Source organism: Mercenaria mercenaria, chromosome 7, assembly GCF_021730395.1.
Source record: "Mercenaria mercenaria strain notata chromosome 7, MADL_Memer_1, whole genome shotgun sequence".
Lineage (NCBI taxonomy): Eukaryota > Metazoa > Mollusca > Bivalvia > Venerida > Veneridae > Mercenaria > Mercenaria mercenaria.
The window spans coordinates 87523583-87667761 of NC_069367.1; the positions used below are offsets into that span (position 1 = coordinate 87523583).

A 144179-nucleotide genomic window follows, 5' to 3' on the forward strand; every position below is an offset into this window, starting at 1 on the left:
ACACTCTAGACCAATGCGCCCATATCGTTTACGCTGTAATGACGGTCGCCATGTTACGCTATTTTGGCATTTTCCGTTGTTTTTACGGAAGCCATGTATTTAATTAAGTCCGACGAATGTCGATTTACATAACGAGAATTCGTAATCACACGTGAGTTTCCGAGTGTCATTATCATGGAGATATAAATGAACGTTTTCCCCTTGATACTGGTTTATAAAACACTCCTGTTCACATGACAATGCTGGTGGACTTTTTAAAAATGAGATTGATGTTGCAGTGAAGGTATGACTCGATCGTTTTGAAAGCTATGTCATTAACAACGAAGTCTTAGAAGAAATGGTTTACTCGTTGTGAAGTCCCGCCCAATAACCGTTAACTATAGCTAGTAGGCTTTCGCTGAAACTCCATTTCAGAGGCAATTTTCTAGTCTAGATCCAGACGATTACAATACATGCTTACAGCGGCTTTGAGACTGAAATACTGAAATAGATTGAGGACATTTCGGCCTATTGACTAATGATATACAAAATAACTGAGCCGCACCATGAGAAAACCAGCATAGTGCATTTGCGACCAGCGTGGATCCAGACCAGCCTGCGCATTCGCGCAGTAATCCTGTTCTCTTTCAAAGCCTATTGCAATTAGAGATACTGTTAGCGAACAGCATGGATCCTGACCAGACTGCGCGGATGCGCATGCTGATCTGCCGCGGATGATCCATGCTGGTCGCAAATGCACTATGTTGGTTTTCTCATGGTGTGGCTCAAATATGTCTATGGCCATTAAAATAATATATAATTATGTTGGACTCAAAGATCAATATAACAGCATACATTACACTATACGTCCTGTTTCCTCCAAAAATCAGTTATCAGGGCCTTATGTGTTTTACAAACAGCACGTGTTCTTTAGATGTACGTCATTCAGTTTTTAAAGAAACAGTCGTTGGTCTAAACTAATCGAAAGAATTATCCATGTGACAGATATCCAAGATAGGAGAGACGAACCATGTTCCATCTTTTCACGTACAAACGCTCTACCCCCTAGCCCCCGTCCAGCTGTCATGTGTTCTATCCCGCTGTCCAGCTGTCATGTGTTCTATCCCGCCATCCAGCTGTCATTTGTTCTATCACAAAGTCCAGCTGTCATGTGTTTGTTCCCCGCCGTCAATCTGTCATGTTTTCTATTCCCGCAGTCCAACTGTCAGGTGTTCCATCCCCGCCGTCAAGCTATTAGGAGTTCGATCCTCGCTATCTATTTTAGACGTTCTATACCCGGCATACAGCTGTCATACGGTATTCAAGTATCCCCGCCGTCCAGCTGTCATGCGGTCTACTAACGGCGTCCAGTTGTTAGGCTTTCTATCCCCGCCGTCAAGCTGTTAGGCCTTGTAGCCTTACCATCCAGCTGTCATGCGTTGTATCTCCCCGACGTCCATCTGTGTCACGTTTTGTCCCCGCCGTCCAGCTGTCATACGTTCTGTCCCAGGTTCTATCCCCGCCGTCCAGCTGTCATACGTTCTTTCCCCGGTTTTATCCTCGCCGTCCAGCTGTCATACATTCTGTCCCATGTTCTATCCTCGCCATCCAGCTGTGATACGTTCTGTCCCCGGTTCTATCCTCGCCATCCAACTGTGATACGTTCTGTCCCAGGTTCTTTCCTCGCCATCAGCTGTGATACGTTCTGTCCCCGGTTTTATCCTCGCCATCCAGCTGTGATACGCCCTGTCCCCGGTTCTATCCTCGCCATCCAGCTGTGATACGTTCTGTCCCCGGCTTTATTCTCGCCATCCAGCTACTATTATTTTGCTTGACTACGTTCAATGGTTCCAGAGGATCTTCCTACAGACTTTATAACTACCACATCATCAGTGTTTATATAAGTGCCGTGTGGCGGTAAATGTCTGGTTTGGGTAACCGTGTTCTTGCGAATTAATTCAATCGCGTTAAAATGGAGAGCAGAATCATGTCGAAGCATGGGGTCTTGTTGCTACCCTACCTACTGATTCCGCAAGTTTTCCATTCTTGACACACTGGTCTAACTTTTTCAGTTAACTAATAGTGATTGGAGCGCTCCCACTCACTAAATAAAAATCTATTATTTTTTATGACAAACTACTGCTGAATGGAAAACGTATCAAATATAGTAGTAGTATTGCCACATTTTGTTTGATTATTTGTTTGGTAATCTACCGAAGCAATGATTAATCAAAATTTTTCTAACGTTTTAAGATTAGTTTCCATAGTAACGCATCGAGATATTTTTCCACGAAAACTCCGACGAGAGACAATCATCGATTGGGAAACTGCATGCATTGAATACTGTAGGACAACTGAAATCAATATCTCTGTAGTTGTTAGAATTTTCTCCGTCCTTAAGAAAAGATAAATTTTAGAAATTGGATTTAAATGGGTACATATGTTTATCAGGTATTTCAGTAAGTAAGCCGTTTTTGTATCAAATTCAACAGTCCGTGCACCTTAATTTCGCATCTTTTTCATTTACTAAGTACATTGTTTCGCCTGAAAATAACTGACATATCACCTTTGTAAGTTCGTGCACCTAATTTTTCGCATCTTTTTCATTTTACTAAGTATAATGTACCGCCTGAAAATAATTGACATATCACCTTTGTAAGTACGGGTTCAAAGCCCCATTAACCGTTGTATTTGATATCAATCTACACTTTCTTCTACATCCAGGTTGCGTGTGGGTGGGGTGGGGCGGAGGAAAACAGTTCTTTTTGTATAAAAATCACCAATCTGTGTAGAAACCTATCTACAAACATTTGCAGTCCTTATACGTATTTGATAACAAGTGTTTTCACTTATTCTTCTTTTGTTTTCAGGTACGAGATAACAAAACCACAGTTTAAAGATGAGATATTTAATAAGGACACATAAGAAGCGCTGTATTGCCCTAATTGTGATAGGTACCATTCTCATTTATGTTGCAATAAACATATTCATCACATTCCATACGCGTCACGGAAGCAGAAAACCAAGTTTTATGCAAAAGTATCTTTATGCTTCAAAGCTTAAGTTTAAAGAGGAAAACATGAGGAGTTTAATAGGTTCCAAATTTCAGGCATGTGTTCATCCAAATTTGCCGCTATGGAGTAAAGAATTCAAAACTTATTTTGAAAAGGTGAAACCAGTCAAATGCACCGAGGACACGGACTGGGTATACACCGGAAGTGGTAAATTTTACATTTCGAGGCATGCAGTGGATAAATATGGAGAGATAACATGTGCATACGTACCAATAGTGAACTCAAATGACACATTTAGAACTTTAAAACCCATCGTACCTATGCTGAATGGAAGCGCACTTGTCTCTGATGCATTCAAAGTTTCGTGTAAATCTGCAGATGGAAATAAATATGCAAACATTCATGCATGCATAGCACCAACAACAAACAGAATACCACATGAAGTTACACCAACTTCCGATAGATACAATGTATTAATATTTGGTTTTGACTCACTCTCTCGACAAATGTTTATGCGTTTGCTTCCAAAGACTCATACATATTTTACGGAGATACTGGGTGGTTCCCTGCTTGAAGGTTACAACATTGTAGGAGATGGTACAACGCAAGCTTTATTGCCCTTGTTAACGGGAAAACGGGAAACAGAAATACCGGAAGTGAGAAGAGGGAAGCCGGGGGCAAGACATGTTGATGAGTTGTTAGATTTTGTTTGGAAACAATACGAAAAGAAGGGCTACGTAACGCAATGGGCAGAGGACCTTGCAGATATCGGCACATTCAATTTTAGGATGCTGGGATTTAAGGATCAGCCCGTTAACCATTACATGCGCCCTTTTTATCTTGCAGCCACTCCAATTTATCCTTATTTTAGCAGATATTGCTTAGGTTCTAGAACAAGACACCAGGTTTACCTCGACTGGCTTAAAGAAGGACTAGAGACTAACAACGACAAGAACTTCTTTACTTTTGGATTTTTCTCCGAATACACTCATAGCAACAATAATCCTGCAATACTCTCAGACGAAGAAAATGTCGCGTTCCTTGAATATCTTAGAGGTAAAAACATTCTTGATAAAGCATTTCTTATTGTAATGAGTGATCATGGTACACGGTATGGATCTATTCGAATGACCGAGCAGGGTAAACTAGAAGAAAGAATGCCGTATTTTGGTGTATCGGTACCTCCAGCTTTCCAAACAAAATTCCCTGAAAAGTATAAAACTTTTCTAAACAACACAAAAAGACTTAGTGTACCATCAGATATACACGAAACTCTCTTGGATATAATCGGCGAATCAAGCACCAAATCTGAAATTAATAGGACAGTATATTCTTTGTTTTCACCGATACCAAAAGACAGGACATGCGCCGACGCTGCAATTGAGACACACTGGTGCGCATGTCTGAAATCGAAAGTTGTTTCCGTTTCCGATCCAAACGTCCTATCTTCAGTGAAGACAATTATATCACGCATCAACGATATTTTGCGAGGGTTTACTTCTTTATGCCATCTGTTGTCACTCCGGAACATTTTTAAATCTGTTTCTTTTGAAACTGATAGACATGTATTGCGGTTCAAGAAAAGTCGAGATGTTGATGGTCGTGTTCCAGATCTTAGCGATACCTTACTTCCAGAAATCGTACATTATCAAATAACGTTTGAAACGGTTCCGGGTAATGCAGTTTTCGAAGCAACTGCGTTCATGAATTTGGTTACAGGTGATGTAATTGCAAATGAAAGAGAAATAAGCAGATTAAATCGATACAATGATGCTCCGAAATGTATTGAAAAGTCACATCCGTCGCTTCGACCTTACTGCTATTGTAGATGATAATTGATGACAGTAACTTATAGATATATTTAACTTAAACACACAAAAGGCGTATAATGCTCTGAATCATTTCTGGAGAAGTAGGCGTACCCTGTGTACGATAAAAACTTTAAAACAACGAATGTGTCACCAGACATTGATAGTATAATAAATAATTAGCGAAATAAAAGAGAAATCAATGAAATATACACCATTAAATGACCCATTTGTTAAAAAAGAGGTCTTACTAGACCCAAATTTCATATCTAAAAATTTGAACAATTTCAACATCAGGTAAAACATTGTGAAAACTGTAGAAAACGTAATATCTTGCGTCTCCATTCCTTTGTTGTTATTATACGCCCGAAGGAACGTATTTTGGTGTTCGTCTGACCGTCTGTCTGTCTGTGTGTACGTCTTAGGGGTCAAAGGTCATATAACTTTGTTTCGAGTGCGATGTGTAACTCTTAAACTGCTTGAAGGATTTAAAAAAAACTTGTCACAAATGTTCACCACATTGAGACGACGTGCAGAGCACATAGCTCGCTTCAAGGTAAAGGTCACACTTAGAGGTTAAAGGTCACATGACTTTGTTTTGTGTTTATGTTGCTTTGCATTGCGGTGCTCTTGTTTTTATTTGGCAGATTCTTTTTTTTTTTTGTTCACTTACAATATTTTTTATTGAATTACTTCCCTTTTATGTTACTAGAAATAGGTTATTTTGTAACTTTTTTATTATTAGCCGTAAGTAAAAACCGAGACCACTTTTCTTTGGTACAACATGGATGGTACCTGCAAAGTTAAGGTGTATTTTGACACATCTGTACCTGTTAATAATTTTAGTGGACTAAGAGTTTTTCGGGGAATTTCTTCCCTTTGTTGTCATTTTCCTGAGAACTTCAACAGTAAAGTTCTTTAAATTTTGCTCCCATCCTCTGATATTTGACTTTATCAAAACCTTTGGGGACCTCCGTGGCCGAGTGGTTAAGGTTGCTGACTTAAATCACTTGCCCCTCATCGATGTGGGTTCGAGCCTCACTCGGGGCGTTGAATTCTTCATGTGAGGAAGCCATCCAGCTGACTTACGGAAGGTCGGTGGTTCTACCCAGGTGCCTGCTCGTGATGAAATAATGCACGCAGGGGCACCTGGGGTCTTCCTCCACCATTAAAGCTGGAAAGTCGCCATATGACCTATCATGTGTCGGTGCGTCGTTAAATAAAAAGAAGGTATCAAAAACTTTTACAAAAAAATTCTAAGTTAAAAAGGTACATAACTCTGTCAAAATTCAAATCACAGTTATGAGGATTGTTTTCCCGGTGTAGACTTCGATAGTAAATAACTATTTTAAGTTTAAAGTCAATAGCTTTGATAGTAACAGAGACATTTGACTTTATCAAAAACTTTAACCAAAAATTCTAATTTAAAAGGGGGCATAACTCTGTCAAAATTCAAATCAGAGTTATAGGGATTGTTTCTCTCGGTGTAGACTTTGATAGTAAATAAGTATTTTAAGTTTCAAGTCAATAGCTTTGGTAGTAACAGAGATATTTGACTTTATCTAAAAAATTAACCAAAAATTCTAAGTTAAAAAGGGGCATAATTCTATCAAAATTCAAATCAGAGCAACGCAGATTGTTTTTCCTGATGTGGACTTCGATAGTAAATAATTATTTTAAGTTTCAAGTCAATAACTTTGATAGTAACAGAGATATTTGACTTTATCAAAAACTTTAACCATAAATTCTAAGTAAAAAGGGGCATAATTCTATCAAAATTCAATCAGAGTTATGGGGATTAATTTTCCTGGTGTAGACTTCGATAGTAAATAACTATAATAAGTTTCAAGTCAATAGCTTTGATAGTAACAGAGATATTTGACTTTATCAAAAACTATAACCAAAAATGCTAAATTAGAAAGGGGTATAATTCTGTAAAAATTCAATCAGAGTTATGGGGATTGTTCTTCCTTGTGTAGACTTTGATAGTAAATAAGTATTTTAAGTTTCAAGTCAATAGCTTTTGACAGTAATAGAGATATTTGACTTTATCAAAAATTTTAACCAACGGAGACGCCGACGCCGGAGCGAATGCAATAGCTCTATTTTTTCTTCAAAAAGTCTAGCTAAAAACAGGCACATCCAGATTTTATGTCACCTACCGCATAGTGATGATATAATAACTCAAACCCTATTGCCGTTATAAACTCTTTTTCATATCGCGCATAATATAATTAAACTATGTTGAGACGGTCCCCTTGAAAAATCTATCGCCTTAGGTGCCCACAGTCCACGTAGACGTAATCCGTAAATCTCTATAAACTAGTTGTGCGCTTTACTCATCATCTCACAAAATCTTTGAGTTTCCAGATGACTTTCACTTAAGGAAATACATTAAAAACATAATATAGACAGTATACATAATATAGACAAGTATACATAATAAAAACAGTATACATAATATACATAATATAGACAAGTATACATAATATAGACAGTATACATAATATAGACAATATACATAATATAGACAAGTATACATAATATAGACAGTATACATAATATACATAATATAGACAAGTATACATAATATAGACAGTATACATAATATAGACAATATACATAATATAGACAGTATACATAATATAGACAATATACAAAATATAGACAGTATACATAATATAGACAATATACATAATATAGACAAGTATACATAATATAGACAGTATACATAATATACATAATATAGACAAGTATACGTAATATAGACAGTATACATAATATAGACAATATACATAATATAGACAGTATACATAATATAGACAGTATACATAATATACATAATATAGACAAGTATACATAATATAGACAGTATACATAATATAGACAATATACATAATATAGACAGTATACATAATATAGACAAGTATACATAATATACATAATATAGACAAGTATACATAATATAGACAATATACATAATATAGACAATATACATAATATAGACAGTATACATAATATAGACAGTATACATAATATACATAATATAGACAAGTATACATAATATAGACAAGTATACATAATATAGACAATATACGTAATATAGACAAGTATACATAATATAGACAGTATACATAATATACATAATATAGACAAGTATACATAATATAGACAGTATACATAATATAGACAATATACATAATATAGACAGTATACATAATATAGACAAGTATACATAATATAGACAATATACATAATATAGACAATATACATAATATAGACAGTATACATATAGTATGATTACGTAATATAAATGACTCTGTTGGAATGATATGTGTGTCACACACTGTTGGAATGATATGTGTGTCACACACTGTTGGAATGATATGTGTGGAATGATATGTGTGCCACACACTGTTGGAATGATATGTGTGTCACACACTGTTGGAATGATATGTGTGGAATGATATGTGTGTCACACACTGTTGGAATGATATGTGTGTCACACTCTGTTGGAATGATATGTGTGGAATGATATGTGTGTCACACTCTCTTGGAATGATGTGTGTGTCACACTCTGTTGGAATGATATGTCACACTGTTGGAATGATATGTGTGTCACACACTGTCAAGTTTTGATATTATCAAACATCTTTTAATAAAAATCATATGCAGTGTTATTCTATAGTGCCTAACTTGTCTTATGGAAACATAAATGTCTGTGCTATATTGATATGATAAAATCTTTGTATGACACAACAATTCGTGCATTATTCGTCTTTTTGATCTTTTATTTTCGCTCTAAGACAAATAAGGCACGGATTTACTTATGAATAATGAGAAAATATTTTAACATTTTCATTATGTGGTCTAATATTTTCGACTTTCGAGATTAGGCCATTATCAAAGTGAATATGCTAGAGCTTATTGAAAAACGGAACTTAATTCATGTAGGTATAGTACGTTAAATATTTATGGACTATTAGAAACACTTAATATATCTTTTCAAAGTATGCCTCATTGATACAGTGCCATCAATAAGTGTAATGGTCAGTGTTTATTGAGTGTTTTTGTCTAAAAAGAATAGCAGTGTTTTCTGTTTGAGGTGTTGTCGCGGATGTATTTATTTACATTCTGCGTTTCATTTCGTATAAGTTATACTGTTATAAATTATAATGCAATATCCAAAAGGACAATAATGAAAGTTCATTCTTTATTGATATATTGATGAATATTCAGTAAAATATATTTAGCACATTTTCTCACTAAATATGAAAGAAAACAGCTGTATATTGATAAATATATACATGTAGTATGTTTTACACTATTATTGTTGTTTATGTTTATCTTTCTCAGCGGGGATTTTATTTATATTGTGTTGTTTTAACTTGTTGATAATAGGGTAAGTGCGAGGTTGACATGCCCTAAACGCGCTTAAACCCCCAGTTTCCTTTATTTAGGTTACTTACCGTTTCAAGGCGGTGCCCCTATTTTCAACTGGTTGTTTTCTCTGTCTTGTATTGTCTGTTGCGTATGTTTTCTTGTTTGTTGTAAGCCTTTTTCCTCCGCCCCACTCCCCCTATTGCCCTCTCTTTTCCCTTGCATTTACGCTACTTTTTGCATCCCCTCCCCCTTTACTTTTAGTACGTTTTCGTGGCTCCCCTTTGTTTTGGCAGCCGAATCCCAAGACGGTACTTGATTGTTTTTCTTACGTGTGTGGGTGCGTTTGTATGCTTGTGAGTCTATAACGGTGCCCTACTGTTTTCTTATGTGTTGCTTGTTCGTTTTTCTATGTTATTTAATTGATCGTAGTTGTGTGTTTATCTTTGGTACATGAGTGTCTGCGCTATTGTGGTTTACGTTGAAGTGCGACTGTTTTTAAAGAACGCGGCATTCCCTTGTATATTCGTCCTTGTTCAGCTTTCCCCTTCGGATTCCCTTCCCCCTCCACCCCCGACCCCATTTCGCCCCTTGCCGTTTCCTTCCCCTCCATCAATATTTAGCATAATTTAATATGTACTTGTTGGATGTTTAAAGCAACCCGTCTGAAATATTTTTCCATTCACACACAGCTTCTGTTTGTTGTGGGCCTATTATGTAAATACGTGGCTCTGGGGCTGTGTTTTTTGGTGCTCTGTGCTTCCGAGAAATCTACCCTTACCTATTATATTTTGTTTAAAATGATATCATGGACTAGCTCTTAAACATTCAATATTAGCAATTATAAATTGTCATTTATCTCCATGAAAATTGCTTTTACACTTTATCATTTCTCTTTGTGTGTGCGTGTGTGCGTGTGTGTGTGTTTTCAAAAGATATTTCTCTATCATTTATATGTTCATATAATTTCTTTATTATGATGTGAATTGTATGCTTCTTTTCTTATGGTGGAATAAAAGATATATCTATCTATCTAACTTAAAAATATTTGGCATCTGTGTTAGGGTAATTGCGCTTTTTATTTCTATAGAACATTGGCAATTATACATTTTAATGGATTTTGAAACTAAACATTTGATATGAAATTCCAGAAAATTTTGCCTCGTGTTACGGGACTGGTACGGTCAAGGTCGCGGCAAGAATAAATTAATTGCTCTCACCATAACAAGAGTGTGTATGTCATGAGGGGGAGGACCCGTACATGATATGTCATTTCTGGCAATGCGAAGGTTAAAAATGTGACAGCGTTGTTCCATGGGTGAAAATCAATTAAACTGGCTTGCATTGTTATAATCCATAGGGAAGATAACGAGTCCCACATAACTCCATAACAAGTGCTTCTGAAATGGGACTGGCCTAGTCCCAATCCGTGACTCTAGTTACCTCCCCTGACGGTCCGTCAGACTGAAATGAAATGAAAGTGATAGTTACGTCACGAGCTGGACTAGGACTGACCCGTACAATATTGGGCAGAAATGTGACTATTAGTATACTGAAAAGCTTATCGTCAAAATGATAAATGACCTATGAATTTTAGGCACTTCATTGGCACCTTGGCCCATATAAATTGATTTTTGACCACAAAAGAAATGCTTTTAATATATGACAAACAAAAATGCAAATCGCAAGAATTATGTACACTGAATCTGACAAATAACCTAACATTTATTCTCCCAAATTAAATCTGTTAAATGAACGAAAATATCTTCTAAACATAAAACTTCATAACTTCATATACATGTTCACTACTATAGCAAAATGCGGCCTGTCAAGTTTCGGACAGATCGTCCAAGTAACACCAGAGATATGGCCCTTAATAGTTTCTAGTGTTAACAATATATGGTACTATAAGTATAGTAACTTCTGATTCATAACTTGCAGGCTCGTAACCAGAGGTAAAAAAAATAGTGAGGCACTTTCTAGGGGGGTTCAAGGGCATGCTCCCCCGGAATTTTTTTTTCGAGGGTGCCATTTCGTGCGTTTTCCTGCATTTCAAACATGTTTTTGTTACTTTTAAGATACCATTTCGGAAAAAATAAATGACATTAAAAAGATCCGTGTACATTTTAGTTACATTTAGATCTGTAGAAAAGTAAGAATTTCGAAATTGCCGACGCATTTGCGATTATTGTAACCTTTAACACTAACTTAAAGGCATATGGTCATGCTTGCTTGTTTCAGTAAATGTATATATATGTTCATTTATAAACGTTTTAGCATGGCTGACGTGAAACGAAAATTTGAAACTCAAAGAAGCATCATAGTTTATGCATATACAAGTACAATACAGATATGTAATACAAATGTACTTATAGTAGGGTGACTTTCAGGGCAAAAATGGACATGGGGTGGTCACAAAAGTATAACAAAGGATGTTATATACCAAAAATGTTGGCAAATGTCTGAAGTTTATGATTCTGGCAAAAATAAATTTCTCAAGTTAGTGCGGGCCGCGAAATCTAAGATGGCGTCCAAGATGGCTGCCATTTTTGTTAGATATGATCAAATTAATCTTAATTTTTTTTTCTTTTAGATATAATAAACACCTTATATTTCATTTTATATCGATAAAAAGGTTAAAATGAATAAAAACTGAAGAAAAAAATGCTAAAAAAATTTCAAGGTCAAGGCCAAATTCAAGGTCAAACCTGAAAATTAGTAATTTTAACGAAAGACTGTTAAATACTGTATGTCTCCCGGGGTCTTCGGCACATGAGCCATCAAAATGACATTTTAGCGACGCAACTTGGTATTGAATTTGAGTTGTAACCTTGAAGTTTTTCAAAAATGTCTGTGAAGATTTCAAAACATAATTTATCCTTTGCTGTTTTCCCTGACACCCGTTATGATGATAAACAGCAAATGTAACAAATAACATTTTACGGGTTTCTTTTCCTTTTTGTGTTGAAAATACCGGTAATCTAGGATGTCGTTTTGTAATTCTCCATGTACATTACTTGAGACATTTCTGTTATTTAACTAATACAGTTTACTTTATACTGCTTTGAGGTATAACTTTGGTCAAACTTTAATAGAAAATATTGATTATATGTACTCAGAATGCAAAAATGTTGACCTTGAATTTGACATTGAATTTGACCTTGACTTTGACCTTGACCTTGAACACTCTAACAAACATTCCTGAAGATTTTGAGATCTTTTTATTTTCTGCTTCTTTTAATATATTATATATATATTATATTAGATAATTTAAAGTGAAAGAAATAATATTAGGTTATTTAACATTGTTCTGTACAATACGGAGATATATTTGGACGAGTACCCAGCTGAGAAAAGCCATATTGGACGAGCCGCTAGGCGAGTTCAATATGGTTTTCTCAGCTGGGTACGAGTCCAGATATATCTCGTATTGTACAGTACAATGTTAAATAATCTTTTTATTCTATGTCTATTTTATCTTACTATAATAATAGTTTAAATTAAAAATCTTTCACTGAATATTGTATTCCTGCCTTTTCTAGTTTTTCCCAGGTTGGTATGAGTGCAAATATATATCATACAGAACAATGTTAGATCTTAAATAACCTTTTTATTCTATATTCATTTCACTTCATACGTAATATACGTAATTCATTGAATGTTGTCTTTTCTGCGTATTATCATTTAAAAAAAAAGTATACGGTGCAACCTCCCTACAACAGCCATTTGGCGATTTGGGCGGTAATAATACTTGGCTAAGATATATGCCCACAAACATTGTCAGCAAGTTTGGTGATTATCGGATGAAAACTGTTCGACTTAAAAAAGGCTAAATTCCCCGTTTTTTCGAGTAATTCAAGGACTATAATCAAAGAGTGTCTGGTACAATTTGGCTGGTTATCGAAATTGGCTGAGATATAATGCCCACAAACTTTGTCAGCAAGTTTGGTGAAGATCCGACGAAAACTGAATTATAGGGCAGACATGTTTTGGATGCTGACCGCCCATCCGCTGCCATTCATAATCTTCTCCATTTGGTTTCTTAACCGTTAAAAAAAAACTGCTGAGGTAGCTATTCAGGCAGTCAGGGCTGATACCAATTTCTAGGTTTCGTCCGGAACGGCTTCTTTTAGCGACTTTTCAAATATTCCAACATCAAATGATTCTTTTTACTGTATTTTTACGTTTTTTTATTATTAACGAACGTTTAAATATTTAAATTAGATAGTTTGTTATCCCTTGAATCGTTTTTGTGTGTTGTAAACAAAAGAACTCAAATTAAATCCAGATTTCAAGACGCATAATCAAACTCTGTACATAGAGCGCCTACTTCATCCGATTTACATTCGGAACATATTCCCGCGTTTCGGGCTTTATCGTATGTTTAACATGGGACTGCTGAACCGTCCAAATACAGAAAATACAGGATATTTTGTACGCGCGTGCGTCCAAATACAGAAAATACAGGATATTTGTACGCACGTGCATCCAAATACCGTAATATATTGTACGGTCACGTGTTGCAAATGAACGTTCGCGATTGGATAGATAAAATAGGTATAGAATAAAATGTAATATTTTATTGTTCCGAGCACATTTTTGCGAAAATGTCAGCCATCTTAGATGCCATATTGAATTACTCCACAGTGACCAACATGAGAGAGTTCTGCTATGTAGAAAATACTTTACATGCATTATTGTTGCCTAGTATGATAATAGATAACAGGTAAATCAAAATACAAAGAAAAAAATGAAAATTATATATACTCAAAATACATTTTTTTCAGCTAAATTACGGGTTTGACCTTGAGTTTGACCTTGAACTTGAACCATCCAATACCCTTTTTTTTTTGACAGAAATTTTAAACTGACTAAATCTTTGAATGATATATGAAAAATGTAAATGTTTTATGCATTTTGAAAAGGAAAGACCCATTTTAACTAATATTGGTCATATACGACAAAATCGGCGGCCATCTTGGACGCCATGTTGGATTTCTCGGCCCGCACTAACTAGAAACAAATATTTTTTCCTGAATCATAAACTTCAGACATTTACCAACATTTTGGTGTATAACATCCTTTGTTATACTTTTGTGACCACCTACCCCTTGAAATAGGCCTCTTTTTTGGTTATAGTCACCCTACTATTAATACATAATATATTTTGTGAATCTTCTTAAAATAGGTATACTATTACATTTTTATGGAGCAATAAAAAACAGAGTTTATACTTGGATAAATAGTGCGTATGACATGTCAGATCTAAAAGATCAAATTTTTGTCGTAAAGTTATACTTCTAAGTTAATCAAAATCTAAAAGTCACAAATTTATATAAAAAAGTATAAACGGAAAGATTTCCATGCATACGAAAATTTAATAAGACTTAGTGTGTCTGATATAAGTTCTTAAGTGTTAAGTGACCATATATTTTTAAGAGAAACCTTGTAACGAAGTTTTGAAGTGCCGTGCGTATAATTGTGACACTGAATTTAGATCATCATAATGTGGTAGTGCACACACAATTTCGTCAGGATCCCTTTAATAACTTAAGACTTGTTGCCATTTAAATGTTTAAAAATCCACATATTTGTACATAATTATCATTTTCGCACCTGTATGGCAATAAAACGTATTAGCGTCTGAGGGCCCTTTCACGCTTCCGTAGAATCAACATTTGAGTATGAACCAACGCAAATTCGACCTTGATTTTCAAGTTTAGCCTGTCTACTTTCATTTTCTTTAGTTCTGTGAATAACTATGGATCGGTTGAGATCATTTCTATGTTGTCAAACACATACATATGCCGTGCAAGATTGCATGAAAATGTGCCCGGTGTCCTAAGGATATTAGGAATATCATTTTTGTACTAAAAATGATTGTTTTTTTTCGACATTTGTTGAAACGTAAGTCGTTTGTACAAAAACAGACGTTTGAGAAAAAAATAGCTATAGAAAATGCATTTTTGGAAATGTGTATATCATTTCCGCACCTGTAATTAGCGTCTGAGGGTCCTTTCACGCTTCCGTAGAATCAACATTTGAGTATCGACCAACGCAAATTCGACCTTGATTTTTAAGTTTAGCCTGTCTACTTTTATTTTCTTTATTTCTGTGAATAACTTTGGATCGATTGAGATCATTTCTATGTTGTTAAACATACATATGCCGTGCGAGATTGCATGAAAATGTGCCCGGTGTCCTAAGGATAACCAACTAACCAATTGTTAGAATTTCATTAAACTTCTTTCATTTTTTTTCACGAACATTTATTATAAACATGTGAAATTGTGTACCCACACCCAAGCACCCCCACCGCCCAGGTCAAACCCCTCCCCTTTCCCCACCCCACAATTCCTTTTTTTTCCTTTTTTCTTTTTTTTAAAGCCCTTAGACCTTCCATGAATATTTACCAACATGCAAAGCTGTACTGTTCCCCCACCTCGCTCCTCCAACCAGTCACCCCCACCACTCGACCATGCACCGCCCCTCACCTGCCAACATTTTATTTTATTTTTTATTTTCCATCTATATTTATTATCAACATGTGAAGATTTTTTACCCTTACCTTGTCACCAGCGCCCCGCACCCCCTCCCTCACCCCTCCAAAACATTCATTCTTTTTTTAATTTTTCAAACCTTCCATGAATATTTATCAACAGGTGAAATTGTAACCAATGATAAAACACACTCTAATAAACCTACATAACATCGGTTTTCAACATTGGTATCTGTCTTATATCTTTTATGAGTTTATATACTTTTGATGAGAAGGGATTTTTTTTTAAAAAAATGCCCTCTAGAAAATATCACAAACAACTAGTAAAAACCAGAAACCACGGAAACAAAGGTAACTTTATTTTTGATAACAAATTCTTCGTAACAATTTTATGTAAAATATTATATGATGATAATAAAATATAATGTATTTTTATTCAAATCACATTTATTTGTTAAAAATCATTATTATTAAGATTTTAATGGCTTCTTTTCTTCAAGACCAAATATACACTCGTTAACATTCGTTAAAAGATAAAATGTCAGTTGTGTATTTAACATTTCTTGATCACTTGGTGCATTACCTTATGATTAACCATGAAACTAGATACAAAATGTATATATTTATATATTTATACGGAAAACGCATTTAATCAATTTCTTATCAAATAACAAAGTGGGGTACATAACTCAGTTTCAAGAAGCCAAAGCAGGAAGGAGTTTGTGAAACTTCTTCATTTGGAAATATTATTTTCGGATATTTAAATTACGTCATACAGATTAAACATAGTAATTTGCACGAGTCAAAATTCCTAAAAAAATATACTAATCTATGTACTTAACATAATTTATGTACAATAAACGCTAAAGCTGGGTGTTTTTGTCCAATTCATCAAGTGGATCAATAAAATAAAGACATAAAAAAAACCTAAGGTTGAGGTAGTCATAATTCACGATAAACAAAAATTTGTAAACACTATAAATACGTATGTATATATTTTTACAGTGTTAAACTAGTTTCGATAGGATAGGTTAATTTTTGGAAATAACCTTTAAAGATAGACTAGGATGATATGCATACCTGTTTAATGTAAGGTATATATAATATAAATACGTTTCGTGGAATGAGACCTGATAGGTAAATAAACATATTGCGGTTTTCAGAAAATAGGCACCTACTAATAAACTTTGATAATGTGGCAGTTGACCTCAATACAATCGACACTGTTTATTTTCCAATACAGGTAAATCAAGTATTTGCTTTATAATGAATCTATGACGGATTATCTTTGAAAACCCCTGGACTTACTGGACTCAACTGCCACATTATCAAAGCTTATTAGTATTTACTTATTTGTAAGAGTTACTGTTTGTAACAAGGACTTTAAATATTAGACACTACTCTACATAATACACATTATTATAAAGAATTGCAAGAGTCGTAAATACAACTTTAAGAATCTTCAAAATACCTTGATTATTTTTTAATTTCTCACCGAAGAGCAATTTTGATATGGTCTTGGACGCAAAAAGGTATTTGAAATTTTATTTTCTCTTTAGTTTTTGATGAATTTTTACAAACTTACAGAATATCCTGGTTAGTTAGAATCTACATTTTGTTGTAAATAATAAAGAAAATCAGTGGCCAGAATTTTACGCTTTGAAAATATATTTCTGTCTATAAAATTGATATCATTGAAGATATCTTGAAAAATTCGAGAAGTTCCGAATACAACAACTGGATACATTTAAAATGATGTGAAAAGTATGATATATCAATATATAGACCTTGCAAAATATTAAAGCCGCAGTTCATGAAAACACTGTTACGCATCTGGCGGACCAAATAATAGGTAAGACACTCCTGTGCTGTGCAATATAGTAAAACTAATGAGCTGTAGTCTGCATAGAAATATCTCTACATTTCAAACATTGTCGCTGTCCTATTCCTTTGACAGTACCGCTAGTCAATTAAGCGTTCAAAATATCCCAGAAACAAAAACATATTGTTTAAATTTGCAAACAGAATTTTAAACTGTAGAAATAGATTAAAAATTTGCGATTCTCCTTAAAAAAGTTGCCAGTAGGACTTCACGCATATTATATGAAAATCATTATTCTACTGCAAGTCTTTCTCATACATTGTCAAAATCTCTGGACATCACTGTCGTCCATTTCTGATCCGACGTCCTGTGAACTATTCGTGGTACTTTTCTCGATCTTTCATGAATTGTCAGCACAGTAATTATGATATTCACAATCAACGAAAGGACTGCCACAGTACAAACACCAACTAAAATTCTGACAGAACTCAAGCTACTTTCGAACACAGGAGAAAGGTCTGAAAAGAAAGTTGGAAACATCTATGTAGAATCGTATGCAATATTCAAACATTACCTAAACAAGTTAACAGTATATAGCGATATTAACTTACTGGCCTTTCTTTATGATGGTTTAATAATCGTCTTTGAAAACAATGCAAATCGTATTGTATTTAAAGACAAGTATTTATAGTGGAAAGTCTCAGTTTCACTGAGAATTATGAAACATATCCTATAGAACCGACATAAACGGTACTCTGTTATTATGCCAAAGGACAAGAAGGAATAGCGCATAGTTGAAGTACGAGTCGATATCTTACAGCGGCCGCAGCAACACACGTCAGGATTACTTTTATCTGAAGAAAGCATAGAAATTTCAGACAGGGGAACGGTAAAATGTGTATAGCCCCCCTTTCCCCCCTAACCCAGCGAACGACATCTCAAAATATAAAGTAAGTTACCATTCTTTAGGGTAACAATCAGCCTGGTTTGACCTTGCACCATTTGTGGAGACGCTAGCAGACACATATACTTCCGGTTAAAATCAATTGTTGAAACATCTGTGATTGTGAGATTTGAGCCTTTCACTGCACCGTTATCTCTGAAAACGATCATAAACATTACCTGTATAATGTACATAAATGAAAACTTTTTGTCAGTGTCCATTTGGTGAATGCATTGGTGTTAGGAACCGTTAGGAACAATGTTCTTGCCTTATGATTATTAATGTAAACTTGATTAAGTCGAGGTTCTAAATTTACATTTACTCAGTAGCCATTTTTTCATTATAATAAAATTTGTAAAAAGATCCCTCGGAAGCATAGAACGCAACCAAGCAAAATATTAGCACACAAGTTTTATATTGAATCTGTTCATGACAGGTAACACAACGTGCAGTACTCATCATGCCCGCTAGACAGGTAACACAACGTGCAGTACTCATCATGCCCGCTAGACAGGTAACACAACGTGCAGTACTCATCATTCCCTCTAGAAACGGCTTAAGCATCATACCCGCTAGAACCGGCTTAAGCATCATGCCCGCTAGAACCGGCTTAAGCATCATGCCCGCTAGAACCGGCTTAAGCATCATGCCCGCTAGAACCGGCTTAAGCATCATGCCCGCTAGAACCGGCTTAAGCATCCTGTCCGTTAGAACCGGCTTAAGCATCATGCCCGCTAGAACCGGCTTAAGCATCATGCCCGCTAGAACCGGCTTAAGCATCATGCCCGCTAGAACCGGCTTAAGCATCCTGCCCGCTAGAACCGGCTTAAGCATCATGCCGGCTAGAACAGCATCATGCCCGCTAGAACCGGCTTAAGCATCATGCCCGCTAGAACCGGCTTAAGCATCATGCCCGCTAGAACCGGCTTAAGCATCCTGCCCGTTAGAACCGGCTTAAGCATCCTGCCCGCTAGAACCGGCTTAAGCATCATGCCCGCTAGAACCGGCTTAAGCATCCTGCCCGCTAGAACCGGCTTAAGCATCCTGCCCGCTAGAACCGGCTTAAGCATCATGCCCGCTAGAACAGCATCATGCCCGCTAGAACCGGCTTAAGCATCATGCCCGCTAGAACCGGCTTAAGCATCTTGCCCGCTAGAACGGGCTTAAGCATCATTCCCGCTAGAACGGGCTTAAGCATCATTTCCGCTAGAACGGGCTTAAGCATCATGCCCGCTAGAACGGGCTTAAGCATCCTGCCCGCTAGAACCGGCTTTAGCATCCTGCCCGCTAGAACCGGCTTAAGCATCCTGCCCGCTAGAACCGGCTTAAGCATCATGCCCGCTAGAACCGGCTTAAGCATCCTGCCCGCTAGAACCGGCTTAAGCATCCTGCCCGCTAGAACCGGCTTAAGCATCATGCCCGCTAGAACAGCATCATGCCCGCTAGAACCGGCTTAAGCATCATGCCCGCTAGAACCGGCTTAAGCATCATGCCCGCTAGAACCGGCTTAAGCATCATGCCCGCTAGAACCGGCTTAAGCATCATTCCCGCTAGAACCGGCTTAAGCATCATGCCCGCTAGAACGGGCTTAAGCATCATTCCCGCTAGAACCGGCTTAAGCATCTTGCCCGCTAGAACCGGCTTAAGCATCTTGCCCGCTAGAACCGGCTTAAGCATCTTGCCCGCTAGAACCGGCTTAAGCATCCATCCTGCTAGAACCGGCTTAAGCATCCTGCCCGCTAGAACCGGCTTAAGCGTAATTATATTATACATAAAACAGAGACAAGAAAATATCTGAAGCTTTTGAACGCTTCACACAGTGATGCTTAAAAAATAATGACTTTGAAATAGATATTAATGTAATATATCCTCATAAAATGGTCTTACCGTTGAAAATCTATTTGCTTGTAACGTTTGTCTACAGAAGTGGCTTCCACCCAATCATCCTTTTTGTTTTTATCAACTGACACAAACCACGTGGCAATTCGAATATCCCCGTCTTCTGCACATCCAAAGTATCCTGTACAGGGAAGTGTCAAAGTGTCTTTTTCTTTTGTAGTTGTTTCATGACAAGGTAAAGGAGAGGTAGGATAGGGTCCCCTGGCAAGTTTGTCACAGCCGACAACATCTAATTGGAATTTTGTAACATACGTAACGGACGTACTGTTTTGAACAATGCATTTATATAGTCCGGTATCTTCAAAAGTGGAACTTTCTATAGCAAGTATTTGTTTAAAGTCGTAGAAAGTAACTTCAGTCCGATATGGCAAATATTGTTGCCATTTATCAGCAGTTTTACTCCATTTCATCCACGCAACTTCACTTCCGCTGGTAGTACAACAATCTAGTCCGATGTAATGTCCGTAACGTACTGTTTCGTAATTAATACTGCCTTGGTTCTTGTGTGAATTTGCTTTATTTAAAAAAAAAATACAAATTAGGTTTCTTTGCACGTTACTTTACAAAGCGGCATAAATCCACTTCTTTTCAAGTATTTAAATCATAAATAATTAAAATTATGCAAGTTCTGTCACATTTCTGATGAATCTGTTTGGCAGTAATGTAACTAATTAAGTATAGTAATTGTAAATCTCATCTCAAAGAGCTGATTTTTCATCCTCGTTCATTTTTAAAAGTACGTAAGATATTCGGTAATCTTTGAAACCATAATATTATATTCCAATATTTTGTGTTCGGGAAATAGAAATGACCATGTGAATGGATTTGATAGTGTACTGTATAGAAATGAAAGCCCTGCATTAAGCATATTGTAATGTTATTTTACCATGATAAGTATATATAAACTTCAGTACATATTAGTCTAACTTTACACTATAATTAGCTTTAACATAAAGCACTTGCGTGTCTGAAATACTTGCAGGTTTTTAATACAAAAACTGTATGTTAAACATTCAACTAATTAAGACAACATTCCTTTCTTTAATATTTCATTACGCCTTTAAAATTGATTGACATCAACATAAAATATGAACAATGTCATTGTCAAAATTAGACTACACTGAAAATAAGTCTTTTTAATTTCCAACTAAACCACACAGTCTCTTGCTACGTCTAGTTTAGTTTATACTAATTTGTTTTAGCTCGATTGTGATGAAAGCTTCAAGCTTATTGTAACCACTCTCAAGTCCGCTTCCTGGAAAAACCAGTACTGATGTCATATGAGAGGTCATGGTCGTGGCCCCAGTAGGGCTCGAACCCACGACCCCTGGATAGAATGAAGTTACTTAAAAACCTTTTTCACCTACCCTGTATGTGTGCTTTTCTCTTGTCGGAACACAATCTGCCTTCCACTGTAGTGTATAACAACAAAACAACTATTACTACTTTCATTTTGATTTACCTGAAAATATACAGACACAGACAAAATGACTTCACAAGTTCTTTGCAGAGTATCTATAAACACAAATCCCGACGTTCGTGTAGCTTGGTATACCATTCTTCTAAATATAATTCCAGCGCAGCGGCTACATGTTTTTTCTTTTCTTTGTAAATATTAGCTAGGCGAAAACGTTGTTTAACAAGAGTCAATTAATCAATGCTAAAGGAAAGGCTATTTTTAAATAATATGATTCTACAAAATTAAAAACAAAGTATAATCCTTAGGTAGAACGAGCTTAAGAAAATATGGACTTGCATTTTTGAGCGAAAACTTACATGAAATTGCCATTCTGCTGTGATCATTTTGACCACATGAAGTATGAGTTTTATCAATAAAATCATTATCATTGATAACAGATAATGCCAAGAACTCAGTTTTACTTTTGAATTAACATTTACAAGAAATGAAATCACTTTCTCACATGATATATCTCTGCATTTTCTTACTATATTTACACATGGACATTCACACCGACAGATAGCTCTGTGATATTTTTCTACAATTTATGCTTTCTATCATGAATTTTATCACCAATAAAAAATACTTACACTGAGGCTTACCTGTTTCCGACCTTTTACATTATCTTAAACCATATATCATTTTTCTTCGTATAAATATAATAATAAATTATTCTAGAACTGGATTACGCGAGACTAAATTGGGATAATGACACAGCATATATGCACAATGTAATTGTAAGTGTTTTATAAAAAGTTAGATGAATCAGCAAGTACTTGAATACAATTCAGTCCTATGATTATATATAAAACGAAAATCTCTCCAGAACAATAGAAACAAGCAAATTTGATTAACTGGTATCCCCCGCCAAATGGGTTTGTGTTGAGGAATGGCTAAGAAATATATCTGGCTAAAAGTTAAGGATGTTACTGAAAGCAAATAATTTCATTACATTTGAACTTAAAAGAACAGATGTCCTTAAGAGAGTACAATCAAGTAAGAAATCTGGAATGTGGGTGGTGACCGAAAGGGTGGGGATATTGGAGGGTTACAACTTTAATGTTGATAAATATTCAAATTTAATTTATTCTCTATTTTTAAGTGGGGGAGGGGGGGGGGTGACCAGGGCGATGGGGCTGACCGGGTGTGGGAACACAACTTCACATGTCGATATGAAATTCTACCAATTGCTTAGTTTGTTATGAACAAATATGTGGATTTTTAAACATTTTAAAAGGCAATAACTCTTGTTACTGAAGAGATCCTGACAAAATGTGCACTACCACATTATGATTTCAGTTTAAGTCTTATAGTTCTAGGTCAAATATTTATTTGTAGTATCCAGGGGCGTACCTGGCCATACGCCGATACGCCTGTGCGTAAATTAAATTCGACGTAGCATAAAGTGTCAAAAAATGCATTAAAATGTAAAGCTTAAAGGGAGTTAGGCGGCTATTTCAAGTTCTTCGTTTAGCAATATCATCTGCATGAGATTTATCAAATTAGTTTTTGAAATAGATTTATTTGTTCCTGTAATTTTCTTGGAAATGGTAAGGGTATATTCTTTGCAAGCATAATGCAAAGCAAATACAGCCAGAGCCGCACATCGCCAAATAGCCCGCCTTAAATAGAAACACAGACGCACACATGCATGCACGCACACAAACTGACTGCGATGGTAAAAGGAACACTGTTGGCACCGCCCAGTAATGGGTAATTGTAACACCTTTGATATTTTTCTTCATTCTAAATCATATATTGTTTACAAAGAAAGGATTTTATTGATAAAAGCTGGTCCAATTGACAAGATTTCATTTAGCACTTTTTCCCCAGGTGCTCCTTCTTGAATTATTTTATCATGGGCGGACACCCGGGTAGAACCAACGACCTTCCGTAAGCCAGCTGGATAGTTTCTTCATATGAAGAATTCAGCGCCCCGAGTAAGGCTCGAACCCACATCGTTGAGGTACAAGTGATTCAAAGTTAGCGACCTTAACCACTCGGCCATAGCGGCCCCAAGTAAAACACTGGTATTCAAGCATGCAAGAGAACAAAAATCCGTGGCCTCAAGTAAAAATAAAAACATAACATTATGTAACATATATAACATTTTTAAAACGTTAATATCGATGTGCAATTCAATCTATCAATCTACACCCAGATCAGGATACCGAAATACCAAAGCAATTTACGCAGTTCGAATTTTCGTTTGCAAAATATTGATGTTGTTTACGTTTTCTAGAAAATGTTTACTTTCGTGTGAGAAATATATATCAATGATTATTTGATAAAACCTGACACATTCGCAATGTATGGGTAGACGCATTTATCAAAAACCTGTCAATATGCGGATGTAGAAGTCGTGCATGAAATTTAAACATTACGATGATTTCAAAAACGATAACAACAAAAATAGAATATTCTTACAAAATCCAATCGAGACTCTCTCTCTCTCTCTCTCTCTCTCTCTCTCTCTCTCTCTCTCTCCCTCTCTCTCTTTCTCTCTCTCTCACCTACCCCATACTAGCAGCATCGCTCTCTGGCTTATAGTTATGCTGCTCGTCTATCTGGCGTACAGTTCAAAATCATCCAGGTACGCCCTTGGTATCCCATATCTTTAACTCTAGAAACTACTAAGGGTCATAACTGTGGTGCTACTCGGTGCAATCTGACTGAAACTTGACGGGCCGCATTTTCCTATAGTGGTAAACATGTATATGAAGCTAGTTTTATTTAAATATTCCAAACCACTTTCTAGATAGAGCTCCGGACGGACGGCCGGACGGACGAACAACGCCAAAACTATATCGCCCCGCTTCATGGTGAGCAAAATTACAAGATGAATTGTTTTCCCTGTACACTTTGAAGAAAAACAACCCCCACACTCTGATCCAGGGTTACATGTATATAATATGCATTATCTCAGGCAACAGCTAACCCACCATTTATTATTTTTGTCAATATCTTTAAAATTACTGACAGTATAAGTATATCACCGAATTAAAGCGTTGATTAGAACGAAAGAATTATATAAAATTAAGTCCATAAACATCTTTTCCGAAACACACTTTATTTCCTCTCTGTGGCCCAGCGGGCACGAGCTCTGTTTTTCACTTAACCTACTTTTTCGTCGAGAGTTTAATTCCCAGGCCCGCTTTTTTTTCAGACTGTGTATGTATCTTATTTTTCAACTGCTACGAAGACAAGACATTTTAGTTGATTAAATTCCAACTTTTTCACAAATTAAACTTTTTCATTTTTAACTGAAACTAAATGCATTTAATTGTGTTTAAATGCATTTTATAATGATTTTAAAGCTCCACAGCACAAGGGGTTATTTTATCTTTATACTTAACTTTATGACAATATTATACTTCACTTTAAACACTAGTGATCGGTCATAAATTTCAGTATTGATTAATTTAAAGGTACTGTCGATTTTATACGAAAATGACTTAGGAAAAATATAGACTTTTTTTCGACGGATGCAAGATTCGAACCAAGGGTCCCTGCAAAATGATCACATTCCTTCCACTCATCCCATGCGCCAACAAGCCAGCTACTAATCTAACATTGTATTTATTTTGATTAAAACTAGAGTATTACTGTACTACTAATATTAACAAGGCAGTCTGAAAGACAGTTATATCCCCCGCTGCTGTTATGGATAGTGAAAGGGCTGATGGTATTGGGTGGAAGCATTGTCTTTGAGTTGTGATCTTGACCTTGAGCCGACATGGGTTACTCATGAGTTCTGCACATTGTCTTGATGAGGTGATCATTTGACCCAAGTTTCATAAAAATGCTTCAAAGGGTTAATGAGATACAGAGCGGATACAAAATGGAAGGCTCAAACCTTTGACCTTGAGTTGTGACCTTGTCCTTGAGTCGACATGGCTTACTCATGAGTTCTGCACATCATCTTGATGAGGTGATCATTTGACCCATGTTTCATGAAAATCCTTCAAGGGGTTTAGGAGACACAGAGCGGACACAAAATGAAAGGCTAAAACCTTTCACCTTGAGTTGTGACATTGACCTTAAACCGATATGACTGACTCATAAGTTCTGCACATTGTCTTGAGAAGGTGATCATTTTACTCAAGTTTCATGAAAATCCTTCAAGAGGTTTAGGGGATACAGAGTGGACACAAAATGGAAGGCTCAAACTTTTGCCTTGAATTATGACTTTGACCTTGAACCGACATGGTGATCCATGAGTTCTGTTCTGTAAATCCTTCAAGGGGTTTAAGTTATATGGAGCGGACACAATTGTTACGGACGGACGGAAGGACGGACGGAGATCATTCCTATAACCCCCGCCACTCGTGGCGAGGGATTAAAATCGCCATAATACTGTGCTTACGCTCAACCAATATGCTGCTTATGACATTTCAAATGTTAAACCAAAACCAAAGCATTCCATCTTAGTCACTTTTCAAATTCAACCCATTTTTGAAAAGTCATGAAAATGCCTGTTTGAATGTCTAGAGAAAAACATGTTTTGTAAATTTAGGCTGCTTTGGTGAAAAAAAAATGTTTTCTTCAGTTTGAAATGGTGGTATTTGTTTACTTTTTGACATGTCACGGGAACAAACCTCAATCACCATTACCTTCAATTGCAAGACTTTTTCATAAAATATAGATAGAGAACAATATGCATGCATGCGTGCGTGCATGTGCTTTCATGCATGCGTCCGTCCGTCTGCCATCCTTCCCGTAAGTCTATTTTTTGTCTAGACTATAAATTTGTTGAACTTTGGAAAAACACCTTATGCTTTGCCTCAGTGAGGAGAAAACACCAGATCCCTATCTGAAAGGTCAATACCACACGTGGATGAGGGGCCGAGCAAGTGTCATGACAGATCTTGTCCGGGCAGCAACTTTAACAATCATAGAGAAATCTTTCTCTACTTCTTCAATAATACGGCTAGTGTCATGAAAACCCAGGCCCTATAATCAGGCAGGACGACGTTCGGCAGGGCGACGTTTGGTGGGAGGACAGTCGGCGGGGCGTTTTAGCGACGTTTTGGCAGGGCGGAGTTCGACAAGGCGACATTCAGCGGGGTGACGGTTAAAGTGGCAGGGCGACGTTTGGTGGGGCGACATTCGGAGGTGCGACGTTTGTCGGGGCAACGTTCGGCTGGGCGACATTTGACGAGGCACCATAACGACGTTCGGCGGGGCGTCGTTTGGTGGGGCGACGTCCGGCGGTGTGACATAACGACGTTACTGTGACAGAATAATAACAAATTGGCAGAAATAAGCCACTATATACAGGTCCCATTGTGAGCTGTAGGTTTGTTTTTATGTAATAATATTTCAAATGATATAACGCCCATTTGGCAGCCACATAAATGAACAATTTATGGGATATTTATAGTTTTGGTTGGGTACAATAAAGTGAAGACTTACATAGGCTATCTGATAAGATATTGAGCCATATCTTGTAGTTCGATGTTTACTACACGACGTTTTGTTGTATGGTAGATCTACTAAGCTGCTTTTGCTAAGTTTACAAACCGGATATCAAAGTTTTTGAAAGTGTTTTATATAACGTAAACATAACGTGGTACGTAACGATATTACCGAGGACTATCTGTCTATCTGTCTATCTGTACTCTATGTAAAAGAATAAAAAGCAGTAACTCAGTCTCCCTTTCCATTCAAAGAATTGTTTGTGATGAGGACCAATAAATGATCCTTTTATGTCATGTTGTATAAACATTTAGACTAATAGTGTTCACGAAAATTAAATGCAAAGAGTGACCTCAGTAATTTACAGTTTTTTACATGATTTTTCTGATTTAACCTAATGATGTAGTTTTTTTTATCTCAAACATAACCTAGAGTGTACAAGTGTGCATGCATTAATCATATATATTAGAAAGGACTTTGACAAACAGACATATACATTCAGGCAGATATATCAAAGGCATTTAGAAAGACATACATTTAAGAGACAAGAAGATATCTTCACGGACGGAACACAAAACTAAAAAGAAAAATGATAGGGATATAATAAATGTCCTTATATCCTAATCTTGTATCACGCTACAAATTCTCCATTATAACTGCAAATATCGTGTAGTGTGCCAAAATGTGAACTCATTTAAATTTGAGCTGCAGATGACATTTTGCTCATCTTAGCTACAATTAAATACAAAACACGTTCACCTACAGAAATGAGAAGAAAAAAAAACTTGAATAACCAGTTGAATTAAATACATTCTTGGGCCCACGGACCCTATTTAATGAAAGTATTATTAATAACTTACTTTAGGTCCGCTAAGTTATGTGGCAGTTAGGTATAAGCTCAAAGGATTTAGGTGTATAAAATTTATTTTTATAGCTTTTTGGTATGAATAAGCAAATTTACTGATTGGGAAACTGACCAGAAAAAAATCACAAAATATTTACTTTCAGTTTCTGGTTAGCTGGAAAACCATCGTGAATCGGTTAAAAATAGTGACGAATAAGTTCATAAAAAAATCAAGCGCAACGAGAAATGCGGAAGTAATTTATACAGAGAAAGACGATCCCACGTTTTGTATGCTATGCAAATGGTGTGGGAATTTCATGTCGTGAGGAGTAATTAAACAGTAGGTAAGGGATTTTATGTAGTTATTTTGGAAAACCATTCATCATTTTCGTCCCTACCACTTTTAAAAATTGTTGTCATACTTTACAAATAGAACTTTGGCAGTGTTCAACTTTCTAACGTTCGTACTCATAAATCATCGTCCTTATTCGACGATGTCTGTATCTAGCAACAACCGCCACTTTTTGTTAGTTTTGATTACTGGAAAGAAATTGTGTTAGTGGACTCTAATATGTGTATAAATGACAAATCAATTGTGTTTTTGATCATAAATATTACTGATAATATTTTATGGGGTGTTAAAATCATGTCCTTGGTTTTTGGTGCAGAAGTGACTGCAGTTATTTGCATTTTTCCTGCTACATGTATTTGATTTATTTTAATATGACTTATACATCCATTATAAAGGAAGATTCCCAAAGTTTCTTTAGAGAGATTACGAAGCCATTCAATAGAAAAATATATAAGAGAATTTAGCCCCATTCAAATACTTAATTGGTACTTTCACTTTGGAAAAAAGTGTATAATTTCTAATCTGCACATCTTTAAGTCTTAAAAATAATACAGTATTTTCAATACACTCTGTAACATGATAGGATTGGTTTGAAAAGCGAATATGAGCATTTCAATTTTTTTGTTGACACATTTTTTGGATTCCTGAATCAAGACTTTGCAAGAGTTATCTTTCCTGTGGTTATTGATTACGTATCTGCGTGTTAGAAGTAATATCTGCAATTACACTGAATACTACCAGTTACGCTCATACCAACGTGTTGCTAATTTTCTAAAATTACGTATACACAAGCTAATAGTATTGTTCTAGCATTCGGTTAGCATGTTTCATTATTTAGACCAATCACAAATTTCTCTTATCCATAATAACACTTATTTACTAGTATTGCTTAATTGTTAATATGCATGTATTCCACAAATTTCACATACGCATTTGAATGGTATTCGCTAATTATTGATTTAGTTTGTACTCACGGCAAAGTACCACTTAGGCCAATATTGCATTTTTGACGTGCAAACATGTTCCACATGCAGTTGGTTACACTTTGGCTTACGAAAGCCAACTAGAAAAACACTATATGCTGAAATTGACACAGCAATGCACAGCATCGAATGTTCCAGGACACTTTCGACATTGGTAAATTTTTTTGCAATTCAAAAGAATTTTGAATATAATTTTTTTGTAGCTGTTTTTATCTGTTATGGTTTTTTCCTATTTTAACCGATTTCACGAAAACCTATTATTAGTGTGGTAAATTCTTGGTTGGGAGAGTGGGCGATGGCGGTGCGGCGTGTCAAACTGGTTTCCGGTCAATATCGTTTGTTCGGTAAAGATCCATTTGAATAAACTTGGTATATATGTAGCTAACAAGAGAAAGGCTGAGATGATTTGTGGTTAATCCTGGAGTCAAGTCAAGTGACATCTGATTACTTAAATAGATAAAAGGTTTCCGGTCATAACTTAACTGGGAATGACTATCATGAAAACTTGGTGTCTTAGAAAACTTATATAAGATTGTAGCTTTGGGAATGAAATTTTGGTTTCTGGTCAAGGTCAAGTTATTGTTACTAAAAAATGTGGTTAGTTTAGGTTAGGTTAGGGTTAGGTTGTGCTTTAAGTTCACTGTGATTCATAATCTTTTGTATTGTTTGAATAAAAATGTTCAAGTGCATTGTTACAAATAACATAGTATGTTAGGGTAGGGTTGTGCTTTAAAGGGATGCACGTGATTCAGTCTACTTTATTATTCTTACGACAATGTTGAAAACTGGTTCGTGGCATTTGCCCGCATTCTTGTTACCTTATTTCTGTTAAAGAACCTTCAGTGTGATCACCATTGAGCTTTGTGAAATGTTAACAAAGTACATATCTTTGAAAAGACGAGTCTGGACAGCTCGAGACATTGCCTGTGTCAATTCACCAGAATGGGTTTTATCTAGCATGTACATACGTCATTAATGCCAAAACTGTATGACAGCATTTGCTGTACATTCCTGCACCTGCTAAAATAGCGATATGTCAAAATCCTAATTGGTTAGTAGTCATGAGTCGGCCAAAAAATGAATAATTACTGCGTACCATAAAAGTATTTAAAAACTTGTGAATACACGACTTTTCAAGAATAGTACAACAATAATTAAACGACCGATTAGACTTTATGTTGAGTGATACTGTAATCTTTAATCTACAATCAAACAGTCTATATTTTTTTTAAGATTGTCACATGAAAAAAAACTGATTTTATAATAAATGAAATTTATATACATAATTGTTTTGTTTTATCCTATGAAATGCTGAAGAAATTATTAGAATAATCCTCTCTCCATTATTCATCACACATTTTCCTGGTTAAATATAGGTGTTAATATTACGACACCTGCTAATTAAATCCCCCATTGAAGGTGTTGATAGAATAACAGTTAACGTTAATGAATCAACCTTTACAATTATTATCTAGTAACACATTACACAAGTCCAAATTAGACCTAGTCCAGAGTTGACAGGGAGTGTTAAGAAATAATTTTATCAAAATGAATTAAGTGAAAGAAGAAAAATATTGACAAACAATAGGCCTATTTATTAAAAAACAACATGAAATTGCTGGAATGTATTTAAGACAAAAAGGTTTATGAAAAAATATTAATTGAGATTTTATAATTGGAGGCCATCTACAGAACGACTGGAATGGAGAGAGAGACCCATTTACCCAGTTTATTTTCACGTCCTTAAACTGTAGGGGATCGGATTTCTTTCGATTATTACGGCATGAATCAAATAAATTTTATAATAAAAACTACGGAAGTGCTGACTGCAATGTAAATATACTTTGCAGTTGGTATCCATTCAGAGCCGTCAGGATTTTGTCTGCCGCATGCACGACTCCATTTAAATCGGCGATGTATTGTTCAATTTCACGTCAGGAAACTAAAGAACGATAGGTTTCTCTCTCACAAATGATTATAGGTGCATTCTGTAACATTATAAATTTTTGGCATCTTTTTATTTTTCCATTCAATCACTTTAAATTAATAAAAACAATGATCACCCGTGATACACACAGTGCTTTCACTTTACAAAATGGCGTCTACTTTCACCTCGCTCTTGTTGCTACGCAACGTTATCGGTGAAGTGCCCGGATATCCGACCTGATCAATTGTTACTGTATCTGCAGTTTTAGAAGTAAATAAATGCAGATTTTACACCTGAATACTACCAGGTTTTACTGCTCTATTACCAACTGTTGCTTAATTTTCTAAAAATTACGTATTACACAAGCATAATAGTAGTTGTTCTAGCATTCAGTTAGCATAGTTTCATTATTTAGACCTAACTCGACCAACATCTTCCTCTTATGCCTTATAATTAACACTTAGTTTACATAGTATTGCTATTTGGTTAATAATGCATGTATTCACACGAAATTTCACATACCGGCATTTGAATAGGTATTTCAGCTAATTATTGATTTATGTTTGGCTAACTCACGGCCAAAGTAACCACATTAGGCCAATATTGCATATTTTGCACGTGCAGAACATGTGTACCAACATGCACGTGTTGGTTTACACTTTTGGCATTACTGATGAAAGCTCAACTAGAAAAACACATATCATGCTGAAATTGACACAAAGCAATGCAAACGAGCTATCGGAATGTTAGCCAGGACACATTTACGACAATTGGGTAAATTTGTTTTGCAATTTCAAAAGAATTTTGATATAATTTGTTTGTAGCTGTTACTTTGATGGTTATTTCCATTTTTAACCAGATTTTCAACGAAAACCTGAGTTATTAGATTGGGGTATGTCCTTGGTCGGGCGGGTGGGCGGATGGGCGGGCGGCAGCGGTGTCAAACTGGTGTTTCCAGTCAATAACTTTTGTTTCGGTAAAGATATTTGAATAAAACTTGGTATGTATGTAGCTTATATCAAGACAAAGGCTGGGATTGATTTTGGGTTTTCTGGGGTCAAGGTCAAGGACACTGTTACTTAAAATAGAAAAAGGGTTTCCGGTCAATAACTTAACTTGGGAATGAGCTATCATGATGAAACTTGGTGTATAGAAAACTTATATAAAGTTGTAGCTTGGGATTGATTTTGGGGTTTCTGGGATCAAGGTCAAGGTTATTGTTACTAAAAATAGGGTTAAGGGTTAGGGTTAGGGTTAGGGTTGTGCTTTAAAGTGGTGCACTGTGATTCAGTATACTTTTTTATTCTTATGAAAAGTGTTCAAGGTCATTGTTACTAAAAATAGGGTTATGTTAGGGTTAGGGTTGTGCTTTAAAGTGGTGCACTGTGATTCAGTATACTTTTTTATTCTTACGAAAAGTGTTGAAAACCTGGTTTCGTGGCATTGCCGCATTTCTTGTTAACCTTATTTCTGTTTACAAGAACCTTCAGTTGGTAGCTATCTACCATCTGAGCTCTTTTGGCGAAATTTAACCAAAGTACAATTCTTTGAAAAGACCGAGTTGAACAGCTCGGGCATGTTGCTCTTGTGTCAATTTCACCATGATATGTGTTTTTCTAGCAGGACATACGTCATTAATGCCAAAACTGTTTATGAACATGTGCATTTTGGTGTACATGTCCTGCACATGCAAAATATGCTATATTGGTCAAAACGCCTAATGTGGTTGCGTTGGTCGTGAGTCGGCCAAAAATAAATTAATAATTAGCTGCAGTACCTATTCAAATGCCGGTATGTAAAAATTCTTGTGAATACATGCATTATTAACAAAAATAGTAAAACAATATAAACTGACCGATTAGGAATTTTGTTGAGTGTACACTGTACAGTCTGTTCGAGGGGACTCGTAGCAACAAGCAAGTCTGTCACTTGTGACTCATGCCACTCAAAGACACATATCAAACGTGCTGGATACATAACACCAACAGATATAATTCAAAACATTTCTGTTTTTCATTACAACGAGTACAGTCTGAAATTTCTTCCTGGATATACTTCCTCGCCTGATTCCCATGACACTCCATATGACCCCGCAAATTCTTCTTCTGATCCTGATTTTGGTCAACAGAACAATTCAGATACTTTCAAGTAATTTGATGCCTTGAAGTAGAAGGGAATGCATTTTGTACATTTTAATACTGTTAATTTAATGGCAATTGCATGAAGAACTATAATGTTGATGATTTTATCACTAATTTGAAACAGAAGGATTGGAACCTAATGTTCACTATTGAATCAATTCAAGAGTCTTGGTTAAGCTTCAAGGAAAATCTTTTGTCTGTTTTGAATGTTGTAACTCTAAGTAAAGAAGTATGCTTAAAACAATGCACAGAGCCATGGATGGGTTGAAATATTTTAGATCTGATAAGACAAAGAGATAATTATATGTATAAATACAAGAAATATGGTGACAAAGATTTTTATAAACAATTTTGTTCTTCTAGAAATAAAGTACAAAGAGCTGTTAAAAAGGCAAATGCAAACTATGTCTCTGAACAGTTGGAAGAAAATAAGCACAATCCAAAATCTCTCTGGTCTCAATTAAAAACTTTAGGATACAGTAATAACAGCAAATCATCACCAAATATTGTTCTAAAGATAAAAAACCGTCTTTGTATTGAAGCAAAAACGATAGCTGACCATTTCAACCATTTCTTCACTACTGTGGCTTCTGTGTTGGTAGACAAGCTCCCTGCAGCTCCAAATTGTTTTAATGTTGCCTCCGATGCTTTTTAAGATTTTTACAAAAGAAAAAATCCAGAATCCAATAGTTTTAAGCTTCATACAGTGTCCGAATCTTTTGGACAGCTCTTGTTCTATCAGTTCTAATCTCAACTTCCTGTTTACTTATAACCTAGCCAGTAAAATAGTTCTTTTACTCTATCTTTGTGATGCACATAATTTCTGTACTTTTAGCTCACCTGTCGCGTAGTGTCAGGGTGAGCTTTTGTGATCGCCCTTTGTCTGCCGTCCGTCCGTTGTTCAACCATTCACAATTTCTTGTGAACGATAGAGAACACATTTTCTAATCAATTTTAATCAAACTTGCACACAACTTGTATTAGTATAATATCTTGCTTCCTTTCGAAAACTGATCCCTTCATGTGTTCCTGAGTTATGGCCCCTTAAAGGGTCAGAATTTGCTATTTTGCTTTTGAACACGATAGACATCACATTTTGCAATTGATTTTAATCAAACTTGTATTGGCATCATATCTCTGTTCCTTTTGAAAACTAGCCAGATCCCATCATGGGTTCCAGAGTTATGGCCCCTTTAAGGGCCAAAATTTGCTATTTTGGCTTTTGTAGCCATATATATTATAAAGACTTCATTTATGGTTTGATTTGATACAAACTTGCAAAATATCTTTAACAAGAATTGATCTTGGATTCCATGATGAATCCAAAATAGTCAATCATAGGTTCAGGAGTTACAGCCCCTGATTGACTCATGAAAGAGCCAAAATTCGTTAATTTTTACCTTGTGAACACAATTGAAAGGACATTTTACATTCTATTTTAACCACACTTACACAATTTTCTATTTTAGCCCTTTCAGCCTTAAAGAGGTTTCATTTCTGCTTTGATTTGATACAAACTTGCAAGGAATGTTTATCTTTATGATCTTTAGTCCAAGTTCGAAACTGGGTCATGTGGGGTCAAAAGCTAGGTCACCAGGTAAAATTAAAGGAAAAGCTTGTTAACACCCTAGAGGCCACATTTTTTGATCCTATCTTCATGAAACTTGGTCTGAATGTTTATCTGGATGATTCCTACGCCTAGTTAAAAACTGGGTCATCTGGGGTAAAAAACTAGGTCAAGTCAAATCAAAGGAAAAGCTTGTAAACACTCTTGTGGCCACATTTATGACCCTATCTTCGTGAAACTTGTTCAGAATGTTTATCTTGATGATTCCAAGGCCAAGATTTGACAGGTGAGCGATATAGGGTAATTATGACACTCTTGTTAGTATAATATGACTGGGTGGGGTATCATGCCATGTACTGCGTGATATTCCAGTGAAGCAGCACTATAAAGTTGGGCATTCTGCTCACTGCTACAAGTAGACACCGTCGTTTATATAACTGAAAAATTGTTGAAAAAGACGTTAAACCCGAACACACGCACACACGCACCCTCTACCAAGATTGTTCAAATTATACTAATTCATCAAAAAACATGGATGCCAGGGGGCTTGGTCACTTTTCCTTAGTGGAAATTTTAAAAATGCTCTTGTGTAAAACCGCTGGCCCTATTTAAAAATAATTGTCTTTCTTTAAACAACATCTCCAAATCCATTGAATGGATTTTGATTAAACTTTACACAGATGATCTACCAAGATTATTAAAATTATTCTGATTCTTCAAAAAACATGGCCGCCAGGGAGTCATGGTCATTTTTCCCTATATGTATGTAGTAGAAACTTTAAAAAATCTTCCAGTATGAAACTGCTAACCCAATTTTAAAATAATTGTCTTTCTTTAAACAACATCTCCAAATCCATTGAATGGATTTTGATTAAACTTTACACAAATGATCTCTGGGTAGCCCTCTTTCAGAATTGTTCAAATGGTTCTGCTGCATTGAACATATAGGTCTTTTTTGGTAAAAAAAGTAGGTTTTAAGCTATCAGATTTCAAAAATCTTCTCTGAAGTCATAAAAGTCAGAGCTTTGGTATTTATCATGTGGTATATAATGAGGGTTTGACTCTTTACTTACCATATTAGACCAAATTATTGTCCAAAGTCAAAAATGGCCATTATTATGCCCCTTTTGTGACATGTACTAACTATGGCTTATTTATAAGAAAACTTTGAAAATCTTCAAAGTTTTGGGAGCATCCATCGGTGTTACAGATTGCCTTGTTTAAAGAGATTATTGTGGTCATTTTCAATAAAACTGTACAATTCACGATTTATGATGTTGCCGTTGTTTCATGTAAAAGCTAAAAGTTTACAAGTTCATTTTAGGCATCCGAGTCATAGTTTTGTTTGTTTGTTTTGGGTTTAACGCTGTTTTTCAACAGTATAGTAGTCGCAACTTGACCGCGATGGTTGACCTTAGGCTGATTATTCATATCGATTATTTCATTGTAGAAATAAGGGGTGCTTAGGGTAGCCGTGTATGAATGCAAAGAGAGGAATCGTTTTACGTACACTCCTTTTCAATAATAGGTTGTGCCTCATTATGTATTATAATACAAAGGTCAACCATCGGGGTCAAGTTGCGTCCACTATATTTTAGTCATGTAACGACGGGCAGTTAGCCTAACCAGTTTCTGGATTCTGTACCAGTACAAACCTGTTCTCCGCAAGTAACTGCCAACTTCCCCACATGAATTATCAGAGGTGGAGGACAAATGATTCAGACACAATGTCTTTTATCAAATTGTCACGGAGAACATACGCCCTGCCCGAGGATCAAACTCATATGCCCATAACTAATCATAATTACACATGTTATTAAATGTTGAGCCTTTAACAATTTTTAGTGTCTTACAACAAAGTCACGAATTTGAAAGGTTTGTGACTGTCCCCAGTTAGCAAATATGCGTTCAAAGGTAAACGGTTCTGTTTCTTCATGTTTGTTTAAAACATTAACAAATTTCTTTTGTGACAATGCCTTTTATCGTCATTTTTAACTACTAGTATTTAATTATCAATTTTGAAAGATTTTTCGGTAAAACTTTTCACGTCATAGTTTGTCGTCAATAAATTGGAAAGGTTTTTATACGCCCGTTTGAAAAACGGGACGTATTATGGGAACGCCCCTGGCGGGCGGGCGGGCGGCGTCCACAGACTTTGTCCGGTGCATATCTTCTTCATGCATGAAGGGATTTTGATGAAACTTGGCACAGTTGTTCACCATCATGAGACAGAGTGTCGTGCGCAGGAAGCAGGTCCCTAGGTCTAAGGTCAAGGTCACACTTAGAGGTCAAAAGTCAAATTCAAGAATGACTTTGTCCGGAGCATATCTTCTTCATGCATAGAGGGATTTTGATGAAAATTGGCACAATTGTTCATCATCATGAGAAGGAGTGTCATGCGCAAGAACCAGGTCCCTAGGTCTTAGGTCAAGGTCACACTTAGAGGTCAAAGGATACAAGAATGAAAACTTTGTCCAGAGCATTTCTTCTTCATGCATAGAGGGATTTTGATATAACTTGGCACAAATGTTCACCACCATGAGGCGGAGTGTCATGCGCAAGAACCAGGTCTCTAGGTCTAAGGTCAAGGTCACACTTCGAGGTCAAAGGATACAAGAATGAAAACCTTGTCTGGAACATTTCTTCTCCATGCATAGAGGGATTTTGATATAACTTGGCACAAATGTTCACCACCACGAGACGTAATGTCATGCCCAAGAACCGGGTCCCTAGGTCTAAGGTCAAGGTCACACTTAGAGGCCAAAGGTCAGATACAAGAATGAAAACCTTGTCCGGAACATTTCTTCTCCATGCATAGAGGGATTTTGATGTAACTTGACACAATTATACACCATCATGAGACGAAGTGTCATGCGCAGTTCCCTTCTTTAGAATTACTTTCCTTTGTTGTTACTATAAATAGCTTATATTGTAACTTTTTCATTACTAGTCGTAGGGAAAAATCGAGACCACTTTTCTGTAGTACAACATGCATGCTACATCCAATTTTGAGGTGTATTTTGACCAGTCTCTACCTGGTAAAGATTTTTTTGAGGACTTACAATTTTTTTTGGATTTTTTTTTTTTTTTTTTTTTAAGATTTACTTCCCTTAGTTGTTACTATAAATAATTTATATTGTAACTTCTTTATAATTGACCGTAGGGAAAAACCAAGACCACTTTTCTGTGGTACAACATAGATGTTACTTTCCAATTTTTGGTGTATTTTAAGGTATCTCTACCTGGTAATGAGTTTTTTTGTGGACTTAGAAAAACAAAACACTTACAGTTATTACTAAACATCCACAAAATTAAAATTCCATTTGCAAATACAGGTGCTAGAGTAAAGAAATTTGCTGTGACGGGCGTATATTGTGACATTCTTGCACTCTTGTTTACTATATTTTGAGTGAATATTGATGTTTCAGATCTGGATGCCAAACAGAGAGATGTCACTGCCCATCAATATTTTTCTGCAAGTTCTAATTGCTACAACTGCAGTAAGGTCTGGGAAAGGTTACTGTCCACCACAAAAGCAGTCAGGTACTTGTTCTTTTTTAATGGACCTAATTTTGAAAACCCAAGAGGTATATTATAGTGTTTGAACTGTCAGACTGTCTAACCATTATTCCTGTCCCCTTGTTATCTTTTGAACTGGTGGGAAGATTTCCATAAACCTAGCATCAAACTGAAACCTCATCAGGATGATGTGCAAAATGCACAATCAAGGTCACTAGGTCCAATGTCGAGGTCACACATGGATGTCTGTCTGCTGGGAAGTTTTTCATAGAACTAGCAGCAACTTTTAATCTGATCAAGAGTCCAAGGTCAATGTCGCACATGGATGTCTGTCAGATGTCAAATAGCTTAAAGGTCCATTACTAAGGGAAAGTGAGTTGGCAATTTTTTTCATAGCCAGTGCATAGACTTCTGCAAGACACTAAATAATGAAGATTGGCAGGTCAAAATTTACAGAAGGTCTTTGGAACTCAAAGAAATGTATGTGTATTATGTTGAAATTTCAATGAATCGACAGAATGACCCCCCAGGTCTTTTTAACTTTCTTCATACTTCATAGAAAAATAATTGTACATATACTGCGATTTATTTCGAATTTCTACATACCAACTTTCATTTTCCAATAAAATGAAATAGTTTCTGTGCTTTTTAAATGAAATTAAAATGTTCACTTTCCTTAGTATTGGACCTTTAACTTTATGTCTGATCCATGTTGCGTAAACTGCTGGGAAGTTTTTCATAAAGACATTATGCACTAAGTCCAACTTCAAAGTTACACTTGGAGGTCAAATGTCAAATACCTTAAATATTTTACCTCATCAAGATGATATGCAGAAAACATGACGTGAATTATAAATCCAAGGTCAAGGTCAGATTTTGAAAACGGCGTTAAACCCAAAACAAAACAAAACAAAATCAAGGTCAGATTTGTAGGTTAAAAACCAAATAGCTTAACTTTGTGTGACTATTGTGTCCGCTCCATATAGTCTATACCACTTAGAAGATTTTCTTAAAACTAGTAGATCTATCAGTTGTGTACCTCAGCCAGACCACGTACAGAGCAAATGACCTAGGTCAGTAAATCCAAGGTAAAGATCACACTTAAGAGGTCAAAGATCAGATAGCTTGAATATGTGTCTGCTCCATGTCTTCTTAAACACTGGAAGGATTTTGTTTCCAGAGCATAATTCAGTAACCATTCAAGTTATTATGTCCCCCTTTGAAGAAGGAGGGGTATATTGTTTTGCAGATGTAGGTCGGTCGGTCTGTCTGTCCGTATACCAATCGGTTTCCAGATGATAATATAAGAATGCTTGGGACTAGGATCATGAAAGTTGATAGGGAGGTTGATCATCATCAGACCAGCGGGCTAATTGTCTCTTTATGACCATACGGAAAACTTTGAAAATCTTCTCCTCTGATACTATTGCCTCAATTTGAAAATAATTTCATGACAATGTTCCTTTTGTCCCTCTTCTAAATTCATTTAAATCATTCTGTTTCGTAAAAAGGATCATCGATATGGGGCTAGTTTCCCGTGTACGCTATTTGGAAATTTTTTAAAATCTCCTCACAAACCGCTGGCCCGATTTTAAAATAATTTCATAGCATTGTTCCTTGTTCCAAAATTATTCAGTCAAGCTGTGAATGTCAGATGAAGGATCTAGGGTCATCACTGTCCTCTTGTTTACTTTATAATATTATTCTGTCGAGCATTTTCTTGGGGCATATGACATACAAGATTGGCGTCATTTTTGTTCAAAGATGAATTCTTGTTTTTGTGCCCTCCAGATTTTTTGTTTTGGAGTGGGGGAATCACATAGAGTTGCCTTTACACGTCTGTCTGAATTTGTGACCTGCATATCTGAAAAAGTATTTAACCCAGTGTCCTTAAACCTAACAGGATTATCATTCAGCATGTAACTTTGTGAACCTGGTGTTTTAATTGAAATTGTCCTAGTTTTAATTGGGATTTCCCACACAGCCAGACAAGAGTTATGGCCAATTACTTGGTCAAATATATGTCTGTCTGCCCATCCTAATTTGTGTAGTACATATTCCAAAAAGTATTTTATCCAGGGTTATGAAACCCCGCAGGATTGGCATTGAGCATGTTAAGTTTCACAAAGATTTGAATCCTCATATTTTATGAACTTGTTTCAATGTATTATTAGCTTTATATTATCGTTATTATTCAAGATTTTATGTTTAGGTAAAGATAACATAGGTCTAAAGAATTTAATCAGATTTGTGGATATTTTGTCTGACATGCGGACAAAGTCAGTCTTGTTAAAGTGGGAAAAATCCTTTAAGAATCCATGAAAAGTACTTAAGGTGGAATGCGCCCCAAATTTTTTTTCCGAATTTCGTCCTGAAATTTATACTATACAAAATTCAGGATATATGCGATTAGGTTCCGATTTTACTTTGTCGCCATATTGTTCGAGTTTTTTGCTATTGTGTCACAAACATGGCCCCTGACGTCACTTTTCGTGCAACGCCCAGTTCCGAATGCTCTCGGCATTTTTCCTTTCCTGCGCTCTGAATGTCATAATAATAAAAATACAAACTAATTATCACTTTGCGTACAGAAAATGCTACACAATGGTACAAAATTCAGCGAAATAAGATTGATGCTTTAAAACGTCAAAGACGATATTGTGACGTCAGAACGGAAAAACTCACATCAAGTTTTGCTATAAATTTTGCCTTAGAATCCAGTTTACAAAAAATCGGCTCGATAAAAAAAATGTATAACTTTTGTATGCTGTTTCACAGTATGTGGTCGTCTAACAGACACATAAATACTTAGGGGTCACCGACTTCTATTTTTCACAATATAATATAACTTCACCCCCACCCCCACATGGTTTTAGGCTATATGACGTTAGAGTTAAAAAGAATGCGTTTTCAACTTGCACAACTTACGTTCGTGTTAAAAACGAGATGGTTTTATTATAAGAAATGTTCACGATATATTCGATCTGAACTGCAGAAGATAAGACAACAACTTTGAAAAAAAAATGTATATATTTTATACTTTTGTTCGTAAGTATTGACCTGGCATTAATCTTCACTAATATTTTCGGGCGTTTTCGTTACTTTACGCAATATTGTATCCTGAAAAGATTAACTGTCTGACTTCCACGCACGTTACCGAGGGTTCAAAATTACCTCAGACCATTTTTGTATAATTCAATGTACAAAATGTAATGTAGTGTTATCGTTATTGCTTGTATTCTTACATTTCTTTGCAACAATATTCACGCATTTTAATTTGTTTTCAGTTGTAGTATCAATTTTCGGGAGTAATTTGTCTTTTTATCTAAGATACCTTTACTCGACACATTCTACAAAATATCTTGAATGCAAGTGTATTTCTTTCAATAAATGAACCATAAAATTTTATCAGATAAGTTTTAATTTTCCGGCCTGTAAAATTTGGAGATGAAATTTGAAAAATAGATTATCAGACAGAGGACTCGAACCCACAACCCCGAGATTGATGGATAATCGGTTTGTCCCGCAGCTACTTGCACATGCGATATTTTGTTTATCATCTAGAAATATTTAAGCTATTTAGGTCCGGACACGGAGAATTAAAATACGGAAATGTACGGAATATTCATGAGTGCCAGGTCAATACTTACGGACAATATCCACTATTTACTATCCATTGTTTATTTCCTATTGATGTTTTCAAAATGCAAATTCAGAGGTTGAAGAATAGTTTTACGTTCAACACAGTCTCTTGCAAATGCTAACTTAGCTTTGTAAAAAAGCTTGTATGTGGTCCGTTGTCGATTTAATATCGTGAAAATAGGTTCTTTAACATGTTTTTAACATTTAGAAAGTTCGTTCAAATGTAATTTTATGAAATGAGCATTTGCCTGATTTTACCAGAAATATTTATCGACGCATGGCAGACGGTTGCTCCACTTTACATGTATAATCAGCACGAAAATAGTATATCGGATCCTATATCTGATAAGAAATTATTATTTTTTTACACTAATTAATTTATGGTGAATCATGAAATAAATTCTACTAATTTAGACATCAATCTCCACACATCTCATTCATGCAAGATTACGAGTTGAGAAAAGAGTCTATTCTATCCGCATAAAGCTGAGCAAATGGTATCATTTTTCACATTCTTGGTAAACGACTGGCGATCAAAGTCATGATATTTCGCACGGAGGCGGACGCTCCAGACAAGATTACTTCACTGAAAGTGGAATCGTGTGCAGTTATAGCTCAGTGGAAGAGCGTTCGCCTCTGGATCGCGAGTTTCGGAGTTTGAGCCCCACCGGAGAGACAGAGAGAGAGAGGGGGGGGGGGGGAAAGAGAGAGAGAGAGAGAGAGGGGGGAGAGAGAGAGAGAGAGAGAGAGAGAGACAAAGTGACAGAGAGGTCACAGTTAGGCAGAGTAGCTAGTCCAGTGAAGAGACTTTATTTCTGAAAGACATATCTTCAGATGACGATAAAGTATTGCAGCTGGTCCGACGCAGAGAATTTATTCTTCAGACAGTGTCTTTTTATTACAATTAAGCACAGCTGCAGGTCCGATGCAAAGAATTCATTTCTTGGCGGAAACCTTTTAATCAAATGCAGTAACAAACTCAAAGTAATAAAGTAATAGATACTAGAAAAGATGTTATAAAACCCTCACCAGTTGCAGCGTTCAGATTTACGGAGTACGGAGATTTAGTAAAAGTCCTATCTGTTTCTCCGAATGTCATGGATGTAGAAATTATAGTTTCGTGTTCACATTCTGAACACTTTTAAAATTTAACCAATGAACAAAGTCAACAAGTTTTTTCGGCGTGCCGTATTAAGCACGATTTTATGACCTCGTATGACCTTATGCCGCCTGAATAATGTACCAATCGGATTGCTTGGTAAGGTATTCTAGGTATTTTCAGCCATAATGAGAGATATTGTAAGAGCGGCGCTGACTGGAGGAAAGGCTGAAATGCTTTCACTCTGAGTCATGTGTGACACCGAGTGAAATGACAACGCGTTCGTCATCTATAACCTCTATAAGAGCAGCACCATCGGGTTGTATGCGTACCACTTGAACAGGTGTGCGTAACCAAATATTCATCTGCTCATCCGGACATATTTCTGTTTTGTTAAGTTATTTCTGTTTTGTTAAGTTTCCTTTCCTTAAGTTTTGTTTTTACAAAAAGATTATTATATGTTAACAGTCATTAACTCTTACCCTGCATTACAGCAACAATTTCTAACCAGTGAGAATCATTACTAACTGCAACAACATGTCCAATACTGTTAAATTTTAGACTCTAAATTTTAAATTAATCTTTCCGGTGAAAACAGTACTGTACATATTCTGAATGATAGACAAATTTGATAATAACCTGAAGTAGGGTAAGGGTTCATATTGCTTCCAACAGTTCCAGAAATAAAGTATAGAACGTATTTTAATATTGTTTGCTTACTGTTACCATCTTTTAAGCATCAAAGGCTCAAAGTGAGCTTTTGTGATTGTCCGTCGTGTGTCCCTCCACAATTTCTAAACACAGTCTTCTTCACAACTACTGTCTTCATTTATACAAAACTTCACAGAGGCCCCTTTCAACATTGCCAAAAGATTTAAAATACATGTTTCTGCCTATGTATAACTTGTGCTTCAGTTACATCACGCCGACCATCTTTTTTAAAGATATTTCTTGTTTTCGATAATATCCTTAGATACGACATGTCGTTAACATGATTTACACCCTTTATCAAATATCTCACCAAGATATTTCATATCTACATTTCATATCTACAATTCTTCTTTTCGGAACATGTCCGTAATCACTGAATGTTTCAATTTATTACATGTTTTAAAAAATCTGACTTTTTCTTTAACACTTTCTTAGCGAATCTCCCCTTATGTATCTCAATACTTTCCGATTTACCGTTGATGCATGCAACTTCGCATACTATTTAGATTATTTTGTTAAATAAAACACGATTTAGCGTGAAAACACGATTAAGCGTGAAATTTCTTAATGGGGTAGGGGTAAAATATCGTCAAATATTGAAAAATAAAAGTCGGTGACCCCTAAGTATATATATGTCTGCTAGACGTACACATACTGTGAAACAACATACCAAAGTTATACGTTTTTTTATCGAGCCGATTTTTTATAAACTGGATTTTAAGGCAAAATTTATAGCAAAACTTGATGTGAGATTTTCCGTTCTGACGTCACAATATCGTCTCTGACGTCTTAAGCGTCAATCTTATTTCGCTGAATTTTTGTACCACTGAGTAGCATTTTCTAAATGCAAAGTGAAATTTATTTTGTATTTTTCATTTTTATGACATTCAGAGCGCAGGAAAGGAAAAATGCCGAGAGCATTCGGAACTGGGCGTTGCACGAAAAGTGACGTCAGGGGCCATGTTTGTGACACAATAGCAAAAAACTCAAACAATATGGCGACAAAGTAAAATCGGAACCTAATCGCATATATCCTGAATTTTGTATAGAATAAATTTCAGGACGAAATTCGGAAAAAAAATTTGGGGCGCATTCCACCTTAAATTGTTTCTTGGAAGTGTATGTGATACTAATTTACAAAGTACATGTATGTTAGAATTTGGTAGAGTGAAATTAATCAAAGTGTACTTTAGACCAAAAAAATTTAACTTGCACACAGTCATGAGATACACTTCTTTTTTTAGTGGTAGCCACTTAACCCTGGGAATAAAGTACACAAACATTACTGAAGTCAGTTTATAATGTCTAACAAGTACACATGGTTTTTACTGTCCTATGTGGTTCTGGGACGATCTGTGTATGAAAAGAATTGGAACCACTGCCTTACCATTGCGTGATCGTAAGAGGCGACTAATAGGGTCTTAACACTTGGTTTTGCTGTAACTCTGTTATTCCAGCAGGTATGCAAATTTTGATTCCATACCTCATGTTTTTATTTCGATGTAAATGAGATGTGAAACCAAAATTTGTAGTCCTGTTTAGCGCCATTTAACTTAAACTGTGTTGGTGCGCCGTAAAACCCAAGAAAAAGCTTGTTAATACTGTAGAGGCCACATTTATGACCATATCTTAATGAAACTTGGTCAGAATGTTAATCTTGATGATCTATAAGGTCAAGTTTAACCTTTATAGGTTACACAATTCAGAGTTAAAGTCCACCTCATCAGCTAAATACCTAGGAATAACTATCTCCAATGATTTGAACTGGTCACAACACATAGAAAACATAACTTCTAAGGCAACCTCTTCCCTTCGATTTATTCAGAGAAATGTCAAGACAGATAACATAAAGGTCAAAGAAGCTGCATACACCACCTTTGTCCGCCCCCAGCTAGAATACTGTTCAACTGTGTGGCATCGCTGGCAGAAAACCCTCACCCATAAACTTGAACGAGTCCAAAGGTCAGCAGCTAGGCATGTTATGCATGACTACAACTATACAAGCAGTGTAACTGAAATGTTGAAATCCTTAGAATGGAAAACTCTCCAGTACCGTAGGTTAAACTGTTCATTACTTTTGTTTTCCAAAGTAAGGACCCAGATCGTTGCTATTGACCAAGGTTACTTGACCCCCATTAGAAATCTGAACTACTTGATCCCTTATTCCAGCACTCAATACTTTGCTAACTTTTTTTTCCCTAGAACCATCCTTCTCTGGAACTCCCTCCCCACATCAGTCAAAGCTAGCCCCAGCCTCAGTATCTTTACAGAGAGGCTGGCGGCGGTCACTATGTAATTCTTCCAATCTGTCCTATTTTAACTGTAGCATACTGTCCTTTTATCTTTTACTTTTAATACTGTAATATACTAAATTTCTTTAACAACTATTTCTCTGACAGCGTCGACCAGTCATAATCGGAAATCGATTGTTGGTTGTACCGATGTAGATGTAGATGTAGAAGTTCAAATCTGGGTCATGTGGGATCAAAAACTAGGTCACTAGGTCAAATCAAAGGAAAAGCTTGTTAACGCTCTAGAGGCCACACTTATGACTGTATCTTCATGAAACTTAGCCAGAATGTTAATCTTGATGATCTTTAGATAAAGTTCGAATCTGGGTCATGTTGGGTCAAAAACTAGGTCACCGGGTCAAATCAAAGGAAAAGCTAGTTAACACTTTAGAGGCCACATTTATGACCATATCTTAATGAAACTTGGTCAGAATGTTAATCTTGATGATCTTTAGGTCAATAGGTCAGGTGAGCGATACAGGGCCTTCATGGCCCTCTTGTTATCATTGAGATTTTACTTAAAGTTTTGCATGTATGCATGTTTCTCAGAAATTACTTGACCAGATGTTTTCAGATTATCCACGTCTTTGGCATCATGGGATGACCTCACTTGGCAAGTTTCATAACTTAAGCTTTCATTTTAACCTTATTATGTTTAAGAAATAATTTATAGCAAAAGAGTGTTTTAACACTATTTATGCACGATGGGCGGTTATATGTTGGGCTCAATTATTTCATGAGGGCGCATAATCGCCCGAGTGTATAAATAGTGTTAAAACATGATTTTGCTAAAAATTATTTTGATTCTAATAAACCCTTAATCTAAAACAGTAGATAAAATACTGTAGCGCTCTTCTTGGTCGCAACAAAAATATTGAAGTCACCGCATGCTAACGTTATGTCATTTTAGCGTAAGAGTGTTTTAACAGAGGCAAGCATATTAGAATCCTTTTTCAATTTGGAAACTGTTGCTAAAGCTTTATATGTAAGCAAGTATTAAGTGGAAGGGCTTCAAATATTCAAGTGAGCTGTCTAACGACAGCTCTTGTTAATGTTCCTAAAATTTATCATTATATATATAAATTGTACAGAACAACATCTATATGTAGGAATTATACATTGTTATGCTCCCCCACTTTGAAGAAGGAGGGGTATAACGGTTTGCAGATGTTGGTCGGTCTGTCAGTTGGTTGGTCTGTCGGTATGTAGACCAATCTGTTTCCGGATGATAACTCAAAAACACTTTGGCCTGGGATCATGAAAGTTAACAAGGAGGTTGATCATAACCAGCAGATGACCCTTTTGAGATTAGAAGGTCAGAGGTCATGGTCACAGTGGCCTGGAACAGTTAAACAGTTTCCGGATGATAACTCAAGAACGCTTGGGCCTAGGATCATGAAAGATGATAGGGAGGTTGGTCAGATGACCCCTAATGATTCTGAGGTCAGTGGGTCAAAGGTCAGATCACAATGACCTGGAACTGTTAAACAGTTTCTTGATGATAACTAGCCCCATGTGGTTCTGAGACGATCTGTGTATGAAAAGAATTGGAACCACTGCCTTACCCTTGCATGATCATAAGAGGCGGCTAATAGGGTCTTAACACTCGGTTTTGCTGTATCTCTGTCAGCGATTTTTTTCCTTCTTTATAAAGTACCCCTAAAAGGACCTTTTCCCAATTGAAAAATGCAATTTTTTTCCCCAATTATCATCCAAAAATTCCCCAAATGACCAAATTAAGTTTGCATTTTGATGATTGCAGAAGGAAAACTTAGTTATATTGACATTCACCAGGATTTAAACATTTAAACAGTTTGTTTGATGCTATTTACATGGAATTAAAGGAAGAAGCATTCTAAATGATGTTATTAATTAACTATAAAAATTCCCATTTTACCGCTATTTTTCCCAACTTATTCGGTACCGGACCTTTTCCCAGAAGGGCAAAAAAAAATCACTGTCTGTGATTCCAGCAGGTATGCAAATTTTGATTCCATACCTCATGTTTTTATCTCGATGTAAATGAGATGTGAAACCAAAATTTGTAGTCCTGTTTGGCGCCATATAACCTAAACTGTGTTGGTGCGCCGTAAAACTCAAATAAATAAATAAATTGATGATAACTAAAGAATGCTTAAGCCTTGGATCATGAAAGTTGATAGGGAGGTTGGTCATGACCAGCAAAAGACCCCTATTGATTTTGAGATCAGTAGGTCGAAGTTCAAGGTCACAGTGACCCAAAACAGTTAAATGGTTTCTGGAGGATAACTTGAGAATGCTTGTGCCTAGTATAATGAAACTTAATAGGGAGGTTGATCTTGATCAGCAGATGACCCATATTGATTTTTAGGTCAAAGGTCAAGGTCACAGTGACTCAAAACAGTTAAACTGTTTCTGAATGATAACTCATGAACTCTTGGGCCTAGGATCATGAAAGTTGATAGGGAGGTTGTTCAAAAACAGCAGATGGCCCCTTTAGATTATGAGATCAGTAGGCCAAAGGTCAAGGTCACATTGACCCAGAACAGTTAAACCATTTCCAGATGATAATTAACTTGAGAATGCTTGGGCCTATGATCACAAAAACTTAATAGGGAGGTTGATCATGACCAGCAGATGACCTGTTGATTTTGAGGTTAGTAGGTCAAAGGTCAAGGTCATTGACCAAGAACAATAGAACTTTTGTGTACAGTGACCAAATAATTTATGTTCCTTGTGCAATTACTGAATGCATCAAGGGGGAGGGGGTGGGGGGGGGGGGGGGCATTTCATGTTCTACGAGCTCTTGTTTAGTTTTGTTTAGCTGAACTGTGATGAAAGCTCCAAGGTTATTTGAACCACTTTTGAGTCTGTAACTGCCACTCCCCTTAAATTGTTCCTTATTTCATGATTGAAAATACAGAGCAAGTCCACCAGGTTCAGGAGCATACAAAGTCTCATTAAGCCTTACATTAAACCTTATGAAAATTCACTTTTCTTCAAATCTGTTTCAGAATCAGATGAACCCAAATTCACAAAAAAGCCTGGTAGTGTAGATTATGTGCGATATGGACATGGAATCGCAGTTCCCTGCTGTGCAGAAGGCTACACCAATATCAGCTGGTATAAACTACAGAATGGAATATGGAAGAGTTTTCCACCATTGGGGCCAACTGGAGATTACAATATACCTAAATTGGAGGAGCGTAGACAGGTCTTGAGATTCTTTGACGCAAAGTTCACTGACGGTGGTAGCTATCGATGCAATGTCACTGGAAAATCAGAATTTATACAACATACAACTGAAGTCAGTGTTATAGGTTAGAACTGTTATTATATTTTAAAAACTGCTGTAGATTTATATCACAACTAAAACACTAAATATAATTACAATAACCTGTCTTTGGCAAAAAAAAACACAACAGGATGCAGATGAATGAAAGTGATACAAAAAGTAACACACAGTACTAATTATACAGGACTTGTGTGCCTTAAGGTGATATTGGCATACTGGGATAGGTATTGCTTTAAGGCACCGGCCCCGTTTTATAACCTTTTCATGCCCCCATATTTATGTGTGGTGACCCGTGTGTGCACATAGTGTTGCTGCTGTCCATACATCCCAAAATCTTGGGTCTCCTACTCTTCCCTCACTATTACTAGCCTGATTTGCTTTAAACTTTCACAGATGAACAAGTTTGATGTGCAGATGAGATAAAGAAAGGAACTTTTGCTGTGACTATTTTTACCACAGTTATGGCCCTTTGATGGCTTTACTATATAGAATATAGAGAAAAAGAGAAAAATCTTGCATGTCAAACTCCTTAAACACTATTGAAAAAATATCCTTTAAAGCTTCACAGATAAGGACCTTGATGTGAAGATGACAATAAGTAATGGACTTTATCTGTGGATATTTTTTCTAGAATTAAGATCCTATCACAAAATAGGTCATAGTGAAAACATTTGGGGTGTTCAACTCCTCAACCAGTCTTCAACTTTTATTGCATGATTGCTTCTATTCAGTAGATGACCATATTGTTTTGTGGTCAGGGTAGGTCAAAGGCCAAACTCACATTTATATCAACAATGAAAACAGATTTTAACAACTAAAGAACACTTGGCCTTATGCTTCTTAACTTCATAGAATTTTTGCCTGTCGTCAGCAGATGACCCTAAATGTTTTGGAGGTCAATAGGTTGTAGGTCAAGTTCACAGTGACCTTGAAACTGAAAATGGTTTGAGATCAGACAGTAACCTTGAGATTGAAAGCAATTCCTGATCATTTACTGGAGAAAGCTTAGGCCTCATAGGATGGTGTCTTGTAGACAGTAGATGACACCTGCTGTTTTAAGGTCATTTGGTCAGAGGTCAGGGTCACAGATTAAAAAATTACATGCTCAGGCCATCATGGGAGGAGGTGGGCACATGTGTTTTTACAGCTCTTTTTATTTATCTTTACTTGTATATAATTTATAAAGGAGCTGCCTCCACATAGGTATCTATAATCACTCATTGAATGGTGCCTTTTAGCTAAATCATCTTCACATAGGTATCTATATTCACTCATTGAATGTTGCCTTTTAGCTAAATCATCTTCACACAGGTATCTATAATCACTCATTGAATGTTGTCTTTTAGCTAAATCATCTTCACATAGGTATCTATAATCACTCATTGAATGGTGCCTTTTAGCTAAATCATCTTCACATAGGTATCTATATTCACTCATTGAATGTTGTCTTTTAGCTAAATCATCTTCACATAGGTATCTATAATCACTCATTGAATGGTGCCTTTTAGCTAAATCCTGTCTCCTTTCTCAAAGTTTTGCCTGATATAAGTGTCCTACATACTATACAGTTCTGTCTATATACAATCACTGATTCATTGGTAACTTTAAGTTACTGTGTTAAAGAAAACGGTTTTAGGAATTTACGCCTCTGCAGACAGTAACTGTTGCTAGTATGACTGTTTTTAAAGAAACACATCTATAGTCTGAAGTTACATCAGGTTGACTTTCAAGTTAAAGTTGTAGGAAAGTGCAGCAGTGATTCACAGTGGTCAACAAAATATAGCAAAATTGCAATATGGTTGCACTGGTGACTTTTAAATAAATGAAATATGAAGTATAAAATGGTATCAGTGATTCACTGGCAAGGAAAAGATATCATGGTCAGTGATTCCATGTTTAGTCCAAGTTCAAAGAAATAGTATGTAGTAAGAAATGACAGGCAGTTTTTCACTGGAAAGTTCATGGTAACAAAATTGTTAATGGGAAAACCAACTCTGTGGCTCAGTGGCAGAGCACCTGCTTCTAGTGGAGGAGGCTTTTGGTTTTCTCCCAAACCATGCCAAAGATGTGAAAAAAGGGTACTAGAAGTTACTTCACTAATAAATGGTGCTGCTCAGTATTATGAGTATAGTACTAGAACTGGTCAGCCCAGTGACATTTATACTACTAAAAAACTGTTAAAAAACGATGCTGACCCTGAACACTTACACATTCATGCATAAATAGGAATCATTGATTCACTGGTAAGCTCAAGTAAACAAAATACCTAATGTACGTAAAGAAAGTTTGTTCCAATCATTTTACTGAGGTCTTAATGACACTAAGAATTGTCCACACTATTCACTGAAAGACAACTTAAGGTGATATTCAGAGGTTTTTATTGCTTGATATGTTCAGATGAAAGCATTACATTTGGCTTAAGTTTGTTTTTTTCATGCGGCATTATAGAAAATGCATTTTGCACTAAACTTTGTTGAAGGTAGTCTGCTTGCCAACTTAACAGTACAAATATGTTGTGATGTATTTAGAATTCATTTGTTTAGTTTTACATTATAGCAGTTGCACATGAATTGTACAAACAGTTATCAAAGATCTACTATAGAACCACTTAAAAATAATAATACATGTTTATTTTCAGAAGTTGAGAAATTTTTAATTTTATGTATAGAATAAATAGTATTTCCTCCAGTTAGACAATCTGAAATTAATCAGTTGTATATCAACATACCCTATGAATGTCTTACTTTCCATGATTTCCAACTGGAACAAACTTTCTTGCACATCGGACTGGCGATTCAGGTGATTTTACCTATGCCGGCAAAACCCATCTGGCACCCCTCATGCCAGATGACTCTCGTGCTGTTAATGACAACTAGTGGTTCATGCACTGATAATATATTGTTTACATAAAATACGAAAAAAGCAGGTACCTTGATAGTTTCTCTCTGTTCCTTATAGTATATTCCTCGATTTAAAATACGTTAGTTCATTGTAAAAACATAACGTTACGCTACAAATGATAAAACTAAAGTGGAACTTTGTTATTGTGCGTAACGCAAAACATCATGACGTCACTTCTCTAAGGACGTTAATTTTCCGCGCTTTGTGTTCATTCTCTATTATAAGAAAGAGTGCTAAAAAGAAAGTATTTCTACCTTTCCCGTCCCTAGATTTGCCACTATAATGTCACCCTTTTCAATGGTGGAGTATTTAGACAATTTTCCACCAAAATGCCACCTAAAATGCCACCAAAATGGTGAAAAAATGAACAGGACAGTTGCAAACCCGTTTTCCACTAAATTCCACCTCTTTCCACTTGTGTACACCTTTAGGTGGCAATAAGTGGAATATTTAGACAGTTTTACACCAATATGACACCATTATGGTGGAAAATTTGTTTGCCACTTAATTCCACCAATAGCCACCTTCATGGTGGCAGTAAGTGGAATATTTAGACAAATTACCACTAAAATGCCACCATTATGGTGTAAAAATATTTTCCACTAAACACCACTTACTTCCACCAATCACCACCTAACAGGTGGCAGTAAGCAGACAAAATTTCACCAAAACGCCACTATGGTGGCAGTCCTATTTTCCACTAAATGCCACCAAATAGCTGGCAATAGCAGGAAAATATGTGGCAACTAGAGGAAATCTGCTGCACCTGCTGAATCTGGAAAAACTCAGTAGTAAGCAAAAATCAAATTATATTAATATATTTTTTATTTTTATGAAAAATCAGACTCTTCACAAGAAATCACAAAAGATCTGAACACGAGGATCAGGATGTTGTCAATGCAGTCTTACTTTTTCATATTCCAGGATGGCTTAAGCAGATGGCGAATGACTCTCCAAATTTCACTCCTTTGGATGTAAGGCCATTTTTCCAGCACACAATCTGTAACAGCAAATCATACAATGTCATCTGTTAATAGATATATTTTTCTAATATTCTGAATAATTTTGCAGAAAATTGTAAATTTCCTCTAGAAAAAATTCTATTCACTCAAACGGTTACTTCGTTTTGTAAAAATAATTATATGCATCTTTAATCAATAACAAGAACTTGAGAATTGATGAAAGAATTAGATGTGGAAGCACCATTGCTCTAAGGTGATTTACACTTGTGTCAAATTTCATGAATATTTATCAATGGATTACTTGTTATATAGGAATTTATGGATTGAATAAACAATTAAAGGGCAATAACTTTGGTTACTGAAGTGATCCTGATAGAAATTGCACATGCAATGCTGTCCTGTAGTGATCTACATTTTTGTAAAGTTTCATGAAGATCCATCAATAGATGCAGGAAAAATGCCTATTTTTTACCAAATCAAGGGGAAATACTTCTTTTACTAGGTAAATAATTGAGCAGTATTAAGCAGTGTTAATGAGCTTATAATAATTACAGGGAGTTTAGTGATTCTATAGACAAAGCTATAAAAATATTTTTCCAGTTACAAGCATTTTCAGTTAATCCGATGGACAGATAAAAAAGAAAGGACAATGCCAAAAATAATATCCCTCCGCCTTTGTTAAAAGGTAATAATAGCACTTGGGTTTTTCATCACATTTATAATTAATATTTATCATATAATATGCCAGGAATTTCTATTAATTGGTGTACTTAAAAATTAAGGGTTATTTAAACATTAATTTTATAAAAACATATAATATTTACCTGATTCAAAATTATCTTGGTATGTTTCTTTTATGCAGTAATAAGCTGTATGCTGCTCAGGTATATAGTCAGGCAGGCATATCATGTCACAAAGTTGCACTTTTTTCACAGAAGGTACCTGGTATGAACAGTTTAAAGTACATATTTTATGCTAAGTGCTAATCAATAATGTAAATAATTACAAAATGATACAATTTTACAGTGTTATAAACATGACTGAGCTATATTCCAGAAAATATATCTGGGATTTATCCGTCTGCCAAACTTCCGAAGACATAAAAGGAGATTTGTTGACTTTAATTCAAAGCAGTTTGGTAAATGTTGTTTCAAATTCAAGTATTTGTTAAGAGTAAGTAATTAAGACAATGTTAAAGACAGTAATAATTTTTAAAAAATAAACAGTATAATATTGTTACCTCTCACAATGTGTTTCCAGTTTCTCCCAGGCTGACTCATCAAATGTCAGATTTCAAAATTTGGTATTACTACACAGATAAATTGATTCCACACTTACACTTTCTTGGTCAGCTAAAGAAGGTGTCAAATCCTTAAGTTGAAAAGCTATTGTAAAAACATCCTTTTTAGCCCACCATCATCAGATGGTGGGCTATTCAAATCACTCTGCGTCCATGGTCCGTCGTCCTTCCGTCCGTCCGTCAGTCCGTCCGTCCTTCCGTCCGTTAACAATTTCTCGTTATCGCATCTCCTCAGAAACTACAGGGGGGATTTTAACCAAACTTTGTCAGAATGATGTATTGGTACCCTAGTTGTGTCCCTCTGAAAATCAAACTGGTTCAACAATTTTTTAGTGAGTTATGGCCCTTTGTTTATTTCTATAATTTACATAGATTTATATAGGGAAAAACTTGAAAATCTTCTTGTCCAAAACCACAGAGCCTAGGGCTTTGATATTTGGTATGAAGCATCATCTAGTGGTCCTCTACCAAGATGATTCAAATTATTTCCTTGGGGTCTAATATGGCCCCGCCCTGGGGGTCACATGGTTTATATAGACTTATATAGGGGAAAACTTTGAAAAACCTCTTGTTCAAAACCACAGGGCCTAGGGCTTTGATATTTTGTATATGACATCATCTAGTGGTCTTCCACTAAGACTGTTCAAATTATTCCCCTAGGGTCAAATATGGCCCCGCCCCGGGGGTCACATGGTTTACATAGACTTATATAGGGAAAAACTTTGAAAATCTTCTTGTCCAAACCACAAGGCCTAGGGCTTTGGCATTTGTAATGTAGCATCATCTAGTGGTTCTCTACCAAGTTTGTTCAAATTATCCCCCTAGGGTCAAATATGGCCCCGCCCTGGGGGGTCACATGGTTCATATAGACATATAGGGAAAAGATTTTAAAATCTTGTCAATAACCTACAACATTCAAATTTGGACCACATGTATGGTTTTGAGTGGCAAGATGAACCTTGACATGAGTTGACCTTGATTTTGACCTAGTGACCTACTTTCACATTTCTGTAGCTACTGCCTTTAAATTTGGACCACATGCATAGTTTTGTGCACTGAAACAAACTTTGACCTTGACATTGACCTAGTGACCTACTTTCACATTTTTGAAGGTACAGGCTTCAAATTTGGACCACATGCATAGTTTCGTGTTCTGAAATGGAATTTGACCTTGATTTTGACCTACTGACCTACTTTCACATTTCTCAAGCTACAACCTTCAAATTTGGACCACATGCATAGTTTTGTGTACTGAAACAAACTTTGGCCTTTACATTGACCTAGTGACCTACTTTCACATTTTTGAAGGTACAGGCTTCAAATTTGGAACACATGCATAGTTCTGTGTTCCGAAATAAAATTTGACCTTGATTTTGACCTAGTGACCTACTTTCACATTTCTCGAGCTACAGCCTTCAAATTTGGACCACTTGCATAGTTTTGTGTACCGAAATGAACTTTGACCTTAAGATTGACCTAGTGACCTACTTTCACATTTCTGTAGCTACAGGCTTCAAATTTAGACCACATGCATAGGATTGTGTACTGAAACAAACTTTGACCTTGACATTGACCTAGTGACCTACTTTCACATTTTTGAAGGTACAGGCTTTAAATTTGGACCACATGCATAAATTTGTGTTCTGAAGTGTAATTTGACCTTGATTTTTACCTAGTGACCTACTTCCACATTTCGTCCTTGAAATTGATCTAGTGACCTACTTTCACATTTCTCAAGCTACAGCTTTCGAATTTGGACCACATGCACACTGTTGTGTACGGAAATGAAATTTGACCTTGAGCTAGTCAGTAAGTCTTGAAATTTGGAACACTCAAAAATGGCACATTGGTGGGCGCCAAGATCACTCTGTGTGAAGATAATAGGCAAGAACTATTTGTTTGCATCTCACCTGATGTTTGCCTGCATATATAAATCTTAACTGACCCAAATTCCACCTGGGGTTGTTTCTATACATTTGTGTGGTAGCTTGTAACTTGATCTATCATTAATCCTATCTTTAACCAACTTTCACTCATGCAGAAATAATACACTGCAGACACATTTAAAAATGATCTTTTCAGATTCAGCTAGTACAGCCAATTTTCACTAGTTGCCACCTATTTTCCACCTTTTCTGTCTTTCATTGAATATAATGCAAAGCTATAATAAGCAATAAATATTCTGTGTCACAAAAGAACAAAAATTCAAATTTTCTGTATACCATTCTGAATATTATTTTTGTCCAGCTAGAGTCAGCATAGACCTATTCTCATTTTAATGAAACCCTTTGAAGAAGGAGCCTGGGTATACTGTTTTGCAGATGTTGGTCAGTCTGTCGGTCATTTGGTATGTTGACCAATTGGTTTCCGGATGATAACTCAAGAATGTTTGGGCCTAAGATCATGAAACTTTATATGTAGGTTGGTCATGACCAGCAGTGACCCATATTGACTTGGAGGCCTGGAACAGTTTAACAGTTTCCAGATGATAACTCTAATACTCCTGAGCCTAGGATCATGAAAGTGAATGGGAAGGTTGAACATAGCTAGCAGATAACTCCTGTAGATTTTTAGTTCAGAAGGTCAAAGGTCAAGGTCACAGTGAGCTGGAACAGTTAAGCTGTTTCGGATGTTAATTTGAGAACTCTTTGACCTAGGATCATGAAACTACATAGGGAGGTTGATCATGACCGGCAGAGGACCCCTACTGATTTTGAGGTCAGTCAATGGTCAAAGGTCTAGGTCACATTGACCCAGGACACTAGAACTTATTTTGCCCAATAACTAGAGAATGCTTTGGTCTCAGATCACATTTGATACAGAAGTGACACTTATGACTGGTAAATGGCCCATAATTATTGATTTAAAGGTAGTACATCAAACGTCACTGTGCACAGTGACCAAATGATTTCTGTTTCTTGTACAGTTACTGAACGCATCAAGTGGGGGCGGGGAGCATTTGTGTTCTACGAGCTGTTGTCAATGTGCAGTTTTAGCAAAGTCAGGTTCCGTGTCAGTTAGGCCTGAAGTTTGAAGTTTAGTGTCCATTATACCTTGATTCCAACCAGAGTCCATGTGAAGTTTTTTGTACAGGGTAATCCAATGTCTTACAGTTCTCTTTTAAATCAAACATCACAAAAACGTCTTAAGTTTTTTTCCACCTATTCGCCACCAAGAAAATTTGCTAAGTCCCTATTTTCCACTAAACCAGTGTACGAAATTCAGATTTGAATCCAATAGCCCGTTCGGGCTACCAGATTAAAAATTTTCCAAGCCCGACACCAATTTCACTAGCCCGAACTTTAACACCTTAAAATACATAATTTTTGCACCATATAACATTTTGTTTTACAGACATCTCTATGCATGTTTGAAGTAATAAAAAAGACATACAGTACATGTTTGCCATGTTTTTGAAAAATTTTAACTAGAAATACTCCAGTCCAGATCAGCATCGTCAGAGTCCAAAAGCATCGGACATGACACTCCTTGCCAAAACGAAATCTAAACTGTTATGCTCGATTTTTTAGGATCCGCACTCGCCAATTACTGCAACTCGGACAGTTGACAGTTTGTAAGATGTAATACCGAGTGCTAAATACACATTTACATACACGCTCATAACATAATTTAAGCTCCGCCTACTGCAGGTACTTGTGAGATTTTTGCGAGAAGTGTGAAAGCTAATCAAATTATCCGTTACGCTAGAGGTGATTGTATTCAGCCAATTAGCGCTGCGGTTACGTCTTTGACACTGTGTTTGATTCTCAACACGTGAGAGTGCAAAAACCAATAATTCCATAAGCGTTTCTCAGTCTGGAAAATCATGATGCAGTACTCGTTTAATTAGCATGTTTTTTTAAACAAATGAGGAAAATTCGGTAGCCCAGTCGGTCTTGTACCTGTGGAAAATCGGTAGCCCGAGCTGAAATTTGGTAGCCACGGGCTGTTGGACTACCGTGAATTTCGAACACTGCTAAACGCCACTCGATTTCCACCATGAAAAAAAAACTATGTTCTACTTTCCACCAATTTACACGTTTCTACCACCAGAAAGAAAAACTATGTTCAAATTTACACCTAATGCCACCTAAATGCCACCAAAATAAAGTGGCTTTTGGTGGCAAATTTACCACTTAGGTGAAAAAAGAGCTGAATTACACCAAATGCCAACTAATGCCACCTATTTCCACCAGTTGCCACCCTTTTTTCATCGAAATAAGTGGCAAAGAGTGGCATTAGCTGGTAAATCTAGGGACGGGTTTGTAAAATACGGTATGCAAGAAAAATAATCTGCCAGAAATAAATGCTAACATGTATACGATATGCAAGAAAAAATATCAGTCATGTGTTTACGAATTGGATGGAAATATCCGTCCCTCGGCCACCTGCGCATGGGCGGTAATTCGGCAAGCCTCATTACCGCCCAATGCGCAGGTGCCCTCGGGACGGATATTTCTATCCGATTCGTAAACACATGACAGATATTATTATTCCTTACAACCTTTAGTAGGAAATTGCAGCAGTGATTCACCGGTGAATCCAAGCTAAAGAAATACAAATGTATGTAGTAGAAAGTTGCATCTGATTCAATGATTCACTGATCAGTTCAGTTTAAGAAAAGGTAAAGTGAAGTTTTCAGTTTTTGTCAGGACTATAAGAGGCTAACAGTTTTTCTAGAATATAAGAGACTAACAGTAGGCTAACGGTTTATCTAGAATATAAAAGGCTAACTGTTTATCTAGAATATAAGAGGCTAGCTGTATAGGCTAACAGTTTATCTACAGGGCTCCAGATAATTTCTTTGGCCAATGAGTATTTACTCAACATATTTTTTGTGAATGAGTAAAATGGTAAAATTTGAAACTGACAGAAGTAATTTTACTCCTGAAAATTTATTAATGTGAAAAAACCAGAAATCAGTTTTATAACATATTTATTGGTGTAACACCCATGCATTTGTTTGCAGTTCAGTTTCAATTCATCATTTAAGTTTTTGCTTCTTTTTTTCCCTTGGCTTGCTTTGGCTTCACACTCGCTGCCAAATAAAATAGAATATTCAATATACCTTTAGCTATGTTTTAGGGATCAGTCTTGTTGGTTTAAAGAATGCGTAGAGTGTTTGTTCACTTATACATTCTTAGAAAAGAGACATTTTTGTTTGTTCCGCACTGGAAGTTGATATTTTAAATCGACACCACTTTAAAATACACTACCGTACCATAATGGCATCAATATTAATTCCCAACTATTTGATATACGCAGACATTGAGTGTAAAAAATAGTTTAACCTAGGTTTATAGAGTACCATTCAATACGTGTGTACGTTCAATGTGGGAGAATTAATGCCGACTGTGCTCTGTTACATAAAGCATCCGGACGATTCAGATTTTGTTTATGCCAGTAAAAAGTCATTGCGTGCGTTTCTGTTACTTCATATACGTTTCTATACGCTTAAAAATTATCAGACATGCGTATATGCATTATTTCAAAGCGTAATTTACGCTAATATGCATCTTATCTGGAGCCCTGTATCTAGAATATAAGAGGCTAACAGTTTATCTAGAACATAAGAGACTAACTGTTTATCTAGAATATAAGAGGCTAACTGTAGGCTAACAGTGTATCTAGAATATAAGAGGCTAACAGTTTATCTAGAATATAAGAGGCTAACTGTAGGCTAACAGTTTATCTAGAATATGAGAGGCTAACTGTTTATCTAGAATATAAGAGGCTAACTGTAGGCTAATAGTTTATCTAGAATATAAGAGGCTAACAGTTTATCTAGAATATAAGAGACTAACATAAGAGACTAACATTACTTTGTTGCATCGTATAATGTATGTTCTTACAAGAACAGCACTGTAATTTGATACTGTTAAATATTACAGCATGTGATCAACTCGCCAGAGGTCCTATACTAACACGACCATATCCACAAAACCAGACCATATACCAGTATGGTGGAAACATCACACTTCACTGCTCAGGTTACTTTGGTTGTGCTGATCCAGGAGATGTTAGACTAGCATTGTGGGAAGTTGAAGGAACAACAGATTTAAATATTACAGATACCAGTCCAAGATATTCTGAGGAAATTGTAACAAAGTAAGTAAAATGAAACAGATTTGGATTTTAGAAAGTCTTACTCTAAGATTTTGTAAGCAAGTTGTTTTTGCCTATTCTGTCTTTCAGTGCCAAATTGTTTTCCTGTATTGTTTTGTTATGTCCTCCTTTTTAGCTCACCTGTCACGTAGTGACAGGGTGAGCTTTTGTGATCACCCTTCGTCCGTCGTCCGTCCACAATTTCTTGTCTGCACAATAGTGGTTTCATTTATGATTTTATTTTAACCAAACTTGCACACAACTTGTATCACCATAAGACCTTGGTTCCTTTCTTGAACTGGCCAGATCCCTGTATAGGTTCCAGAGTTATGGCCCCTGAAAGGGCCAAAATTAGCTGTTTTGACCTTGTCTGCACAATAGCAGCTTTATTTATGATTTGATTTTTACCAAACCTGCACACAACTTGTATCACCATAAGATCTTGGTTCCTTTTTTGAACTGGCCAGATTCCTTTATGGGTTCAAGAGTTATAGCCCCTGAAAGGGCTAGAATTAGCTGTTTTAACCTTGCCTGCACAATAGCAGCTTCATTTATGATTTTATTTTAACCAAACTTGCACACAACTTGTATCACCATAAGATCTTGGTTCTTTTCTTGAACTGGCCAGATTCCATTATGGGTTCCAGAGTGATGGCCCCTGAAAGTGCCAGAATTAGCTATTTTGACCTTGTCTGCACAATAGCAGCTTCATTTATGATTTGAATTTAATCAAACTTGCACAAAACTTGTGTCACCTTAAGATCTTGGTTCCATTCTTGAACAGGCCAGATCCCATAATGGGTTCCAGAGTTATGGCCCCTGAAAGGGCCAAAATTAGCTATTTTGACCTTGTCTGCATTAATAGCAGCTTCATTTATGATTTGATTTTAACCAGACTTACACACAACTTGTATCACCACAAGATCTTGGTTCCTTATTTGAACTGGCCAGATTCCTTTATGAGTTCCAGAGTTATGGCCCCTTAAAGGTCCAAAATTTGCTATTTTGGCTTTTGCAGCCATATAGAGACTTCATTTATGGTTTGATTTGATACAAACTTCCAAAATATCTTCAACAACAATAAATCTTGGATTCCATGATGAATCTGTCAGATCCAGTCATAGGTTCCAGAGTTACCGTATTTTCCCGTATTAACGCCCCCGGGGGCGTTACATTTTCCAAAGAGGGGGCGTTTATTTGAGGTAAAAAAATAAAAAATGAAAATTTTTACAAAACTTAAAAACATCGTTCAAACTAGCTGTAAAGTGTTTCTGTGTTGTTTAATCCCCCCAAAACGTAATTATTTGACATCCAATTTAATGCAGTGTGTCTTTTATGCATTGAAATACGGTACCTCGTGTATTCCATGTCTGGCTTTTTGACACGCTCGCGACACTACACATTACGTCATGACCCAAACAGCTGTGTACTCCGACAACATTTTCCTTAGTACATGCGGGTAGCTAATAGCGCAATACACAATGTCAATGGTTTGACACGCTGCTGTGCCTGCTTTTAAATTAAAAGTTCTTAAAACTGCCGAAGAAAAGGGTATATCGTAAACACATTGCTGCAAGTTTGTTTAAAGTCGGCAGGAAGCGTGTGCGCGAGTGGTGTAAAAACAAATCAAAAATGTATTTACCGTTTAATTTTCTGTTACGTACCGTACTTAGTACAGATGTTTTGGACTTACGGTACATGGACTGTTTAAAAGTGTGTTTAATTTCTAATACATTGGACTTGAGTACTGTAAATTACATATTATGTGGACTTATAAAAACGAGGTAGGTGATTTTTTTCTCTTTCTTGTTGACTTTTTTCCCTCCAAAATGGGTGGGGGCGTTAATTAGAGGGGGGGCCTTAATTCGGGAAAATACGGTATTTTATATCTGATTACCTTCCCTGATTGTAATCAAAATGGATTTATATCAGTAAGTATTTATAGGACTTACTTGAAATTTCATTATTGTCATTAGTTGGACTGAGACAATCAGGGTAGATAACTATGGACTGATTTTATGTCAAATTACCTCCCTTTATTTCAAATTAAAATGGGTATTTCTCCGTAACAAATGAAGATACTGATCTGAAATTTCATTTATGTCAACAGATGGACTTGGACAATCAGTGAAGATACATATTGACTGAATTTATGACAAATTACTTCCCTTTATTTTTTATCTAAATGAATACACCTCAGCAACTTCTAATGAGATTGGTTTGAAACATTATTTATGTCTTCCATGGTGAGAAATAGTCATATTAGATAACTCTTGATTGAATATTTATCGATTAGAATACTTTACTAATATATTGTTGTATAGGCTTGTACTCTGTATCTTCTACATGCATATACCAATGCATGATTACCTCCCCAGATTTTAATGAAAATGGATTTATCTCGGTAAATATTTATAGACCTCATTTGAAATTTCTTTGTTGTCTTTAGTTGGACTGAGGCAATCAGGGTAGATAGCTATGGACTGATTTTATGTCAAATTACCTCCCTTTATTTCAAATTTAAATGAGTGTATCTCAGTAACCAATGAAGATACTGATTTGAAATGTCATTTGTGCCATCAGATGGACTCGGAAAATCAGGGTAGATAACTTTTGAATGAATCTATGACAAATTACCTCCCTTAATTTTATGTAAACAAATATATCTCAGCAGCATCTAATGAGATTAGTTTTAAATGTTATTTAAGTCTTCCAGAGTAAGGAATAGTCATGTTATTAAAAAAATGCAGCATTTTAGCCTCGGACCCTCAAACTTGGTATGGAAATTGGCCCTGACTAGGTCAAAAGGGACTGTTATATCAAAATGTTTGTCCTGATGATATTTAACGTGTATGCCTATGTGCTCTATGTCAAAACTTGATCATATCATTTTGAGCAATGGTACTCAGGTGAGCGGTACAGGGCCATCATGGCCCTCTTGTTATATCTGTTGTGCTGTATAGGGCAGCATAATAAAATTAGTTGCTGCTTGGTCTGTCTGTGCTTGTCTTCATCTTACCACTTTTGTCCACACTATTTCTCAGTTACTGCTGGCTGAATCTTCATGAAAGCATCACTACCAAGAAGAGATGTGTATGTAAAGTCAGCAAATTATTTGTACTTTTTTCAACAGTATTTTGTTTGCTTTTGTCAGAGTTAGTATCTTGGTAAATACATATCACAACTAATTAAAAATGCCCACCCTTCTTTACCAAGATAATGCAAACTGACTAACATAGGGTTCAAAACTCTTGCTTTAATGTTGATGAAATAATTGTCCTTTTTGTACTTTGCTATATTTTTCATTTTTTCCAACAATATTGTTAAGTATCATAAAGACCACACAAATACATTTCAGCCAACAAGCTTTTTCAACAAGATTAATGTCCTAGTTGGTAGTATATTTGAAAGGTCAACACAATGAAATAAATGTGTGCAGTAAAATTGTTCATTAACATTTTCTTGCTACTTGAACAATAATAATGGTCATAATAACAATTGTCATAGACATTATTTTAACAATTAAAAATGATTCATTGACAGTATCAGGTTATTGTTCGGCTATCATGTCTGGGTAATGAGTGTTCAGCAACAAAAAACAATGACTAAAATTCAAGCTACAATAGTACATGTATATGCATGCTTTTATTTATTCATATACCAAATATGCCTTTAAATGATCTTAATTGTTGACAGAAAATTTAAATTCTATCGGTGCATTTATTATACCCCTACAAAACGAAGTTTGGTGGGGTGGGGTATATAGGAGTGAGCTTGTCGGTCGGTCCGTTGGTTTTTATGGTTTCCGAACAATAACTCTTGAAACGCTTGACAGATTGAAATAATTTTTGGTATACAGGTGTAACATCAGAAAATACAGGTCTAGTTCAACTTTGAGGTCAGTAGGTCAAAGCTCAAGGTAACAATGACCCAAACAGTTAAACGGTTTCCAGATGATAACTTGAGAATGCTTTGGCCTAGGATCATAAATTTCGGTACACGGGTGAAACATCATGAAGTACAGGTCAAGTTTGACTTTGAGGTCAGTAGGTCAAGGAACAGTTTAACGGTTTCTGGATGATAACTTGTGAATGCTTTGGCCTAGGATCATAAATTTTGGTACACAGGTGTAACATCATAAAATACAGGTCAGATTCACCTTTCAGGTCAGTAGGTCAAAGGTCAAGGTCACAATGACCAATAACAGTTAAACGGTTTCTTGATAATAATGAGATTGCTTGGGCATAGGATCATGAAAATTGATAGAGGGGTTGGTCATGAACAGCAGATGACCCCTATTAATTTTGAGGTCAGTAGGTTACAGGTCAAGGTCACAGTGACCCGGAACAGTTAAAAGGTTTTCAGACCATAACTTCAGAACACTTGGGCCTAGGGTCATGAAACTTAATAGGCTTAACATGATCAGCATGTGACACCGATCGATTTTTAGTTCAAAAGGTCAAAGGCCAGAGTGACCACTGGAACATTTAAACAGTTTCCGGACAATAAATTGAGATCACTTGGGCTGAGGATAGTGAAACTTTATAGGGAGGTTGATCATGACCAGCAGATGACCCCTTTTGCTTTTGATGTCAGTAAGTCAAAGGTCAAGCAAATTTGGCTTTGACATTGGCTTAGTTTTATGACAAGGCCGTATTGTGGGGGTATAATTCGTCACTCCTGTGACAACTCTAGTTTGATTTATACATGCCATTCTTACGTGTGATAGACTATAATTAGATATTTTTGGGCCATTGTGACTCACTTCTCACTTATTATTGATCAATTGCCATCAGTCGTACATCGGTCTATCTGTTGTATATTTATACATAGATCAACATTTTCTTCAAATGATATCATCTGAGAATATGAAATCTTCAGTGGACATCTACCAAACTGCTGGTCTGATTTTAAAATGTTTCATAGAAGTGTTCCATGACTGACCATATACCATGATTGCTTGTATTATTAGTTCTTTGAAAAATGGTCACCTGAGACGGTTTAGTTACTTTGATTTTTTAAAAAGCATGGCCACTAGAGGGTGTTGTTAATTTTCCATTCCAACTTATTATGTATATCAGAAACTGCACGCTGGTCCAGTTTTGAAATTATTTCTTTTTTTTTTGTGTTTTGGGTAACCTACTAAGATTTAGGTATACCGGTACTTACCCAAAGTATAATATACTACTAAATTTACTACTAATTCGTCACTCCTCTCACAGCTCTAGTTTGGTTGACCACGCACCATGCACCAAGAATATTCATATTCATATATAGTATTTTGAATTGTCAAAAATTGGCTATCAGAGCTATAACTAGCATCTGCTAAACCACTGGTCTGATTAATCCCCGCCACAAGTGGTGGGGAGTTATAGGATTGCTCCATCCGTTCTTCCGTCCTTTTGTCTGTTCGTCCGTCCTTCCATCAGTCCATAACATTCTGTGTCCGCTCTGTATCTCCTAAACCCCTTGAAAGATTTTCATGAAACTTGGGTCAAATGATCACCTCATCAAGAGGATATACAAAACCCATGAGTCAGCCATGTTGCCTTAAGGTCAAGGACCCGCCCGCTTAGCTCAATAGGGAGAGCGTTGGTCTACTGATCGTGGCGTCGCGAGTTAGATTCCCGGGTGGGGCGTATGTTCTCCGTGACGATTTGATAAAAGACATTATGTCTGACATCATTTGTCCTCCACCTCTGGTAATTCATGTGGGGAAGTTGGCAGTTTCTTGCAGAGAACAGGTTTGTACTGGTACAGAATCCAGGAACACTAGTTAGGTTAACTACCCACCGTTACATGACTGAAATACTGTTGAAAAATGGCATTAAACCCAAAACAAACAAACAAATCAAGGTCAAGGACACAAGTCAAGGTCAAATGTTTGAGCTTTCCATTTCATATACGCTCTGTATCTCCTAAATCCCTTGAAGGATAATTATAAAACTTTGGTCAGATGATCACCTCATCAAGACGATGTGCAGAACACATGAGTCAGCCAGTCAGCTCAAGGTCAAGGTCAAAACTCAAGGTCAAAGACTTGAGCCTTCCACTTCGTGTTCGCTCCGTATCTCCTAAACCCCTTGAAGGATAATCATGAAACTTGGGTCAAATGATCACCATATGAAGACGATTTGCAGAACCGATGTGTCGGGATAAGGTCAAGGCCACAACTCAAGGTCAAAGGTTTGAGCCTTCCATTTTGTGTTTGCTCTGTATCTCTTAAACCCCGTTAAGGATAATCATAAAACTTTGGTCAAATGATCACCTCATCAAGACGATTTGCAGAACCCGTGAGTCAGCCATGTCAGCTCAAGGTCAAGGTCACAACTCGAGGTCAAAGGTTTGAGCCTTTCATTTTGTGTCCGCTCTGTATCTCTTAAACCCCGTTAAGGATAATCATAAAACTTTGGTCAAATGATCACCTCATCAAGATGATGTGCAGAACTCAAGAGTCAGCCATGTCAGCTTAAGGTCAAGGTCACACCTTCGGGTCGAATGTTTGAGCCTTCCATTTTGTGTCCGCTCTGTATTTCCTTAACCCTTAGAAGGAATTTCATGAAACTTGGGTCAATTGATCACATCATCAAGATGATGTGCAGAACTCATGAGTCTGCCATGTTGACTCAAGGTCAAGGTCACAACTCAAGTCTTTTCTAAACCCCTTGAAGGATTTTAGTGACCCCGCTTGCGGAAGCGAAGACATAGTTGTCCAAATGGCTGTTCGGTGTATGTGCATGCGTGCATCCGTCCGGATTTGTTTGTCCGGATCATAATTTTGACCTGCGTGGAGCAATCTTGTTTATATTTGGCATGAATGCTAACTTCAGTGAGACAGAGTGTCATGCGCAAACCGCAGGTTCCTGTCTCAAGGTCAAGGTCACACTTGGAGGTCAAAGGTTAAATTCAATAATGACTTTGTCCAGAGCATTTCTTCTTCGTGCATGGAGGGATTTTGATGTAACTTGGTACAAATGTTCACAGCCATGTGACGGAGTGTCTGGCGCAATAACCAGGACCCTAGGTCTGAGGTAAGGTCACACTTAGAGGTCAAAGGTCAGATACAAGAATGACTTTGTCCGGAGCATTTCTTTTTCATGCATGGAGGGATTTTGATGTAACTTGTCATAATTGTTCACCATCATGAGACGGAGTGACATGTGCAAGAACCTAGAATTACTTCCCTTTGTTGTTACTATAAATAGCTTATATTGTAACTTTTTTATTACTGGTCGTACTGAAAAAATCAAGACCAGTTTTCTGTAGTACAGTATGCATGTTACATCCAATTTTGAGGTGTATTTTAACCTATCTCTACTAGTAAGGATTTTTGTGTGGACTTAGATTTTTTTAAAGATTTACTTCCCTTTGTTGTTACTCTAAATAAGTTATAATATAACTTTTCGCAATCATTTTTTATTTGGCATAAATGTTTGTCTAAATGAGACAGGGTGTCATGTGCAACTCCTAGTCCTTTTGACAGCTGGCGGGCTCGACATGTTGCCTGTGGGCATCTAGTCATATGACTTGGCTGTAATATTCCCCTTATCAAGACAATGTGCAGAATTCAAAATTCTCCCCTGCCAGCTTAAGGTCAAGGTCACAACTTGAATGTTTAATGGTTCCACCCAATACCATCAATCCTTTCACTATCCATAACAGTGGTGGGGACATAGCTGTCTTTCAGACTGCATTGTCTGTGTACCATTACCTCATTTTCTCAAATATCTCATATTTCAGCCCAGATGGGACCATGAAGCAGGCAACATTGACAATAACATCTGTGCAGGAAGAAGATACTAAAAGGACATTCTTATGTGTATTAGCAACACCACAGGAGAAGGAGGGACAGACCAGAATGAAAGTCAGAATTTTTAAAAAGGGTATAAATAATAATTGCAATAAGTTACATTTATTTTGTTTCATTGCATGGTTGGCATAAATTTCAATTAAATCACTAATTAAGTCTGCTGTCACGCATGGCCGGCAAAATCACAGAAAAAGTTACTTGTCCACTGACAAGTAACTTAGAAAATTTACTTGTCTGTACATTTTGTATAAACTTTTACTCTTGGTATTTGTATAATAGAATAAAACAATGTACTAATATTCTACTTACTTAAATCAAGACAGCCAGCAGCTTATGCCATAAAAATTCATACAGTGATGAAATCAGCTTAAAGTTTAACAAGATAATCACTGCTGTGTGCAAAGTTTCAAAGACTATATATAGTCAGTAATAGAGATATGGTAGTGTCTCACTCAGTCATTAATTGGAAAAATGGCTGACTTTATTTAATTAATTTTCTTAGTGTAACCGGTTGAAAATTTGGTATCTTTAACCTTACTTGTTCATATTGTATGATTTAGTGGTGTCTGACCATGTTTTGATAGAGTTCCTTCCCTTTGACCAAATATTTCCGTTTTTATCCATTAGAGTTACCTTGCTTGGAATAATTCCCGCTATAGGTGGTGTTTTCAGTTATTTTGCACAGAAGGCTTGTTGAAATCATGAAAAGTGGTTGCAAAGTTTTGTGCTCATTGCTTGGCTGTTTTTCTAAGTAACCAACACCAGTCAGAGGGAATGAGTGAAAGTGTAGACGTGACGTTCATTCCATAAATGGACGTGATTATCATTCTACACCTTTAACTTTGATTCTACGATGTACGTTATGGCCTCTTAAGTGTTCTACAATGTATTAGCTTAGCAAGTATTATTAAAAGAACTGTGAACCTACCCTCGGTTTAGTCGTTTCTACAAAACAGATCTTTATAGACAGTTTATAAACAAACAATAATGCCAGAAAGGTTTGCCAAAAATGCTCAAGTTACATTAGTAATGTCATTTCCAATGCAAGGACTATTGTCTCAATAAAGCTGTTAAAATCAAAACATCCAACTGACAATAATATTTTGAGCTATACGAAATTAAGGTAAAGGGTTTATTTATTATTAACACGGAGTCACCAGTTTGGCATAATGATAAATAGCATCTCGCTCGAAGGGAAATGAAAAGGCAATCGTTGAAAATGAAGAAAGGTGTTCAATTTCCATATTAGTCGATCGATGAAAGTCAGTCTGAAACTCGTCATCTTTATATAGTTGAATCTTTCTAAACAAATCGTTAATTTACTGTGGATAATAGATAGATTATTATGCCCCCCTTCACAGAAGGAGAGGTATATTGTTTTGCAGATGTTGGTCGGTAGGTCAGTCTGTATGTAGACGAATCCATTTCCGGATGGTAACTCAAGAACGCTAGGGCCTAGGATCATGAAAGTTGATAGGGATGTTGGTCATAACCAGCAGATGACCCCTATTGATTTTGAGATCAGTAGGTCAGAGGTCAAGGTCACAGTGACCCGGAACAGTTTCCGGATGAAAACTCAAGAACGCTTGGGCCTAGGTAGGGAAGTTGGTCATGACCAACAGATGACCCTTGATTTTGAGGTTAGTAGGTCAAAGGTCAAGGTCACAAAGACCCGGAACGGTTTCCAGGTGATAACTCAAGAATGCTAGGGCCTAGGATTATGAAAGTTGATAGGGAGGTTGTTCATAACCACCAGATAACCCCTATTGATTTCGAGATCAGTAGCTCGAAGGTAAAGGTCACAGTGACCCAGAACAGTTAGACAGTTTCTGGGTGATAACTTGAGAACACTTGTGCGTAGGATCACGAAACTTAAAAGGGAGGTTGATCATGATCAGCATATGATCACTATTGATTTTAAGTCAGTAGGTCAAAGGTCAAGGTCACAGTGACCCGGAACAGTTAAATGGTTTCCGAATGATAACTCGAGAACCCTTGGGCCTAGGATCATGAAAATTGACAGGGAGGTTGGTCATAACCAGCAGATAACCCCTATTGATTTCGAGATCAGTAGCTCGAAGGTAAAGGTCACAGTGACCCAGAACAGTTAGACAGTTTCTGGGTGATAACTTGAGAACACTTGTGCGTAGGATCATGAAACTTAAAAGGGAGGTTGATCATGATCAGCATATGATCACTATTGATTTTGAGGTCAGTAGGTCAAAGGTCAAGGTCACAGTGACCCAGAACAGTTAAATGGTTTCCGAATGATAACTCGAGAACCCTTGGGCCTAGGATCATGAAAATTGACAGGGAGGTTGGTCATAACCAGCAGATGACCCCTATTGATTTTTAATCCTTTGTTTTCATCAACATTTTGTTTACAAAGACGTGTACGTTTGCTCATACACATGTAGACAGTTAAATGCAGTGTTAAAGACGTAACAGTATCGCTTATTGGCAGAGTACAATCGTTTCTGGTGTAACTGTTAATTTGATTTGATTTCACACTTCTCGAGAAAATCTCGCAAGTACCTGCTGAAGTAGGCGGAGCTTGAAATATGCCATAAGTGGCGTGTATTCAATGTACATTTACTTAGCAATAAGGGAGTGTGGATCAGTGACTAAAATTATGCTTTGAGGGTCTGCATTGCGGTCAAACATTAGAAACAGATGCTCAATTTTCACTTGTCCAAGGACATGCAAAATGAAAAAAATTGGTTGTCCAGACCCTCAAATGTATGACTCGAGCAACTAGGACAATTGATTTTGCCGGCCCTGGCTGTGACTCCGGAAGAATATCTCAGCCTGGTTAATTTATGTCAGGCTGAAAATAACAGCCTGGTATCGTTATGCCCCCCTTTGAAGAAGGAGGGGTATATTGTTTTAGTAACAGATGTCGGTCGGTCTGTATGTCGGTCGGTATGTAGACCAATCGGTTTCAGGATGATAACTCAGGAATGCTTGGGCCTAGGATCTTAAAAGTTCAAAAAGGAGGTTGGTAATAATCAGCAGATGACCCCTTTTGATTTTGAGATCAGTAGGTCAAAGGTCAAGGTCAAAGTGAACGGTTTCCGGATGGTAACTCATGAACGCTTGGCCCTAGGATCATGAGTTTCTGGACTATGCTAAGCTTGAAAACGCTTGGGCCTAGGATCACAAAACTTTACAGGGAGTTTGATTATGACCATGACCTATTGATTTTGAGATTAGTAGGTCATAGGTCAAGGTCACATTGACCCAGAACAGGTCTATGGTTTTCAGATGATAATTCAGGAATGCTTTGGCCTAGGGTCATGAAAGTTAATATGGAGGTTGATCATGACCAGCAAATGACCCCTAACAATTTTGAGATAAGTAGGTCAGAGATCAAGGTCACATTGACCCGTAACATTTGAACTTGAGAATGCTTGGGCCTAGGATCACGAACTTCATAGGGAGGTTGATCATGACCAGCATATGACCCCAATTGATTTTGATTTCAGTAGGTCAAAGGTCAAGGTCACATTGACCCAGAACAGTAGAACTTTTTGGCCAGATAACTAGAGAATGCTTTGTCTAAGATCACATTTGATACAGAGGTCACTTATGGCTGGTAAATGACTGATAATTATTGATCTGAGGTCAGTATGTCAAACGTCCAGTGCACAGTGACCAAATAATTTCTTTTTCTTATGCAGTTATTATGTTTCCCACCACACAGTGGTGTCGACGACATATTGATTTAATCCAGTCTCTGTGTGTGTGTCTGTCTGCCACAAAGCTTGTCCGCATTCTAAATCGAACATTTCTCATCCGATCTTCACCAAACATGAACAAAATGTGTCTGCCAATAAGTGCTCGGCCAAGTTCAGTAACTAGCCAAATCAGCCTAGGCACTTCGGAATTATTGCCCTTGATTTACCAAAACGCTCAGATTTCTTGAACAGCAGAACAGTCGACATGAACACATGAACAGCTGAATGGTCGACATGAACAAATGTACAGCAGAGCGGTTGACATGAACGTATGAACAGCAGAGCGGTCGACATGAACATATGAACAGCAGAACGGTCGACATGAACAGATGAACAGCAGAATGGTCGACATAAACAGATGAACAGCAGAACGGTCGGCATGAACATATGAACAGCAGAACGGTCGACATGAACAGATGAACAGCAGAACGGTCGACATGAACACATGAACAGCTGAATGGTCGACATGAACACATGAACAGCAGAGCGGTTGACATGAACGTATGAACAGCAGAGCGGTCGACATGAACATATGAACAGCAGAACGGTCGACATGAACAGATGAACAGCAGAACGGTCGACATAAACAGATGAACAGCAGAACGGTCGGCATGAACATATGAACAGCAGAACGGTCGACATGAACACATGAACAGCAGAACGGTCGAATGAACATATGAACAGCAGAACGGTCGACATGAACATATGAACAGCAGAGCGGTCGACATGAACAGCAGAGCGGTCGACATGAACAGATGAACAGCAGAGCAGTCAAAATGAACATATGAACAGCAAGAACAGTCGACATGAACATATGAACAGCAGAACGGTCGACATGAACATATGAACAGCAGAACGGTCGACATGAACAGCAGAACGGTCGACATGAACATATGAACAGCAGAACGGTCGACATGAACATATGAACAGCAGAACGGTCAACATAAACATATGAACAGCAAAATGGTCAACAAGAACATATGAAAAGCAGAACGGTCGACATGAACATATGGACAGCAGAACGGTCGACATGAACAGCAGAATGGTCGACATGAAATGGTTATGAAATTATTCAGGGAAGAATTATTAATGTAATAAACTTTAAAACTTAAAAAATCATGACTTATGTCCTTAAGATATTTATCTGTTCTTACGTTTTTTTTTTTCAATTTTCAGACAAGCCAAAGATGCCATGGTTAAAAGTGGGTTTGATAATAGGAGGTTGTGTACTGGGTGTAGTTATTGTCATCAGTCTAGTACTCTGTATACGTTGCCTGTATGGACCTCAGATCAGGCTTTACTGTAGCAGCAGAATACCAAGATTGGGTCCTAAAATTATTAACAGTAAGTGCATAGCGTTCACTATGTTTGTGAATAGTACATCTCACAGTTAGTATAAAGAATTTGATATTTATCACGTTTGACGTCGCGGGAGTGTAATAAAGCTATTACTTAAAAATGATAATACACTAGTGTAAAAAGGCTTTGACGTCAACGTCGTTTATAGTATAGGAGACGTTGGTCAAATGGACTTGTTAGCTCACCAGAGCCAAAGGCTCAGGGTGAGCTATTGTGATCACTCACTGTCTGTCGTCCGTAATCTTTTACTTTAAACGACATCTCATAAACCGCTAGGCCAGTTTCATTCAAACTTCACAGGAATGTTCCTTGGGTGAAGCTCTACAAAATTTTTTCAAAGAATTATATTCGATGCAGAACTCTGGTTGCCATGGCAACCGAAAGGAAAAATTTTAAAATCTTCTTCTCAAAAACCAGAAGCCCTAGAGCTTAGATATTTGGTGTGAAGTATTGCCTAGTGGACCTCTACCAAATTTGTTCAAATCATGACCCCCTAGGGGTCACTTGATTTTACATAGGAAAATCTTAAAAAATCTTCTTCTCAAAAACCAGAAGCCCTAGAGCTTAGATATTTGACATGTAGCATTGCTTCTGGACCTCTACTGAAGTTGTTCAAATCATGACCCCGGGGTCAAAATTGACCCTGCCCCAGGGGTCACTTGATTTTACTTAGATTTCTATAGGAAAATCTTCAAAAAAATATAAAAAATAAACCAGAAGGCCTAGAGCTTAGGTATTTCACATGTAGCATTGCCTAGTGGACCTCTACAAAAATTTGTTCAAATCATGACCCCCGGGGTCAAAATTGACCCCGCCCCATTGGGTTACTTGATTGTACATAGAAAAATCTTCAAAATTTTGTAAAAATAAACCAGAAGGCCTAGATCTTAGTTATTTGACATATAGCATTGCCTAGTAGACTTCTACACAATTTATTCAAATCATGACCCCCGGGGTCAAATTGACCCCGCCCCATAGGGTTACTTGATTGTACATAGAAAAATCTTCAAAATTTTCTAAAAATAAACCAGAAGGCCTAGAGCTTAGATATTTGACATGTAGCATTGCCTAGTGGACCTCTACAAAATTTGTTCAAATCTTGACCCCCCCCAGGGTCAAATTGACCCAGCCCCAGGGGTTACTTGATTGTACATAGGGAAATCTTGATAAATTTGCTAAAAATAAACCAGAAGGCCTAGGTCTTATATATTTGAAATGTAACATTGCCTAGTAGACTTCTACAAACTTTGTTCAAACCATGACCCCTGGGGTAAAATTGGCCCCGCCCCAGGGGTCACTTGATATTACATAGGAAAATCTTCAAAAGTTTTCAAAAAATAAACCAGAAGGCCTAAAGCTTGGATATTTCACGTGTAGCATTGCCTAATGGACCTCTACAAATTTGTTCAAATCATTACCCCCGGGGTCAAATTGACCCCACCCCAGGGGTCACTTGATTTTACATAGGAAAATCTTCAAACATTTTCTAAAAAAAAACCAGAAGGTCTAGATCTTAGATATTTGACTTGTAGCATTGCCTAGTAGACTTCTACAAAATTCATTCAGATCATGACCCCCGGGGTCAAATTGACCCCACACCATAGGGTTACTTGATTGTACATAGAAAGAAAAATCTTCAAAATTTTCTAAAAATAAACCAGAAGGCCTAGAGCTTAGATATTTGACATGTAGCATTGCTTAGTGGACCTCTACAAAATTTGTTGAAATCTTGACACCCCCCCCCCCCCCCCCGGGGTCAAATTGACCCAGGCTCAGGGGTAACTTGATTGTACATAGGGAAATCTTCATAAATTTGCTAGAAAAAAAAACAGAAGGCCAAGATCTTTGATATTTGATATGTTACATTGCCTAGTAGACTTCAACAAACTTTATTAAAATCATGACCCCCTGGGGTAAAATTGGCCCCGCCCCAGGGGTTACTTGAATGTACATCGGAAAATCTTCCAAAAAATTTCTAAAAATCATCAGTTTGACATTTGAAACATGTAGCTCATATTACTCAGATGAGTGATCCAGGGTCATCATGACCCTCTTGTTTATATTGTAAAAGAAAGTAAAGTTTTGACATTTCGACAGGAAAAGCTAATGTGATAAAAAGAATATTACGTTAACTTTGTGACTTTCCACATTGAATTTATTAAATGAGTTGAATAAAATAGATAAAATTCTCGGCAGAGCCTCACATTTTCAACTCATTTAATAAATTCAATTTGAAAAGACACTCATGTAATAATCCTCTATGTAAAATGAATGATGAATTATAAAAGAAACTAGAAGTGCTGTTTAGCTCAACTATTTTTGATAGTATTAAAGTAGAGCTGTTGCCAGTTTATGTTGTGACATCATAGCTGTCCCCATTTGGTTCAGTTATGTATGAAAGCTAGTATCTTAGTTACTACTTATAGGAATAGATTGACAGTTTACATGTGATGATCTGAAAAGCAATGCACATGTTTCTTGGCTCTGTTTCCATGTTTACAAAGATATGGCCCTTTCTGGACTTTTTATGGCCCCCTAAAATTTTTGAAGGGGGCACTTATACTTGCCCTTATTAGTCCCATACTGGTTGAAAACAGTTTCGGGGACTATAGGAATGCGCTTTTCCGTCATTCCGTCCGTCCGTCTGCAATTTCTTGTCCGGTCCATAACTCTGTCATCCATGAAGGGATTTTAATATTACTTGGCACAAATGTTCCCCATGATGAGACGATATGTCTTGCGCAAGACCCAGATCCCTAGCTCAAAGATCAAGGTCACAATTGGAGGTCAAAGGTCAACAGGGCTTTTCTCCTGTCTGGTCCATAACTCTCCCATCCATGAAGGGATTTTAATTTTACTTGGCACAAATGTACCTCATAATAAGACAATATGTCATGCCCAACTTTCAGACTTCTAGCTCAAAGGTCAAGGTCACACTTAGCAGTTAAATGTTAACATGGCATGAACAGGGTCTGCTTTGTGTCTGGTCCATAACTCTGTCATTCGTTAAGGGATTTTAATATCACTTGGCACAAATGTTCCCCATGAGGAGACGACATGTCTTGGGCAAGACTTGGATCCCTAGCTCAAAGGTCAAGGTCACAATTGGAGGTCAAATGTCAACAGGGCTTTTTTCCTGTCTGGTCCTTAACTCTCCAATCCATGAAGAGATTTTAAAATTACTTGGCACAAATGTACCTCATAATAAGACAATAAATTATATCATGCATAACTTTCAGACCCCTAGCTCAAAGGTCAAGGTCACACTTAGCAGTCAGATGTTAACATGGCATGAACAGGGTCTGTTTCATGTCTGGTCCATAACTCTGTCAAACATTAAGGGATTTTAATATCACTTGGCACAAATATTCCACATGATCAGAAAAACACGGACCTCTGGCTTAAAGGTCAAGGTCACAGTTGAGGGTCAAACATCAGCAGGTCTTTTTTCCTGTCCAGTCCATAACTCTGCCATTCATGAAGGGATTTTAATATTACTTGGCACAAATGTTCCCCATGATGAGATGACTTGTCATGTGCAAACCAAGAACCCTTGCTTAAAGGTCAAGGTCACACTTTGAGATCAGAGGTCAATAGGATTTTTTTCCTGTCCGGTCAATAACTTTGTCATGCAAGGCAGGATTGAAATATCAGTTGGCACAAATATTTCCCTGGATGAGACAACATGTCATGCGCAAAAACCTGGGCCCTAGGTCTGAGGTCAAGGTCACACTTAGAGGCCAAAGGTCAGATACAACAATGACTTTGTCGGGAGCATTTCTTCTTCATGCATGGAGGGATTTTGATGAAATTTGGCACAAATGTTCACCACTATGAGTCGGATTGTCTTGCGCAAGAACCAGGTCTCTAGGTTTAAGGTCAAGGTCATACTTAGAGGTCAAAGATTAAATTTAAGAATGACTTTGTCCAGAGCATTTCTTCTCCATGCATGGAGGGATTTTGATGTAACTTAGCACAAATGCTCATTGCCATGAGGCATCCTTGTTTTAAGAATTACCTCCCGTTGTTATTACTATAAATAGATTATGTTGTTACTTTTTTATTACTGGCCATAGGGAAAAATCGAGACCAATTTTCTGTGGTACAACATGCATGTTACATTGAATTTTTAGATGTATTTTGACCTAATCTGTACCTGGTAAAGAGTTTTGTGTGGACTTGTAATATATTTTTTTCTAATAGAATTTTTTTTTATTAATTTCCGTTTGTTGTTACTATAGATAACTTATATGATAACTTTTTTATAATTGGCCAAAATAAATCCATATGAAAGCAACTGTAGGTTTTTATGTATGCAAATTTTAATCCAAGTGTTTTGTTATAACGTACTGTATATATAGTACAATATTGTTTATACATCATTGACATATATCAATTCATTATGTTATACTGCAGTAGAAACAATTAGGTGCCTTCACTTGTTTTCTGTGAAACTGCCAGGCCAACTTCCACAGTAGTCTTTGTCATCATGAGTTGACCCCACAGGGCAAGTAATGTAGCTCCAGCTTTTATTTTGTTCCTTTTTAACATAGAAATCTTGCAAAAGGTTTGCATGTAAGTGTGTTTATCAGAAACTACTTGACCAAATGTTTTAAACTCTACACACATCGTTTGCATCATGAGATGACCTCACTTGTCAGTTTTCGTAAGTCTGGCCTACATTATGCCAAAGTTATAGGACTTTTTATCTCAGAAGTTTTGGTGAAAGTGTTACATGTAGATTTTACATCCTTGATTTAATGCCAAGTTGATTTCTACACATAACTCTACACAATTAAACATTAAGTTTTACAAGTAATATTGAATGTGGCTAAAAAGTTCAAAATTTTAATGTTCTGAAGGTGGAATTAACCACAAATTGTGTTTAAACATACGAGCAGCAGTGGAGCTTAGCAACCTTATTCCACACAGGGTACGAGAGTTTCCAAGTATCCCCATGATTATTCTAGGCAGTTTGATTCTACATATTGCGCAGGCAACTAGCTTTTTATGCCCCCAAAGGCGGGCATATTAAAATCGCACTGTCAGTGCGTGTCTGTGCATGCATGCATCCGTCCGTGTAAATTCTTGTCCGGGCTGTAACTCTGCCATCCATAAAGGGATTTTGAAATTACTTTGCATAAATGTTTACCATAATGAGACGATATGTCATGTGCAAGATCCAGATCCCTAGCTCCAAGTTCAAGGTCACACTTAGAGGTTAAAGGTTAACAGGGTCTGTTCTGTGTCGGGGTCCATAACTCTACCATCCATGAAGGGATTTTGAAATAATTTGGCATAAATGTTTACCATAATGAGACGATGTGTCATGCGCAAGATTCAGTCCCCAAGCTCTAAGGTCAAGGTCACACTTAGAGGTTAAAGGTTAACATGGTTTGTTTCTTTTCCGGTCCATAACACTGCTATTGATGAATGGGTTTTAAAATTACTTGGTATAAATATTCCCTGTATTGAGATCACATGTTGTGTACAAGACATAGACCCCTAGCTTAAAGGTCAAGGTCACACTTAGAAGTCAAAAGTATTTTTGTCTGGTCAATTACTCGGCTATTTATCAAGGGATTTGAAAATAATTTGACACAAATATTTACCATATTGAAAAGGTGCGTCAGGCTTATGACCCCGGCCTCTTGGGTCAAGGTCACAAAATGATGTGTGTTTTTAGCTCACCTGAGCAATCTCAGGTGAGTTTTTCTGATAGCTCGATATCTGGTGTCTGTCGTCTGTCTGTCGTCCGTCAACATTTAGCTTATGTATGCGATAGAGGCTGTATTTTTCAACTGATCTTCATGAATTTTGGTCAGAATGATTACCTTGATGAAATCTAGGCCAAGTTCGAAAATGGGTCATCTGGGGTTAAAAACTAGGTCACTAGGTCAAATCAAAGAAAAACCTTCTGTATGCGATAGATGCTGTATTTTTCAATTGATCTTCATGAAATTTTGTCAGAATGATAACCTTGATGAAATCTAGGCCAAGTTTGAAAATGGGTCACATGGGGTCAAAAACTAGGTCAGTGGGTCAAATCAAAGAAAAACCTTGTGTATGCGATAGAGGCTCTATTTTTCAACTGATCTTCATGAAATTTTGTCAGAATGATCACCTTAATGAAATCTAGGCCAAGTTCGAAATGGGTCATCTGGGGTTAAAAACTAGGTCAGTAGGTCAAATCAAAGAAAAACCTTGTGTATGCGATAGAGGCTGTATTTTTAGCTCACCTGTCACATAAGGACAAGGTGAGCTTTTGTGATCACCCTTCGTCCGTCGTCAGTCCGTCCGTGCGTGCGTCAACAATTTCTTGTCTGCACGATAGTGGTTTCATTTATGATTTTATTTTAACCAAACTTGCACACAACTTGTATCACCATAAGATCTCGGTTCCTTTCTTGAACTGGCCAGATCCCATTATGGGTTCCAGAGTTATGGCCCCTGAAAAGGCCAAAATTAGCTATTTTGACCTTGTCTTCACAATAGCAGCTTTATTTATGATTTGATTTTTACCAAACTAGCACACAACTTGTATTACCATAAGATCTTGGTTCCTTTCTTAAACTGGCCAGATTCCATTATGCGTTCCAGAGTTATGCCCCCTGAAAGGGCCAAAATTAGCTATTTTGACCTTGTCTGCACAATAGCAGCTTCATTTATGATTAGAATTTAATGAAACTTGCACAAAACTTGTATCACCGTAAGATCTCGGTTCCTTTCTTGAACCGGCCAGATCCTTTAAAAGGTTCCAGAGTTATGGCCCCTGAAAGGGCCAAAATTAGCTATTTTGACCTTGTTTGCACAATAGCAGCTTCATTTATGATTTGATTTTAACCAAACTTGCACACAACTTGTATCATCACAAGATCTTAGTTCCTTTCTTGAACTGGCCAGATGCCATCATGGGTTCCAGAGTTATGGCCCCTTAAAGGTCCAAAATTAGCTATTTTGGCTTTTGCAGCCATATAAAGACTTCATTTATGGTTTTATTTGACACAAATTTCCAAAATATCTTCAACAACAATAAATCTTGGATTCCATGACAAATCAGATCCAATCATAGGTTCCAGAGTTATTTTATATCTGATTACCTCCCCTGATTTTAATCAAAATGAATTTATATCAGTAAGTACTTATAGGACTTATTTGAAATTTCATTATTGTCATTAGTTGGACTGAGCCAATCAGGGTAGATAACTATGGACTGATTTTATGTCAAATTACCTCCCTTTATTTCAAATTAAAATAGGTATATATCTCCGTAACTAATGAAGATACTGATCTGAAATTTCATTTATGTCAGCAGATTTATTTGGCAGATCCTTCTTTTGTTCACTTACATTTTTTTTTAATTACTTCCCTTTTACGTTACTATAAATAGCTTATTTTTAGTAACTTTTTTATTATTGGCCGTAGGGAAAAACCGAGACCACTTTTCTGTGGTACAACATGGATGGTACCTCCAATTTTTAGGTGTATTTTGACATATCTGTACCTTGTAAGATTTTTTTTTCTTTTTGGTTAAATTTCTTCCCTTTGTTGTTCCTGTCCTTTTGACTTAGATATTTTTTCTGAGGACCTTCTTGTCCTCAAGTGCAATGATAACAGGTGAGCGATATAGGGCCATCATGGCCCTCTTGTTCAATTGATCTTCATGAATTTTGGTCAGAATGATTGCTTTGATAAAATCTAGGTCAAGTTGAATATGGGTCATCCGGGATCAAAAACTAGGTCACTAGGTCAAAATCAAATAAAAACCTTGTGTATGCAATAGAGGGTACATTTTACACCTGATCTTCATGAAATATAATCAGAATGTTTGTCTTTATGAAATCTAGATGGAGTTTGAATATGGGTCGTCTAGGGTCAAAAACTAGGTCACCCGGTCAAATTAAAGAAAAACCTTGTGTATGCAATAGGGGCTGCATTTTACACTGGATATTTATAAAATTCAGTCAGAATGATTGCCTTGACGAAATCTAGGTCAGGTTAGAATATGGGTCATCTGTGGTCAAAAAGTAGGTCACTAGGTCAAATCAAAGAAAAACCTTGTGTATGCAATAGAGACTATTTTTTTCAGTTGATCTTCATGAAATATGGTCAGAATGCTAGCCTTGATGAAATGAAGGTCAAATTTGAATATGGGTCATCTGGGGTCAAAAACTAGGTCGCTAGGATATATTAAAGAAAAATGTTTTGTATGCGATAGAGGCTGTATTTTTCAATTGAGGTTGATGAAATTTAGTCAGAATGATTGCCTTGATCAAATCTAGGTCAGATTCGAATGTAGGTCATCTTAGCTCAAAAACTAGGTCACTAGGTCAAATTGAAGAAAATGCTTGTTTACACTTAAGAGGCCACATTTTTGATGCAATCTTAATGAAAATTGGTCAGAATATTTGTTTCCATGAAATCACTATGTGAAACATGTTTACACTGTTATGGTGTGTTTCTCAGGTGAGCGACCTAGGGCCATCTTGGCCCTTCTTGTTTTTTTTTCGCAGACAACTGTAGCATTTTTGGGCATGCTTCGGGGGCATTTTTCACCAATAGTGACAGCTCTTGTTCTTTAATTTTTCACCAGGGCTGTTTCATTCAGATTGGTGGAGGAAGACAAAAATTTTGCCCCTTTGTAATTATATATATGTATATAGTGTTTTTATTCAATATTTTGTCTGGCCGGAGTCATATCTAAGAATTTGTTTGTAGGATTTTTATAAAACATAGCAAAAATGTTAACTGCTTTAAAGAAATACAGCAAGTTTCAGTTGGATTGCTTGAGGAAGACAAGATTTAGGGAGGGCGGCATCCACAAACTTTGTCCAGAGCATTTCTTCTTCATACATGGAGGGATTTTGATGTAACTTGGCACAAATGTTAACCATCATGAGGCGGAGTGCCATGCGCAAGAACCAGGTCCCTAGGTATAAGGTCAAGGTCACACTAAGAGACCAAAGGTCAGATACAAGAATGACATTGTCCGGAGCATTTCTTCTTCATGTATGGAGGGATTTTGATGTAAAGTGTTCACCATCATGAGATAGAGTGTCATGCGCAAGAACCAGGTCTCTAGTTTAGAATTACTTCCTTTTTATACACCGGTGTCTGAAATAGCAGGGCGTATTATGTGAACACGCATGGCGGGCGTTCGGCGTCCAAAGCATGTCCGCTTTCTAAGTGGAAAAGTTTTCATCCGATCTTCACCAGCATTGCTGACAATGTTTGTGGGCATAATATCTTGGCCAAGTCCGATAACCACTTAAATTGCCCTAGGTACTCTTGGATTATGGCCCTTTAATTACTTGCAAAACTTCGAATTGTCGCCTCAGTCACAATCAAATGCATTTTTTTGTTTCACTTGGGGTCAAAAATAAAAGTTTGTAAAACCTTTTTATTTTGAAATGTTAATTTACCATATACCTTGGTTCTACAAAAACAATGGCAGTTGTCGCTGTCTGATAGTTCGACAATATTTTTTTTTCGATATAAAGATGAATCTTCAGGGAAAAAATAAAACAGACATGACCATTTTTAAAGGACTGTTTTATTCAAATAACTCTTTGAGACCCAACAAAATTGTTACCACATGATAAGGTACATAAAAGTAATGTAGAAAACCCAAAAAACTAATAAATTACACAAAAAATTGTAGTTATTATCTTCTTTTGAAGTTCAAAATTCTAGAAATTTTTGTTTTCTACTTGCTTTCAGTTTTTGCATACCTTTTGAAATGCATTTATTCAACTCAAATATGTTATTTTCTAAAAATTCAGTCATTTCTCTTTAAATAATGGTCTCATTTTTGTGATTACGACTATGTTTGGCAGAGATATCGCAATTTTAAAATGAAAGCCGAAATTTACCCAAAAAGTCTACGGACAAGACATCATCTCCAAGTGCTTTCTACATAGGTTTTAGAAGACAGTCTTTTAGTTCTGTTGAACTTTTTATGTTTAAAATTATCAAGAACAAGTAAATAACAAACAAATTTAAGAAAAGAAGTATAATTGACGGTCTTCGGAATGTGTCTTCGAATAATTGAAGGATTTGAACAACTGTGACTAAATTAAAATGTCATTATGTGACAAGTTCTGTGCTATTGCTTACATAAATTAGGACTAATTGTTTTCATATTTCACTATATACTAAAAATAATTATACTTGGAAGGATCCTCACTGAAATAGGCTGTTAAAATCTCCTTCAGCTTGGTGTCTACGGACAAGACATTTGACCATAATTTCTGTCTAAAAGACAGATAGAGTAATGATGTTTCTGATCAATGCTCATGCATTTAATGGGCTTAAGAACTGACCCTGCAACCTGTTATGTACACCATTTAGACTATGTTTATTTATCTGTAATAACTTTTAACCTTAACTAAACAAAATAAACCACAATCTTCCTGAAATTAGATGGTGGAAGAAACCACCTGACTAGACTTTGTTGAGGCAAATTATTTACATGCTGTTATCAACCATATCAATCAAGAAATGGTAAAAAAGTATAAACACAAAGTTTAACATGAAGAACTCTATGAGTTCATCTAAACATGTTCATTAAAGTAGAAACATTAAAAAAGTAGGAAGAACTTGTTAAACTTATTGCTGAGAACAACATCTTAAAAAGATTACAACTGTGTCTTAAATGGAAAACTAATGAAACAAACTCCCATCCTGACTGCTTAAATAGCTGTATGTTGTAAAATACTCGTATGACATTTATTCTGTGAGATCCATAACTCATACTAATATTTTAAGTAGTCCTGAAAAATAAAATTCCTGTGAATTTTAACCTGTTTACAGAATAATTAAATGTTCACTGTGATTAGTTTTTATCACTTAGTTTTGAGTCAGCTAATGACTTACATATTATGCTTTTTTCTTAAAATTCCCAAGATACATTCTCTTTTTCTAGCCAGTAATATTTTTGATTAATATTGACCTTTTTCCATTATATAAAATAGTATGACCGGAGACAAAGTTTTTTAATTATCTTTTTATCACATTTACTTCTTTTTTTTCATGTTATCACCTATATTAATATTATTTTCTTGGAAAAATACTGGAACAAATGTTAGTAACTCCAATCGTAAATCAAACTATGTTTTCAAAATGCTAGACCTCTGCCTCTGATGCATTGTGGGGAAGTTGGCAGTTACTTGCAGAGAACATGTGTACAGAACAATTAACAATTGTTAAGTTACATAACTGAAATTCTGTTAAAAAAGGCATTAAACCCCCAAAAACAAACAAATCTAAATAGCTCTCATTTTTGAAAGGAGAAAGCTGCAAGGAGACTACGGTTATCACATAGTAAATTGCTTGTAATTTCTTTTTTAAGATGATTTAAACTGGATCAATTTTATGTGATTTCAGTCAGTTACAGAATAAAAGTTGATAGGCAAATGAATAGAATGAAATCTTGAAAACCAGTCACCATTATATCTTGGCCCTGAAGAGCACAGAAATATGCCATCTTGAGTGGATTATAACAAAATGTTTAAGTTGAAAGTGGACAGCCCACACCATGTCTAACAATAGATCCATACTCCACTAGAATATGACCAAATGTCAAATGATTTTGCTTCTATCTTCTCATTCTTTCTGTTTTACTACTAACTTGTAAAAGATTGGGTTTTTTTTTGCATTTCAGAGTCTCTTGATTTATTTCAAAGAACTCTTGATATATTTCTAAGGTCCAGTGCTGGTTTTTATTGAAAACAGAAAATATATTGAATAGTATTTGCATAATGTCTTGTCCGTAGACACCCTCATTGCATGCCTTGTTTTAGCCATAACAAAGGGAGGGTTAGAAAGAAATGTATTATTCCTTTTTTGATAGCTTTTAACATTTATATAAGTCATGTATAAGATTAAAACATATTCTATATCCATTGTACTTCTCAGATACAGATTGTACACACAAGAATAAATGGGTAACATTTTGCATTTGGAAGAAGTAACTTTCATTAGAAATATATGTATTCTATATTTTGTATAAACATTAAGTGTGGTGTATCATTGAAACTTGATAAATAGCTCCGGTATGATTTTATAAATGATATTTGTCAAAAAACCTTCGTTTCTTTAGTGTCTACGGACTAGACATGTGTCTACGGACAAGACATTTTGCATTTCAACAACTATTTATATCTATATAACCCAGTTTAATTCCGTCTAATGTTTATCAACTTAGACACTATCCTAGCAGCTTTCATACCAACAGTGATTAAACTCTAATATTGTATCCTTCACAAAGAAAATAGGTGTCTACGGACAGGACAAAAAAATTGGCGCATTTATCATTGTCTGTTCAGAGTCAAATTTGAAGAGATAAGAAACTTCCACCTGAAAGAATGCTATTATTTTCAGAAGAAGGTAGACTGAAGTTCACACAGAGACAAATAATACAGTGAAAAAAGAATTATTTCATAATGAAATCACATTACTGATATGAGGAAGAGCAAAAAGGCAAAATATATAACAAAACGGTCATGTCAGTCTTCAGTACATATCTTCTGTTGTGGGTGACATAGACAGTTGAAATAACTTGCAGCTGAAAGAAGACGAATTTTCCTGTAAACCAAACAGCACAAAAAGGTCTTGCTGGTTCAGGTTTTAATTAAAATGAAAAGACAAAAAGCACATTTTTTAAGGTGAAACAATATAACGCTGAATTTTGGCCTTTTTTCTGATATTGGACAGCATGGCGTTCATTTTATATGTACATCAGCTACCTGATAGTAGTTTTACCTGCAACTGGGTAGTGATATGTAACTCCTGAAGTGCTGAAGACAGAATATATGAACATGCACTTTTAAATTTGGGTGTATAACGTGGAGCACCTAAAAAGTATGCATTTGATTGTGACTGAGGCGTTAGCCTTGTCTGCTCTCTAAGTTGAACAGTTTTCCTCCAACGGGCGTATTTTGTGGCACTCTTGTTTTGTTACTATAAATAGCTTATATTGTAACGTTCTTATTATTGGCCATAGGGAAAAATTGAAACCACTTTCCTGTAGTACAACAATAATGTTACATCCAATTTTAAGTGTATTTTGACCTATCGCTATCTGGTAAGGATTTTTTTGTGGACTTCAAAAAACAAAATATAGATTTCTTATTTGTATTTACTTCCCTTTGTTTCTACTATAAATAGCTTCAAGTAACTTTTTAACCTGGTTGTTAGAATTGGATATGTCATTGTTTGGGCTAAGTAATACTATCTACTAAACTTATACAGAATATGTTTTACTGTAACATCTACATGACAGGCGTATATTGGGACATTCTGACACACTTAATATTATATATATATTAGTACAAATAGTATTTCTATTCCATTTTCTGTCCATGCAAAGTCATATTATTATTTGTTGGGTTTAACGTCGCACCGATACAATTATAGGTCATATGGCGACTTTCCAGCTTTGATGGTGGAGGAAGACCCCAGGTGCCCCTCCGTGCATTATTTCATCACGTGCGGGCACCTGGGTAGAACCATCGACCTTCCGTAAGCCAGCTGCATATCTCAGACAAGGTTTGAAGGATTTCAAATAAGACATATTAAGAATGTCAATTGTAATTTGGAAATTAGGCTGTGCAAGTTTCAGTGAAATTGCTTGAGGAACCCATGAGTTATTGCCCTTAGTACATATATAATGTTTAATATACAGGGTATTTCTTTGCAACTTTCATGGCATTATGAGGTTTATTTTTGCTGTGGGATATTGTAACCAAACTAAGTACATGTGTAACTTTCTTGGAAACTGATATACCTTATGCATTCTGGTCACTGGGATCAAGATCAAGGTCACTGTTACTAAAATAGAATAGGAATTCAGTAAGGAATAGGGTATTTTACCAAACTTGGAATTAAAGAAGCTTGCATGGAAGACATGGTTTTAGTTGTATATAAGGTTGTTTGCGTCAAGGTCATTGTTACTAAAAAATAGAAAAATGGTTTTCTCACAATAACTTCAGTTAGGAATGTGGTTAGCAGACCAAACCTGGCATATATGAAGCTTTCATAGATACCAATTTTTTGTTTGCATTTTAGGTCTTGTAAAGGTTATTATCACTAAATATTGAAAAATGAATTTTGATCAGAAATTTAGTAAGGAATGAGTAGCTTTCATAGAGACCAAAATTCCGTCACATTTAACCCCTATCATGCTGGTCAAAGTTGGTTCTGCCTTTGCGACCAGTGTAGATCATGATCAGCCTGCACATATATGCAGTCTGATCAAGATCTGTACTGTTCGCCATTCACTCAGTATCTTTTCGGTATGCACCCCTTTTAACAGTGAATGGTACTGTTCAAATTTAAAGATGCACAAGTTCATTATAGAAATTTAGCAGGGTAAGGGTTAAGTGCTTTTTATAGGCAGAGAATGCTTTTTCAACAATGAAACCTTTATCCTGCATGGCGAAAGATACCAATTTACACTTAATCGGCTTGTTTTATTTACAGATGAGGAATATAACTACAACTTGTTCATATATCATGCCGATGATGATGAAGTGAAAGCACAGAATATCAAAACATACTTGATGGACAAAAACTACAAAGTCTGTATTTATGCTGACTTACAGGGAAATGAGAGTGAGTTCAGTTTTCAGCTCTATAAGATTTTCTTTATCTCCAGAATTCAGTCAAAACATGTCTCCTCAGTGGCTGATCTCAGTCATGTGAGGAAGCCTTCCAGCTGTCCTTAGGAAGGTTGTCAGTATCCTGAAATAATGTATAGAGTGGTTGAAATAATGTATAGAGTGGTTGAAATAATGTATACCGTTGTTGAAATAATGTATAGAGTGGTACCTGAAATCTTCCTTCACCGTAAAGCTGTGCAATCCTGATACCGTTGTTAAACCAGTCATAAAAGTACAAAACAACATTTTTTTGTTTTGCATGTAAGTGTGATATTTTGCAACCTGATACTTGAGGTTTAGGTTAGGGTTTGGTTTGCTTAAGATCTATGGTGTTTTAAAAGACAAAATTAATTTACTATAATTTGACTTGACACTCTTGTTTAGAGTTAAGTAAGCCAATTGATCATTTCTGTTTATTACTATTTCAGATATTTTACACGAAGTTTTCAGTAAGACTGCTGAGTGTGCTTTGATTTTGTTCCTATATTCTGATGCCTTGAGAAAAGACGATCTTGCAAATTTCTTCCTTGATTCCTTGATTACTGCAAGGAAAGGAAAAGATATATTATTTCTTGAAGTAGCAAACTATAATCCAAAAGAAATCATGGAGTGGACTCGAGATGCTAAAGATCAACATGAGTTACAGGAAAGAAATTTAGTTCAAAGAGAATTAGGAAATGGAAGAAATATTGAAGAAAATGAAAATGAAGAATCTGTTGATGATAATGATGGGGTTGATGAAGTGGTAAATGAAGATCACAACAATAAAGCAGTTACTGAAAAGAAAGTAGCAATAGGTGATGATTTGAAATTTTGGAAAGTTTTGCCAAGGATTAAAGTGCCAGCTGATGATAAAAATAATAGAAAGATGGAAAATTTCTGGTGCTCACTTCAGAACAAAATTCCAAAATTTGTGGAACAAAAGCAGCAGGCTGAGGAAATTAAACGTAATAAACATAGGAATTCATCAAGTAGTAGACCTCTGTTAGAAAGTACCCGAGAAAGTGAAACACCACGTAGTCCAGTTGGTGATACGGGAGAGCTCAGTCCTAACACAGATAATGTTTTCAGATTTGAAGAATCTAATGAGGTGGAACATAATTTGCCACGTGGAAAACAGGGAAATGGGATTCAGACTTTAGTCAGTTCTGATCATAATGCAGAAAATGCCCATACGATGGTGCCTCCAGCAAATAGACAGACTATACAAAATGAAAATGGCATTGTTAGAGGTGAAAATGGAAGAGAAAGAGAAAATGATTTTGTTTATGTGGCAGATGTACATCATAAAGAAAGCAGTGATTTTCCCAGGCAGGTGGGTAATGTAGTCAATCCTGATGATAATCAACAGAACTTTCAGAGCAATAGAAGGGAATTAGGTGATGAAGAAGTTCCTGAAGAAGAAACTGAAATAAAATCCAAGGAAGACATATTTACAATGTCGGGTGAGGAACCTAAAATAGGATCATTTGATAGTGAATCTGGCTACACTGGAGAAAATCGCTCTGGTAGAGGTACAACTTACCCGTCCTCTGAAAGTGGAGAAAGTTCCTATCATGGGGTGCTTTCAAGTCAATCTTCAGGTTTTAGTGAAGGGTCAGTTTCTCCACCAAATTGTGTAGAAAATGCTTATGTTAGAGGACAAACAAATGGAAAGCTACATGCCACATACATTCCTACTAATAAACAAAACAGTCATTTAGATAGAGAAAATACCAAGTTAATGGCAGCAAATGGGACTGAAAGTCAAAATGTAGTTGTAAAAGCACAAAGTAACCGGAATACATCATGTGGCTCACCAGAAAGTGGATATAATACAAGTCCTTCTGAAAGGACTTTAAGCAATGGAGAATTGCTGCCACGAATAAAAGAGGCAATTGAACGAGGAGCTGATTTTGCTGCAGAAGGAATATAACAGGACAGAAAACTTGACATGTATATAATACATAAATACTTAAATTTATACTACTCAAAAGTTAATTATGAAGTAAAACTCCTATACCTGAAATATGCAAGAAGGTGAGCAAACTATTTTCAGTTATCTAGGGCTTCCAGCTATCCAAACAGAGAAACTTTCAGGAAAATGTCCACAAACCACATGAACTGCTTGATTCAAACAAGCAATTATTTTAAATTTAAATTTTACACTTGTGAAGTTGTGCACTGGGATTTTGTTCTGGATTTCTGTCAGGCAGACCAGTTATGGCCATTGATTGTCAAAGATATGCATAAAGGGCATACAAGTTTGTGTTGCATGTATCTCAAAAAGTAATGTACTAAGAGTCATAAAACATCAGAGGAATGTTATAAAGCACCTGGTATTCTGTTTTGGATTTCACTCAACCAGACCAGAGTTGTGGTCTTTGACTAAGTGAAAAATACACAATCCAGCATGTAAATTTATGCTTCAGAGTTTTTTTTATTATTATTTCACTTTACAAGAGCAGATTTGTGGTCCTTGACTAAGTCAAAAAAATAGAAGTTTATGTCCCATGAATCTGATAATGTACTGGATCTAGAGTCAGAAAACATTAGAGGACTGTTACATTACATGTGCCCCTGGTGTTCTGTTTGGGATTTCACTCAGGCCATAGTAAGTGCTTAAAAGTTTGTGCTGCATAACCTTAAAAACTGTTTCACCTAGAGTCATGAAACCATGTACAGTGACAGAAATTGGGGGCACCTGTGTGCTGTGGAGACAACATATAGGTTTTCACTCAGTTAGGCCTTATTAATGTTCTTTCACTTAGTAAAAAGGGCTTAAAAGTTTGTGCTGCATAATCTTAAAAACTGTTTCACCTAGCGTAATGAAACTATGTACAGTGACAGAAATGGGGGCACCTGTGTGTTATGGAGACACCTCTAGGTTGTGCTATTTTTAGAGTGTCACACACAGCATGTTGCCTATATGCCATTTAAATTATTTTTACCTGCACAGGTAAAGTATTTTTATTCAGGCCAATGCATGTCACAGTGATTTGTAATAATAAGGAATTATTTTACTATTTTTAGCTCACCTGAGCAATGCTCATGGTGAGCTATTGTGATCACGCTGTGTCCGTCGTGCGTCCGTCCGTCCGTCATCAACAATTTGGTTTAAAAGACATCTCCTCCATAACCACAGAATGGATTTTGATGAAACTTGGTGTGGATGTTCCTTGGATGGTCCTCTACCAAAGTTGTTCAGATGGTTCCGCTTGGTTACACATAGCTAAAAGCCAGAGCTAAAAATAGAAAAATCTTCAAATGACACCTCCTCCTAAACCGATGGTCCGATTTTGAAATAATTTTACACAAATGGTCCTTATGTCACCCTCTACCAAGATTGTTCAAATTATGTTGATTCATTAAAAAGCATGGCCACCAGAGGGCGTGGTCACTTTTCCCTATGTATGTATATAGTGGAAACTTTAAAAATCTTCTTGTGTGAAACTACTGGCCCGATTTTAGAATAATTTTACACAAATAGTCCTTGTGTGACCCTCTACCAAGATTATTCAAATTATTTTGATTCGTCAAAAAACATGGCTGCCAGATGGTGTGGTCACTTTTCCTCATATGTTTGATAGTGGAAACTTTAAAAATCTCCTTGTGTGAAACTTCTGGCGCGATTTAAAAATAATTTTACAGAAATGGTTCTTGTGTGACCCTCTACCAAGATTGTTCAAATTATTCCGATTCGTAAAAAATGGCCGCCAGGGGGCGTGGTCACTTTTCCCTTTATGTATACCATACTTGATGTATACCATACTTGTCCAATTTATTTCTCTAAGGTAAATTTTCCAGCTTATTGCTGATAATTAACAGTTTGATAACAAAAGACAGTCACACCTCCTGCTATCAGTTTGAATTGAGATGCTTATGTCAAAAGTTTGGATATCTATTTTCATCAAAAACCGTCTCGGAAGCCTAGTGGTAGAGCGCTAACTTCGAGTGCGGGAGGTCATGGGTCCGATCCCTGGCCACGTCATACCAAAGACGTAAAAAATGGTACTAGTAGCTTCCTCGCTTGGCGCTCAGCATTAAGAGGATAGTACTAGGACTGGTCAGCCTGGTGTCAGTATAATGTGACTGGGTGGGGTATTCCAGTGAAGCAGCATTATAAAGTTGGGCATTGTGCTCACTGTTACAAATATACACCGTCGTTTATTTGACTGAAATACTGTTGAAAAAGACGTTAAACTCTAATGAACACACACTATTTTCGTCAAAATACAAACAAAATTTGATGGAAATTCTTTTGAGATCTGTGAAAGGTAGTGTACCTTGTTGATTGATAGTGGCACAGAATGTGATGCAAACTCCAACGGTTAATTATTCTGTTTAAAACTCTCACTTGTGGAGATAAATTAGATCATCAGACTCGCAAACATAAATTTGATCAGAATAATTGTTTACATTTCTGCATGTGTTTTATTTTATTTTCTTTCCTTCTGGATTGACCAAAAAGGTTCAAGCCTCTAAATAAAATTAATGGGTGTCCATTATACACAGGTGCACATTTTAAAAAAAACATTTTTTGTTGGGTGTACATATATTTTATTTCACAAAACATATAAATATAATAACATGCGGAAGACATGTCTAAATCCATTGCCAAAATAAGGCATGTAAAACCTTTGTACATACTTTACGATATATAAAAGTTTGTTTGTTTTTGTTTAGCTCCCTGTTCAAAGGATAAGGTGAGCTATCTATCAGTAGTGTCATGTCACCTTGAGTTTACCTACCGTCCACATGTTGACAAACCCTTTGCGTACGCTTGAAATTTTCAGCATTGATACCATCACCCTTCTAGTTATGGCAACATTCAACTCATCAATGATTTTATTGAATATGGCCTTCTAACTTCAAATATTTGTTAAGTTTTCTTTCAGTTCATATTTTGTGTAAACTGCTTGACATATAGCTTTGAAACTTTTGTCACTTGTTTAGTATAATAGTCTTTATGTATAGGCAAGAGTACATAACCAAGTATTTTGGCTGAATAATGGTCCTTTTTGGACTAGGAAATTGGTTCAGTTTTTCATAGTCTCCATATGTAGGCAATACTACATACATGTAAATAGGAAAGGATTTTGGCTCAGTTATGGCCATTTTTTGACATAGAAATTAGTTAAGTTTCGCATACCATTCCATATTTTGTCTAAACTGTGATATATTTTTGGGGGACTTTGAAATTTTTGAACACTTGCTAACCATCATGATCTCTATTTGTAGGCAAGAGTACATGTCTTTTCTGCTCACAACCTTTTAGCTAGACTATTAAAAAAATAAATATACTTATCCCCTACTCGCCATGCAATATTTCGACATTTTTCTTTACATTCTTTGAAATTAATAAACATACTGCATTAGATTCAGAAACACCTATTTCCATTTCAAGACTTTCCTACACCAATGTTCAAACATCAGCTGGCACCACAGAGTGGTCATGCACTGTTCATCGAAGTGGAATTTCATCTCTGCCAGCCAACATGTCGGTTAAAGGCATTTATATTTACCCAAAAGTAAACAAAAAGGGCCTTTACAAAATTCTATCAAAAAAGTCCAAGGAAAGAAGGATTTATCCATCTATTTATGTTGATGATTTCAATGAAGTCTTTCTCAATAAACCTTGTGGCAGTTACATGGAACAAACTGTAGCTTGTGAACAACTTGTTACATCACCAACAACATATAAGCATTCTTTGATAGATCATTTTATATTACTGAAGAATTTCAAAATACTACTTCTGTGACCTGCACAGTTTTCGAATAATATTTCTGTGACCAGAAACTGTTTTTATACATCCATTTTGAAAAAATGTGATGTCCAGAGCATTAATGTTATTGACTTCAAACTTGGCATATAGGTAGATTAGATGATATGCGGAGCACTTGAACCGGCTCTGTAGGTCAGAGGTCAATGTCACTTTAGCTAAAAGGTCAAACTGTCCATCTTATTTTGTTTCTGGAGTATAGGTAAAAAAACATGTAAGCTATTGACTCAGATTTAGGATGTAGGTAGGTGGCAATGAGACGATGCGCAGAGCACATGAACTGCATTGTACTGGTACAATAACTCTGAATTGCATTTTTACAAAATAGTGCCCCTTTTTCAACTTTCATAGTATTCAATTGATAAGCTAAGATAGTCTAGCGGTGCTGTCCTTTGTTGCTGTTTTTTCAGTGTAAATTGTTTTCTCATTTATAATTATAATAGAGCCTTTAAAACTTTAAACGATACTCCTTTTTTTCCTTGCTTAGTCTATATTTTCAATATTTTAACTTTTTCTTAGAAACAAGACTTTTAAATAGATGCTGGCATATTTTATTCTTGTCCATATTTTTAGGTCACCTGAGCCAAAGGCTCGTGGTGAGCTTTTGTGACCACTCTGTGTCCGTCGTCATTCGTCCGCCATGTGGCGTGTGTCCATTAACAGTTTCTAAAAAAATCTTCTTGAAAACCGCTGGGCAGAATTACACCAAACTTCTCAGGAATAATCCTTGGGTTGCCCCCTTTCAAAATTGTTCAAAGAATTGAATTCCATGCAGAACTGGTTGCTATGGCAATTGAAAGGAAAAACTTTAAAATTCTTCTTGTCCAAAACCGCAAGGCATAGAGCCTTGATATTTGGCATGTGACATCATCTAATGGTCCTCTATGAAGATTGTTCAAATTGTGCCCCTGGGGTGAAAAGGGCGCCCCGGGAGTCCGAAGTTTTACATAGACTTATTTAGGAAAAAACTTTAAAAATCTTCTTGTCTTAAACCACAAGGCCTTTGATATTTGGTATGAAGCATTGCCTTGTGGTCATTTATCAAAATTATTCAAATTGTAACCCTGGGATGAAAAGAGGCCCTGCTCCGGGGTTCTCAAGCTTTACATAGACTTGTATAGGAAAAAACTTTAAAAATCTTCTTGCCTGAAACTGCAAGGCCTAGGCTTTTGATATTTAGTATGTTGCATTGCCTTGTGGTCCTCTACCAAAATTGTTCAAATTATGCCCCTGGGATGAATAGAGGCCCTGCCCTGGGGGTCCCAAATTTAACATAGACTTATATAGGGGAAAAAATAAGAATCTTCTTGTCTGAAAGTTGAAGGCCTAGGCTTTTGATATTTGGTATGTAGCATTGCCTAGTGGATCTCAAACAAGATTGTTCAAATTATGCCCGTGGTGAAAAGAGGCCCTGCCTTGGGGGTCACTTGTTATATGAGTTATATAGGAATATATACTTCAAAAATTACCAGATCATATTTCCTAGACTATTTAATTATAATTACCTGATGACCCCAAGCGATAAGTGACTGTGACTTTGACCTACATTCTTGTATTTTAAGATACAGCCTTGAAATTTGGATGACATTTACAGTTTTGCACACCGACCTTAAAACTGGCTTTCAGTGACCATGAATGTGACCTGCTGACCTACTTTCTAATATTTTAGCATCAGTGTGCCATTTTAAACGTGGCTCATATTACTCAGGAGAGCGATTCAGGGTCATCATAACCCTCTTGTTAAATCTAGGATGCCTTTGTTGTAGCTTTTATGTAAGTGCATTTCCTTGATGCCATATCCTTTTCCCATCAACTGCTCTTCTCAGGAGAAGGACCACACTTAGCTCAGTTTTTATTCTTAAGTTTTTCCATTATTTTATAGTTTTTAGCTCACCTGTCACAAAGTGACAAGGTGAGCTTTTGTGATCGCGCAGTGTCCTTCGTCCGTGCGTGCGTGCGTGCCTCCGTCCGTAAACTTTTGCTTGTGACCACTCTAGAGGTCACATTTTTCATGGGATCTTTATGAAAGTTGGTCAGAATGTTAATCTTTATGATATCTAGGTCAAGTTCGAAACTGGGTCACGTGCGATCAAAAACTAGGTCAGTAGGTCTAAAAATAGAAAAACCTTGTGACCTCTCTAGAGGCCATATATTTTACAAGATCTTCATGAAAATTGGTCAGAATGTTCACCTTGATGATATCTAGGTCAAGTTCGAAACTGGGTCACGTGCCGTCAAAAACTAGGTCAGTAGGTCTAAGAATAGAAAAACCTTGTGACCTCTCTAGAGGCCATATATTACACAAGATCTTCATTAAAATTGGTCAGAACGTTCACCTTGATTATATCTAGGTCAGGTTCGAAACTGGGTCACATGCCGTCAAAAACTAGGTCAGTAGGTCAAATAATAGAAAAACCTTGTGACCTCTCTTAAGGCCATATTTTTCATGGGGTCTGTATGAAAGTTGGTCTGAATGTTCATCTTGATGATATCTAGATCGAGTTTAAAAGTGGGTCACGTGCGGTCAAAAACTAGGTCAGTAGGTCTAAAAATAGAAAAACCTTGTGACCTCTCTAGAGGCCATATATTTCATGAGATCTTCATGAAAATTGGTCAGAATGTTCACCTTGATGATATCTAGGTGAAGTTCGAAAGTGGGTCACGTGCCTTCAAAAACTAGGTCAGTAGGTCTTAAAATAGAAAAACCTTGTGACCTCTCTAGAGGCCATATATTTTACAAGATCTTCAGGAAAATTTCAGAATGTTCACCTTGATGATATCTAGGTCAAGTTCGAAACTAGGTCACGTGCCATCATAATCTAAGTCAGTAGGTCAAATAATAGAAAAACCTTGTGACCTCTCTTAAGGCCATATTTTTCATGGGATCTGTATGAAAGTTGGTCTGAATGTTCATCTTGATGATATCTAGGTCAAGTTCAAAACTGGGTCACGTGCGGTCAAAAACTAGGTCAGTAGGTCTAAAAATAGAAAAACCTTGTGACCTCTCTAGAGGCCATATTTGTGAATGGATCTCCATAAAAATTGGTCAGAATGTTCACCATGATGATATCTAGGTCAAGTTTGAAACTGGGTCACATGCCTTAAAAAACTAGGTCAGTAGGTCAAATTATAGGAAAACCTTTTGACCTCCTTAAAGGCCATATTTTTCATGGGATCTGTATGAAAGTTGGTCTGAATGTTCATCTTGATGATATCTAGGTCAAGTTCGAAACTGGGTCACGTGCGGTCAAAAACTAGGTCAGTAGGTCTAAAAATAGAAAAACCTTGTGACCTTTCTAGGGGCCATGTTTGTGAATGGATCTCCATAAAAATTGGTCAGAATGTTCACCTTGATGATATCTAGGTCAAGTTTGAAACTGGGTCACATGCCTTAAAAAACTAGGTCAGTAGGTCAAATAATAAAAAAAGCCTTGTGACCTCTCTAGAGGCCATACTTTTCATGGGATCTGTATGAAAGTTGGTCTGAATGTTCATCTTGCTGATATCTAGGTCAAGTTTGAAACTAGGTCAACTGCGGTCAAAAACTAGGTCAGTAGGTCTAAAATTATTAAAATCTTTTGACCTCTCTAGAGGCCATATTTTTCAATGGATCTTCATGAAAATTGACCTGAATATTCACCTTGATAATATCTAGGTCAATTTCAAAACTGGGTCACGTGCCATCAAAAACTAGGCCAGTAGGTATAAAAATAGAAAAACCTTGTGACCTCTCTAGAGGCCATATTTTTCATGAGATCTTCATGAAAATTAGTGAGAATGTTCACCTTGATGGTATCTAGGTAAAATTCAAAACAGAGTCACATACCTTCGAAAACTAGGTCAATAGGTCAAATAATAGAAAAACCTTGTGACCTCTCTAGAGACCATGTTTTTCAATGGATCTTCATGAAAATTGGTCAGAATTTTTATATTGATAATATCTAGGTCAAGTTCAAAACTGGGTCACATGAGCTCAAAAACTAGGTCACTATGTCAAATAATAGAAAAAACGATGTCATACTCAAAACTGGGTCATGTGGGAAGAGGTGAGCGATTCAGGACCATCATGGTCCTCTTGTTTATGTATTGTGATGCTGTTATGTTTAATAGACACATTATGTATTACTAACAGTCAGTAAACACATGTTGCTTTAAGCTAAGAATGTATGTAAAAAAGAAAACTGACTTTAAAGAAATAAACTTGTGTAATGTACCCATCATTTTATTTTTTAACTCACCTGAACTTTGTTCAGGATGAGCTATTAATATAGGTGGATACTCCGGCGTCCATTGTCCTGCATCATCATTGTCTAGCCCGCTTGCGGAAGCGAAGACATAGTTGTCCAAATGGCTGTTCGGTGTATGTGCGTGAGTGCGTGCGTCCGTCCGGATTTTGTTTGTCCGGACCATAACTTTGACATGCATGGAGCAATCTTGTTTATATTTGGGATGAATGTTAACCTCAGTGAGACGGAGTGTCTTGCGCAAACCCCAGGTCATCTCAAGGTCAGTCAACTTAGGTCAAGGTCAATCATAGCCTTGTCACATTTTCTCATGCATGGAGGATTTTGATGTAACGGCACATGTCACCATATACAATATGCACAAAATCTCCTAGTAAGTCAAGATCATAGAGGTCAAGGTAAAAGAATCACTTGTCGAGCTTTCTTCTTCATACATGGAGGAATTTTGATGTAACTTGGCACAAATGTTCACCACCATGAGATGGAGTGTCATGCGCAAGAACCAGATCCTTAGGTATAAGGTCAAGGTCACACTTAGAGGTCAAAGGTCAGATACAAGAAGGACTTTGTCCGTAGCATTTCATTTTCTTGCATAGAGGGATTTACTTGCCTTTGTTGTTACTACAAATAACTTATATTTTTACACTTTTTGCAGTCTTTTTTTATTTGGCATAAATGTTTTGGCATGAACCGCGCTTGAAGGATCTTTATCAAACTTGGTCTGTAGCATCATTATAATGTCCTGTCCCAAAGGATGGGTTATGATAAGAACTTAAAATGGCTGCCACTAAATATGCTTGTGAAGTAACACCATTTCATTAGTCATTACCTGTATATTTCAGAATTCACAAGGACATAGTGACAAGACGTCCGTAATGAACAAAAATAAATTATTACATCTATCTAAGACTTGCGCTGAAAAGATATTTGAGCGTTTAAAATGGAGGTATAGAAACCACTATTCTGCAATATATTTTAGTTTGTATTGCTTAAGGGTAAATGTCAGTTGCCTATATGTATATAGGGCAAACATTTTCCTACAGGCATAATTTCTTTAAACTTTGTGTACTGACAGAGAATCAAGTTTAAAACGGAAATATGTATCAAAAGTCATAGGTACCCAGGCTTGATATTGCATAATCTGCCCTTGAAAGTAGATTTTTTTTCAGTATTTTCTGACTTTCAAGGGCAGATAATTCATGACCAAGGCTAGGTTCCTATGGTTTGTTTTATTTCATATTTCTGTTTTTGATTTTATTCTCTGACAGTAAAAATGTTTAAAGAAGAAATTCTTTCTGATAGAAAACTTTTGCCCAATGTCAATATAGAGACTTTTGCAAATGGCCTTAACTATGAACATGACAAAATGATACTGCAAAGTCCTGGTCTTTTCCATAGACCGAACTTCTTTATACTTTGTATACTGACTGCAAATGAAGTCTGAAACAGAAATAAAAACTAAAATGCACATTCTCTTGCCTTGATCTTGAATTATCTGCCCTTGAAAATTGGATATTTTAGTATTTTCTATTTATCAAGGGCAGATAATTCAAGATCCAAGATTTTATAGGTCGTGTTATTTATTTCTTTGTGGGAAAAGAAACCCCTGAGAGGAATTTAAAAACGTAAGCGTTATTTTCAATAAAAAGCACCTATGATTTTTAGGCCCGTTTTTGCCTTGTCCGTCCGTACGTCACACTTCATTTCCGATCAATAACTGGAGAACTATTTGACCTAGAACCTTCAAACTTCATAGGGTGGCAGGACTTATGGAGTAAACGACCCCTATTGTTTTTGGTCACTCCGTCAAAGGTCAAGGTCACAGGGGCCTGGACATGGAAAACCATTTCCGATCAATAACTTGAGAACCACTTGACCCAGAATGTTGAAGCTTCATAGGATGATTGGTTATGCAGAGTAGATTACCCCTATTGATTTTGAGGGCACTCTATTAGAGGTCAAGGTCACAGGGGCCTGAACATGAAAAACCATTTCCGATCAATAACTTGAGAACCACTTGACCAAGAATGTTGAAACTATAGAATGATAGTAAGCCCATCACCCGATACTTTCCAACTTGCCGAGTGATACGTGCATAGAAGGTTCTTTTAGGAATAAGGTCAGTAATTCGGTCAAAAATGTGCTTCCGTAATGTAGTCTGAAATTATGGTGATTCAAGGGAAATAGTGACTCGATGTATATTATGCAAAACTGACAAAGTATGATGATGCTGGACTGAGACAAATTCTTCAACATGTAAATCGGACTCGACACCTGAAATTATGCTGCTTTCTCATCAACACAAGCTGACATTTAAACCTCAGTATAAGCAGACAGCTGATTAAAGCACAAGTTCAACTTCACGAGAAACAGTCCATGATAGTTACAGTAATGTTCAACTTGACGAGAAACAGTCCATGATAGTTACAGTAATGTTCAACTTCACGAGAAACAGTCCGTGATAGTACAGTAATGTTCAACTTGACGAACAGTCCGTGATATTACGTATGTTAACTGACGGAAACAGTCCATGATAGTACAGTGTCAACGACGAGAAACTCCATGATATTACGAAGTCAACTTACGAAACAGTCATGATTACGTAATGTCAATGACGAGAAACAGTCCATGATATTACAGAATGTTCAACTTCACGAGAAACAGTCCATGATAGTTACAGTAATGTATCGTCCGCTTCAACCTCGAAGCAAAAGCAAATTTTAGATTTCTGCTCTTGTATTGACAGCAAAATTTGCCCATTCTAGCATCAGCTTTAGAGCCAGTGATGATGTTGGAGAAACATTCAAACTTATGTTTTTGTCCGTAAGGAGATGGATTTTGTTCGAGTCGGACAACACTCTCCCACCTCATGTCAGATGAGTTATATATATAATTAAGACCTGCCTTCGCCAAAGTGTTGCTGTATGATGTGAGACACTCCATATCTATACATGTATTTCTCTTCAGTATGATCAAACTACTTAGAATCAGGTGAAGAAGCAATTTTAGGTATTTGTCCCCAATAGACATAATGTTCTGTTTTTATACTTTTAATGTTGGAGAACCATACAACGTCAAGTTCGTCAAAGGTTATCCTGACGTTAACAACTAAAGTACATATTTTAAACAGTATCAGATTATTTTCTAGTGGAGAACCACCATATTATCACTTGGAAATCCAAATCTATTCTTCCTCCTGACTGTCTATTTTTACCGAATCTCAGAATGGTATATTTTTCATTGACCAGTAAAACTGAAATCACAACAAAATAACCAGACTTTATGTAGAAAATAGGGTAACATAGCAACATGGCATTTAATGTCATCACCTCGCCATTTTGTCAAATCATAAAGTCTTACAGCTAAACAAATCAAGACAGCTTTACTTGACCTAATCACTTAAATTTGCACATTCTGACTGAACATAAGCTGTCATAATCTGTCATTAACATGTGTCTTTACTTGCTGACTTTTAAGAAGTTGAGAATTTCTTCTTATTTCAGTATTTTTTTTCTAGTTTTACATTTCCAACGGATTGATGTTTAGGTGTTCCAATAATCTAAAAACACAGAAGGTTTTAAAACACGTGTTGCTTGTGGTCATAGGCAAATTGGAGGTAATAACAATATTTCACAAACTTCTATTTGTAATGAATTTCACGAATGAAATGGAGTCGTTCTTTAATTAATAAATTTTTAGAAATAAATCTAGTGCCAAAATCTAACATGCATTAAGCACCCAATGAACATCAGTAAGTGTCAATGATCAGATAATAAAGTTTTGAACATATTTATTACATCATCATTCAAAATCGGATTGATCACATTTGAATAAAACAAAGTATTAGTTCGACATAATAACCTCGCTATACGAATCGGCAGATAACCAGTTTAATTCCTTGGCAAGACAAATTTCCTTGTCAATTTGAAATAATGTTCCTCATCCACTTGTTTTTCAGTAAGTCTATAGGAAAGTTGAATGATATTTTAGCGTTTTTCTCTCCGTTTGACTTCTCTTTCGAGTTATATGACCTTACATATGACCTTCGTTCATTCATTCATTCATTCATTCAATCATTCTTTCTAATATACCAGGCTTAGTGTAGTATATATAAATGCACCCCCACTCCCCCCAAAAAAAGGAAATAGACTCAAGGTTGTTATATTTTCTGGTCCTTTTTGGATGACGGAGTACGTTCAGTTTTACTTAAATAAAATTCCGCTTTAAGCCGACGCTAGGGGGCGCTGCGCATTTCATTACCTCTCATGAACAAACCAGGTCTATCCCAGAATGCTGTTGCTTGGTTGCGTTCTATGCTTACAGGGGATCTTATTAGAAATTTTATTATTTTTGACTGAACAATAGACGAAAGCTAGTTTTATAATCATATGTCTTGTTTACTTTCGTTGTTAACAAATGCGGCATTTAATATGCATCACCATTCAGAAGTTTCTATAAAGGAAATGTCTAGTTTTCGAATTGTTTTCATGTCAGACTTTGTTCTAAAGATGTCGTAGATTCAGATATATAGGTACTCTGTGTAACTTGGCACTGGCGATATTTTCGGACCGTTTCTTGATGTGTTATCGTACCTGCAAAAACAGAATAAAACACGGAACATTTAAGACAAACATACTTCAGATAAACCTAACATAAAGGTATTTGGAATTCAAAGGTTGTACAGTTTTAGACATTATATCTAAAGTTACTATTTTCCTACAAAAATTAACCGACAGACTTGGAAAGCAGCTCATCAATCATTATTACTGTATGGAATTTAAGTAATACATTCATGACCAAAGTACATGACAAAGACCTGATCTGCATAAATTCCATATACTGGAAAGAAATAAGTACTAAAAGTAGTGGTGAACTAAATCAGCTATTAAGTGACATGAACATGACAAGTTACCGTAGGTTAACGTAATTTTGTGAGATCTTGTTTATTAGCAAACTCAAACACAGTCGTACTTCCCCTTATCGGTACAGTGTTAAACGATATTCCTTCGCGAGGGTTGATTTATTAGTAGTGCGAGTACGAAACTAGTTTGTTTGTTTGTTTGTTTGTTTTGTTGGGTTAAACGTTGCACCGACATAATTATAGGTCATATGGCGACTTACGAGCTTTTGTTAGTGGAGGAAGACCCCAGGTGCATTATTTCATCACGGGCGGGTACCTGGTTAGAACTACCAACCTTTCGTAAGCCAGCTGAATTGCTTCCTCACATGAAGAATTCAATGCACAGTGTCAGGCTCGAACCTACATAGGTAAGGGGTAAGTGATTTGAAGTCAGCGATCTTTACCACCCGGCCACGGAGGTCCCCAAGCACGAAACTAGATGACTAGGTCAAATCTTAATAGAAGACCGTGTGGACACTTTAAAAGTATTTGTATCTGATGGAACTTAAACTTAGGCAGAATATTTGTCTTTACTATCTTTTATGTCAGGCTTGAAACTGTGTTATCTTGTATACAAAACTATGTCTCTATATCAAATCATACACTCAAGAGGTCCTCTAGATCAAATCATACACACTAGAGGCCCTCTAGATCAAATCATACACACAAGAGGCCCTCTAGATCAAATCATACACTCAAGAGGTACTCCAGATCAAATCATACACACAAGAGGCCCTCTAGATCAAATCATACACACAAGAGGCCCTCGAGATCAAATCATACACTCAAGAGGCCCTCTAGATCAAATCATACACTCAAGAGGCCCTCCAGATCAAATCATACACACAAGAGGCCCTCTAGATCAAATCATACACTCAAGAGGTACTCCAGATCAAATCATACACACAAGAGGCCCTCTAGTCAATATACACAAGAGGCCCTCTAGTCAAATCATACAACAAGAGGCCCTCGAGATCAAATCATACACTCAGAGGCCCTCTAGATCAATCATACACTCAAGAGGCCCTCCAGATCAAATCATACATTCAAGAAGCCATATTATCAACAGATATACATGACACCTCTTCAACATGTTTGTCTTTATGCCTACTGGTACTTTGTCTTTATGCCTATTGCTACTTTGTCTTATGCCTATTGGCACCTTGTCTTATGCCTACTGGCACTTTGTCTTTATGCCTACTGGCACTTTGTCTTTATGCCTATTGGGACTTTGTCTTTATGCCTACTGGTACTTTGTCTTATGCCTATTGGTACTTTGTCTTTATGCCTATTGGCATTTTGTCTTATGCCTACTTGCACTTTGTCTTTATGTGTACTGGCACTTTGTCTTTATGCCTATTGGGACTTTGTCTTTATGCCTACTGGCACTTTGTCTTTATGCCTATTGGGACTTTGTCTTTATGCCTACTGGCACTTTGTATTTATGCCTGCTGGCACTTTGTCTTTATGCCTATTGGCACTTTGTCTTTATGCCTATTTGGACTTTGTCTTTACACCTAGTCGTACTTTGTCTTTATGCCTATTGGTACTCTGTCTTGATGCCTACTGGCACTTTGTCTTTATGCCTATTTGGACTTTGTCATGATGCCCACTAGTATTTTGTCTTTATGCCTATTGGCACGTTGTCTTGATGCCTACTGGCACTTTGTCTATATGCCTATTTGTGCTTTGTGTATTGATGCCTACTGGCACTTTGTCTTTATGCCTATTTGGACTTTGTCTTGATGACTACTGGGTCTATGTCTTTATGCATATTGGGTTTTTTATGCGTATTGGGACTTTGTCTTTATGCCTACTGGCACTTTGTCTTGATACCTATTGTCACTTTGTCTTTATGCCTATTGGCACTTTGTTTTTATACCTAATGGTACTTTGTCTTTATGCCTACTGGTACTTTGTCTTCGTGCCAATTGGTACTTTGTCTTTATGCCTATATAGTACTTTGTCAAGGTGCCTACTGGCACTTTGTCTTTATGCTTATTTGGACTTTGTCGTGATGCCTATTGTTACTTTGTCTTTATGCCTATTGGCACTTTGCCTTTATACATATTGGCACTTTGTCTTTATGCCTATTTGGACATTGTCTTGATGCCTACAGGCACTTTGTCTTTATGCCTAGTTGGACTTTGTCTTGATGCCTACTGGTATTTCGTCTTTATGTATACTGGGACTTTGTCTGTATGCCTATTTGGACTTTGTCTTGATGCCTATTGGTACTTTGTCTTTATGCCTACTGGCACTTTGTCTTGATGCCTATTGGCACTTTGTCTTTATGCCTACTGGCACTTTGTCTTGATGCCTATTGGCACTTTGTCTTTATGCCTATTGACACTTTGTCTTGATGCCTACTGGCACTTTGTCCGTATGCCTATTTGGACTTTGTTTTGATGCCTACTGGTACTTTGTCTGTATGTTTATTTGGACTTTGTCTTGACGCCTACTGGTACTTTGTCTGTATGCCTATTGGTACTGTATTATGCCTATTTGGACGTTGTCTTGATGCCTATTGATACGTTGTCTTGATGCCTATTGGTATTTGTCTTTATGCCTATTGGCACTTTGTCTTGATGCCCACTGGCGCTTTGTCTTTATGCCTATTGGCACTTTGTCTTTATGCCTACTGGCACTTTGTCCTAAGGCCTATTGGCACTTTGTCCTTGTTTTCTATTTCATAGACAAAGTTATAAAATGTGTAATCTGGCCTCAACCTTTTAGTCACAACGTCAGTTCATACTGGTTTTCACGAAACATTGCTTGCCAATGTACTCTGATAAGCCAGTTAGGGTCAACATGGCCAATTTTTCTTTTTAACTTCCGCGTCGTATGTCCAAATATGTTACTGAATTAGGCTCAGGCCTATAAAACGACCATGATCGGCGGCCATAACTAAGTACAAACGTAGTTCATCCCAACAAGTTATTTTGACGTTACATGATTTTTAGAAATAAAACTCGAATGATGATATAATGTTTTTTATGATATAGCCACTGTCATGTTTTAACGAGCAATAACTTTAAAAAAAGGAGATAAAAGTTCATACGCTCGCGGACGTCGGTGTATTTCTCTTGTCCATCCGGCACTCCTCTTCCGTTATTGTCGCCATCTTTCTCTTCAGGAGATCTGACATCATCGTAGGTACGTGGTACCTTAATATGTGATGCACGTGACGAGGAACAACCCATTATAAAAGTCATTGAGCAAAACAGTAGTTTGAATCTGAAATTTAAATAAGACTACAATTGACACAGATATTTCACACGGAGAGTTGTACTATGTCACAGATATATAAACCCTGAATAACCTGGTTTGTTGGAACATCCTTTTGTTTATCAAAGCGATCATGTAGACTGGAAGCATAATCGCTGTGAAAACTATTATTAACAAATGATCGAGTCATAGCTGCCTAGGCCTGTTTTCAATGTAAACTATATCTGAGTCAGAAAATGTTCTTTGGAAATTATCTGTATACAAGAAATATAACAAAAACAATGTTTCTTGAAAAAAATTGCTTGCAATTAACTCACCAGGTAAATCCTTATCCAGTAAAACATCTTATTATATTACTGATTGTTGTGGTCGAGTATTATATCCATGATACTTAACTCATTTTTTCTGAGAGTTTTCGCTTTGATCAAAATAGAATATGTGTTTAAAGATTTATCTACTAATTAATCGTCGAGGTCAATTACTAAAGCAACTACTTCGGGGTCTTTGTGTGAAAATCAAATTGCTGTCATTAGGATATAAAAGCAATTGACAAATTTTACTGATGCTTATACTCATCTCATCTCATCTATGTAACAAAGAAAAAATAAAGGACCAAACTGTTCTACCTTGGGGACCAAACTGTACTGCCTTTAGGACCAATGCAACTGACTTTCTAATTTGATTGCCTATTATTGAAATGAACAGTTTGCTTTCTCCTCGATAGATAAGAAATGTTGTCTGTAAATCAAGCATAACCATGTCTAAACTCTGAACCGTGATGAATTAGACGACAAACCACTCGAAGGCCTGATTTTGTTTTGTTTTGATATACACCTCTAACATCTGGGTCTGTTACAACAGACATGACGCCCTGTTCTTTGCTGAGTTTGTAGATTAATGCAATCATCTACTTGGATAGATAATCATTGCGTAGCACAAGATGCTTGATCCAAACTTAGGAACCGAGTCCATTATACAAATTTTACAATGAAAGATGAAACACAATATTGATACATTTATTATTTTTTGAAAACACAGTTTCAGCGTTATAAAAATGTTTTATCATTCACTTGCATTTGTTCCCTGTTTTCCTTTTAAGACAGAAAATTCGTTGTGCATCTAACCTCGGGTAGCTGGACCTGCCAAGCACGCTGCATTCTCCTTATATTGGGGGTAAAAATGGTTTGTTTCCGGTATCCTGAACTACCCTAAATTTTTGGCCCGATCCTAAATGTTTTTATGGCCTTGGAGAAATCATGGTTAAAACAAGATGCCCTTAAAAGTAGGGATGAGTCTGTCGCTTCGTATATGCTACTACCGCGTTTTAAAATTAAACGATAATGTTTGTGTGAAGAAAGACGATATCTAAAATCGAACAGTCAGAAAGCAGAAAATTCACTACAGAATAATCATGAATTAAAATCACAGCAGATAGCGAAATGATAACTATATATAGCAGAACACTAAACAGTTATTAAAACTTATCACCGCAGAGTTTTGAAAAATAGCAGAATAGCAGAAAAAAATCACCAGCAGAATAGCAGAAAATCACTAGCAGAATAACTCCAGCAGAATAGCAGAAAATCACCAGCAGAATAGCAGAATAACGCCAGCAGAATATTATATTTCTCGGCAACTTTTATAAACATCAGCAGGGTTGTTTTGTAAAGCATAATCGAAAACAATATGCAATTCTCTTAAAATTGGTATTCCGCTTCTAAAAACAAGAACGGAATCAAATCACCTTAATGCATGAAATGTATGCAACATCTAAACGTTTTGTCTTTAATTTAAAAAAGAAACATTTTTTTTTGCACATTTTTATTCTAATGATAATCCATTGCTCGTGATATTCTATTTGACTTTAATGTATTTGTTAGATGATATCTTAAACATACAAAAGATATTAAGTCCTTTCATGAATGTAGAGTAGCTTTCACAATATTCTATATCGTTATTGATTATGCTATTTATGATTGCTTCTGGCTGGGAAATCCTCGATCACGAGAAAACTACTGTATAGCGCAGATTTCTAAATACAGAAAATTTTACACGGCGAAACTTGTTCAAGACTGTTATGTAGATTTAGAAATAAACTTACAATTTTTAAGTATCTGCATCAATTTCATAAATGTTTAATATCTTTCTGTTTGGCATAAAAATTCAACTTTTTTTTTTTGAAATCTGAAACGAAGACGTATATCTTCACACTGGCCATAGCTTTATCAGATCAAGTGGTTCCAACGTTGTTTGAGCGGTGAATTTTACGCCGATCAGATGGAGAAATATGGCCGATACTACAAATATCCGGAATTTAAGTACGAGTTAAAGGAATTTCTACCCGTTAAATAACGAGTCAAATGAAACCGATGGGTGCACCTGGAGCGCAAATGTGTCTATATTTTAGCACGTGTGTCTATTTAGCTGAGATTTGTGCCGTTTATGCAAACACTTCTGTACAGTCCGGCGGGGGAAGGAGATTTTTGACAGTTTTTGACAATATCGCCTCAAATTTAGTGTTTATCGGGAGCAAGTAACTGTTAAAACACTTTTTATGTAAAGGGCTACCTCTTAAAACAAAGCGTGTGCATTTTCATAGAATTATTCAGGGTTGTTTCTGAACAATCGGCCGAAAACCTAATACAGCGCCGTTTCGAGTGGGTCGCTATGCACGCAATCAAGTGGATACCGTTCTGTGTCTTACTTGCGAAGTCTTATCCGTCTTAAAACAGTCATTAAAGCCTAACAATGAATAAATTTAGTGAGTTTTATATCATTATAATGATCCCACCATTTCTAATATCTTGTACTAAATATATATAATACATTTTTATGCTCGCTTAACATTTAACATATTTTTGCATTGTCAAAAACATCAACAAAAAAACATAAAGCAAGGATGAACATCGAACAATATCATTAAGTAAATGATAGTAATAGTTTGTAAAAACAAGAACCAGTTCAAGGACATTTATCTCCTCCACGAATGGTATACTGAACAGCATGCCAAAAGCGGGTTGACTCTTTATGAGGATTGTTCAAATATGAATGCATCTGAGCACATAAAAATGTATCCTTGATAGATTTCAATGAAAATTTTATTTGGTCCCCTCGAAGTATTCACCTCCAACAGATTTGCAAAATTTCAGTCTTCTAATCCAATCCTTGAAGCCTTTCTCGTAGTATTTTCTAGGTATACTATGAAGACACTGGAATATTGCAGAACCGAGGTATTTGCGCTGCACAAAGTTTCGACCAGAAAGGTATTCTTGAGCCTAAGGAACAAAAAGAAGCCACACGGGGCAAGGTCAGGCGAATAAGGAGGGTGATGAAGGGAGCACAACAACCTTTTCCTGCTTCCGAAAGTCTTGTACAATAGACGCCTTGTGTGATGACGCATTTTCATGTAGCAATCTGACATTGGACAAACCAGTTGCGGGTCTTCGAGTTTTGAAATATTTCTTCAGTTTTCGAAAAACTTTAGTCTGGTTAAACTTCGAATTTACGGATTTGCCTTTAGGAACAGCAACCTGAATGGCAGGACCCAGTGTTGTGGAGAATATGGCATACATTACCTTCTTGACACTCATGGTCCGCTTTGCAATGCATGGTCTTTTGCTAGACTTTGCTGCCCATATTTTTTGTTCTGAATCTTTCGTTTGGGCTCGAAAAAGTGAACTCATGTCTCGTCACCAGTGACGACATTTGCGAAAGATCGTGCATTGTAATTTGGAAACTATTTAAGCAACAAGTTTGCGCATTGCACGCGTGCCTTTTTCTGCTTATCTGTCAACAGATGGGGAATCTTCCTCATTTTCAAATTACGTTTCAGAATTGTATGAGCTGCTGTTATGAGATGCCAATCATACTAGCTATTTGCCTAGCGGAGTATCTTGCATCAGTAGCAACTATTTCTTTCACTCTAGCAACCATCTTGGCAAACGTTGCTGTTTTCGGCCGACGGCCATGTGGTTCATCTTTTGTTGAAACTAACCCACATTTGAATTTCTTAAACCAACGTATAACTGTCGAAAAAGATATTTCATTATGCCCATAAACAGAACATATATCATCAAAAATGTCTTTACACCCTATGCCAAGAGTACAACGATTCTTAATATAGGACCGTACTTCAACGACGTACGCTGACCTTCTTCCAACCATTTTTGTATTAGTATACACGAGTAGCGAGGGATAGACACAGCTAAAGTGAACGGTTTTTAATGGGTGTGGTATCAATGTTTCTTGCATACCAGACGGGGATTTCCGGTATCTTTACCGGTGCTGGAAAAATCCATCTTACACCCCGGGGTGTAAGATGACTCTCGTGCTGTAAATGACGTATAACGAACTACATATATGTAGGAAATTTATGTAGTAATTTATATTTTATTTAAAAAACGGAATAAAAATTCAATACCTTGACAGTTCCAATTGGTTCCTGATAGTATATTTCTCGATTCAAATCACGTTATTTTATCAAAAATTTATAACGTTACGCTGCAACTGATAAAACAAAACCGGAACTAGACATTGTTGTTTGTTTTGAAACGTTATGACGTCTTTCCTGTTCACGGACGTTGGTTTCCCGCGCTTTGTTTAAATACACTGCCATAAGAAATAGTTCTAAAAAGAAAGCCGTTCGATTGATTTTATTTTTATTATTATTTCTGATATCGGTATGCAAGAAAAAGATTCTGTCACTGGTTATAGGTTCAGATGGAAATATCCGGCTCTCAGGTAGCTGTTTATGCGGTAACTCGGCAGGGAGCCTCGTTACCGCCTAAACAGTTACCTCGAGGCCGGATATTCCCATCTGCACCTACAACCAGTGAAAGAATCTTATAATAAATGTACAAATCAAATACAGACACCAATGAAAGAAAATAAACGGACTAGCAATACTAAGAGAGACGTGTTACAGTTGTACTATTTAACTGTCTCCAACAAAACTTTTTTTTTCATTGGTGTCTGTATTTCATTTGTATTTTCATTTTTAAAGGGCGGCCATAGAGTTTTATTACATCGTTTCTGTTTTCTGGAGGACAAATAAAATCTTGCCTTTTCCCTGGCCAATTTTAACGGTCTCTGTGATTTATCTCTCTGAAAATAAATGAACGTTTCACCAGGAATATGAATGAAAATATATACAAACAACTGATCAATACTTTTATCATGGACCAAACTTTATTTTATTTTGTATGAACAGCTTAAATGCACAACAAATCAGTAATGAAATCACAATGTATTGGTTTTAAGGGATTAAAAGTGACCAACTGTAACTATACTGATTTAAAGAGTCAACCCGATTTCGGCATGCTGTTCAGTTCCATTCGTGTAGGAGAAAAATATCCGTGAACTGGTTCTTGTTTTAACGAACTAATACTATTATTTACTTAATGATATTGTTCGATGTTCATCCTTGCTTTATGTTTATAAATGTGTTGATGTTTTTTGACAATGTCCGCAAAAATATGTGAAATGTTAAGTGAGCATAAAAATGTAAAAGTACAATATATTAGAAATGGCGGGATCATTATGATGATATAAAACTCTCCAAATTAATTTATTCATTGTTAGACTTTGAAAATAATGACTGTTTTTAAGACGAATAAGACTTCGCAAGTAAGACACAGAACGGTATCCACTTGATTGCGTTGCATAGCGACCCACTCGAAACGGCGTTGTATTAGGTTTTCGGCCGATTGTTCAGAAACAACCCTGAATAATTCTATGAAAATACACACGCTTTGTTTTAAGAGGTAGCCCTTTACATAAAAAGTGTTTTAACAGTTACTTGCTCCCGAAAAACACTAAATTTGAGGCGATATTGTCAAAAACTGTCAAAAATCTCCTTCCCCCGCCGGACTGTACATAAGTGTTTAAATAAACGGCACAAATCTCAGCTAAATAGACACATGTGCTAAAATATAGACACATTTGCGCTCCAGGTGCACCCATCGTTTTCATTTGATTCGTTATCTAACGGGTAGAAATTCCTTTAACTCGTACTTACAATTCCGGATATTTGTAGTATCGGCCATATTTCTCCATCTGATCGGCGTAAAATTCACCGCTCAAACAACGTTGGAACCACTTGATCTGATAAAGCTATGGCCAGTGTGATCTTAGAAAATAAGAAATACAATAGCGTCCTTGACAACCATTATGAAATACGAACACTTGACGCATAATCTGATATTTATGTCCTTGCTTTTGTAGAGCTTGTTTATAATGACAAAAAATTCTTTATGTACCGTCGTGAAATAATTTACCTGGCGAATCGATTTAGCAAGGTCTGCTTTTGAATATACTGGTAGACAACAACACAATGCAATCACTAGAGGTTGAACTTGGAACTGAAACGTGTGTACCCTTAAAAAGCTTCATTAGCATGCTAGGGTGCGGTGTTACCGTGTAACGTAATAACTGGCCATATAGATGTGTGCTAGAAGACGGACAAATCAAAACTATTTAAATTTTCACGCAGGTTAAAAGATACAGACTTTCATTATAATAATCCCGATTTGAGCTTTGATTTCGCTGCGACCCTGATCCAACATTTTACAGTTATAGCAAGTTGTTTTAAGGATGTACGAGCGTTTTTTTCCCAGGATATCCGCTATTTTGAAATATGTTTTTTTAATATGTCTTTCTCACAAAATTTATGCCGAAAATAAATGTTGTATCATCAAAATATGACCAATATTGCATCATTTAACAAAAAAGATTCTACCTGTTGCGAAAAAAAATCACACTTTTCCCTGGCACTACGGTAAAATCTACCATTGGGGTAAGGGTCGGTAATTTCAAATATCTATTTAAGTAGATCACGTTTGGTTCTGTTATTTTTCTGCTTGATATATATATATAATGATAAGCTATAACTGAAATAAAAGTTTTCATCATAGGTGATTAGGTATATTTTACACTGATATCGAAATTCTTAAAATCCTCCGTGGCAACTTGCATTTTGGATAAAAACCGAATAATTCGAGTGATATTTCATGACAATGGCTGCGTCCCCTGGTCGAAATATTCAAGATACATGTGCATGTTTAAATACTTAATTTAATTAATGATTAATTGTAGAATGTTAATTAGTATAACACTTTGAACATGATATAAAATATGATATTTATCATTTAAACACAGGTTAACACTTCTTGAGCGTTCCCCTTTAAATGCGTTTTCAGTCAAAACAAAGACTGGACTTTCCAAACGCAAGTGAACTTAATGATTTGTTAGAAATCATTTTGCCAAAATTAACTGAGGTAAGCCTGACTATTGCAAGAACACTGGTATCGCTGAAAGGAACATTGCATTTCTATCATTTTTGTAATGTTAAATTGTTATAGTTTTATCGCAGCAGAGCCTTGGGTGGATAAACTTTACTCCGGTTTACCTGGTAAACTTATATTTTCAGAAAGACAGTTACCTAATATTCTCTATCTATCATCACTTCTCTTACCATAACATTATTTCCCCATTCCACTTTTCAGGACACACGGTAGAAACACGAGTGTAACTCTGTGTCACCTGTGTATGACATATAAAAAGGAACAAATAAAAGAGTTGTATTGAGATTCAATTTCATATTTAGTATTATTTTAGATTGATGAAAGCTATATTTTTGCCAAACGAGGAATACGATTATTGAGTAACCTTGATACCTCACCTTAATTCAGACTTCCAGGTAAACATCCCATATTTAGCCAGCTACAATATCCTAGTAATTTTAACAATCCATATCTTTAAAATCACGACAACGTTAGAAAAGAGTAAGTTGTGCTTTCTTCAAGAATCGATATGGAACAGCATTAATATTATTCTTTGCAGTATATCACCATAGAAACTATTTGATTGGAGTAAGAGTTTGTCACGACGCATTATATTTACATCCATAACTGTAGTGTGAATTATTGATGTTTTATATTTAATTGAAGTAATAATGATTGTGTTAATGTCACGCTTTTGTTAGATATATTTAGCGATAAAAGCAATTATTTATCTTTTACACATGCAGTGCAGTGTTATAGATATTCGCACGCACGCGGTATTTCCGTTAAAGCTACTGTGGGTAGGAACTGGCTGTTAACTGCGTAATTAAACAGATGTTGAAAAGATTTGACAAAATGAAATGGTTTCAAATGCTACATAAAAATTAAGGCATGATAAATACAATTATTAAATCTGTGTCGCTTTAGCATTTTATGTGAGTGAAAATGTACCGAATAATTTGAGACATTCTTTTTATAAGTTAGAGTTTCAAAGAAATAAATATTGCATATACACGCTTTGATTTAGCTATTAAAATGTCAGTGAGACTAATGCCGTTGAAAAAAAATTATGAGTTGTGCGTATGTATAAAGCACAGTCAAGATAGAACCTTATGCAACTAAACTGCATGATAGTAAATGGACCATAGCATTCCACCTCGCAAAAATACATCAGGATGTTCAAAATTCACGTACGAATAAATTCTATAATTACTTTATATAATAATTATTAGTCACCTCACTATTAATGATTGGTAAGTGACCCTCTCCATGGAAATATGTGGGGTCTGTACCATAAATGGAGGGCGAGGCGTTAACCGAGTTCCCATATTTATCATGATGACCCCACATATGTCTTGATCTTGAAGAAACAGGACTCGTTACCACAGGATGTAAAATGTGTAAATATAAACTTATCGGATAGAATAGACCTTTTAGAAGCTGATCTGCAGCAGAAGATAACAACTAAATTGATGGAAAAAATGGCACAAGGTATTGATAAACGAGTAAACTCTGAATTGAAAGGTGTTAATAAAGATTTAGATGAACGCATTGACACAATTAGGACAGACATAAATTGTGGGCTGGAGACAATGAGTGGAAAAATTAATTCCCTCAGTGATGTCATACAAACTGAGCAACCAGATGTGAAATCATTGAATCTAGTGTTAAGAAAACTTCCAGAAAGTGTGAATGAAAATCTAGAGGAAAAGATTAATATGATCATCAGAGATCATATGAAGCTGAATGATATATCGGTTTCAAAAGTTAAACGTATACCATATACAAACAAACTCTCTCCCACCCCGGGCATTGTAATTGCAAGTTTTGCGAATAAAGAACATCAATCAGAGGTACTTGGTGCTAAAAAGAACTTTTGTAATTCTATTTACAATGATGTATTTGTACATGAGGACTAAACCAGGGAGAAATGGCTAGCAGCTAGCAATCTACGGACAGTGGTCAATGCAGTTAACAGATAGGAAAAGCTTTCCATTCGAGGAAATCGTGTCTTTACAAATAAGCGACATCAATTCGGTAATAACCAGGGAAGTGGTACCAATAATAATGGTGCAAATTATACTGTCCATACCAATAATGGTTTCCGTAATCAATATAGACAGGGTGGACAACATCAAGGACACCATAGAGATCAAGGTCAAGGTCAGCGTAGGGGTCGTGGTCAAGGTTGGCGATTCAACGGAGGGGGAAATCGGGGAAATGGTTGCAGAGGAGGACAACAATATATTCGCATCGGGTTTTGGAATGTGAATGGATTCATTACAACCATTGACAGTGATAATTTTATTTCAAGACAAGAATGTATTAACTATATTTATTTTGACATTTTAGGCATAAGCGAAACTCACTTAACAGGTCAAAATGTGACTAAATATACCAGGATACTTATTGTTTATAAATAATAGAAAACAAATACATGTTTCAGCTGGATTTTACTTTAAAAATACGCATAATTCCATTTTAATGCGAAATCAGGTTCAGGGAGCATCGATTTTCTAGTGAGAAAATGTCTAAGTGACATATATTTTATCAATATAATGGATAACAATTATGATGGTATTCTATGGCTTGAATTTACTGATAAATGCTCTGGTTATTCATTTTATTCTTGTGTATGTTATTTACCACCAAACAAGTCTCCTAGACATGTGGATGCTTGTGAATTTTAATATTGTTGGCATAGATGAGTTGCCTAAGAGGGATGTTGTAGATTTTATCTCTAATAGTTTTGGCGAGGAACTCATTGAATTTTAATAGATAGAAATATGTGCGTTCTTAATGGCAGACACTTTATTAAAAAAGATTTTACGTCCATATCTGTGAAAGGCTGTGCCGTAGTTGATTATTGCTTAGTACATCATGATAGTCTTTATCTGTTTAAAGAATTTGAGCCGCACAATGAGAAAGCCAACATAGTACGTTTGCGACCAGCATGGATCCAGACCAGCCTGCGCATGCGCGCAGTCTGGTCAGGATCTATGCTGTTCGCTTTCAAAGCATATTGCAGTTAGAGAAACCGTTAGCGAACAGCATGGATCCAGACCATGCTGGATCCATGCTGGTAGCAAACGCACTATGTTGGTTTTTTCATGGCGCGGCTCATTTAACATAATCAGAAGCAATGAACTACTGAACGAGCTGAATCGTAGTAATGGATTTATACCATCGTCTATACCGGACCACTCAATTTTATCTTGGAAGTTTGATATATCTGGTCATATGAACACTTTTATAGGTGAGGCTGGTTCTGATTCAACTCGTTCGGATTACAGTGCAGCTTATTATGAGAAATTCGATCTTAAATCTATTCTTCAAGATTTTTTTGCAGTCTGATTATGTTGTTAGCCTGCTTCATGACAAAGTGTATAAGTTAGAACAGTGTCTATGACTACAGTCCGATGTTGATATTGCATACACTGATATTTGTACAATTTTAGAAAATGAGATGGATGATAAGTTAGATCATAAACAAGTAATTTTACTATCTGATATCAATAATAAGAAAAGACGAGCTAGCAAACCCTGGTGGAATGAGCACCTGTCTGATCCTTGGAATTCTCAAGGTCAGGCCGAACGCAATTGGTTAAAATGTAACAATACGTCTGCTAAGAAACATCTAAAAACAGTATTTATTGGTGCAAGACACACTTTTTACTAGGAAGTTCGAAAATGTATGAGAGCACACTGGGTTTTCTTTCAAGCAGATTTGCTGTCTGAATGTGTAAATAACTCGGATGAATTTTGGAAAGATAGGTGTTGCTCAGTCAAAATAGAAAATCATACCCGATCAGGATGGTTCAGTATCTAACAATATTGATACTGTTCTAGACAAATAGAAACATGCAATATAGTACTTTGTTTTTTAAAAGAAATACAGTCAGTCTGATGTAGATGACAGTAATTTAAGATATAGCTGTGATGTACTCAATGATTATATATCATTGCTTGAAGTTAAGAAGGCAATAATGAAAGCCAAACTCTGTAAAGCCTATGGTGCTGATTCTATTTCGGTTGATATCTTGAAAAGCGACAGTTGTGTTTCTTTTTTTTTTGCAAATTCTTTTAAATGTCTGTTTTGATACTGGTGTAGTGCCCTCAGATTGGGTAAGTTGATTATAAGTCATATTCCAAAGTCTGGTACAACCGATCCCCGTGAACCATTATCATACAGGTATGTTGCTTTTTAATGCGCAATGTATAAACTATATTGTTCAATTTTAAATGAAAGATTATCTCTGTGGGCAGAAAATAATAATATAATTGTTGACGAGCAAAATGGTTTCAGAAAACAAAGAAGTACCATTGACCATTTATCATCGCTTACAAATATTATTGAAACTAGAAAGAAACTGAAGTGTTCAACATTTTGTGCTTTCATATGATTTAATTGACTGGAGTGTTTTATGGAAAAATCTGAAGAGTTCTAAAGTTGAACTTGATGGAAAAATCATTGTTGCTTTGAAGTCTTTATACAGTAATAATCATCTTGTTCAACAAATTTACTCAACTTCTTAAGCTCTTTTCTGTTTTCTGAATTAAATAATTGGTCAAACTTCAATGTATTATGATTTTTAAAATAATATGACTTTATGTATATTTTTCGTGTTTCATTGAAACGTTCGCATTCTAGTATATAGTGATATTCGTCACCTATGCTATTGTTGCATAGAGAACAGATTCTCTCAAACAAGACTAATTTCAAATTAAATCCATCTGAAAATAATAAACTGTCCTTTTTATTTACTGTACTGATGTTAATCCCGAACGAAAATGAGTGTTTTTACTGTAAGACTTTTATTTCTAAGCGAAATATGAAACATTTGGTTCGGATTATCAAAATAAAAGCTTAACCTTTGCTTAAAATTTAAGACGTAATTCTACATTATATTCAAGTAAGAAACTCACCAGTTGAGAGTGAAAGGATATATAAAAGTGGATCTTTTTAAGCGTTGATGATAAATTCGAACACTTATGTCATTTAACAAAATTCCTTGGTATAATTAATTGATAATTGCAAACTTCCTAAAAGCTGCTAACGTCATTCCTGATCAAGTAATGAAAAGTTAACAAATGTCAGGCCTTCATGTTTCGACAGTGAGCATGCGCAAAAAAACACCCTCTTCCCCAGTAATTTTGGATAAATATTTTTTTACACAAATTTACATAAGTCATTTATTTATACAGAATATTTACCAATTTTGTTTTTGTTTACACCAGTTGTTGCTGTAATTGGAAACTATTAGATGGTGTGTTCAATTTTATAAATAACCGATTGCAATCGAATATTTCCAAGGTGTTCGACTTTATCATCTGTCCGGGTTTATCATCAGTACCAGTAGCTGGAATGTTTTTGCCAAAACGAAGCGTAAAGCTAGAAGTGCTTATTTTGATAAAGAAACCTGTAAATTATCTAATATGGGTCGACATTCGCCAAGAAAAGTTTGGAGTTATATTAAAAAATTCAAAAGTAAAAGAAAGAATGTAAATACTGATGTCGACATTGAAAATTTAAAGAACCATTTTTGCTAACTTGTCTACATCTGCAGATAATCAGTTTGATGCAGATACGTTCACTCAGTCTCGAGATGAAACACTATATATCGACCAGTTGGATCTGTCTTTTACAGTTGATGAAAATTGTAAAACTATTTCTTATTTAAAGAAACACAAAAGCTGTGACTTGGATAACAATGTGGCAGATTGTTTTATTGCAAAGCAATTCCTAAGTCCTTACTTACGTACAATTTTTAATAAAATATACGATACAGGTATATATCCGGAGGCATGGACTAAAGGTGCCATTGTTCCCATTTACAAAAAAGGAGATACGCATAATCCTGCTAATTATAGAGGAATTACTCTAGTTTATGTTATGTCGAAAATACTTTCATTAATGTTAAGAAATAGGATAAATAAATGGTGTGAATCAGAAAATGTATTAAGCGACGCTCAGTTTGGTTTTCGGGATGGTTGTTCCACATCTGATGCCATATTCTTACTACATTCTATTATTCAAAAAGTATTAGCTAATCAGTCTAAACTATGGTGTATATTTATTGACTACGAAAAGGCTTTTGATACTGTGATTAGAGATGCGTTATGGGTGAAATTAGTAAGATCTGGAATTAGCTGTAAAATGTAAACTATGATTAAAGCGATTTATAGTAATGTTAAATCTTGTGTAAAAATAAGTGCAGATATGTCTATGTCACAATGTCTTAACGTAACTCTTAGTGTAAAACAGGGAGAGCCGTTATCTCCCTTGTTATTTAGCCTTTTTATCAATGATACTGTAAAACACATTAGTTTTGACACGACACATTAAAGGAGAATGACCTTCGTCTACTTTCTATGTATGTAATCTTTATGCTGACGATATTGTTCTATTTACTACGGATCCTTCTAGTTTACAAGAACAGTTAGATAATTTGTATCAATATTCTGTTAAATGGGGACTTAAAATAAGTATCAGTAAGACTAAACTTTGTATTCGAGAAATGAAAGCAGGTAAACAATATTGATATATGTATAAACGGTGAAAAAGTTGAACGAGTCGATAGATTTACATATTTGGGAGTAAAATTTACATATACTGGTAACATGGCTAGTACCGTAACAGCATTGTCAGACCAAGCTTTTAAAGCGTACCATAATCTTTTGGCGTTGTTTGACAGAGTACGTTTAGATATTAAAACAAAATTGTACCTATTTCACTTATGGTAGTACCAATTATACTGTACGGAGCAGAAGTTTGGGGGGGGGGGGGGGGGGGGGGGGGGGATATGATTATAAGGAAGTAGATAAATTACATATTAGATTCTGTAAGCATATATTAGGCTTACGAAAAAACACACCAAACAAAGCAGTTTACGGTGAACTTGGTAGATTTCCACTGTCTGCTTAGCTAAGGAAAGAGCAATTAAATTCTGGTTAAAAGTAAAAAAGAATGCTAGTACATCTATTAACACTATGTACACTGAACAATGTAACAACACGGATAGAAAAAGTTGGGGATATTGTATGAACTCTTTGTTAGAAAATTTAGGATATTCATACCTTTTAAGCTTTTAACTGGTTTTGATGAAAATATTAATTACTTCAATAATTCAAAAAAAAAACAACAAAACAACAACAACAACAAAGAAAAAAAAAACGTCTACGAGATCAGTACATACAAAAGTGGCATGTATCTATAAGTAGTAAGCAAAAACTTGACTATTATGTGAAATACAAAACTGAATTTTGTAGATGTTTGAAAAAATGATACATTACGTGAACACTTTACCTGCTTTAGGTTAAGTTCTCATACACTTGAAATTGAATCTGGTAGATATAATAATACCAGGAGAGAAAATCGATTATGTAAATGTTGCAATCTACATAATATCGAATCAGAGTATCATTTTCTCATGTGCTGTACATTGTATTTTGACATGCGTCGTATGTATCTTGGGTCAGTGTCCTGGCCAAATATCCAAATATTTGTTAATTTAATGTCTACATATAAGAAAGGTCTTTTGTTGAGAATTTCTAAATATCTGAAAGAAGCTTTTATTAAGCGTTCTGATACCCTAAGAGATTTGACTGTTTCTTAATATGCATTTGTATATATTTTGAGTTGTCATATTTATGATTGTGCTATATATGTTATATATGTCTTGGCCATATTCACTTTGATATTTGTTAGATGGCCAAAGGCAATTGTATTTGCCGATTTGCCAATAAAACTGAACATTAATAGGTATATTATGGTAAAGGCCAAATTCAATTGGGCACTTGTGATTTCTTGTTCGAAATAATGTTAGAATTTTACAATAATAGTTTGGAATTTTTGTGAAGTATTTGTTCATCTGTACATCATGTTTAATTCTTTTATACATAAAGTTTATAGAGTTATTGACAGTGGAGTTCCAGGTTTGGAAAAATTGATCTTTAATGTTTATCTTGAAAGCTAGTCTAAGAGAAAACCATTTGAGATTGAAAATGTTCGGATTTAACCATACATTGTTAAATCCATTAGTTTCCAATAAACTTTGGATAAAGTCTAGCCATTTTGATTTCATTTTTCTTTGCCTTCTAAGGACCATTAGGAGTTTGTATACTTTTGTGGTTAATTTATTATTATTATTATTATTATTATTATTACTATTATTCAGTCTACACTAGTAAGAAACCATTCTTATCTTTGCTTCTTCTGTTAGTGGCAATATTCCTAGTTAACTATATATCATATAAGATTGTGTGTTTTTTTTTTAATTTAGAATATGTTTTAAAAAAAATTAACTGCACCCTTTCTAAGTTATTTATGTTACTGAAACTACCATATAGCAAGATGGGTTTAATTGTCTTATTAAATATTTCTTTTTGGATATCAAATATAAGGTCTAAGTGTCTTATCTTTTTTAATAACATAAACATTGCTTTAGTTGCTTGTTGAGCTATATGATCTTTAGTTTTTTTTATAGCTGCATGTTTTCGAAAGGTAGAGTCCTAAGTATTTATATTCATTTACTATTTCTCTTTCTTCACTTTTATAGGTCAAGTTTGGCATATTGTTTCTAAGTCTTGATCCAAAAATTAACACTTTAGTTTTAGATATATTAACTGTTAATTTCCATTTTGTACAATATTGCTCGCATATGTTTAATTCATTTTTTAAACTTATTTTGTGTATCACTTATCAGGACTGTGTCGTCAGCATAAAGTATTACAAATATTTTCAAATATGTAATTAAGTCTTGGTCAGAAAAGCGACATGTGACTCCATGTGCATTGTGTTCTGTTAAATATTTCTTTTTGGATATCAAATATAAGGTCTAAGTGTCTTATCTTTTTTAATAACATAAACATTGCTTTAGTTGCTTGTTGAGCTATATGATCTTTAGTTTTTTTATAGCTGCATGTTTTCGAAAGGTAGAGTCCTAAGTATTTATATTCATTTACTATTTCTCTATTTTTCCACTTTTATAGGTCAAGTTTGGCATATTGTTTCTAAGTCTTGATCCAAAAATTAACACTTTAGTTTTAGATATATTAACTGTTAATTTCCATTTTGTACAATATTGCTCGCATATGTTTAATTCATTTTTTAAAATTATTTTGTGTATCACTTATCAGGACTGTGTCGTCAGCATAAAGTATTACAAATATTTTCAAATATGTAATTAAGCCTTGGTCAGAAAAGCGACATGTGACTGCATGTGCATTGTGTTCTGTTAGAAAAGCTTCAGGGCCATTTAAGTAGAGGGAACATAGTATCGGAGACAAATTTTTCCCTTGTCTGACTCCAATCAAACTTGGAAAATATTCAAAAATTCCTTGGGATGTCTTGATACAAGATTTGATATTTTCATACATACTTCTGACTTTTCTTAAAAATTTACCATTAAAGTTATATTTTATCAGTTTGGTCAACAGACCTTGGCGCAAGTTAGTGTCAAACGCTGTTTAAAATCAATAAAAGCACACAAAATTTTCCTTTTTGGGGGTTCTTAGGATATCAATTAGACTTTGAAATATAAATAAATTGTCTGTAGTTGAATGATCTTTCCTAATTCCTGCCTTATTGCGATTATAAAAAAGGGTCAGGGTGTTCATATTTAGAGCCAACTGGGGGTATATAAACATTGCCAATATGTATTTTGGTGACTTTGTTTTCAATTAAGCATGTCAATTTTAACCAGTGTACAAGTTTATGTGTGATTTGTAAACATTCTATAGAAGGTTTTAGTTTAGTTCCACCTGATCTATTTTTGGAAATTTCCTCTCTGTTTGGCATATATAGTTTATACCCAGCAATATCTATAGTATCTATATCATCAAGTTTGGTTTCTTGTACAGCTAAAATATCATATTTGTGGACTAAATGATTAAATTCTGGTGTTGACAATTTTTATTTTAAACCACAGACATTTATTTTATTGGTGACGAGAAACTAAAAGGCAGCGAGCCCAAAACTGCATTTTATTTCAAATTAACCATACTATTCTTTGAAACCAAAACCTACGGGGTGAGAATTTGCAATTTAGAGCTCGCTACTTTTATAAGATAATAGATGTAAACCATAACTTATCTAAATTAAGATAATTGAATTAAAAGCAAGTCAAGATTCAGTGGGATAAGGCCATGACTTTATTATTAAAAGTATATTATTTTCAAGTATGTATAAATTTTAATACACAAAATGTTATACTGAATAGAAAACAAAATAATAACATGTCTGAGAAAGAAGTATCGCCAGCTAAAATGCCAAGCGATATAATATATCCGCAAAGTGGCAGCAGTATATAAATAAGCCAAGTTGACCTGGCGAATGGCAGAGAGTCAAAATTCATTGCAAAAGAGAAAGCAAGGCGAAACAGCACAGAACTATATCTTGAAACGGTTTCCTATCAACTTTAAATATTGCCGTATGATGATAGCCTGGCAAATTTACAAACATATGACACATACCGAAATGCACTTTAGTGTGTTGAGGGCCACTACATATTTTATGAAAATAAAATAGATCCAAATAAGTGATAGGGTAAAAGAACTTTTCATTCAAATACTGCTTTCAAGTTTCCCGACATAACTGATTTAATAGCTTCTTTGATTGATAAATTAAAAATGTCAAGACCTATATAAGATAAGTGAATACCATCAGATCTAAATAAACCAGACGTATCTGCAGTGGTCTGAAAATGCTTGGTCCAACAACCACCTAATCTAAACACTTGTAAAGCAGCAGCACGGTTTTCTCTTTTCCTACAGTCTTCAAGTCTTCCAACATATATATTTGAAAGCCAGTTTAATCTAGGCAATATGTTTGACCAAATTAAAAAAGTTGTTGGACCAGCTAGCTTGCATATTTCAAACAGATAATCTCTTACTTGTTTTGTCAAGAAACCTTTTGGTATCTTACCAAGTGAGTTGCCGCCGCAGTGGATGACTATAGCATCTGGTTTGTATGTACAGTCCTGAAACTTTCTCGAGACTGAAGGAAGTACTTCTGGCCACGTTATCCCTCTTCTCGTGAACCACGAGATTTTGCAGTCTTTAAGGCCAAAGGAGACTGTAAATCTGTAAGCAGCTCTTTTATTTGCCCTGTGCAATATAGATGAGCCAACAATCCAGATAACATATTCAGGTAGGAAGTTAAGCTCTTCATGACCACCATTGGCCGTATCGTCCGTCAGAAGCATACTGCCGGACTGGTAGTTCTGGTGGTGCTGGTCGTGGTGGAGAGTGGTCCCTGTTGCCAGCATTTTGATGGGCATTCTGCACCTCAACCCTCCTGTTAGCACCCCTCGCTGGTGGCCGTTCCCGTTGTCTCCTTAGTGCCACGTGGTCAACTCTTTCCGCCCGCCTGCGTGCCCTCGCTCGTCTTTCCATTGGCGTGATAATAATTGTCAATTTGACAGTGACACTTCAGAGTTGTTGAAACTAAACAAGCAAAACAAAGGTTCAAACGAGCAAAACACTTGTAAATTTTAGTACGAAACAGATAACAAACCACGCGGCAGCAATAATGCAATGTCAATTTATTGAAAGATGTTTCATCTACTAATTCCGAAGCAAAAATTGGCAGATTTACTGTTAAAATCCACGAAGAGCACGAAAATTGTTAATTACGGCATACTAAAACCTTGCGACGAATACTACACTGAGCGAGATGAGTAACAGAAAATGGTCATCACTGCAGAATTCACCTATAGCATAAGCATTATAGGTCACCCAAAAATAAATTCGTTTATTTAGAAAGTTAACATAAATGATTTCAGTGAACAGATTTTAATAGTATTATATCTATTATTAACGGTGTTGTCCTCTGTTTTGTCCTATTGTTGTACATGCCACCTCTCATAGAAGCTGTAAAATTCAGGTAATCATGCTCCTCTTCCATATCTCCATCCTCTGAATCATCATTATCATAGTCTCTATATTTCTTGGCATCTGGTTCTATATCTAATGGTAATCTCTGACTGGCAGTTCTTTTGTTTGACTGTTTTCTATTTTCTTTATTTATTGGTGTATCACTACTAAAAAGGTCAAATCTGTTGGATATTGGGAAATTGTTTTGTGGTCTATCAGGTAAAGAGTCTCTTCTGTTACTGTTATAAACCATTCTATAACTTGCTTGTGGGTTTCTTCTAGGGCTTTTTTGATTTTTCCTGGATGACCTTTGATCACTTGAACTACCTGGTCTTCTATATTCTTTCGGTATAAATCTTTCATTATTTATGTACAATTTGTCCCTTATTAATTTCACGTTTTTACCACTACCCTCAACAACATCTCGGACGAGTTCATTAATGAATTATCTCAAGTAAAAACTAGGTCACTAAAAAGAGAAACCTTTACACTGCAGAAGTCATATTTGCTACCTCACCTGCATAAAGCTATTCAGAATGTTTGTCCCTATAAAGTGTAAGTCACATTTTAAACTAGGTTACATTTGAAACTGGGTTAGTTGAGGTTCAAACTAGGTGACTAATTCAAGTCATAAAAAAAATAGGTTTCAAAAACTAGGTCACTACCGGTATGTATAAAAGACTTGTTAAATGTAACACTCTAGAGGCCGCAGTTTGTACCAAATCTTCAGGATACTTTGTATGAATGTTTCCCTGTTTAAAATCTCTGATGGATATGTAACTTGGTCACGTTGATGAAAAACTAGCTCATTTAGTTCAAATATTTCAGATTGTTGAAAACATTGCCACTGGAGGCAAGTGGTTGTCCTTTTTCATATATGTTTACAGTATTTGCATATAGTGGATATTTAAAACACACTCACCCAATCTAAAAATATTTCCACAGACATTGTCCATGTATGATCCTCTACGATAAATTGTTCAAGCAGTCTGTGAAGCTCAAGTGAGCAATCTAGGACCATCGTGGCTCTCTTCTTATATTGATATATGGAACTTTGATATCATTAGTCCAGTCAAAATCGTTTGGTTTTTGGCTTCTTTAAATAAATTGAATATTCAACTCTTGAGAGAAAAGGCATACCGGTATTTAATGCCTATACTTTATAGTCTTAGTGAGATTAAAAATTCATATTAGTTTTATGAAAATCTTCAAACCGATTTAAACAATATTGATAAGGTCAGACTCTGAGACTAAGTTTATCCAAATCTTCCCAGCGGTAAAGAAGATATGAAGCGGACACGACGGACGGACCAAAGAATGGACATGCGTGACTCCAATATAACCCAAATATACTTTGTATCTAGTGGTATAATACGATTATAACGAATGTACACTGAAACATTATACGGACTAGTTTTCAGTCAAGATAAAACTTTACATGTATATTAACTTTTCTGTGGAAATTAAACAACAATTATACTATATAATATTCTCCAGATACTAGGTCTTGGTGTTATTAAATTCTGTGATCTTTTGGCATCATGAAGTAAATTCAATGTTTGCATCGTGCGAAGTTTGGTGGTTCTACCCAGGTACCCAACCGTGATGAAATAATGTACGGAGGGGCACCTGGGGTCTTCCTGTACCATCAAAGCCGGAAAATTGCAAATGACATATTATTGTGACGGTGCGACGTTAAACCCAACAAAACAAACACACAATCATTGTGATCAGGCCACTGACGTAGTCGATAGGGAGGTTTTCCATACTAAAGATTACAACACGGGTATTGGTTCGAACCGTATATGCTGCGTTTTTCACTGATGTTTTTTTTCTGAAAACATGTTTTTACCTTTTTTCTTCTGAAAACATTTTCCCTCTATAGTTTACTTATTTCACATTGTTCAGTTGTTTTACTTTCTTTTTGTTATAATTCAGTATGTCATTAAGACATGCGTAAGACAACAATTTTGACGTACTAATAATATACATTATTGATGCTAAGCTATCGAATTGCATCCGTACAATAAATAGAAAAATTCATAATAAATATTTCCGTAACGCCATGTAAGCACAGTAGTGTAAACTAAAAACTATAAAATCGGGGCTTTGCGAGTGCGGCGTATATGACATTACGAAATATAATTATTTGTTAATCAAATGTGGATTCGTGAAAAAGAATCTGCGGTCACAAACAACCATCAACCATATTAAATCAGTAAAATTGTTTAATTATTTACCTCGAAAAACACGCAAGTGAAATTACTGTGCATGTTATTCTGTGTAAGTTATTTTCATGATTTGCTTTATTTTCCAAACGAAGGAAAGAAGAGTTACAGAGGAGCAACAAACCTTAACAATACCATCATCCGCAAACGCCGTACGTGCTATAGGTATACATATTGATGTACAACAAAAAGTAACCGCGTTTTCGAAACAGCAAATAGGGCAAAGTTCTTCCTTCAACATTTTCATATTTATACGTTTAATAATTTTTCTTTTATAGTCGCTTTACCTTAAGAGTAGCAGTCTTAAATCGTCATGCCACAATTAGATTATTCTGTTACTTGAGGATCATGAAGTCCATTTAATAATAATGTATTACACAATTCCGATTTTACCGGTGCTTTGGGGCATGACATGTGTCGCATATTTCTTTTCCTGTAACCAACAAACTCTTTCAAATAGAGTCTGATATTTCTTTGATTTGTTGCATTCAATAATTACAAAGGGTCATTTTATAGAAATACCAAGACAAAGTAAACATTTAAACAACATAGACAAAGCAAGGAACACAGTGGGGCACTGTCGAGCAAGGTCAGTGGTAACCAACATCATTGTCCAGAGTGTTTAGTCTGGTTAATGGTGCACACCAAACCTCACTCGTAAACCCCAACATGTTCTAAAGGTACAGGACAGTATTAAGTGAATCTATAACACACACAATGTACGAAAGACAAGAGAAACAAAATAATTCGTGTTTTTGGAAATTAACATTTTGTTCGCGTCGTATATCTTTATATAGTTTTGATTCATCAAATATTGCATATTTATATAGAATAATCTATATCGACAAATCACCTGTTTAAGCGAAAATATCGTACATTAATAGCCTTTTCATCTATGAAGATGTGTATCTAAACAAGCTCGGCTGGTTGTACTTCACGGTACCTGATTATAATAGAAACTGATAACGCTCTGGTTAACGTTTCCGGAGGCTTAGTGTGCAACCGGTTTAATCTATATGAAATTCCACGACAGAATCAAAATCAGGAACTGTATGGTGTCATTTCTAATTCATGAATACATTTTTTCTTTCCTGGCGTATCTAATTTACACTTTTTCAGTGAAATATATTCATACATCCATATTCACAATGGTACGACATGGAAAAACAAGATATTTAAACAAATTTGAATGTGTTTAATATATTGGACACACTGAACAATTTATTTAGTTTATTTGCGCCTCAGACAAGATTCAAACAAGCAAGTACATTTAGCTACCATTAGATACATTTTCAGTTAATCAATCACAGGAATTGGATTAAGTAGAATCTGTAAGTAGAAAGATGTACATCTTGCTTGAAAAATACCTGCATAAATTCTCCTACATTATTCTTTTTGAACAGTTTGATTTCATTATTCCAAACTGGTATGCCTATTTATGGAAAGTATTAAATGAAAGAGAATGGTGACTTATACCAAAGTTGTTTGCCAAAAATATTGTATTGAACTATTCTTCTCTTAAAATATTCAACCTTCAAATTATACATACCAATATCATTACACAATTTATTTTGATCTGTTTTTGTTCTTTTCAACAATGATTTATATTTGAAAGATAATCTGATATACAACGTTTAAATTGAGCAATAATCCGAATGACGATGGATGAGTGAGGTCACTGGGAAGACAATTCAACATCTAAAGCATGAAGATAGTGAAAAAATAAACGATGTACGTGAAAACATCTAGAAATAAATCCTTGATAAATAGGTTACTCAGAACTGATCTTGATTAATATTTAAACATAATACCGAGTATACACAAGTTTTGAATATTTCGGTTATTGCTTGGAGAACTAAACAAAACGAAACTGTCAAGACATTCACGAAAGTATTTTATCTCTTGATGTATATCAGGATGCTGTTGTAAGGGCTGAATGGTCTCAATCCATTATAGATACAGTCAATCACACAAACAGAGCAAACAGTTTGATACAATCAGGGTTTATATGGGGACAAAGGACATTGCTGTGAACATATCTTAAAAATCAAAACATACTCAAGCATTTACATTGTTACTATAGGGGAATGGCTTATGAAGTAACGTCATAATGTACGTTTGTAAAACCAGTACACTTATAAAGTCAGTTGCTTAATTTAAGGAGGTAGGTTACCTTATTTTTTGTATATGCGCATGTCCAACCGGAAGCTAACGTGACGATTTACGACGACGTTTACGACAAATTAAATGTGTTTGTATATTCATTTTTCTGAAAACAAATCATGAACCTGTCTTCAATCTGATGCTTTATGGCTTAATAATTCAGAAATAATGAATAAATTGCCACAGAAACGCTTCAAAATAATGCTGCCTTAAAATGACGTCATTGACGTCATGACGTTACGTGTCAGTTACCGCGCAAAGTTAATAGCTTTTATCTTGAAAGTACGTAATTCTGTGCATTTTCTTTATTTTAACTATTTTCAGATAACCATTATTTGCTGAAATATTTTTTATGAGTCTATTGCTCTGAATAATAAAAAATATTTTGCTTCTTTTATATAGTTATTTTGAAATGTTATGCGGAATGTAAGAAAATGGACGATGGTAACCAATGTTATTTGGAATATAGTTGGGTGAAAGGTTACTTGTTACGGCCATTTTCAAATAAAAAATCTAGCAGTTTGATTTGTAATACCTATTTTTCAGGTTCCGTTGATAATTTAATTTGTTACTTATATACTAAAATTAAGATCTAAAATTGTTCAAACTTCAGTAGAAAATTGTGGTTTCTTGAATTAAATTGATGTTACCATGGAAACGAAGCCCGTGACCTATGTATCTAAATATAAAATTCAAAAGCGTTGACACTAGTCTATTAAAGAAACACAGCTTCGGCTTTTTATTTTCATTTCAACAATATCCATGAGAATAATAGCAGCATGCTGAACGATTTTTCCATGAAAAATGCCAGAGGAGGGGTACTGCTGTAAGTATTCTAAGCTGTGAAATATGTTTGAATGAATGCAAATAACACGAAAATATAACTTACGTTAGAAATGATATGTTTTAAAGCTACATTAACTAGAAAGATAATCTTATTCAATATTTTTTTTTTATAAGAAATTACAACAAAAAGCAAGATATAAGCTATTTTAAACATCGCTGTTGCCATGGTTACTTCAAATTTTAAGAAAAATAGGGTACCATGTAAAGTGCTTGGTATTTTGCTGATAATATTACCTAAATATTCCATGTTGATCATTAACAGAATGGCACCGAAGCCGTCGAAAATCCGTATTTTTATACATAGTTGTTTAAAAATGATAGAAAATGCGTTACCATGGAAACACGAACTCCGCGACATATACATTTTAAGCTTATATTAGAAAGCTAACGTGCATACTAGTAAAAGTATTAATTATGCAGACTTTTACGGATATCAATGAAACTAAAATACAATGAAAAGTGTTAAATATCCGTATTTTCCTTCTTCTTTCAATATGAAATACTTTGGAGGGTCATTTTCTTCAAACCTAGATAAAAACTGAACTTGAAGGGACAGGGACAAACGAAATTGAGATTGTAGCAGTTAAAACTTCATATTACACGAAATACCAAAAAAAAAAAAAAAAAAAAAAAGCTGCGGTTCAACTAATTTGAATTTACCCTTGTAACAAGATAACCTACCTCCTTAATCATTTTCTCACAACAACGTCTCCCTTTAAATCTAATCCAACTATTTCAGATTCCTCCGCATTCAGTTTGATTTCTATAGTGCCAGTTTCCTTAAGTGGATCTTTCTTTGGCAAGCAGTCTTTAAAGTCTACCTTTTTTTGGGTGCCTGTCATGCACGGCCACCATCAAGCCAATTGTTGTATCGTCCAATTGCTTATGATGAAGGTACACATTATACTCTTTCCATTCAGCTGGAAACGAAAGTAAAGAAGAACTATTAATATACGCTCTTTCAGGGCTCATATAGAATTGAGATTGTCATGTAATACAACAAACACTGCAATTACATGTAAACAAGTAAATAGTTACAGTGTAACGACGACTGACGTTTAAAGCAGCTGACCATTTATGGCAATTGAAAATGTTTGTGTGGTCACGTAGTGCGGTCACGTGTTCTTCGTATGCTATTTCGGGAGCTTTCTGTCGTGACAGAAAATTCATTTTTTTCATAACAAACAGAGAATGTCTAAATTACGGAAAATATGGACACGAACGGAAAGTGCTGAATGTATTTACGTGTCCACTGCATTAATACCAAAGCGTTATAATACTTATATAAAAAAATGCTCCAAATTGTAAATTTATAGTTTACTACATATACAAGCAGCCTATTATTTATTATTTTAAACAACAATTTTTATACACCCATTTTGAAAACAGAATGGATGTATAATATTGAATGACGATGTCCGTACGACTGTTCGTCAACATTTTGGTTTCGAAACCTAAGTTAGAAAGTATCATAGCTACAGCTGTTAGCTGTTAAACTTTACATGATAACTAAGCACTACTTGTGGGGGCAGTAGGTCAAAGATCAAGGTCAAAGTGACATTTGAGACTGAAAATGATTTCTAGACTCTCACAAAATATAAAGCTACGGCTTTCGAACTATACAAATAATTGTAAGAGAAAGATCTCCACTGGTCTTGAAGTCAGTGGCTCAAAGGTCAAGGGACTTCACTTATTGTCTTATTTTTTTCATTTCCGGGCTATAAGTCACAAAGTATATTAGCTAGAGGTTAATCTCACAAGGTCCCAGATACTGAAAATAGTGTTCGGACTCTGATTTATAGAGTTCAACAGCTACAGCTTTCAGCTTCACACAATGATTGAATACATCAACTAAAGAAAAGTCCTCATTGATTTTGGGGACAGTGGCTCGAAGGTCATAGTCACATGGACCTTACAAAATGTCTGGTGATTTTCACGTTTCCGGATGAAAAGTCACAAAGTATATTCAATATAGCACTACTTGAGGAGGATCCCTATTGCTTCTAGGCTATATTTGTTTATTGTCAAGGTCTCGATAACTGAGACTGGAAAATGTTTCCAGATAATAAATCATTACGTGTAATAGCTATGGCTTTTAAACTTCACACAACGAATAAGAACCACTATAGAAAGTTTCTTATTGCATTTAGGGCTAGCAACACAAAGGTCAAGGTTAAAGGGATCTTTTTTTTTTATATTTTCTTTAAAGTATCTTAAAATTGTCTTTTCGTAACCCTCATCGTCATCCTGCACTTCCGCTTCCATTCCCGACAACACACCTCGAAATAAATTTATTTTTAGGTCCATTTTAACCGCCTTTCTATAATCTGCTTTCGAACGGGCGTATTATGTCCCGTTAGCCTGAGCTCTTGTTATCACTGTTTAACATAATATCAATATGGCAACTATGTAACGCTGTACCAAAATAAGAAGTCATGCTAACATTTGTTCAGTGTTCTTATCAAACGTATGACTGTAATGTATTGTACGACTTGCATTTAAATTGCATTTTACTTAACTATACTATATGAAAAATAATTTGCTATATTACATATATTTAAATTTTGATTGCAATCTACATTGCTAAAATCTCAATTCTTAGCAAATGTTAGACTTACAGTTTAATTATTATCCCCCGCCAAAGGCGGAGGGATATAGTTTTGGTGTTGTCCGTCCGTCCTACCGTCCGTCCGTCCATTCGTTCGGAGCGATATCTAAGAAGTGGCTGGGAATATTTAAATTTAACTTCATATACATCATCACTATAGGGTTATGCGGCCCGTCAAGTTTCAGTCAGATTGCCCAAGTAAGACCAGAGTTATGGCACTTAGAAGTTTCTAGTGGTAACTATATAGGGTACTATAAATATGGCAATTTCTGCTTCATAACTTGGGGATTTCTTCAGTAACTTCAGAATTATTGCCCTTTAATTGTTTAAAAATCCACACATTTGTACATAACAAACTAACCAATTGGTAAAATTTCATTAAACTTCTTTATTTTTTTCCATGAACTTTTATTGTAAACATGTGAAGTTGTGTACACACACCAGGTCACCCCAAACGCCTTGGTCCCGCCTTCCACACCCCCCACCCCCCACTCCCGCATTTTTTTCCATTCCTTATTTTAATTATTTTCAAACGTTCCATGAATATTTATCAACTTACAAAGTTGTACCCTTCCCCCACCTGGCTCTTCCACCCAGTTACCCCCATCACGATCATGCAGCCGCAACCCCCACCCCCACACCACCCCCAACATTTTTTTTCTTCATTTTTTATTTTCCATCAATATTTATTATCAACATGTTAAGTTCTGTACCGTCACCCGGCCACGCACCATCGCATCCCCCTTCCCAGTCAGGATCAAAACTTAACATACATTTTATATGTACATTTAAAACATTTGTTTTCTGTTAAATTGATCCTCACTAATGAAATTATTTGCTTCTTAGTAACATTCTTAACTTTTTGCCGGATTTCTTCCTTTGCCATTCCTCACCACAAGCCTATTCGGCGGGGGATACCAATTCATCGAATTTGCTTGTTTTAGATATGAAGTTACAATTCAATAAAAACTAGAAATGTGTCCATGGGACACAGATGCCCCCACTATATGACAAAGGACACAAATTGTTTCCTAGGTCAGGGACCATAACTCCTACAATACTGAATGAATCCGGACGCGATACCCCAGATTCACAACTGCACATGCTGACCAACATTCCTGTAAATTTTGGTGACTCTATGCGCGACACAACATTAAAATGACCAATTTTTAACTAAGTCAGGGGCATAACTCCTACATGACTGAATGAATGCGGACGCGAAACCCCAGGTACACAACTGCACATGCTGACCAACATTTCTGTAAACTTTGGTTACTCTAGGTCAAATACTTTTGGAGCTACGTGCGACACAACATTAAAATGACCAATTTTTTACTAAGTCAGGGGCCATAACTCCTACATGACTGAATGAATCCGGACGCGAAACCCCAGATGCACAACAACACATGCTGACCAACATTTCTGTAAAGTTTTGTGACTCTACCTCAAATACTATTGGAGCTAGGCGGACACAACACTAAAATGACCAATTTTTACAAAGCCAGGACCCATAACTCATACACAACTGAATGAATCCGGACGTGAAACCCCAGGTGCACAACTACACATGCTGACCAACATTCCTGTAAAGTTTTGTGACTCTACGTCAAATACTTTTGGAGCTAGGCACGACACAACATTCTCGGAAGGACGGACGGACGGACAAAGGCAAATCTATAAAGTGGGGGCATAAAAATCCAATGTGCAAGTTTTAAAAGTCAATCTCCTTGAGCCTTTATATAATAGAATAATCTACTATGCATGTACATAAATAGCATACATTTATACACTTTATATATTTTACACATTTCCTGTGATGAAGTTGTCAAACTTTTTGGGGTGGACATTGACTGCAAGCTGAAATTTGATATTCATATTATCAATATTTGTAAAAAGGCTGCTCAACAGATAAATGTGCTAAAAAGAATTGGATGTAACCTAAACAAATTAAATAGACTTACTATAATACGTTTGTATTGTCAAATTTCAATTTCTGTTCACTAGCTTGACCCTTTTGCTCAGAATCTAACACCAAGAAAATGGAAAAGATTCAGGAGAGAGCTCTTAGATTTGTGTATAATGATTATTCTTCTTCATCTGAAATATTACTTGAAAAAGCAAATTTACCATCACTACATGTACGCAGAATGAGAACCATGGCCTTAGAAACTTTTAAAAATGTTAACAACATTGCTCCACCTGTCTTGTCTGATCTTGTTATTAAAAAATCTACAGGTATTAATTTTAGGTATTCAAATTTATTACAGGTGCCAGCTGTAAGGACAACCTCTTATGGTAAGAACTCCTTCAAGTATGCTGCACCGGTGCTGTGGAACTCACTACCAGAACACTTCAGGACCTGCTCCAGCTTCAATCAATTCAGAAGCCTCATATCCACATGGAGTGGCAGGGACTGCAAGTGTATTGCTTGTAAACCAGGTTGGTGAGCTCCTACAGCATTTGGAGGGCCTACTTAGAGTTCAGCAGTGTATGCATTTTTAGCTTTTTTGTTTGCTGTTCTTTAATTTTGCTGTCTTGCATGTTGCTTTTCCCCACCTATGTTAGTTTACAAGCCTGTTGCTATTAAGCTTAGTAGAGTCAGAATTATATTCGTACAGTTGTGTTTCGTTTTTACTTTACTTTGTATGTTACAATTTAACTATAGAGTACAGTAATTCTGCTTTGTCAACTACTCATTTTATTATGTTTTCCTAGCTATAATTGTGTTGTACATGTGATTATGTTTGTTTAGATGTTTTTCACTTGCAGTCAATGGTGTTTCTATGTGTTTTTGCTTTCATCACGCTTGCTTATGTATTTTGTTTGCTCTTGTACTTTTTTGTTGCAAGCTTTGTACTTTTTATATTGTAAGCTATGATATCTGCCAATCTTTTACTGACATTAATCATGGATCTTTATGCTAAACACAAAACCAGTTTTACTTACTGTAATATCTTTATACAAGAATCTTTTATTAAATTTATCTATCTGTGATTTATCTTCTTCCTTTTAAGTGACATCCTAGATAGGTATATGTAATAGTTTTAGATTGTTTAGATATTTTTATTGGTATATTGTGCTAAATGCTATTTAACCCTTTAACACTAAAATCCATACTATCATTGCAGCTTTTATACAATTGTTTTAATATATACCATATGTTAATCTGTAGTCGGTTCAAACGCTCACATGAGCTTATGTTGTACTTGTTCGATGTCTTGCCGACTTTAAATAAATCTTATCTTATCTTATCTTATTTTAAAGGCGCTCGCGGTAGTTTTTTCGGACGGGTCGATATTTACCCCAACACCGTGCCAATTTGGTTGCTCTTAATCCCCGTACCGTACCCGTACCGTACATCCGTATTCGGGAACTATCGGCTTTGTTCAGAGAATGGCGGAAACCTGCATCTATGACATCAAAATACTTCAGAAGCACGTAAAAGTCCGCTTATTAAGAAATCTGCCGTTTGATAATTTGATATATCTCAAGGTCACATGTTCAAATCATTGACGTCTAAACACTGAAAAGAGTTTCCGTAGAATTTATTGAGAAGCCTTTAACCTGCACCCTTCAAACTTAGTGGTGATTGGCCAAATGGAGTAGATAACCCCTATTGTTTTTAAGATCAGTATGTTAAAGGTTAAGGATGCAGCAGCCGGAATGATTCCTCTATGTTTCTTCCTTTAAAAATACAGAAAAAAAACCAGTTTCTTCAGTCACACTTTCAGTGAGTTTATTCCACAAAAACAGAATACTGTCAATGATTTTGACTGAATATATGCCCTTGTTTGAAATAAAAATTGATTACGTATTTCGTACCAACCTGCGTTCTATAAATGCCATCCATACCCTACCTCGTTCTAATTTGATTTAAGCCAAATCTAATATGGTGATCTACAAATTTTCTTTTTGTTTTAGATTAGGTGGACATAAGCAAATGCATGTGCAGAGTTTGATTAGTTCTATTATGTGAAACTCGATAAAATAGCAGACATACCAACTTAAGATTGACAAAAATAGGAAAACATAACCATCGGTCTGCTAAACAACTATTGTTCCTTTTTTACAAAATCAATTTCTTTTGATTTCTCTGAGCATGTCTCCACTGGAAATAATTGTTCTGTTACAAAAAAAGATTAGTTGTCAAATTCATACTAGTTATTGTACTTTACTGAAATACATGGTAAGAGTATGGAAATTTAAAAAAAAAATGTTCAAAATAGCATCATACCTGAGGACAAATAAAACCGAAACACTGCTGGTGACCTAGTATTTTTATTTCATTTTTTCAATACATCATAACATGATCTTGTAATACAGAACATTTCATCAAAATCTATTATTGCAAAATCAATGACGAAAGTGCCGCGAGCCTCTTTAAATAGAGTTACCATTGTGATACTACAAAAATTGAAAAGACGATCCCATCATATATTCATCGAATGAACATTTTCGTTTGTGAACCTGTTAATCTGAGGTGGTACTATTCGGTGCTAAGTCAGCAGGCTGGGTTTTACTGTCAGACATCAAATGAAAATCAAGCACTTTGAGGGTTTGACTATACAAAGCTATACAAAGTAAACAAAAACAAATGTTGACACTTTTGAGTGACATATAAGCAAATGTCTAGAATTCCTGATGTATTGTCATGTATCATCTTTCATATCACTCAAACCAAATAAAGAATCAACAGAAGTCAAAAACAGAAACCTGCGTTTGAAAAACACACAAGCCCTCGGCGGGTTTTATACGACTGTATCTGCGGAAAGATTCATCTTATTGTATAGCGCAGCAGCCCTAAACAACTCTGTAAAACTGCAGCTCGGGAAATCTCAACAGCTGCTGCTGGAAATACTTGCCGTTCGTCATCTCGGCATGAGACAACAAAGGCATAGGGGGCTGCCATTTTGTTATGCCCGTTTGTTTTAGTGATCGAATATTTCAAAAACTTAATCGAATAAACTGATACTACCGGGGTAAAGTTCAAATGGTCGGCACCTTAGATCACGGGCAATAGTTTCGACTGTAGACCAGCAAGCCATTTAATAAGTGTACAGTATTGCCTCCCGAAACGACACCTCTCTTGAGTCTTTCCCTTCTTTGAGCGATAAACACAATTCCTCCCAAGCAAAACCAACGTATTTTTCCATCCCAAGAACGGTAATTACCTACATGGAGAAACGAAACAAACAGCAACATATTACTTCCCTTTAGCAACATCGGCAATGTCCATTAGATTGTGTCGGACAGGACGGGAATATCATATACATAATGTATGCATGCACTGTTGAATGTCGATGGTACCAAGACTTTACATAGGATGTAATGGATTATTTGCCATAACACTGGGACCGGCGATGTTTAAAGGACAGACAACAAACAGAAAAAAAAGAGTTTTCGCGAGTATGGACGGCTATTAACACTCCCGCACGATAATTTAAACGACAGCAGGTTTATATTATCGTTTGATTATGGTTCTCATGCATCGTTGAACTCAAAAAGGTTGTCAATGACAGAAGTTAAGTGTAATTTTATACAAACATATTTTCTGTATTGAAACGTTTTAATGAAGAAAAATCATAATTATCAACCATCATATTTTCTAAACAAAACTATTGCAGTTCATATGTGCCTGATATTACTCGCATTAGGAGTACGAAGAAAAAGAAGAACAAAAACATTTTAAATCTATACTGACTCATAACATATTATCTGTAAATGAGTATTTTTTAATTCGACTATAATATATTTTATGTTTAAACGCATATATCTACGTACATGGCGGTCGAGTCCCTCCCTGTCCCCTCTTTCTCTTAGATAGCCATCAGCTCCTACGCCCTTGCTCTTTACAACAACAATATGCTTGTCTCCGTCAAATGTTGCACTATATAACTAGTGTTTCGTACTTATATACATTGAATATACTTCACGGATGGCGGATGTTTGTATATAAGCAGGTTTCTCTGAAAATAATGGACCGAATGCTTTCAAAAAATGAAAATGAAAAATGATATTTTTTGAATACAAGTCACTGATTCAGAATCAATTCAATTAATTTTTAACGAAAGGGAATGATTTTTGTGTCCCCTCCCCCACCATTTTTATAGGAAACATTCCCTCCTTGTATCTCTCTCTTTTGTGCGTAATGTAAAAATGAGGATAGCACCAGATGTAGAAATAACTACCAAAATACATTCCATTCCACGATCCTTAACACATCATATGTACCCTTGCAACGCATTTTGTCGCTACCAGAACTCGGCCGTGACTACCAAAATGCGTTGCTACCATTTTGAGGATCAAGTTTCATTGCAAAATATTCGAGCTTGTCGTTTAAAATTTTGGAACATGATCTGTTTCACAAGCCGTTGCAATTTTATGGCACATCACTACGTGTATATAATACTTCTGTAAAAAAATGTAGAATAAAAGCAAATGCTTGCATTATATGTTGAGCAAATCTGTAGATTTTAATGGTGACCTAATCATGTCATGTTTAATTCGATTAACTTTAAAAGAAATTTCAGATTCCAAGGAATACACATGAATAATAGAGAAGTTAGGTTCTGGATCTCGTTATGGTTTTCCATTAGCAGCCTAGCGGCCTGAAGCTGGCGTTCTATGACCCATCGGCCCGGCAGACTCATGCATTTATTGTAAAATAATGGATCTAGAAAATACAATGTAGGATAAATATAAAGAAAACTGTGTTTACAAACGTTGACACTCAGTAAAGCAGAAAAAAGAAAATTTCAAATTCATCGACCTCCCAGGTGCTCTGAGCGAACTTGTAGTGTGTAAAAGAGAACAGAATTAAGATCTATATCAATTCATAACAAGATTAAGGGAACAAGATTAAGGGAACAAGATCAAGAGATTAAGGGAACAAGATTAAGGGAACAAGATTAAGGGAACTTTAATGCGACCTTTAATTATATACTTTTGTCATATCAATATATCATGAAAAAACTGATGTGACATTACAGTTATGAAAAATTGACACTGTTCTTCTGTGGTAGGAGCCTTTACTTGGATTCTTCCCCTTACAGAATTTTTTCTTTTTTTCAAGTCATGTCGATTTTCCTCAATATTGCCTTCACATCAGTATTAATTTTGACTTTATCTACCCGGTCATTCTATCCCCCCTCCCACACACACACTCTCTCACAAAATCAGGTCTCTTCCCATCTTAAAGAAAAACCTGAGCTTAAATCTCGTTAACTGTAGATATAGAGCTATAAGCCCATTTAAACAACTGAATATATAAAATTTGAAAAAGGAAATGTCGTTTTCAGTGGTACATACTTTGAGTTTCGTATAGAAATTCGTTGGAAGACGATAGAGTATTCTATGGTTATATCGGACTCTGGGTACATTCAATTGACAGAAGAAATAAAATGAGAGAACAAATCAATAGTATACTACATTGTATTACTAAATAGTGAGTTAATAAAGCCGTCTGGTGTCAAAATGATGAAATTCAATCAGTTAGAAGCCATAAATAATCATTTACGAAATCCACACACCATAATGCGTTGCAACTGTATCTACGACCATTTGCGTTGGAATCTTTTTGGCCGTTTTTTATGAACGCAATGAAAATTCACCGACTTCAAAAAAGTGGTTGTTGTTTGATTGTATCAGGCTTACGTATTGATGCAAACTCAATTAGGGGTCGTTTTGTACAAAATCTACCATTTATATTTGAAATTCCGCAATAACTGCATTCCCTGCGTTAATGACACACTATTGCACTGAACAAGTATAAATGGCTGGCAGGCTCTTGTAGGCTCTCGCTTGTTGTTTCCAGCTAAAAGCGAAAAAATAAGCTGCCCCAGTAAAAATCATTAGAAAATGTACTGATGACCATCCGGCAATATTCATCCATCATCCACCGCCAGAAGATAAAACGATCATAATATGACGAAATTATCGGAAACATCTAGTTGTTCGCAACTCATATGGCTAAGAATTTATAGTTTAATATTTTCTTTGATGATGTGATATTTAATTAAAAAATAAAGGCTTAATTTGGCTGTACGGAAAAGTATTGTTACCGCTACTGCGTAATCTAAACAAATAATATTTTCGACCCTTTCATTATATAACTAAAAAGATTTCCATTTTTCTTCGATTTGTTTCATGGTTTGAATAATTCGTATTTCATACCATTTGATGAATATATTAACCATATTCGGGGAAAGCACTTTTCTATCTATTGTAAATATACCACACTGGCCGTAACTTTCGCAGTTGCGGTGGTTCCAACGCCGCGGCGGTGGAGAATTCGTCGCAGTAGCAGTGGATAAATATGGCCGGATATATGTATTTCCACTGTCATCGGTAAGTTTTCTAATGAGTTTATCTTATTTTTTTTCATGTTTAGCTGGAAACAACAAGTGAGACAGGAGCGCACATATGTACTCTTCCAGCCACAAACACTTGTTCATAACAATTCTTAGCCATAAATGTAAACACTTTTGTACAGTTTTATGAGGAACAGCTGATTTTGTAGAATTTCGATTAAAATGGTTGAATTTCCGTACAAACCAACCTCTGATTACGTAAGCATTATAACGTAAGTATGACACTATCAAACAACTACCCTTTTCTTGTGATCGGGGAACTTTTAATGCAGGTACATAAAATAATCGGCCAAAAAAGATTCCAGCGCAGTGAGCGGTGGATACAATTGCAACGCATTGCTGTGTTTCCGATTCCATAATATCAGTTCTGGGATTTAAACTTTATTAAAGTGCACTATTCCCGGGATTTGACTTAGTTATGACCATTACATTACTTTGACACCAGACAGCCATACCAATCCAACGTTAAGAAGTAGTATATCTTATTGCACGACAACTTATCCATAGTTTGTGCTGTATGTGACCAGTCTAATTCAACACGTGCTTATGTTAACAATTTAAATATTATACTATCTTCGTAGTAACCTATATCCTGGTATTCATTATTTTCATACTTCTATCATATATTAACTTTTTGAAACTTTGTTTTTTTTTACCATCGTATTACAGTGTTATATTCCATTTCTGCAATGTGCATATTGTAAGTTTTTGCCTAGATAAAATATCTTGTAAAAAACAACTGTTCAACTGAATACTCATAGCGATCGAATGTCCATTCTGTTTATTTCTTGTCCTACAGTTCCATCCGTGATGAAAGCATGCTCCCGCAGTAATGCATGAATGCAAATTTTAAAGCAGAAATCATGAGGTAACGTGTTTTAGAATACCCAGTTCAATTTAGGCAATAACCAGTTCAAACTAAAATGATGGGGTAATATTCTAATACCCTGAAAACTTACCTGTTACTCTGCACAGTCGTATAATGAAATAACACTTTAATATTTTGATAAAGGTCTGCCTTATCCTATATACAGGTTTTAAATATAATTCACTTACTTCAGTATCTATTTGAACCTATGTTATTGTAGCAGGACACTAGTATATTCGTATATTTTATTTTATGAAGTAAATCATGTAAGCATGGGCTAGCACATGGAGTTTACATAGTTTTTGAGCAGCCGCGGATACTTGCTTGTCATTTCGCTTGAAGGCCCTTTTTATTAACACGATTGCCGAAACGCTAAAATTTCTTACCAACATTCTTATATTTACATAATCTTGCATGTAATATTGAGGGCAGTCTTTTTCCAATCAAAAAGTATTTGGGGATTGTTGGTGCTTTAAACAAATCTTTTAGCCTTGATTTAAATATATTAAGGGATTCAGAATTTCTAATATTTATATCAAGTGAATTCCATAGATCGGTAGATGACGGTATAAATGAGTTACTAGAGAGTTTTAGATTTCAAACTTCGCCTTCCCCTTCAACGTCTCTCATATATATTTTGGGTAAAACGTCACCGATATGCGTGTATTTTATTTATATCACACGTTGCTACTAAAGTTTTCCATGTAATATCACGTTAGCCTAAGACTTCTCTTTATTACTATGCGAAATAAAAAATCTTAGTTTCAGGATTTCTGCTTATTAAGTTATTTGATTATCCATATATATAATTAGACTAAATTTGATGCGAAACACTATCAATAGGTATAAGAATAATGAAGTTTTGTATGGCTAATGATTTTAACTAAATACATTGAATTGAACCTGGAAGTATTAAGTTATCAACTGATTTTGAGAAACTTTGAGATTTTGTTCAAACTTTAACTTCTACGGCATATTTGTGTCCCCAGGCGGTGTCGATTTTACCAGATGGGCCTTTTTGTCGTATGAAGTAAAGTTTTGAACGTCCGAAGATGTGATATCACGAAAGTCGAAACTTCACTCTTTTTACATCTACTCTGTCCAAATACTCGGCATCAAAGACTGAAATCTGGATGGAGGCACATGGCATGACAGTCATTTTACTTGAAAAATAAATAATTACGCGGGATTATCATTTGGTGAAACATTTTATTTTCACATCCAAATAAAATCAATCTGTTTCTGTCGGACGCTTAATACGACAACTGCGTTTTAATTATAAACATAAAATGGTACTAGTAAGACGGAAAATTCTTCTGAAGTATCAGACAATTTCAGATCTATGATATCATGATGAGAGACGTTTCCTGTTACACGTATGGGATAACTCCATTCTTTAAATGC

At 35.9% G+C, this 144179-nt stretch overlaps 4 protein-coding genes and 1 long non-coding RNA gene across 11 annotated transcripts; 2 read left to right on the forward strand and 3 right to left on the reverse strand.

Annotated features, from left to right (window-relative positions):
- Positions 1–2316: 2316 nt before the first annotated feature.
- Positions 2317–6880, forward strand: LOC123555243 (uncharacterized). The gene is made up of 2 exons (XM_045345913.2): positions 2317–2438; positions 2850–6880. The coding sequence occupies exon 2, from the start codon at positions 2879–2881 to the stop codon at positions 4823–4825; it is 1947 nt and encodes a 648-aa protein (XP_045201848.2). The 5' UTR covers positions 2317–2438; positions 2850–2878; the 3' UTR covers positions 4826–6880.
- Positions 6881–16021: 9141 nt separating this feature from the next.
- LOC123553729 (uncharacterized) lies at positions 16022–28131 on the reverse strand. 4 transcript variants are annotated; one of them, XM_045343324.2, is made up of 5 exons: positions 28082–28131; positions 21712–21806; positions 20333–20858; positions 18462–18601; positions 16022–18020 (listed from the first exon to the last, which is right to left on the reverse strand). In XM_045343324.2, exons 2-5 carry the CDS (start codon positions 21794–21796, stop codon positions 17815–17817), a joined length of 957 nt encoding a protein of 318 aa, XP_045199259.2. In that variant the 5' UTR covers positions 21797–21806; positions 28082–28131; the 3' UTR covers positions 16022–17814. The 4 variants fall into 4 exon arrangements, with proteins under 4 accessions (XP_045199259.2, XP_045199258.2, XP_045199261.2 ...); XM_045343323.2 differs by lacking the exon at positions 28082–28131 and adding an exon at positions 24927–25133; XM_045343326.2 differs by lacking the exon at positions 28082–28131 and adding an exon at positions 22406–22545.
- A 128-nt stretch (positions 28132–28259) lies between these two features.
- LOC123553728 (uncharacterized) lies at positions 28260–92808 on the forward strand. 4 transcript variants are annotated; one of them, XM_045343317.2, is made up of 8 exons: positions 28260–28409; positions 38464–38578; positions 49291–49596; positions 60626–60842; positions 68580–68722; positions 73563–73730; positions 88227–88358; positions 88834–92808. In XM_045343317.2, the coding sequence occupies exons 2-8, from the start codon at positions 38470–38472 to the stop codon at positions 90318–90320; spliced, it is 2562 nt and encodes an 853-aa protein (XP_045199252.2). In that variant the 5' UTR covers positions 28260–28409; positions 38464–38469; the 3' UTR covers positions 90321–92808. The 4 variants fall into 4 exon arrangements, with proteins under 4 accessions (XP_045199252.2, XP_045199255.2, XP_045199257.2 ...); XM_045343320.2 differs by having other exon boundaries at positions 49297–49596; XM_045343322.2 differs by having other exon boundaries at positions 28305–28405; positions 49297–49596.
- On the reverse strand, positions 53354–55143 carry LOC128558712 (uncharacterized). The gene is made up of 3 exons (XR_008371905.1): positions 54675–55143; positions 54259–54376; positions 53354–53472 (listed from the first exon to the last, which is right to left on the reverse strand). It is a non-coding gene; the product is annotated as an uncharacterized LOC128558712 (long non-coding RNA).
- An 8778-nt stretch (positions 92809–101586) lies between the features above and the next one.
- Positions 101587–114490, reverse strand: LOC123553730 (uncharacterized). The gene is made up of 3 exons (XM_045343328.2): positions 114218–114490; positions 106373–106548; positions 101587–103003 (listed from the first exon to the last, which is right to left on the reverse strand). Exons 1-3 carry the CDS (start codon positions 114241–114243, stop codon positions 102897–102899), a joined length of 309 nt encoding a protein of 102 aa, XP_045199263.1. The 5' UTR covers positions 114244–114490; the 3' UTR covers positions 101587–102896.
- Between the last annotated feature and the right edge of the window lie 29689 nt (positions 114491–144179).

What these genes read in the sequence shown, in the direction of transcription:
- LOC123555243 (XM_045345913.2), top strand. Translation starts at nt 2,879, where the DNA reads ATGAGATATTTAATAAGGACACATAAGAAGCGCTGTATTGCCCTAATT.
- LOC123553729 (XM_045343324.2), bottom strand. Translation starts at nt 21,796, where the DNA reads ATGAAAGTAGTAATAGTTGTTTTGTTGTTATACACTACAGTGGAAGGC. An exon ending in AAGCAAATAGATTTTCAACG is followed by an intron (nt 18,602 to 20,332) that starts GTAAGACCATTT and finishes GATCGTTTTCAG; the next exon opens with AGATAACGGTGCAGTGAAAG. An exon ending in GATTGTTACCCTAAAGAATG is followed by an intron (nt 18,021 to 18,461) that starts GTAACTTACTTT and finishes CTTTCTTTTCAG; the next exon opens with ACCTTTCTCCTGTGTTCGAA.
- LOC123553728 (XM_045343317.2), top strand. Translation starts at nt 38,470, where the DNA reads ATGCCAAACAGAGAGATGTCACTGCCCATCAATATTTTTCTGCAAGTT. An exon ending in AGTCAGAATTTTTAAAAAGG is followed by an intron (nt 68,723 to 73,562) that starts GTATAAATAATA and finishes TTCAATTTTCAG; the next exon opens with ACAAGCCAAAGATGCCATGG. An exon ending in GGGTCCTAAAATTATTAACA is followed by an intron (nt 73,731 to 88,226) that starts GTAAGTGCATAG and finishes TTTTATTTACAG; the next exon opens with ATGAGGAATATAACTACAAC.
- LOC123553730 (XM_045343328.2), bottom strand. Translation starts at nt 114,243, where the DNA reads ATGTTTACCTGGAAGTCTGAATTAAG. An exon ending in ACCTGGAAGTCTGAATTAAG is followed by an intron (nt 106,549 to 114,217) that starts GTGAGGTATCAA and finishes TTTAAATTTCAG; the next exon opens with ATTCAAACTACTGTTTTGCT. An exon ending in ATACACCGACGTCCGCGAGC is followed by an intron (nt 103,004 to 106,372) that starts GTATGAACTTTT and finishes CTGTTTTTGCAG; the next exon opens with GTACGATAACACATCAAGAA.